Source organism: Numenius arquata, chromosome 8 (assembly GCF_964106895.1).
Source record: "Numenius arquata chromosome 8, bNumArq3.hap1.1, whole genome shotgun sequence".
Lineage (NCBI taxonomy): Eukaryota > Metazoa > Chordata > Aves > Charadriiformes > Scolopacidae > Numenius > Numenius arquata.
The window spans coordinates 30,295,471-30,399,035 of NC_133583.1; the positions used below are offsets into that span (position 1 = coordinate 30,295,471).

At 44.3% G+C, this 103,565-nt stretch overlaps 5 protein-coding genes, 1 long non-coding RNA gene and 7 other non-coding genes across 16 annotated transcripts; 2 read left to right on the plus strand and 11 right to left on the minus strand.

The window, feature by feature from the left end:
• Positions 1 to 470: 470 nt before the first annotated feature.
• DHX9 (DExH-box helicase 9) lies at positions 471 to 28,827 on the minus strand. Of its 2 annotated transcripts, none has more exons than XM_074151649.1 (27): positions 28,648 to 28,827; positions 26,774 to 26,914; positions 25,375 to 25,486; positions 24,965 to 25,077; positions 24,423 to 24,568; positions 21,255 to 21,301; positions 20,453 to 20,586; positions 19,737 to 19,826; positions 19,477 to 19,638; positions 17,310 to 17,387; positions 16,792 to 16,983; positions 16,138 to 16,279; positions 15,529 to 15,611; positions 14,199 to 14,355; positions 13,445 to 13,545; positions 12,403 to 12,616; positions 12,115 to 12,209; positions 11,847 to 11,920; positions 11,037 to 11,189; positions 9,461 to 9,621; positions 7,421 to 7,532; positions 6,599 to 6,760; positions 6,323 to 6,450; positions 4,992 to 5,221; positions 2,895 to 3,010; positions 1,839 to 2,039; positions 471 to 929 (listed from the first exon to the last, which is right to left on the minus strand). In XM_074151649.1, the coding sequence occupies exons 1-27, from the start codon at positions 28,756 to 28,758 to the stop codon at positions 659 to 661; spliced, it is 3,726 nt and encodes a 1,241-aa protein (XP_074007750.1). In that variant the 5' UTR covers positions 28,759 to 28,827; the 3' UTR covers positions 471 to 658. The 2 variants fall into 2 exon arrangements, with proteins under 2 accessions (XP_074007750.1, XP_074007749.1); XM_074151648.1 differs by having other exon boundaries at positions 26,747 to 26,914; positions 28,648 to 28,758.
• Positions 28,828 to 31,148: 2,321 nt separating this feature from the next.
• On the minus strand, positions 31,149 to 42,493 carry NPL (N-acetylneuraminate pyruvate lyase). Of its 2 annotated transcripts, XM_074151944.1 has the most exons (12): positions 42,270 to 42,493; positions 41,723 to 41,791; positions 40,005 to 40,078; positions 38,793 to 38,880; positions 38,511 to 38,568; positions 38,345 to 38,420; positions 36,955 to 37,047; positions 36,003 to 36,151; positions 35,766 to 35,812; positions 34,886 to 34,970; positions 33,713 to 33,752; positions 31,149 to 32,320 (listed from the first exon to the last, which is right to left on the minus strand). In XM_074151944.1, exons 2-12 carry the CDS (start codon positions 41,785 to 41,787, stop codon positions 32,169 to 32,171), a joined length of 927 nt encoding a protein of 308 aa, XP_074008045.1. In that variant the 5' UTR covers positions 41,788 to 41,791; positions 42,270 to 42,493; the 3' UTR covers positions 31,149 to 32,168. The 2 variants fall into 2 exon arrangements, with proteins under 2 accessions (XP_074008045.1, XP_074008046.1); XM_074151945.1 differs by lacking the exon at positions 42,270 to 42,493 and having other exon boundaries at positions 41,723 to 41,793.
• Positions 42,494 to 54,454: 11,961 nt separating this feature from the next.
• On the plus strand, positions 54,455 to 60,171 carry HEBP2 (heme binding protein 2). Its single transcript, XM_074152450.1, has 5 exons — positions 54,455 to 54,566; positions 56,995 to 57,079; positions 57,452 to 57,587; positions 57,856 to 58,021; positions 58,701 to 60,171. The coding sequence occupies exons 2-5, from the start codon at positions 57,005 to 57,007 to the stop codon at positions 58,873 to 58,875; spliced, it is 552 nt and encodes a 183-aa protein (XP_074008551.1). The 5' UTR covers positions 54,455 to 54,566; positions 56,995 to 57,004; the 3' UTR covers positions 58,876 to 60,171.
• On the minus strand, positions 59,895 to 66,051 carry LOC141467774 (uncharacterized). The gene is made up of 11 exons (XR_012463335.1): positions 65,579 to 66,051; positions 65,040 to 65,079; positions 64,721 to 64,766; positions 64,282 to 64,313; positions 63,632 to 63,724; positions 62,986 to 63,011; positions 62,468 to 62,520; positions 61,464 to 61,515; positions 60,423 to 60,453; positions 60,184 to 60,227; positions 59,895 to 60,012 (listed from the first exon to the last, which is right to left on the minus strand). It is a non-coding gene; the product is annotated as an uncharacterized lncRNA (long non-coding RNA).
• LOC141468058 (small nucleolar RNA SNORD47) lies at positions 60,295 to 60,370 on the minus strand. Its single transcript, XR_012463352.1, has one exon. It is a non-coding gene; the product is annotated as a small nucleolar RNA SNORD47 (small nucleolar RNA).
• Positions 61,585 to 61,663, minus strand: LOC141468050 (small nucleolar RNA SNORD79). Its single transcript, XR_012463345.1, has one exon. It is a non-coding gene; the product is annotated as a small nucleolar RNA SNORD79 (small nucleolar RNA).
• On the minus strand, positions 64,142 to 64,223 carry LOC141468062 (small nucleolar RNA snR60/Z15/Z230/Z193/J17). Its single transcript, XR_012463356.1, has one exon. It is a non-coding gene; the product is annotated as a small nucleolar RNA snR60/Z15/Z230/Z193/J17 (small nucleolar RNA).
• LOC141468061 (small nucleolar RNA snR60/Z15/Z230/Z193/J17) lies at positions 64,395 to 64,475 on the minus strand. Its single transcript, XR_012463355.1, has one exon. It is a non-coding gene; the product is annotated as a small nucleolar RNA snR60/Z15/Z230/Z193/J17 (small nucleolar RNA).
• On the minus strand, positions 64,841 to 64,922 carry LOC141468049 (small nucleolar RNA SNORD24). Its single transcript, XR_012463344.1, has one exon. It is a non-coding gene; the product is annotated as a small nucleolar RNA SNORD24 (small nucleolar RNA).
• Positions 65,156 to 65,222, minus strand: LOC141468073 (small nucleolar RNA SNORD75). The gene has a single exon (XR_012463366.1). It is a non-coding gene; the product is annotated as a small nucleolar RNA SNORD75 (small nucleolar RNA).
• LOC141468060 (small nucleolar RNA SNORD74) lies at positions 65,979 to 66,056 on the minus strand. Its single transcript, XR_012463354.1, has one exon. It is a non-coding gene; the product is annotated as a small nucleolar RNA SNORD74 (small nucleolar RNA).
• A 1,093-nt stretch (positions 66,057 to 67,149) lies between these two features.
• Positions 67,150 to 78,641, plus strand: ZBTB37 (zinc finger and BTB domain containing 37). Of its 2 annotated transcripts, XM_074152313.1 has the most exons (5): positions 67,150 to 67,273; positions 69,378 to 69,489; positions 70,962 to 71,914; positions 73,304 to 73,403; positions 75,665 to 78,641. In XM_074152313.1, the coding sequence occupies exons 3-5, from the start codon at positions 70,992 to 70,994 to the stop codon at positions 76,151 to 76,153; spliced, it is 1,512 nt and encodes a 503-aa protein (XP_074008414.1). In that variant the 5' UTR covers positions 67,150 to 67,273; positions 69,378 to 69,489; positions 70,962 to 70,991; the 3' UTR covers positions 76,154 to 78,641. The 2 variants fall into 2 exon arrangements, with proteins under 2 accessions (XP_074008414.1, XP_074008413.1); XM_074152312.1 differs by lacking the exon at positions 67,150 to 67,273 and having other exon boundaries at positions 69,469 to 69,489; positions 70,965 to 71,914; positions 75,665 to 78,509.
• A 17,647-nt stretch (positions 78,642 to 96,288) lies between these two features.
• SERPINC1 (serpin family C member 1) lies at positions 96,289 to 99,688 on the minus strand. Its single transcript, XM_074152749.1, has 6 exons — positions 99,299 to 99,688; positions 98,314 to 98,529; positions 97,954 to 98,091; positions 97,476 to 97,869; positions 97,062 to 97,126; positions 96,289 to 96,820 (listed from the first exon to the last, which is right to left on the minus strand). The coding sequence occupies exons 1-6, from the start codon at positions 99,671 to 99,673 to the stop codon at positions 96,647 to 96,649; spliced, it is 1,362 nt and encodes a 453-aa protein (XP_074008850.1). The 5' UTR covers positions 99,674 to 99,688; the 3' UTR covers positions 96,289 to 96,646.
• Positions 99,689 to 103,565: the final 3,877 nt, after the last annotated feature.

Genomic DNA, 103,565 nt, shown 5'->3' on the forward strand with positions numbered 1-103,565 from the left:
TATCTTGGATTAGCAACGTCAATGAACACTGCCTCAGACGAAGGGCCCAGTTCACGCTTCTGAACTCGCTTCAGGTTCTGCAGAGAAAAGCAGCATCGCCTCAGTCTTGAGAAAGGTATTCCATGTGTCCTGCATTATCTGGATCGGCAAAAGAGCTCATCACCTGCGGTGCCATGAAGTGTAACACAGCATGCAGCAGGGCAGCGGCTGGCTGCAAAGGGACCAGGTGCTGCCTGGCATCGACAGAAAACCACTGGAGCAAGGCCTATTTGCACAGTTTATTAGACAACAAAGAAAAAGCCCCGCTGAGTCCAACTTCTGTAATTTGAAATTTGTTCGGCAGAGAATGGTTTTAGACACTGAAAAGGCTCCCTCAGAACGCCTCCTAACTCCTACAACCAAAACTAACAACAGACAGCTTCAAAATCTAAATCCAAATACAAAATTAAACGTATAACAGAGAAGTCTTTAAAAACAAACTCTTTATTAAGAATAAAATCATACAACTTGCAGTAAATTCCCTAAGGACACGATATATTACAGAGCCGTACTTGTACTAAGGAACTGAAATGGCAAACAGACTGGAAACGGCAAGAAAGGGATTCGGGAGAGAAATGCGTGTTTGTCAAAGTGGAAAGACATCACAAAACGTCCGTAACTACCACCTGCCCCTCCCTGGATCCCCACAGCCTCCTCTGTAGCCACCTCCTGCTCCACGATACCCTCCTCCTCGATAGCCTCCCCCGCCTCTGTAGCGTCCCCCTGGGCTACCGTGGTATCCTCTTCCTCCCGAGCGCCAGCCCGAGTAGCTGTAGCCACTGTACCCTCTACCTCTGTAGCCAGAGCCATGTGGGTGACCTCCCCAGCCTCTGAAGCCACCTCCGTTGTCGTAGCGAGGCATTTTGGGGGGGCGAGGACCATCTCCGAACCTGGCAAAGAGAAATATTATATACTTGATGCAATCTTATGGATTCTTTTTTTTTTTTTTTTTTTTAATATTACAGGAATAATCAATTGCCAAGATACTCAGTTAAGATGCCTCTATTTTCTGTTAACAGAATACGATGTTTGAATTAATAGTTGCTCTTTTTGCACCTCTTCCACTTCAGTAAAGAGAAGCTGGGAACGGCCTGCCGTGCCACATAAGCAGTCCTCAGACAGATCTACACCCAGGATAGAAAGCTTCCCTTCAATCCCGCTTCTCCAGCTCACACAAATGCATAGGGAGCCCTGTCCCTGTTTATGCGAACAGCGATCTTTATTTTGCCCCTCACAAAACACAGTGAAGTGTACACCGAGGCTGTTCTTTGTTTTGTTCCTTAAATTACTAACAGCTCACAGGTGTTTTAATTTTTCTTTGCTTCAGAAGCAAGACATGAAAACAAGGGGCAATAGAGGGGCGGCAAGCACAGCCACTATTTCTTTCCAGAGACAAAGATAAATAGGTTTGCCCAAAATAAAGTTGGATTATTTCTTTTTCAGGTCATTGTGTTTTGGGAGAGGTGATGACAGCTTTTATTCCTGAGAGCTGCTTGTCCTTCCTGTGGAAACAGGCAGGGATCTGTTCACATCAGACTTTGAACATGTTCATTTTACACACGCTCAGAAATCAGCTCATACTGACTCTGAAACAGAAGCCTGGAGCTCCTGTCCACAGGAGACAAGACTCTCTTGGCGATTTCAACTCTGGGCTGCTGCAACCACTCTGCAGGGAAGGAGCACTGGAGCTGACAGCTCTGACCTGCTCTCTTCAGGCTCTCAGTGTCCTTGGGGACAGAGGTGGCGAGCGCTCCTCACCCCAGAGCTCTGACTGCACAAGCCAACAGAGTCATACCAACCTTGCATTGGCAGCCACGAGGCTGATGCCCGCTGCTGAGGGCCTGGAGAGCTGACGGATCACATTCAGCATTCGCTCGTTTGCTGGGTCCAGCTGCCGAATGATCTCGGGATCTTTAGTCACCTCCACAACAAGAGCCTCCATCGCGGCACGCAGAGCGGTGATACAGGCAGCCGCATTGTGGGGCATCTTCAGCTTGATCCTAGAGCACAAAGAAGTACATTAGAGGTACCACAACTTCTGTTACGAAAGATGTTCTATAGAGTGGCTTTTCATTGCGTGCTGCACACACTGAGCCAGAAATCTATATTCTTATCTTTGCCTTCTGGATTTCACACCCCTTCATTGACAAATTAGAATTTCAAACTTGCAAGATCCCTAAAATGTGACATCATTAAAACATAACTATCCTTCTGTTTCAATTTGCTTTTGAGATTTAACATACTCCGATAACAACAATACATAACCCCTAGAGTCAAAACAGAAAAACACAAAAATATAAAGTAAACTAAAAACATGAGGCTCCTCAAGATTTTGGAAGCTCCAGGCCAGCCTCAAAAATGAAGTGAATTAAGCTTAAGCAATTCTTCACCCCCATTTTACTGACCAGGGGGAGGGGGAGAAGACATCCAGATGCTATTTGGTCAGGCCATAAAACGTACACTGCCAGAGGCAACCATTTCTCTCCTCAAGCTGCGTTTCTGAGACTTAAAAACAAGGTTTCCTCACCCTGTCTGAAGAGGACATCCAAAATACATAGTACCTCTTATTCACAATCCAGTTAAAGGGGAAAAACCCCACAGCTTTTATGGAAATTGCTTAGTATTGTATTTTCAATTTAAGGAGATAACCTGCACAAAACAGGGCTGGCAATGTAAACCCTCCCTTCCTCACAGGAAACAGGTAATGATGCCCTCACAATTACCCTGTAGTAGTGCACAGCTTGCTCTAGGGTTCCTATTCTAAAGAGACTTATGCCTGTGTTAGCAGCTGCTCCCCCTCAGTCTGTGTCCTTTCATAGACCTCAAGACATTATAAGCACTAAGGAGGTCCGTACCAGTCATCCACCAGAATGAGCTCCCCATCTGACAGGACTTTCTTGGAGGCAAAGAGAAGCAGCTGCAGCGGGCTCACCAAGGTCATTGCTTTGGCAGAGATGGCTCGTGTTCGAATCTGCAGGTGGAAGAGGAATACGACTCTTAAAATGGAAAACAGATCCCTACATCTTCCTCTGACCACTGAAACCAGAGAATTGTATAGAAGAAAAAAAAAAACCACCCCAAAAAAATCTAGGTACAATGCTAGGAAATTACAAGAGGACACGTGCATAAAAAATTGAATGCTGGGCAGATGCTTACAGGGACTCAGCACTGGCTGGTGCAAAGAAACACGAAAAACTACCTGCCGTTTAAAAGTATTCATTTTTCTGTTACTGCATGTCTGCAATTATGTAGCTGACACTGCAGAAGGGCCATCTCATGCTTTATGAACCTAGAAATGACCAAGGCATAGCTGAATTGTCTTCCCACCTTTTGCATAGCTGGGGTGGGATGAAAAGCTCATGTTGCTTCTTTGGTAGGGTCCTACACGTGCAAATTTGGAAGTTGCTACACGTCCATGCAACCAGCCTGCTTTGTCATTTTATAGAAACAAGACCTTAAGCTTGTACTTTAAGTGAGCACTTGGACAATAACAAGCCATCTGACCTAAGTTAGAGATAACAGCACTGACTACACAGGCTACTGTCCTTCATTTTGAAGAGGGACTGAAGAGTGATACTTAGGATTTCAGCCTCCCACCCTGACAGCTGCCTCTCTCCCTCCTTTCTTTCACACAGGAGCGTGATGGCAGCATGACGGGCAGAATTCGTTGTACTTGCTTGTCCTCAGGGAGAAAATTTGCTCCTGCCTGGAAGATACCACACATACTCAAGAGACAGAAGCTGCCAGAAGCTGGAAATTGTGGCAGAAAAACGGCCACGATGAGAATTGTTGAAATTGCAGGTCAAAGAGAGACTGCCAAGTGCAGCAAGAAACAGGCAACCAGACCTCAGAAAGAAACTTTCTTTCTCAAGTACGTAATGGGTAGGGAGAGAGCTGCATGTAAATCCTTCACCCCAGTCACTGTCTTAGCCACTCTAGAGCCACCACCTTAGTCACTCTTAGTTTCCCACATGCTATTTTAATTTAATAAAGTACCACTTTTTGTGTTCAAAGTCTTTTGGCCTTTTTAGGGGAGCTCACTTTACAGAGGTAGTCGAGGCAGATCAAAGCTCTGGCTCACCTGGGATCCTGTCATAAAGGGTGAAGAAGAGGAAAAGCCTCCCCACAGCACAGAACTATGTACGTGGAAATCCCAAGTATCAAGCTGAGCCCCCAGCCAGTACCCAAAGGAGTCAAAATTCCATTTATTAACAATGAAGTAGATTATTTACCATTCCTAAAATGTTGCATGTCAGCAAAAAGGACCAAAAGTATAAAAATCAGCATAAGCAGTAATTCTGAACAGTGTAGACAATGTGACAAAAAAGAAACACCTACAGCATCACCTCTTGCTATGAGATCTTAAGAGGTTCTCCTTACAGCAAGAGTCCTTGCTAGTTCAATGCTTATTCTCAAAAACAGGAAAAGGTCACGGGGTCCCCCGGGAAGGCATCTCAGCGTTTTTCTGAGATGCTTGGGAAACAGGAGTTGTCCTCAGGAGATGGCAAGCTACCTACATGCCAGAAAGGGAGCACCCCACTGCCATATTACATGTTCCTATTTTCTCTCTGGATTCGTAAGTAGCAAAAGTGCTAAGGGCAGAAATTCTCTAGTGCATAAGTAGTATGGAAGAGTTCCTAAAGCAACCTCTTATAGAAGACAGGAGTTTAGATCTTTCTCTATGACTTGGCTGTTTTCACAAAACTCACAGGAACTGTCTATGCAGCTAAGGCCTCTACTTCTACTGAAATGGGTTGACTGAAAGTTACTGTAAAGGCTGAGTGATACCATGACCATATAAGGTTCACCTTCTGGAAAAAACAACCAAACCAAACAACTCAAAACAAGCTAAACACTACCCAGTGTATCTTTCTTCTTATGGCTTTTTTATCAAAAAGAGCCTCTTGGACAACTCGTCAGCACGTGATCAAGAACAAATTCAAAACCTTTACCTTTTCTCCAAAAACAAAGAAAGGCGATGGATACTTGATGTCCTGGCTGCTGAAGGGGCAGTTGACAGATGACTTGTGGATGAGTGCATTGTGCCCCTCAGTGGTAAGAATTTTCCTCTTCTCCTTGTGGTAGCAGACATTGGGGTAGACCCCGAAAGCAAGCAGGGAGATTACAACATCCAGATTATTATCTGGTCCAGTGTTGTTAAACGGTTGAGTCACCAAACATTCTGTTGACAGAGAACAGAAGACTGGCTCACATCCATGGGTCATGTAGGACAGCACAGCAGAGTTGTTTAGGATCCTGGATCAATGCATTTTCTGATTCAATCAGCTGGTAGATGCACATCTGTTCTCAAATGACCTCTGCACTCACAGCATTTCAGTTCTACATTTTCAACTTATTCATGGAGAGCAAAATCTGAAAAATACTACTACAAAGAGATATTTTTCTCTCCCAAGCTCTTAAAAAACAAGGAGAGAGGGGTTTGCCCAGAATGTGCTGTACCACAGTGTGTTTCCTGTCATTTGTTTTGGAGACAGATTTTTTCGGGGAGGTCAGAATGGATGTTTTCATTAGTTTATTTGTTACAAACCTCCCTAGAGTCTCTGGTGGCTTGTTTTCAGGTCATCTTGCCCAGAAATAAAGTTAAGGATAAATGCAGCAATGACCCAAGCAGCGTGAGGAGAAAAAAAACCTACAGGAATTTAAAAAAAAAAAGGAGAGGGAGATGAACATCTGCTGAATCCAGCAAGCCATGCCATTTAACCGAGCAAGCTCCTCAAGAACATTAGACAAATTCAGAACCTGGTCAACTTGAAGAAAATTTTAAATATTTTTTTTTCTTAGAAAATTGAGTGACACGCCACACTAAGGCACAACCCTGCTGCGGCACAAACCCAGAAAATCATAAGGCACATAGCACACTGTTTAGATCACACAGACCACCCCCTAAGGCTAATGAAAAGGGGCAGGGGAAGCACAGCACATTTTGGAGACGCAACAAGTGAAGGAGAAAGAAAGTCAGGGAGGTAATTCTCTAAGGACAATTGCTTAATAGATTTTTAATCCTGCAGCCCTAATCTCAGCCTCCAAAATCTCCCTATGTTGCACCACAACCATCACAACTTCTCTGATTTAGAGAACTACGAGAGAATGAGACAGCACTAAAATCGCATCTGAGCATAGCTGTAAAAGCAGAACAGCTTTACAGCAAATCCACTCTAGGCCTCTGTGCTTGTATGTTCATCATAGATTATCTTGTTTGTTTATTTCTCATCTCAGAATGAAAAAATGCAATCATTAAATTACTATGTCCAAGCAGAATCACCTTCAGGGAAGCCAGAATTAATAAGTATCTCTTTCAGCTGGACTTTTGCTTCCCAAGTCATTCTAAGAGTAGCCATGCTGAGTCTTTTGTGTTCACAAAATCTTTTTTCTGCTTCTTCACCACCCATCCTAAAAACCAAACAGAGTGAATTAGAAGTCTGTTCAAGAAAAGGAAAAGTGCAACAGTCTAGCTGTCATAGCATCCAGTCTGGTCACAAAACTGCTCACCCTGTCTTACCCACATCCTCTCACCAAATTTTGTGTCAAGACAATATACCTTGCATCATCCCAGGCTTGGAAAACAGAGAGCAAAGCAACATGATCCGAAAACCTGTTCCCAGCAAAATTCCTATGGATATAGCCCAGGCGTTTGCCTTCATTGATGAAAGGTTCAGGGAAACAGGTGGCCGCAGAGATGGTACAAACAGCATCTCCCACACTGAAAGAAACCACAAAAGGTATCAGGATTGGCTTTATTCACAGTATTGCTGCCAGCAGCTCTTGCAGACTGTTGATACCAGTAAAAGCTTCTCCACCAGACATCTTAGTAATTTGGTCCCTGTCTACCAGTTCTCAGAAATACTTCCCCAGAAGTGGATGTTAAATTAGCTCCAATTCCAGTACTTTCATAACAGCAGTGTTCACAAGCCCTTTGTCTATCTTCACTCCCCTTCCTGTCAATCCACACACCACCTTCTTCTAGTGAAAAGGACTCTACAGCCGTCACAGTTACAAATTAGAGATCTTTACTTTTGCTAAAGCAAAATGTGTGGCTTCACTTTTCCTCTTATCTAGGCGTCAAATTTCACATCTCCCCACCTCTAGCTCACTGCTATACTTAAGTATTTATGGTCACACTCTTTTGTAAGTATTTAGCCTCTACTAGTCCTTTACAGTTAACTCAATTTCATGACTGCTTTATTCCCTATATTGTAAATTACCTATCTTCTACTCTCATGAATATTCAGATTCCTATCCCCAGTTGTAGCATTTATCGCTCATCTAGATATATTGTTTTGTCTCTTGGTAGAGTGTATGTCTAGACGCTCAAGAACTCAGAGAAGCAAGAAAAAGACCACTGAGACTTACTAAAACTTACTGAAAAATACAGCCCATTATCATCATCTTGCCAAGACGAGGTTCAATGGGAAGTTTGGCTAGGATTCTTCCAAGAGGTGTCAACTCATCATTGGAATCCAGGGCATCAAGCTCTGAAACAAGATCTCTCATTATCAAAGATGGTTAGCTAATCCCAGAAATCCTTCTATAAGAAATCCAGAATTTTAATAATTGTGTTTAAATTGAACCCCATCTATATTTAAGTTTAATGTTGTTTACAATATGGCCAGCCTGATTTTCAAAACTTGTCTGAGGTCAAATTCTACTTTAGCTTTACAGATGTTTTACTACCTCCTCCACAATTAAAATAATTACTATTTAATTACACATATTTTTTCATTTCTTTTTAGTCTACTTCTGTACAAACCACTATTAAACTTTTTTCAAGTCCTTATATTTGATCTAATTAATCTAACCTAATTTCTGCCTCACGAAAACCAAAGCAGCCCTATTGCAGTCAACTGTAGTCTTCATTGCAATTGTCAAATCACAGAACCCTCTGTTCATCAAAAAGAGACCACCACAAACTCTCTTCCATGAGGCTTTGCCTTCCTTTCTCTCCTTCCATTACCTACCAGTTATGACCTGAGCTCATCATTGAAGCTATCAAACCACTGTCAATAATAAAATCAAACAAGTCTCTATGGCTGTTTGCTGTACAGTCTGAAGGGTCTCCTGAGTCTCCTTAACTTTCCAGCCATTTGGCCATAACCATTAATCTCTACTCCATAAAACTATTTTTAAGTTTGCATTACAAAGAAAAACAATAGAAGTATGATCTTTAAAAACTGTTTTAAGATATAAACAAAAAATGCAAACTTACAGATCACATCCTCTATTGACAGAGTACTTTGGGAAACTTCAGCATAACTAAAAGCTTTACATTAAAAAAAAAAAAAGCTTTGTAGCCTCAGCAATTAAACGGGGAAGTGAACAAATAAAGGACTCCTTAGCCACTATCAAATCCATTTCTCTTGGTATCTATTGAACTCAAAAGCCTAAAGAATATTTTGAAGAATAGCACGTCTCACCATCCTAAAAACTTAATAGTTGTACACATGCATTGAAAAAAATCACAGGTCATCCAGGAAATGGAGGCACGTGCAGAAACATCTATTTGGTGTAAAGACGAAAACATTTGCCTTTTCCCCTGGCTTTGCATTTCTTATCTGCAGCATAAGAAAAGCACTAACAACTTTCAGATCGGAAAGTCATTAAACTTGAATACATATCCCTAGCTATGTTTTTCATTCTGGTCTCCCTTCTTACACAAGCAATGTAGGCCTGTCACACAATTTTTCCATAAAATCAACAATCTAATAGATATTTCAGTTCTCAGAAATTTTAAGAAGGGCTTATTGAGCGACATTTGCAAAGCATGCTGAGGTTTGAGAACACTGCTTTGAATCTAAAGCATAAATTTAGGGTTCTTCCCTGCTTCATTTTACTCGTATTCTAGCTAGTTCCTTGAAGAAACTGAGGAGACTGCTTAACACACACCTCAGGTTCTCCCACTTTAGAAGTAAACTGATGCTTGCATATTCAAAAACTGGAGATTTAATTACTTAACAAAATACTGACATCTTGGGTCAGCAAACTGTACAAAGCAGTAATTATACAACAGACTACTAACCTCTCTTTTTCAGTACTTTTATAGTAGTTTTGTAAATGCCTTAGGCACTGGACTGAGTCTATGTCATACACAGCAGTGCCACAGCTGGAAAACAGGAAGCTGGAAGCTAGCATGTTACTGGTAAAATAACAAAACAAGCCTTAAGTTTGAAGGCTCAAGTTTCTTAAAGGAATGACAATCCACTTGGGAATTCAAGTATTTCTTCAGCTGCAAAAGACACTGCCACCCACACGATGCATCCAGGAAACACCTTGCTGTTTCAGACAGCACGCTACTACACAGTCTAACCAGGGATGTGAAAGCAGTTTGTAAGTTACACGTTATACGTGGGAAATCACTCGGAGTCAGCTCCATTAACAATAAAGTCTTGTGGAGAAACAATGATACCTCTTAGTGTTCGTTCTGCTTCAATCACTGCATCCAAAGGGGGCGGTTCAATTGCTTTGGCCAAAAATTGACCAATTCCTCCCAGCCGCAGCAATTTGATGCTTAAAGCAATTTCATGAAGTGGCGTTCGAAACATTTCGGGTGTCATATGAGTTTGAAGTCTGGAATGAGAAGAGAACAAAAAAGCCCACATTCTTCTGAACACAGGCTTTGATCACCATTGTGGCTCATTCCATCAGCGTATACTACTGCCCTCCAAAGCAAATACTGCCTCCCAGCCAACCCGTCAACTCCCACTGAGCTCCTGTAACTTAGGCTCTTCTACCAGTATCTATCACCCATGCTTCTCAATTCTCATCTGCGGGTAAATTTACAATGGAAACGCACAGAGGGTATAGCCCTCACATCACCACTACCTGGTGTGGTTTCTAGAATGAGCTGACCACAAAGGTGTTTTTCCAGTAGGAAAAAGACCTGATGAAAACAGACAGAGCTCTTAAGTCTTTAGCACAGTATCATCAGTGATCCTTTAACTTGACGGTTGAAATATGAACTCCCAGGAGCTCACTGCACTGAGCAACAGCCAGGTAGAAAAGGATTCAAAACACCTTGGACATACATTCAGATGCAGCTGGCACCAGAGTTAGATGGTATCTCTCAAAAGATTCTCTGCACAAGTCCACAAACACTCTTTCCTTCCTAGGCACCATGGAGCTAATATATTTTGGTTTTATATTCTTTGAAGGAAGGTAACCTTAGAGTCATGAAGTCCCATGATTACTTCAGTAGCCTAAAATCAGGTCACCGTCAAAAAAAATCTTAACTAAAATCACTCCACTGTACTAGACAGTAGATCTAAATAAATCTGAGCAATTTAAGAAGAGGTTTTGATCAAAGCCTTTCAGAGGTTACAAAAAGCTGAACATAAAACACAGCTATGCTCTAACTACTATGTGAGAAAAAGGCACTGAAACTTTCATGAGAGAGATCAAACACCAAGTGTAACAGCTGTTTAGACTTCTGCAACCAGCAAAAAGATTTCCATAGCTCTGGTAATTCAGAAACAGCTTGGCACATAGAAGAGGTCAGAAGTTTCAGCAGCAGGGAAGGTGCTAGAGCAGCAGTTCAGCACCATGAAGGGGCCTCCTGGCCACAGAAGGGGGATAGAGGGAAAAGTAACAGTTGTCTTCCCTGCTTTTTACCACTTTCATGACAAAATTGCTTCTTATGGGAAGATGCCAGGTTTGAAGGCAGACTGGAGCCTTATCCTCATTACGAAGCTCTTTTCTGCCTTGACTCAATTCCAAAGCAGTGTTATTTTTTCCTGTGAGGTTCTGTAGGTTGCAGTGAAGCTCTTAAGAATAAAATCACAAATTATTTGTCCACTTCCCAGTATGACTAAAAACATGTCTTTTTTTTTTTTTTTTTTTAAGCAAAAGATGTACCCAAGAATTCCAGTGTGAACTAATTATAAGCATCTCCTCTCTGTGCTTCCTGAATTTAATTAACAAGTAGCATACAACAGTTCTGGCAGAAGTCTTGGAGGTTATTTTATGCCTAAAGAGCAGAGCCTCACCTTTCAAATCGAGCTCTGCTGCACAAATGGAAACAAAATCCAGCACGCACACGTCCGGCTCTTCCTTTCCGCTGCTCCAAATTAGTTTTTGATGCCCAGACTGTGGCATAGTTTGTCATGTTATTATGAGCAGTGAACAGCTTCACTTTTTGTCTGTTACAGAAAAAAAACAAACCAACCTTAAGATCAGATGTTCTTCATCTTAAGTCCTGCCAAATCAGTTCTTATCTTATTCCTTGCAGCCACACTGTTTTTAAGAAGCAAACCACCCCCGTTTGACTAGCTAAGCTTGGGATAGTTAGTCATCTATCCAGAAGGTAAAGCATCACACTCTTCACAAAGCAGTGCCCCAAGCTATACATAGAATGAAGTTTTCACAACTGTCTCAAAAGCTTAAAAATTCTCATGCAATCAATGTGATCCCTATGTGCTCAGAGAGCACCCGTAGCAAGACAGGATCTGTAACAGACTACAAGAATCTTCCTCTTTTCCATCAGTTATACACTGAGTGTTTGAAATATTCATTTGGCAGACAAAATACTTCAAATACGCATGGAGACCCAGTGACACCTCGCATGAATAGTGCCAGAGCGAAGGCAGCTGACCAAAACCAGCCCACTGAAATGCCAGGGTGGTTTGTAACTGTGTTGAATGGCTAAAGACAATGCAAATTTGTCTTGAGTGAGTTAAGAGTCCTCAAATTCAGCTCCGTGCCTATGGGAACACAAGGCAGCTCTGTGTGTTCAGAAAACCCTTTTTGCATTCCAAAGAACAGGATTTTAAAAACAAAAGGCTACTTCATGAACTTACTTGCAGGAGTCTATAACATAGACCACATCATTGATGGTAATGCTAGTCTCTGCGATGCTGGTAGATAAAATAACCTATAAAACCAGAAAACGCATATTGAAATATATTTGGTCTGAAAAACTTAAGGATTGACTGCAAATTAAACTACTTTAACTACTGCAAGATAAACTGTATGACTTCTGTTAAAAAAAAAAAAGTCAGCAGTACATTCCACAAAAGTACAGCAGAACAAAGTGTGTTACACTCCACAAAAAGAAGGCACTCATACTTTCGTTACTCCAGGAGGCACAGGATCAAACACTCGACGCTGTTCCTCCAGAGGAATTTGCGAATGCAGAGGTAGAATTCTATACTGGTGGCTTCCTACAACACGAATACAACAATGTCAGTAACTATTACTGTGTAAATTCCATTTTTTCTTTGCACAACATAATCATTTCTACACGTTCATTCTCATGACAAATAAACCCCGCTCCCACTCAGCTAACTCATTTTTACACATTCAGTAGTTTCCTTCAGAAAAGGAGATGAAACATAATAGAACAGTTGCTTGTACCAAAGCGTGGATTCATTTCTAGATGCTTCTGCATTGTATATATCAAGTTCCAGCCAGGCAAGAAAACAAGTACAGCTCCGGGGACATTCAGGGTCTTGATATAAATTAGCAGGGCCTCAATGAGTTCAAAAGAAGTTTCTTTCTCATTCAGCTGAGCCATGGCGTGCTTTGTTTCTGGGCCATATTCATCACTGCAAATAAGGTTGCAATTGGTCTATAAAAAAAAAAAAAAAAAAGACAACCACAAAAGAAATGATATAAATTAACTTACTCAACCTGCGGCGACTGGCTCACCAGGCAAATAGGAAAATGAGATGTGTGGGTAGGGAAAACCATCCTCAGGCACAGCTCACAGAATGACTCACAATTAGCAGTTCAAGTCCTGCTTCACCAGCTTTCTAATACAAGACTGGAACTATAATTCCATTGCATTCAGTTATAACTCAGTACAAATTTGCAACAGGAAGCTATCAAACGAATTTAACTTGCATTCAGATGAATGAGGATAACGTCATAAGAAGCAAAAGAAAATGCTTTTCTCAAGAAAAACTAATTATTTTTTTAAAATTTCAAATAATGACCTAAACAGTACTTTCAGACCTACAAATTAAAAGCTTTATCATAAAACTGATAGTTTCTTGACAATGCATGTAAGCACTAACAATATCAATGGCAAAAGAAAGAAGGGAGAGAATCTAAATTTTCACCCTGAAAAGGTATCACTAAGCTCATATTTCTGCATCCATTTCTCCTGCCAAGGTCACCAGTATTTTCACTGTTGAAAGCATTTCAGTTCTATCTTTAAAGAGAAGTAGGCTGACAAACCATGAGAATTTTAGCTTCAACAAAAAAAGAAATTCTTCAGTTTACAAGGGCAACGAGATAATTCAATTCTATTTCTGAAGTTAAGAGCGATCTTGGATATTAAAAATACGAAAGCTGCTATAAACTTTTAAGTTCAATGATGCCAAATGAATTACACTCGAGCTAGAGTTTTAGCTGGCACCTGCTTAATTTTTCATATTAAAAAAGTCAAACATACATCATCATCTTCACCACTTTCATCATCCTTCTCTTTCTTCTTCTTTTCCTTTGGTGGAGGAACAAACTGAGTCATTTGAATGCAATCTTCCAGAAAATAATCTGCAAGCAGAGGTAAGCATTGGTTATCAAGATGGACCACTAGAAGCCTGTGTCAGGGAACACAACTCTATTTATCATCTCTTGAGATTCTTCTGATATAATCGTGATGTTTCAGAGTGTGAAGCCAAGACTGAAGAAAACTGCTTGGCTGTCAGCCAGGGTATGAGAATTATTCCCACATATTCCAATGATTATTCCTCTATTCAATTTATTTCCACATAATTTTGTACTCTTTGGTTTTTGGGGTTTTTTTTTGTTTGGGTTTTTTTAATACTGGCTGATTTAAAGCTATTCCCATTATTCCTAATATCACAAACAGCTGATCTGAAACACCACAGCTTAACTACTGCTATCTCATTCTCCAATGGAAACTGCCCCAAGTGGTGGTGCTTTAGGATGGGGGGGTGTTTGTGTTGTGGGGTTTTTTTGGAAACGGGTGGTGTGGTGGTAGTCGTATTGTTCCTTTGCGATTCTAAACCAAATGGTGCTATGAAATGATTCAGTGTTACTGATTTCTTTGCCCAGGATAAGCCGCATCATTAAGATATGACAATCCAAAAGAAATGTCTATCTTGCAGTACCCATAATTTTAAAGCATATGACTGATAAAATAAAAACTAAAGCAGTTCGTGAAAGTTCAGTCAGCGATTTACCTTGGACAGGGTAGGTTCTACCAAAGACCTCAACGATAGGACAGCTGAAGAAGTATTCACAAAACATACTAGTATCGATCGTGGCAGACATGAGGATAACCCTGATTTCCGGATATGCCTGAACTACATCTCTCAGCACCACCAAGAGAAAGTCAGTCTGCGTATAAAGAGAATAAAAGCATCATTAATTTCCTACCCATAAGAAACAACATCTTCCCAAGAGACCAGAAGAAATTACACAGACATACACACTTATGGAGCCGGAGCTTTGCTGGGCAAGAGAAGTAACAATTATGACAATGGTATTCTGTAAGCAGAAACAGTTGTCAGTGCTTTATTTTGCAAATACTGCAATTCCTGGGGTAAGTGAATTTTAGGATTTCCAGTGTAAAGAAGAGTTACTCTTCTATCAGAATGAATCAAACCAAAGAAAACCATTCAAAAATAGTTCGTTTCCTTCCTAACAATACATTGCAATCTAAGGTCTTTTGAACTTGGTTTACGTATAAAGTAGCCATAGTTAATAAATTAAATAGGAATGACTCAGTGCAATTGTATGCAAAGTTTTATAGTTCTATTTAAACATGACATTTATTCACTTTTTGTCATGTAGTTAGGCGGGCCCTTAGTTCAACTGATAAAATTCCAATCTCATTCAAGATTTGAGAACTTATATTTTACATCATAAATACAAACTTAATAGATGAAGAACTCAGGAAAAACCTGCACTGCAATTCCATCTAAATGAGTCTCCAGAGTCTGTCAAAACAAGCTTAAACAGTATGTCAGAATCTAGCAGTTTCTCTCACTCGTGGTGTGGCAAAGCTGAAAATTATACGGAAGAACCAAAGGGACAGAATATGTTTCCCATTTCTTAAGTTACATAGAATTGGGGAGGAACTGTATCTTCAACTATCAAGACGGCAGCTTCTGTAAATACCAAAATGCTTTTTCTTACAGTAATAGAACATTGTTAGTAGAAAAAGCACTCCAAAATAAAAGTGACATTCAACATGCTCCCACATTTGGTCAAAAAGTGCTTGTACCATGGTGTTCTATTTTCCAGAGAGGACCAGGACATAGAAGGAGATCCTAACAGGTAAAAGAGATAGGGCAGCAAGTAAGCACAAGTCCTTGACCTTATAATAGATAAGGAGTCATTAAGAGAAGAATTTCTAAAAACCTTATCGAAGTTGGAAAACTCACATATAAGGCAACTAGTAAAATGCAGTTTCCTTTCACGTTTACTATTACACAAGAACACATGCAAAAGTGAAACAAAACAGAAGCAGAGAGAGAGAAATAGGATCGTAATCACCAACTAACTCACATTAATGTCTCTCTCATGAATCTCATCAACAATAACATGACTGATGCCACGGATCCCAGCCTCCACCTTTCTCAGAAGAACACCTTAAACAGAGATACAAGTTAAACATTCATGTAGGTAACAGCTCGGTCTTCCCTGCACCCAGTCTCATTCCATCAAGAATGGTTGCACTGGTTTAAAAATCAAGAAATACGCAGGCTGCCCAGCACCTTTTACAGCCTCATCTCTAATCGCCATGCTTTCGTTTGTACAAGCAATGGAGAGGGTATAAAGCATTACTACTAGAAAGACTCGTTCTTCTTTCCCACCAAATACTGCTTCCCCTGCTGTCTTTTAAGGACTATCAACATATGGCAATTTTATCTCTTCAGGAGATTATTTCTGCGTGGTATTAGATCTGTATTATCATACTTCTGAATACCAGTCTTAATCTTTCTCTGCACAACAGTATGTCAGCAAACTTACTCCATCAAAAAAAAAAAAATACTGTTAATCTTTAAACAGATTTTCTAACAATTTTAACGTAACTATGTTTCTGCTTTTGCTGCTAACTCAAAGAATTCAGACCCGTAATTAATAAGCTCCCAACATAAGCAAAACAATACAGACCTACAGTGCAGAACATCACACTGGCATGCGGACGAGGAAGCACGGATTCAAATCGCACGCTGTATCCACAGCTTTGCCCAGGTTGTTCTCCTCTCTCATATGACACACGCTCTGCTACAGAAACCGCACTAATCCTCCGAGGCTGAGGGATGAAAAAGTTTTCTCTAACTTAGTGATTAAGTTTTCTCAGTTTATCAGAACACCACTGAAAACAAGAAAGTAAATTATAAAAGCTGTAGGTGTCCTGTCCTAAGATTCCTTTACAGAGTAGTCATTATACAGTAACATCTATAACAGCAGGCTTTTTTCTTCTGAAATGGTTAATTTGGCACATGAAATTACAGAGGAGGGATATAAGAACATACAGGAGCTACCAGCTGGCATTTGCCAAACCATTTCCCCTCGGTCTGCCAAAAAGTTTTCACCTGGGCAAGGTACAAACCAGACCACCCCAACTGCAGATATATGAAAGAATTAACACTCCGAATTAAAATATACATGGATGCTGAGGTTTCTCCTACATGTAGTACTGAGGAGATGCTTTTATGAATGATGTCCTGTAATGACAATCAGATTTCTCAGCACATCCTATTAGGTGATTTCTAGCATCCGATGACAAAACTTACGCAGCTGCATTTGTAACACATTCCTCACCTGTGTCACAACTATGTTGCACTCTGCAGCTCTGTCGGTTTTGATGTATTCATCCAGGATATACTGTGGAACTTGTGTGGTTTTGCCACAACCAGTGGCACCACGAATTACAACAACAGAATTGTGACGGATTGCATCGAGAATTTCACTTTCAAAATTCTTCACGGGTAAGGCCTCTCTCTCTTGTTGTATCTGGGAAAAAAAAAAAAAAAAAAAAAATCCAGCACATTTCCAAAAATCAACCTAATCTGCTCCACATGCACACTTTGCCTTGCTGTTCTACACAGGTTTTGCTTACACAAAGGAAAAACTGTCAAGAATAAATCATACTTTGTATTTTTTCCTTTGCACAGCACAACACATACCCACATCCATCTCAGTGCAACATCCAGCACTTCCGAAAACTTGGTGCATATTACTACTGAAATCCAGTCTTACACCTTTTGTATACGATACATTTAACCTCTTTTGGAAAATAAAAAGACACACGCAAGCTGTGTCACAGGAAGCACACTTACCCTTTGCAATTCTTCATCCTGCTCCAGACGGTACAAGAAATCACTTTTCAAATCCATGCTTATCTGCTCTGGAGTCAGCTGTGAACACAGGAAAGCAGAGGGGTCAAAAAGCCTCCTAACAATCTCATAACTTCAGTATAAAATCACTCACACCAATATAATGATTACAAATATCAATAAAGGATAATTTCCTACATATCCCACTGAAATCAGTTATGCCTATGAGCTATTCTATTTCATTCATTCCAGTGAGTTGTTATTTATAACTAATAATGGCCACCCTCAAAGAAGTTTCCAAGAAAGACCCAAAATACTGAAAAAGAATGAGTGTTTAAATTTAAATACTTTAACTGCTTGAGAAACACACTCTGTTCCTGAAAAGGACGTGGGGGGTGTTGGTCGACTGTGGGCTGAACATGAGCCAGCAGTGTGCCCAGGTGGCCAAGAAGGCCAACAGCACCCTGGCCTGTATCAGGAGCAGGGTGGTGAGTAGGACTCGGGAGGTGATCGTCCCCCTGTGCTGGGCACTGGTGAGGCCCCACCTCGAGGGCTGTGTCCAGCTTTGGGCCCCTCGCCACAAAAAAGACATTGAGGTGCTGGAGCGGGTCCAGAGAAGGGCAACAAAGCTGGTGAGGGGTCTGGAGAACAAGTCTTATGAGGAGAGGCTGAGGGAGCTGGGGTTCTTCAGCCTGGAGAAAAGGAGGCTGAGGGGAGACCTTATTGCTCTCTACAACTGCCTGAAAGGAGGGTGCAGAGAGGTGGGGGGATTGGTCTCTTCTCCCAAGTCACAGGTGATAGGACAAGGGGAAACGGCCTCAAGTTGCTCCAGGGGAGGTTCAGGTTGGATATTAGGAAGAATTTTTACACTGAAAGGGTTATTAAGCCTTGGAATGGGCTGCCCAGGGAAGTGGTTGAGGCACCATCCCTGGAGGTATTCAAAAGACAGGTTGACATAGTGCTTACTGACATAGTTTAGTGATGTTTTGGTTTTGGGGTTTTTTTTTCAATCGGAGTTATGTTGCTGGTTGGACTAGATGATCTTGAAGGTCCCTTCCAACCTAGACAATTCTATGATTCCATGATTCTATTCAGCATTAAGCCAATGAGATACTTAGATGATCATTCAGATGGGAGTTTTTTAATGTATGGGATGAGATAATGTAAGCACATAACCACCCGCAAAACAGGAGCTGAAAAGGGACAAGTGAGCAGAGAGGGAAATTTATCAGGCAACTCTTGTATTACAACTAAGAAAGAATTTTAAAGAAATTCAAATTTGTTACCAAACGGCTAATTGGTTTTACTGAAAGTAAGTTAACTGCACCATGTCTAGTACATAGAAACCATAATGAGATTTAAAGCCAACTCAATTTGCAATATCCATAAGTATATTGATTATGTGTTTTAAGTAGCAACACTCAAATTTGCATCAGTTCTGTATTTTTAAAATTAATATATAATGATCAATGTTAAATTAATGTCATTTATGGAAAAAAATTGCTGTCAAAAAAGGTATTAAATTTTTATTTTGGTCATAGGTACTCTGGTTCCCTGTTGTAGGAAACTGAGGTTCCTGTCCTGAAAGTCTTTTCTGCCCAGGTTATACCAGTGCCAAAATTATGCCTCTAAACATGGCAACCTAGTATTTCTTCCCTTCTTTCTCATTTTATCATGCCACATTGCTGCTTTTCATTTGTTCTGTGTTGAATGGGACTAGAAATGACCAAAAAAGAAAAGCAAACAGGCTAACTGTGTAGTGACACCAGCTTGGAGCAGCTTCTCCTCCCAGGAAAGAAAGTCATAGCATGGAAATACGAGAAAGAGAGGCTAGTGAATTATAAATGACATGCCCATTTGCTTACCTTGTAATTTCGATTATAACTTTGTACAGGCTGCACAATAGCAGGCAAAAAGTGAAACAAAGCAAAGATGTGGGACATCCAAGACACTGCTGCTCAAGAACCTAATAAAACATTAAGCAAATACAAAGAACTCCTACCAATGAAAAGACTCCCTTCCTCCAGGTCAAGAAGGGGAGAAATTTTATTAGTGGACTGTTTCCTCCTTTAGAATAGCTCATACTTTAAATCCTGGGGGAAAAAAGCATTTAAAAGTTCCGAAAGCATGGGGAAAATAAACAACAAATCAATTTTTTAAGCTATCTTACATTGGCCAGAGGACCCTCATCAATATTGCAGCTGGTCCAAGGGTTCCAGTTGGAATGAGGTGGTGACCATGGAACAACTCCTATATGATTTTGTCTCTGTGATGGTTCAAAATGGGCCAACTTTCCAACATTAATCACAACTGGATTACTGGGATCTTCAGGCTGTGAATCCAAAAGCAAAGTGGGCAAAGAAAGAGAAATGTTTTATTAAACAAGCAGACCTGATGTTAAATACTGTAGTATCTGAACCACACACTCACCAAAGGCACAATCTCCAGAGACAGTTCCCGTACAATGTTTTGCAGCTGATTCTCTAAGTGAGAAGACAGTGACACCTCAAAGGGTTCCACCTATTAAACATTTAAAAACTACACGTTGATATACGCAAAAAGACAGACAGCGGAAGCCAGAAATGCAGGCTACCAGAGAGCACACTGAACCATCTAATAGTTTCTAATGAAACAAGGTCAGAGTGTACCATCAGTTCAAAATTCACATTTTTGAAACATTTTGCCAACTTTTCAACCAACAAGAATCTGAAGAATACTTTTAAATGAGTTCGCTTTCAGAGGAAAGCATTCCCAAACTTGTAATTAAATACCAAAAAGATGCTAACATGCCAGAGAATGAAACCAAACAGCCAAGAATTGTATGTAGCATAAACAGAAGTCTTTAAGCTTCTAGAAAATTTATACTGGAAAAAGCATCTGTTAGAAATACTATTTCATCTAATACGCTGTAAAACCAGTTTACTTCTCCATTCACATACACAATAAGTTATATTTCTGATCCAAATCATTGGCCAGACCAGAAACAGTTGCTCGTCTACAGAATCAAAATCATTATTAACTCGTAAGCTGTTAAATACTTGGAGCAAACTTTAACTTACTCATCTTTATAAGATAAAAGATATTTATAAGATAACTTGTGTTATTAAAATGCAAGCAACAATTTCTGACCTTTCTACGAAACTCACCGATTCTCCTTTTTTCTTTGTCTGTCCAGAGTAAGGTTCTATGATGCCAAGATGGTAGAGTTGTCTAACCAAGGAAAGGGCACAGGACTGTGCTGCCAGCTTTTTGTTCGATCCATGCTCGCGACTGAAAATCCCTGCAGCAAATAAAGTTCAGAGCTGTAGCAGCTGACGAGTCAAACAGCTCCCACAGAAGATACTTCTCAGAAACGGGCTTTGTGTTTATTCACACAAGCGAGGTTCATGGACAGAGTCTCAAATCTTGATAAATCCAGAGTTCCAACATAAAATCCAACCAGACTCCTTTATCAGCTGACTCACACTAATTGTGTAAAGTTACTTACTGACTTCCTGGGGAACTCCTGTCAAGTTTTTTCTGCATTCAGTGTCTAAGAAAGTATGATTATCCCATACCACCCAGCAACATTGTACAAATTTCATGGCAAGCTTTACATAAATGGGTATGGTATGGGCAGCACACCCACTGCCTGGGAACATATTTGGACACCTGCATTTCTCAGATATGGGAAGAACAAGTAATTAAGACAAACAAAACTTACCATCTCTCACAAGCGTATCTTTGTGCTGAGAAGAAAGATTAGTAGGAGCACGTAACAGACAAGCAGTAAAACACAACAAGCACAGCACACAGAAAAAAGATTGCACATCAGGAAACAAACATGAACCTTCACCTCTGGAAGTGGCTCCAACACATAACTACAAGTCTGTAGCCGTGAGTATGGCCCACTCCTCTGTACCAACACCTATCTCCTGTCAAGGTAAAAAAATCTATAGGAGCACTTACTTCTGCCCAGCTGCTTCACATAGATGTTCATTTCTGCAATAAAGCTCCTGTAACAGCAAGAATGAACACAAAGGTACAATTATCAATAGCTGACACTGCAAAAATAGCCACTCTTTACCAATTTTTCTAGGCAAAGATCCCTGTGTCCTCAGTCAAGACTCTCAACTTATCAACGTCCAAGGTAAAATATTACTGCTTTTAGTCCCTTTAATCCCAAGGTAGTAGGTAACAGACTTGCCATCAATAGAACAAGTAGATCTGTTAAGAAGAGTCCTGCAAATGCCACTGTTCAGCATTGAAATTTAAAGCCACATTATTAGGAAATATGCTCTGAGCTGTCTAAGTTTAAGGCAACAATTATAAAGCAGATAGCATGTTAATTTAACATAAGCATATTATCCCACTGTACCATCAACTGCATCCCACGTTATACACATGTAACCCACTAGTAGCCTGGGTTTATTAACTCAGATGCAACGCTTAGTACAGCTACCCAAGTTTTTGCCGTACATTTGGCCAGCTCAGAGCACAGACAAAACTAAAGGAGGTCATTTTGTCCAAGACCACTGAACATATCTGCACAGATGGAGACAGAATACTTCAATTTTCATTAAGCCCTTTTTGCCATACTCTGGGAACAGCATACAGTCAAAAGTAACTCTGCGCAGCAAATGTAATAGTTTGTCTAGTAGGCATGTAACCAATTCATTTAAAGGTCATCTGGTATATTAATTTAGGCTTAAAAAAAACGAGAAAGACCTATGTCGACAAAGGATGATGGAAGCCAAGATCCATGTTTTTAAGAATCACAAACCTAAGCATGTACTTGCACAGATTAAAAATTAAAGCCAAATTCTTATAAGACAGGATTTAAACTGGCAAATGTGATTCAAGATGTACGACTGGGCTTTATCAGACTGACATCATCTTTGAAAACTATGCCTTGGTACTTCCACAGCTGCAGGCAGAGCCTTGCATCTGTGTCCTTGATTTCTTGCTGTAAACAAAGAAGCACAAAAAGGTTAAGGGAGGGATTTAAACTTCAAGTTAGAACTCCTTCCTGTACTACCAGTGAACTGACCTTCACGCACAGTGGCTTCATGGGTCAAAGGCCACTGGCTTTCAGGGACACAACAGCCAACTAAGGCACCGATGACAGTATGTTTCTCAGCCAGGCCTATAGTCAGCATTCAATCTCATTCCCTCCACCTACGGGGAGAACAGCAACACCAGAAATCAGTTTGCAGCAGAATCCCACATGATTATTTAGTACAGCCTCAGCAGCCCGTGTGTGAACACGCACAGATCTTTGGTGTCGCTCGCTGCTACCATCTTCAGCAGGAACAGGCAAAGGCACCCCACGCTACTGATGGAATCCCAAATGAGAAAAGCCACATCCCATCCCTTAGTATTTAGTTCATACTTTGTGTATTAGGAGAGCCATGTTTATATTTACAATTTATACTCTCCTGTTGTGATTAAAACAAAGTTTCCAAATCCAAATTTTCCAGCTATTAATAAGTTCTTACACCATGTGACTATGATTAATTGACAACAAAAATACATTTATCCTTTAAGAAATCTGAGAGCAACACTGAAATTTCTGTTATAAAGACCATTACGTAATAAAAAAAAAAAAATCAGATTGGTAAAATACACAGCAACAGGTATTTCTTAAAAATAAAAGGAAGAAAACATAAACAAAAAATAACTAAACAACTGTTCTCAAAATTCCAAAAATGTCTTAAATTATTCCTCTCCTGCTATGTATACCAAAAGAATTAAATCCAATAGTTTGCCCTCTCTCAATGAATGCTAGAACACATTAGGACTGTTTCACGCCTATCTGATGCATTGCAGCAGACTGTTATTTCCCCCTTCTGCTATTTCATCAAGAGCAATTCACACAAGCTTTGCTGGCGTATTAAACAACAAAACTCTGAAATGCTCTCTGGAAGAACACTAAATGGGCTGAGAAACATACTGTCATCCGTGGCCACGTCATTCTGCTCATGCATTTAAATACATGGGGCTTAATGCTTTTACCTGCAGAAGGCCTAACAAAATGTGCTGCATAAATAATCTGCAAGTTTTAGAATCAAAGAAGTGCTCAAGAATGACATCTGCAACAAGCGTATTTAAAATTCCTAGTACTGTACCAACTAATTTTTTATGTTACTCATTTAAGGGAAAGAAATGTCCTTGCTTGGAAACATAAATGGAGATGAAGTGACTTGAAGATAGGTTTTAAATGAGAATTTAGAACTTTCTGACACCAATATACATATTTCAGATGTTCTAAATGCTTGTAAGACTTAACAACAAAAGAATACCAGAAGTCCTGCAAGTGAGGCTCTCTTGGAAGACTAATAAAATTCACTTGTCTTTCTAAAAAAGAAAAAAAAAGCTCTCATAGAAAACAAATTTATATAATGCAAAAAAAAAAAAAAACAAACCCAAAACCCAACAACAAGAATCCAGCAGCAGCAGGCTGTTGTTTCTGACCACAAAACATAATTACATTTCACAAGAAATAATAGAATGTCCTGAAGTTTTGATAATTTGCAAAGACTATTCCAAACAGGGGTAAAAAATCAAAACCATCAATTCTTTATGCACAATCTGTTATGCGTTATTTTCATTTGGGAGAAGCACATGTAAATTTTCTGATGGAATGGGCAGAAAGTCAAAAAAGACTAATACCCAGCTGGTTTCAACTGAAATTTAAGACCCTTAAACTTCAGGAAGATTCTGCCAAACTAATTTTTCCAGTAGAAGACTCCACTGCCAAAAAAGCTAATTATAATAAAAATATAAATAGAATGTCCTTAAAGCACATTTCTTTCTATGTAACCAAATGTAAGCATTAAGACTTACTCAAAATGTACAAAGGCAACTACAGTCATACAATTACCACAAGCAATTGAGCGCTCTTTCCACTCAAACTGACACCTCAACAGTTAGCTAGAGCACAGCAATCACTTTAAAAGCCGCACATCCATGAAAAACATTAGACAGAAATTTCTTCAGAGTCACGCCGATCTTGGCACCAAGGCTCACAACCCCGTTTCAAGATCTAGGGATGCCGTTGGTCCTGCTAAAGAACACTGCTGTCACTGAAAATATTTCTAACCCTTCATACACAGAAAGTGACTAAAACTACCAAACCTGTTGTGATCAGGCCCCATTTCAGTGTATTTATACTCTTCTTGAATCTTCTCCTTTTGGAAAAACTGGTTCAGGCGTGCCTTGGCATTTTCCAAGGTCCAATTCCCATGAAGACCAGCATTTAAGTCCACTTCTGACTCTGAGGTCTAATATTGGAAAAAAAGTATCATTTACTGGTTTCTAGTAGATTTCAGTTTTAAACATGCTTACAAGACTTTTAAATAACTTGTCTAGATACTATAAAATAACTAAGGCATTCAAAAAATGCCAAAATGTCCTCAGTATTTCCCCATTTTCACAACAAAATGTTTATACAAACAATCGGATGTTCACAGTATCCAGAGTGATTTATTTTATTCTTAGTTTAAATAAGTTATCTTTGTTAGAAGCCAGCAGGTAAATCTACAACTTAAGTTAAAACCAACAGCAAAACATCAAACAAAACCCGCAAGCTTGATGATAAATGCTAATAACAAACGAAAGGGAGCGAAAGACACCTACTTAAGAACAAAAGTTAAGGAGAATTACATAGAATCACTTACTGCCTGCACTTCTTGCTCGTCTCTCTTAGAATAGTAATCGTTCAAATTTGCACCCCGATCCCACTGAGCTCCACGATTGCCAGAGCTGCCAGGCGCTGCATCTGGGCCATTGCCTACCACATGGAAAAAAAAAAATAACCAAACAGAAACAAAATACCTCCCCCAAAACATGTTCTTAGCAATGGAGAGGAATTGCCTGACAATCTCGACAGGAGAAGACCAGACCCTCAGATCTCATGCAGTCATTCACACCTCTGCCTCAAAGCTACACTGACTTCTAACTGTCTTCTCTCTGCAGAATTATGCTATCTGGGACAAAAAAAAAAAAAAAAAACAAAACAAAACCCACCCAAATCTATATTCATATATTACATCCACCTACAGGTAAATTAGTGTTTTCACAGTCTTACGTATTTCAGCCTCTAGAATCAAATGCGGAGGAAGAGGTCCACCCAAAGTAGAACTGGAACCAGTAACATCTCTAGCTGCTTCAGGGCCATCAGGGGTATCACCAGCCACTGGCTAGGAGAGAGAATGAAGGGACTTATCAGCACATTCGGACAGAATTAAGTCTATTTACTTTTTAGCTGGAAAACTGTTCAGGCAGTTTAAAGAGATGATGCATCATTACGCAACAGTTACTCTCAGTAGTAACCCCCAACAGTAACACTCCTTTCCTGAAAGGAATATGATTGCTTAGTATTTGGCTTTTTGGGGGTGTTCTATAGAAAGATTACCAAGCAACAAAATAGCCCTGACTTACTGAAGTTTAGCAATCATAAAATCAACTGCTTCAGCACCCAGGGTAAAATAACAGATACTGGTCCCTATCATATATCCAAGGGAACTCAAACTTACTTTGTGAACACACACACACAAAACAACCGTTGTAAGAAAACATTAATACCTTCAGGAAATGACAAAATTATGGTTAATCATTACAATTTGAATTCTTCTCATTTTTGAGATGTGTATGGTTAGCTAACTGATCACACAACCTCTGCTTTATCCCAAACACAGGACGTGCTACCCCGTTTAGTTTAGGACCCAGCCACGCAGCACACTGCATTGCCATGAAACTGACTGGCACATCAGAAACGCTGTTAACCGTAGGGCTTCACATGGGCTAATGAGGCAGGGACACATAGTTTGATCAGTGGAAGCAGTATCTTATACAGATACATTCTTAATGAGGCACTAGAAAAAGACACCTCCCTCCCAACATATAACACATAGCTTCATGCTTTATTGACTGTTCTCTAAAATTGCTGTAAAGACCGAGTTACCCTCCTCCTCAACTTTTATGTGACAGTCACTGCTGATGCTCGCATGGTTCACAAAACATCATAAAAAGCAGCGATCCTGTTACACACATGGGGAGCTAAGGCAGAAAGCTTTTATGGTTTAAAAATGCCAAGTTTTCAACATCTGGTTTGAGATGTTTGTGATTATTCTTTTTTTTGTTATTTTTTTTAAAGGACATAGTATTACGTATCATAAAATGCATTTAAAACAACTCCCAGTGTCAGGTGTGGTTATTCAGCACTTTTAAAGTCAGGCTGCACCTTACAGGGACTCTGAATTCTCCCCAGCCTCCTCAGCTATGCAGACCTACATGCAGCTGTTTTTACCAGATCACCCTATAACATCCGCTGTACGTATTCCAGCTGTCCAGCACTGCAAGCAGAAGTCCTGCACGTTCAGTCTTCTTCACACAGGAGCCAAATTGAACTCCAGGGATGAAATGCAACCGGATGCACAGCACTGCAATTAGAGATTAGCCTTTGGTAAGGAGAAAAAGCAGCTTACTCCAAAAGCAGGAACTTCCTCTTTCTTCATTTCATTCACCCGCACTAAGTAATTGACAAAGTCTCGAGCAGCGTTGCTCTGCGCATCTTTCTTGTTAGTGGAATTGCCCATGCCAACGTAGTTAAAGCCTTCCACCCGAACCTGCAAATAAAAACACAGATCTGTGGCATGTACAAGGGAACAGATCTTGAAAAACAGTAGCACTGACTGAAACACCAAATTTCAGTTGCTAATAAGTACAGGAGAAATATTATTACTAAGTATTGTTACATATCACTAGGTATCTTTATCTGTGTTTTTGTAGGTTTTGAAGGTAAACTTTATACCTATTAAACACCCACAGTCCATTCTCAGAAGGCATGACCATGTCCCAAAACCTCGAAGAAAATAAATCAGCGTAGGAAGGGATACTGCCAGCACACAGCTGCAAGCTCTGCCCCAGTTCACTTTCCTCAACCTTCCTTAATCCCAAACCCTCAGCCAACGAGGACAAGCTTGAGCTTGTGTGTCCTCTACTGTAGCTCTACATTATTACAGCCAGCGCGATGCAATGTATTTCATAAATTCTTAAACAGTTATTGCCCTTCTTTTACGTTTACAATCAGCAACTCCATTTAATTTCAGCTTCACTTGAGTAGACTTCCAGCACTTCTGATTTCCACTCTTCACCCTGCTGACCATGTGAACAGCTTTTTACTATAGCTAGTTGTTCTTACAAAAAAAAAAAAAAAAAAAAAAAAAGAAGTAAGCACACTTGCATATGACATTCCAGCCAGTCCCAACCAGAGTTTTGTACGCCACTAATGCCAGACTGCATTTGTCCCTCAGTGCTGAATCACACTGGTAGCTAATGCCCATTTTCTCATCAAACAACAACAATCCGCCACTATTTTGCTTAGCAGGTTCCAAACAATCAGCTTCCACTTTCAGCAAATTATCAATCTACCAGGACAACGGCATCACCAACCAAACAGTAACTGTACTGGATTCACAGCCACCATACCAGACTGAAAAATCACTAAAAGAGAACATTTTGGTGACATCTATCCCTTCAGCTCTGAAGCTGTACAGATGCTCCCAGAACATCAACATACACAACAGAGAGCAGTGTAACTGTACGTACAACCACTTCATAGAATCATAGAATGGTTAGAGTTGGAAGGGACCTTAAAGATCATCTAGTTCCAACCCCCCTGCCATGGGGGGGTTGCTTCAGCCAAGCAATGCTCAATCTCAGTTACAACACCTTTAAAACTGGTTTAATACCACTGTGCTTCTCAGCTTTGTTATTGGTGGGGAAGAGGAACGGAGGAATGAAGGGTATAATGACAAATTCGAGGCGTTTGAGTGCCAATCTGTGGCATCGCTTACGAACTAACCCGTCCTGCCCGCGGCCTGGCACTCCGTGTCGGCTCGTTCTCAGAGCCAACCCGAGTTCAAAGCTCTGGGCTGGCACATCCAGGGCGTCTGGAGGCAGGCACAGAGTGACAGTACATAGCAGCGTACAGACCAGCAACCAATCCAACAGGAATTTTCTAATACATTTCCACGCAAGTCCAAGGGAGGACCAAAGCTCTTCACGACAGCGACGCACAGCGCCCTTTCATGACAATTTTAATTGGGAAAAATCCACTCCTTTCCATCGCAAGAGCACTCACTGTTCGGGGCCGCCTCACGCTCACAAACCCACCACCTCCATTCCACAGCACGCACACGAAACCTGGACGCTTTGGCTGAAAACGGCCACCTTCCCCCACCATGGACTTGCCCGAGCGCCCTCGGCTTCCAGCGCCCTCCCATGAAGGCCAGACAGGTCCTGGGCCCCCGGACCCCAGCCCTCCCCGGGGGCGCCGGCCTGGCGGCAGGGCCCGCACCTCGCAGAGAAAGGTCTGCCGGCTCCGGCCACCGCCGGCGCGGATCTCGTAGGCCGGCATCAGCTTCCTCCTCCCGCACCAGGCATACAGGTAGTTCTTCACGTCCCCCATGGCTCCGGCCGAGGGGGGGGGGGGGTACCGGCGAGGCCGCGACCCGCCCGCTCCTCCCGGCGCCGGCCTAGCAGCGGGCAGCACCGCCTTCCCGCCCCTCACGGCGGGGACTGCGCATGCGCGGCGACGGCGGCCGGTCAGGGCCGCTCCGTCACCGGTGCCCGGAGCCCCAGGGCGGGAGCGGCCGCCCCCCCCCCCCCCCGCCAGCGACCGCGTTCAGCGGGCTTCAGCGGCACAAAGCGCGCCCAGATGTGACCGAGTATAGATGGGAGCAAACTGGGGCTTGTCAGGAAAATTCACCCCCCTCCCTACGCGCCATTTACCCCTTGCCCTGTACGGAAATAGGGTTAGTCACAATTAGCCTGTCAGCCCTAGCGGTTATTTTTAAAAGGGCCGAGCAAGTGCTTGCCGTGTCCGCCGAGGATGAGGGGCTCCGCGGGCCTCATCTGGTCCTGCCCGGCCAACCTCCCGGGGTCAGACCGAGCCATCAGGGAGAGCCGGGTTCCCGGTGACTCGAGGTTTCAGGAAGGCCTCCCCTCGTTGCTTTCTGAACTCCTCCGAGAGGAGTCCGGGCACAGCTGGATCCAGCCCCAGCCCCTGCCGCAGACTTGGCCAACGGTTTAGATCTAAGGGATTATAAATGCGCAATCGACCCTTTCATAGAATCATAGAATCATCTAGGTTGGAAGGGACCTTCAAGATCATCTAGTCCAACCAGCAACCTCACTCTGACAAAAAAACCATCACTAAACTGTGTCATTAAGCACCATGTCAACCCGTCTTTTGAATACCTCCAGGGATGGTGCCTCAACCACTTCCCTGGGCAGCCCATTCCAAGGCTTAATAACCCTTTCCGTGTAAAAATTCTTCCTAATATCCAACCTGAACCTCCCCTGGAGCAACTTGAGGCTCTTTCCCCTTGTCCTATCGCCTGTGACTTGGGAGAAGAGACCGACCCCCCACCTCTCTGCACCCTCCTTTCAGGCAGTTGTAGAGAGCGATAAGGTCTCCCCTCAGCCTCCTTTTCTCCAGGCTGAACAACCCCAGCTCCCTCAGCCTCTCCTCATAAGACTTGTTCTCCAGACCCCTCACCAGCTTCGTTGCCCTTCTCTGGACCCGCTCCAGCACCTCAATGTCTTTTTTGTGGCGAGGGGCCCAAAGCTGGACACAGCCCTCGAGGTGGGGCCTCACCAGCGCCGAGTACAGGGGGACGATCACCTCCCGAGTCCTACTCACCACTCTGCTCCTGATACAGGCCAGGGTGCTGTTGGCCTTCTTGGCCACCTGGGCACACTGCTGGGTCATGTTCAGCCCACAGTCGACCAGCACACCCAGGTCCTTTTCTGCCAGGCAGCAGCTCTCCAGCCACTCTGCCCCAGGCCTGTGGCGCTGCATGGGGTTGGTGTGACCCAAGGGCAGGACGCGGCACTTGGCCTTATTGAACCTCATCCTGTTGGTCTCAGCCCATCCATCCAGCCTGTCCAGATCCCTCTGTAGAGCCTTTCTACCCTCCAGCAGGTTGACACTCCCACCTCACTTGGTGTCATCTGCGAACTGACTGAGGGTACACTCGATCCCCTCGTCCAGACCATTGATAAAGATGTTAAAGAGAACCGGCCCCAACACCGAGCCCTGTGGGACACCACTTGTGACCGGACGCCAACTGGATTTAACTCCATTCACCACCACTCTCTGGGCCTGGCCCTCCAGCCAGTTTTTAACCCAGTGGAGAGTACTTCCATCCAAGCCACGGGCAGCCAGTTTCTCCAGGAGGATACTGTGGGAGACTGTATCAAGGGCCTTGCTAAAGTCCAGGTAAACAACATCCACAGCCTTTCCCTCATCCACCAAGCGGGTCACTTTGTTCTAGAAGGAGATCAGGTTTGTCAAGCAGGACCTGCCCCTCATGAATCCGTGCTGGCTGGGCCTGATCGCCTGGGTGTCCTTCATGTGCTGCATAATGGCACTTTGTATCACTTGACTAAGATTTCAAAGCTTAGCATGCTATTAGTCACTTTCCAAGGATCTGTTGCGGCGAGGAATCTTTGAATCTTGAGAAGTAACCCCGAGAGGTGTCCCCCCTCAAGGGGAGACCCTGGCCTGCAGCCCGCTCCCATGCAGGAGAGCTCAGAGGGCTCTTGGGCTGCCCGCTATTTACGGGGGTAAGATGATTGACTTAAGAGTCACTGTGGTCAGATAGGCACATGGCCTGTCAGCCCTTGGCTAGTCTGTTGTTGCCTGTCTTCCCGAAACCACCACCACAACTCCGTGCACCCATTACGACCACCACGGGTGGTACTCGCTTGGGCAGGGTTACAGGATAGGAAGGTCAGGTTGGGGGTAGGGGGGAGCCCACCATCACACTGACAAACAGCTTTCCTAAATTTCTTAGAAATTCAGAGAGGAAGAAAAAGAAGCCTTTATTTTGCATATGTATTGCTCAGTGGTTACATAACGAGAGGAAGTTAGTAGGTTTTTTTCACGCTCTGGTGTGATGAAAAGTGAGTGACACGCCTCAGTATTTATCCCTCTCTCTCTTTTCCCCTTCCAAACATCCCATGGGATCATTTTTGCATGCGGAAACACCGTCAGGAGGTATAGGCTGGGCAATAGAGGGCACGGGACCTCAGGTTTATCGGACACGTGTAACCATCAGACAACAAGAGCTCAAGCTGGTGGAGAGGTGTAAGTCCAGGGTACAAAAAAGCACCTTTCAGTCTGACAGTAGGTGACCTTCTAACACATCAGACAGTATTCTGCACTGCAACACGGAGATGTTGCAGCTCAACTCTGGCTTTATTTTCATCATAAGGAAAAAGATGAAGAAATACCTGCTCATGAGAGAGCCAAAAAGCTTTCTGTTGCAAAAGTTTGGTTTTTTTTTTTTAAATTTTGCATTAAACAAAGGTGTACAAATACAATGAGATCAGACAGAAACTAGATTTTACATACATAGTCAGTGTCCCAATGGCTTTGTGACAAAACAGTAAAATACCAATCTGAGCAACCAGTGTCATAGCAGTGTTTAAAAACACACTGTAGTGCTGCAGATAGTTACGAAGGGAGAAGACAAAACACGATCTAGCTGGAGGGAGAGTATAGAGACAGATCTTCCTCCTTTCTAGACAAAAGGAGTCAGGATCCTTCAACTGGGGAAAATATGTTTTTTAATTTTTTTATTAAGAGATACCAGCTAGTCCTGGGATGTGCAGAGCTCCGGGGGAGCAGAGTAAAGTTACACAAAAAGGTGGCTACATGTGCCACAAACAAAGCCAGCCCTAACAGGAAAGGGCTCAGGCACATTGCCAATTCCCTGAAAGATATCACAGCCCATCACGTGGGGAGTGTGCCAAGTGACAGTGAATCCCAGAAAAGGTGTCTCCACTTCCAGATTAACATGGAAGTGAACATCAGTTGCCATCAGGCCACACAATGCTATTCAGCTTGGCTTTGGCCTTGGCGATGAATTCCTCAGAGGCGCCAACAAGTGGAAGCCGTGGAGGTCCCATGGGAATGCCAGAAACAAAAGTCATTATAGCTTTAGTCTGTGCAACACCAAAACCTGGGTGGACAAAAGCAAAATCAGGTCATTTACAGATTGTTTTGCTTAAAGCAGTCTTTACACAGGTGTCCAAAAAAGCAGCAGCGTAGGTTTCTTGTGTAATCTGGCATAAACCAGGCTTTAAGCACTTCTTGGAAGTGAAAACAGTGTAACTAAGAAGAGATGATCATACTTGCAGACAGGAAAGACATTACAGTAAAAATTACACCTACTTATTACATTTATTTATACATTATAGTACTGTTGTTTCCCTCCCAAAGATACCAACCAGACTATTTTCTTAGACGTGCACTTTACGAACTACTGTGTCAGTTTTACAGACAACCAGGGCTGTATGTGTGTTCCTTTCTCCTTGCCAAAATGTATTGCCACGCAGCCCTGACAACAGAAAAGACGGCAGGAGTCCTCCATCGATAAACCAAGCAAAAATCAGGCCACTTCAAACTTGGCTTCACTGGTAGGCTGAGCTATCCCAGCTAATTCATCATCACAGCAACCTGATGTTTGCAGCCTCATAGCTATTCCCCAACACAGATTCACATAAAGCGAAGCCCTGGAAGTAGTAACATCCTGCTGATGTGACAATGACATTGGGCTCCAGCTTAAACAACTGTGGGAAACTTCAGGAGGCCTCTCTGTCCATAACTCAAGTGTCCTGATGTACCTCTGGAAATTCAGTCTTTGCCTCTTTATCTATAAGGCTAAATAACAATGCATTTCCTTTGACTTTTAACCCAAGAAATACAACCAAGCACTAAAGCTCTGCTAGATGCATTGGGGCTTGCATATGTATAGCAAAAAACACAGTGAGCAGTTCTCTTCATTAAGTGAAAACCATGGAATGTCCAATTCGGTCTCCCTACACTACTCTGACTTGGTTGGTTTTAATTGCTTTTTATATTAAAACTTGGGGTTTTTTTCTAAAAATCATTCAATTTTAAAATGCTTTGGCATTGTACAGCCTTGAACAGAGTTACTCTTACATTATAGCAAGGCAGGAGAGATGACTATCAAAGCTCTTTTCCTAGTGGAGCACCATCATTCGGGGAAAATGACTTGAAGCTAGAAATGGACTTTTGGTGACAGAACAAGAATAAAAACAACCCACAGAAAGAGTCATGGTAAGAAAAAGGGAAAATCACAGTCACAGCTTTAAAGCTGTGAGATTTCACAGAAGGAAGGAAGTGAGAGTGGAATCTGTTGGAGATGCTTGGTCAGTTCCCTTTGTTGAGCTCCCAGCTGCTACTAACTTGGAAAACAGCGGACACACCATTTTTTCACTGTGAAATCTTTCAGGAAGGAAGTTCTGAGGACACAGCAACATCAGAGTTTCTGGAGCACCAAGTCTGCATTTTTAGATATAACAAGGGAAGAAGGCAGTGCAGGACTTACCCAGTTGGATGACAAAGCTGAGAAATTCCCCAGTGAGAAACTAGAAAAGACAGACAGTAGTTTCAGTAACTGCTTCAAATTTTAAGACATAAAAGCATCTAGAGCTATCATTATATTTACATCTTATACAATTGCTGCACAGCTTTGAGAAAAGCCCTTGGCCACCTGGCCAGTCTATGGGAAATACTAATTGAATTATGTTGGAATAGGGGAAGGAGGGATGGATGTAACAAAACCGTTACTCCCTCTCAGTCTGGCACTCATGTTCAAGCTGTCCCTCACTGCAAGCAGTCTGCGAACACTGGTAAGTCTCACATCAGGCTCTAGAGGTTTACAAATCTGAATATCCACTGCCTAGTGGATACTCCCTTTTTAGAAGGAGTCACATGGAAAAGAGGAGGGGTAACGGGTACAAGTCACTCCAGGGGAGATTCCAGTTGGACAAAGGAGGAAAATTTTTCACAATGAGAATAATCAGCCATTGGAATAATCTCCCCAGGGAAGCGGTGGATTCCCCAACATTGGCACATTTCCAAGATTCAGCTGGACAAGGTGCTGCGCCATCTTGTCTAGACTGTACTTTTGCCAAGAAAGGTTGGACCACACGATCCCTGAGATCCCTTCCAACTTGGTGTTCTATGATAGTGAACAGTCTTCCCAGAACAGATCATCTTTTAGACTTTCATCCTGCAGTCACTTCTCTTTTAAGGATACCTCAAATGTCCCATAAAAACATTGGTTACAGACTGTATACTGATTGCGCAGAACTCCTCACAAATCTTCAAGGTGCCCAAGACCAAGAGGGGTCCGAGGCAGAGTGATTTCGGACAGTTTTCTGTCCTACATCATGTAAGGTATCCCCAGAATACTCCTAGTCAAGGGGCCTGGCCATTGTGGGCTTGTTCAAGAAAAAAGGCCGGGTCATTGCTCACTCTGCATAGATGAGGTTAGAGAGTTGAAGGATAAGTAAGATAGGTCTTGGTTTAAAGTTAGTAAGAAGTGGTCAAAAAGGTGAGGAGAGATAAATAACAAGCAGGGGAGTTGGAGCTGAAAGAAGTTTGCTTTAATAAAGCTACCTTAGCGTATGGATGACAAAACCACACGGAAAACAGCTCCTGTAAAGCTACAGGAGAAAGCAAGCTGCTCCTAGAGGGCACAGTGAAGATACTGTACCTGATACTTCCGTGCTAGCACAAGGTCTGACTTTGCAAAGGCCTGCAACATCAGATCGGTTTTTCGGCCCAAATAGTTGTAAGTACTGCCAAAAAAAACCAAACCAAAAATAGAATCAGTAAATGCAAAGGAGAAGCTTAGAACCACTGAAACAAAAGAAGCAGTCACAGGCTTTTGCTGTTGACATTATAAGAATGCCATTATTATGATAAGAGATTCATGCAATCTTTGTGTGGTTTATACTGTCAAGTATCTGAAGTATGCCAAGCCCTATGGAAGAGCTTAGAGAGCAGATTTCTCTTCCCAGATTTTTCCAAATGGAACTGCTTTTCAAAATCAAAAATAGAAACATACAATGAGGCAATACGGAAAGTCAATCACTTAATTTTCCAGTTGCATGTTCATTTTAAGGATCATCTACACAAGCACACAGGTATCACACAGTAATTCATCTAAGCAGCCTGGTATGAGGAGCAGAAGACAAATCAGAAATTAAACTCAGCAAAGCCCTTTGCCTCACAGACTTCTCATGTGAACTAATGATTTTAACCTCTTTGGGTTTTGGTTCCTTACCCATATAATGAAGATAAAAGTGATTCCCTACTTCAAAAAGTTGCCATGAGGATAAAGAAATATGTTGAAACCCTTGGGTCAGTTTGCAGACTGCAGCAATAATCACCCAAACGAACATAATCCAAGATCCCAGGTTACACGACTGTCCCATTGCTAGCACTGGCGCCAGCTTATCCGTCGGATTGCTACTATACAGCCCTACCCTGCAAAATCCTCCATTGCGGTGACAGAGAAATACTGTGTTGATAGCGGAAGATACATCAATACCGTGTGTGTGTCAAAGGGAAGGAGTCCAAGCCATACTGACCTTCCAACTGCTCCATTTGCCCCTATTGCCAGTGCACTCAACAGTTGCTAGTTTGGGTGGTGGAAGAAAAAAACAAAACACATTTTTAATCCATGTAACAAAATAAAGAAAAAAAAAAAGGGGGGTGAGGGAGAGCAGCAAAACTACCTGGCACTGAATTTCTAGGGTGTCTTTTTTCCCCAAGGCTGAAGCAAGAGAATGTCATAGAAGAAATACCTTTTAAGAGGAGCCTCTTACCTCATCCACTCCATAAAGAAACGCAAACTGTTCTCTCTCATTCTTGTTTATACACTGTGCAAGGTCCAAGAGGTCCGTGTCGCTGAACTTCACACCCTGGAAGGTGGGGATCCACTCCTTTATTCCATCCAGCAACTCTTCAACACGAACTGTGCAGAACAGCAATCTCATAGGAAGAAACACACCCCCGTTCTGGGAGATTTCCCTGTCTTGTCCCCAAGAGGGAGACTTACTGTTTTACAAGTTGTTCACTTTTGGCCTAAGCCTCATAAACTATATAGCTCTAAAACAACCAGTAAGACAATTTCAGTGTGATTATTTCCCAGAGTTATACAAAGACGTCTTTCCATCCTCTTTGAAGCACTGCTTTTACCAGATCAGAAGGGAAAAACCCTGGGTAAGTGAAAACTTAGGAATGAACTAGTAATAACATATTTAAGAACAAATACAAATTCATGCATCCAGAAACACCACTTCAAGAGCTGTCTAGAGCAAATAACCAAAGATCTGTATTCTACTCCTCATTCCTCTGCTAAATAATATGACTTGAGAAGCACTATGGTTTCACACAGCATTTACTAGCAAATGCGGTCAACATACACAAAGAGAGTTAGTGGTCACTATCTCGCAAAAAATCAGGATTCAACTATGGTTATCAAAGGCAATTACCTATCCTGGTCCACACTAATTGCAAAGCGATGGTCAGCATCACTTCTGTCCCAGTTATTCAGTACTCATAAGCTGTGACGTTTTTTCCAATGAAGAGGAATTCAACTTATTTTCCAGCCTTGAATTCACTTCCCATTTTCAGAAAGGATCCTTTCCATTACAGCTTGCGTGTGACAGGAGCAGAGGCCATACACTACTGGTAGACTCATCACACCAGCCTCTGGGATTACCCAGGTTGGTATGAGCCTATGGGCTCAGGGAGAGCTGACTAAGCAGTACTTACTCTTCACACCTGTCAGAGGAGGAATGTGATAGTAATAAAATGGAACCGCAGGGGCTTCAGACGCAACCTTCTGTAAGAAAGCAATCAGCTCATCTGGAAGAAAACAAGCAAGTGCACCCATAAGAAAAGGAGACAGTCCATAGTGAAAGACAGCTCAGATTCACAGCAGCCAGGTTCTATGGAGAGGCCATCTACAGCTTGCATACCATACCATCATATAATCATATAAAAAATCATATATAAATGAATATATGCGCCAGTGCAGCATTCAGCCAATCATATAAAAACCTGCACACGTAATAAAAATTAAATGTAACAAAACTCAGAGGAAGATCTTGGGGAAGGCACTCACACTCATTCTCTTCCAGGTATAATTCATGCACACTGTCTCACACGCAAACTATAAGACCTCTGTGCCAAAGTGGTCTCACCAGCATCACTCGTGTGCAACACAGAGGACAAGGGATCAAGTTCACTTTCACCTCCCTGGGGTACTGCTCAATGGTGATGCTAATTCTCGGACAACTTTTTTGTACCTTTTAGGAATCAAAGAGTTACTATGGCTGACATTCTTCCTGAGAATCTTGTTCACTGCATCCTTCATAAATCTTAGGCAGTCTTCACATTGGCGTATCAGGAAGAGCAGCATGCTGAAACCTCATTGCTACTACCAGCAAAGGTCTTCTGCTCATCTTTGTGCTATTCTTCTGAGCTTACCAGTTTGATTGCCATTGATTGTGTCCTTGGCTGTCAATACCAGCCATTCTGACAATCCACTCTGGTTTATTCTGGTGCTTTCATATGAACATTTCCATTCATAATTAATTCAGACAACTTTTAGCATTTCTGTTACAAACCTCCACTTCATGTGGTTCTTTTACGTTACGTTTATGATATTAAAAGCAAAAAACTCAATTTGTAAGTTCTTAGGTGCACAGAACCAAACCCAATCACTTCAGCAATGAGGTGATACACAATGTGCGCTGATACACAGTTTATCAACTTGGTCAGTGTCCAGCAAGCAACAACATGGAACCAGCTGCTTCCTAGTGCAGCCCAGATCAAGCATGAAATCCAAATTATCTATTCAGAAGACAGACTAGCTAACTACTCTTTCCATAAGCAACTCTTCTTTTTACAAGAGGCTAACAAAATACATCCCAAAAGACATCCTTCCCACTTCTTACTGGGAGAATTCTGGTATCTCCCATCTCTAAAAAATGTTTCTTCTAGGTTTTGCTTTTGTATGGCACCAGACACAACAGGTGTGCAAACATCATCACCAGAATATTTTCCAAAGAAAGAAGATGGCATTAATCCCTTATCTATGATAAAGGTTTGGAGGGCAATAAAAAAGGCCTCAGCAGGTCTGGCAATCACATCTACTCACCTTTGTTTGTGGGTTTGAAGAAGAAGGGGGCTATTACAGCAATACCACTAGCACCTATGGCTGCTGCATGTCTTGCCTATAAAAGAGAGAATGGACAGTACCTGAAGGTACATTTGCTTTGCGTTTATTACACAGATAGGGAAAAGGAATTATATCATATACACACCAGCTCCTGGGACTCTGGCAGACTTAGTGCTCCCACATGAATGATCACATGATCCAATCTGCACAAAAACAAATTCACAAGTTTTGGGGAGGTTTCAGTGATGGTGAAAAAACCAAATCTGCCAAAATGACTCACTTCAGACCAGGGAGCCACAGAACCAGAACTTCACTGAAGCTAGATTAAGCCTATGATTAACCTGTGTTGACCTGACAAGCAGACACGCAGGCACGCCTATATCATAACATGAGATCTGGAATCCCCTGTTCCCTCCCAGCTACTCACTTGTCTTTTCCTTGGCACACCCATTCTTCCGCCAACTGCTTCCTCTCCTGGGTGTTAAGGGACAGTCCTTCTCCTGTTGTGCCATTCACTGTTTCAACACAACACAACACACTTGCTGAGGCCTGGCCTACGTGCACTGGTTTTCCTGAAGACAAGAACTAACCCTTTTGATATTAAACAGAAACATTTTTCCCTCAACTCATTTTAAGATAGCAATGGTCCACAGCAGTATCTGCATGGGGATTGCAGTGTTATCATCACTAAATGCTTGTGTTGCAAACCTGTGTGTTTCAGGATCAGCAGCTCTGGGAGGGAGGAGGCAGAATCAGCTGCTGAAACTGGGAAACTGCCCCCCAGCACCTCCTCCCCAGCAGACACTACCTCCTTCTCCAAGCAGCGTGTCAGGCTATAAAGGGATGCCCAGGCAGGGTGACTGCCTACCCTCCACCCCGAGGAAAGAGCATGACCTGAAATTTAGTGTCTCTGTCATGAGTGGAACCATGTGTCCTACCTAGGCTAAAGCACCCCTGGAAAACAATGATATGTCAGTATGTTCAGTCACAAACAACAGATCAAACTGGGACAGCTGCAGTCACTGCCACGCTCTGCTTTTTGTCTTGGCACTCCTTCCACATAAGTTTTGAACCAAAATCTTATCACTGACTTCAGCTTACTTAACTATGCCCAGCTGTGAAGCCAAGTGGTTTAGCAGATGCTGTATTCTCTACCCAGCCATCCTTGCTGCCCCTGCATCAGTCCCTGAGACAGAAGCAGAAGAGAGAGAGATGGGAGCAGTGACCACCTTGGTATCACTCAGTGCACCACAGGTCTCCTCAAGAAACCCATTCGGCTTTGACGAGCCCACAGAATTCCCTCGATTCCTGAGCTGATGTTTTTTAATCAGATGACTGTATCTTGCCCAGGCAAAGGGAATACACTCAGCTGAGTCTTCTCTGCCAAGACAGCATTATCCATTCATCTCTGGCAATGTCACTGTATGAAGGCAATGCTTATTTTATCCCACACAGAAATGGGGTGTAGGCAAAAGCAGATGTCCTAAGTATCACTTACACTCTCTCCACCGGTGAACATAAATGTCTAGCATGATCCCACATCCACAGCTCCTCTCACTACAACTCTTATCAAGAAATCATAGGGTTGCCAGCCAGGCAAAAGGGGTTTAACACAGTTTCTGTCAAAAAAACCACTTACCAAAAACACTCTTCACGTTCTGCTCGCTTACCAGATAATCCACATATTGACGAATCACTGAAAGGTTAATTTGTCTGAAATGAAAGGAACCACAGCAACCTTAGAAGGCTCAGCAACTATAAGTCTCCACTCACAGATATCAAATTTAGAGAAACCAAACCAAAAAAAAAAGGCAGATATTTTTGAAGCCTTGCATTTGTGTGCACACACATTACCCCAAAGTATGATATGTGTTTAACACGCGTTTAACATTTCAGGTAACAGTTCAGTTCTGAATTCCTTCTTCCAGTTTCTCTTCCTCCTGACAAGTAATTCACCCTTCCAGTCTTTTATCTCAATTGGTAATTAATGCAGGCTCATCACAGCAAAGGACTTTTTTGAGGAGATATAAGAGAACAAGAGGCACGCAAACCTTTTTGACTGTTGAGGGAAACAGGAGTCCTCTTGAGAGCACAAAGATATTTGCGCAAGTGCTGGCAAATAGTTAAACTATACTTATAACTGCTGGACACAGACGCTGAAATGGCATCTGCTGGATGTGACTTTGACCTCTCCCTCTTTCATTAAAGGATGAGGAAAGCAACAGACTTCCCTGACAAACAGGGAAAACTGAATTCTAGGTTTATCTTCTCTGCAGGACAAACCTATTTCGTTTATCAGTGTATAATATTTCATCATTGTTTTCATTTGTCAAACATACAGATGAATCTTATGTTCTGGAAGTAATTCTGGGACCTTGCCTGGGTTCATACATCACCCAAAATTTCACAGCTGCTTTCCCAGAACATACCTTACAAGGGCCAGGCGTGCCAGGCAGTGGGCCCAGCTCACTCTGCAAATACCATGTTGCAATACATTTGAGTAGAAATAAAAAATGAAATTGGAAATAAGTTTCCTTTAAAGCAAGAAACAAAGCAGTGACTGCAATGCAAATGAGCTCCCTGACTGAGACAGTAGCATGCTTTACAGCACTTTTCAAAAGTAAAGGATCACTTTCAGGGGACTGTACTAGCAAACCTCCACTGTCTTCCTCAAAAACACATACAAATCTTGACACGAAATCTTCTCTGACACAGCTGTCAGAGAAGCTCAGGGATCTTTGCTGACTCCAAACAACCCTGTCTTGCAACATCAGAATGTGGTAGGGAGGACATCTGCTTACCATCACTGCTTTGAGGAAGGCCCAATTTCAACTTTGAATGTTATTTTCAGAACTGTGCAGTCCTTGCAATATTTTCTTCTGGTTTAGACTAATTCCATGCACACAGACATACACATGAATGCATGCATGAGTTAGCTTGGGTAAAGAAATGTCTAAAAGGACATCAGATTTTGAGAATTATTTTCTAGCTTTCAACAGCTCTTTTTAACTAGGACTGTAGCAAATGGGAAAATACTGTAATACTCTTATGTATATAACCTCCACTATGATTTAATCTGCACCTACAAAAGCAACAGAAAAAGAGATGGGAGACCGATCCAAACTCTCCAAACCAAGACCTGCAGCACTTGCTGGGCAACAAAAGGATGCAGAGGCAAAGGGAACCCACTCTAGTGCTAGTGGGACCAACCTAGCAGTTTCCCCATCCCATCAGAGAGCTGGTTTAAAAACAAAACCAAAACTGATCCAAGTAAGAAAGAAGGAAGACAGGGATTTTAAGGTAACAGTAACAGTACAACTGACAACATGCCATGTTGTGACACAGGGTCATACTCACCCATCAGGAGTCATTGGAGTGACTGTAGCTGCTACAAGGCCCTGTAACTTCTTTCCAGGTGTCATTGAGCTGTTTGGGAAAGAAAGAATTAAAAGTGATTCCCATCTTTATTCAAGCGGAATTTCAACTAACTTAACAGCAAAACTAGACAGGCAAAGTTCAGGAGAAGTGGACTTTGCAAGGGTGTTATTTCTGGTTAGAGAGAATTGGTTTTTTGTTGTTGTTTAAAGAGTGACTTATTGCAGCCAGCACCATCCCTGAACAGGACTGGGACCAACCGGGGCAGTCACATTTCAGAGACATAGAATCATAGAATAGTTAGAATTGGAAGGGACCTCAAAGATCATCGAGTTCCAACCCCCCTGCCACAGGCAGGGACACCTCCACTAGAGCAAGTTGCTCAAAGCCCCATCCAGCCTGGCCTTGAACACTTCCAGGGATGGGGCATCCACAACTTCCCTGGGCAACCTGTTCCAGTGCTTCACCACCCTCACATCTTCTATTTTACCCTTCCTTTCCCACCTCTAGCTCGTGGTCTGCCACATACCTGGTGACGCCGGGCAGCCTGGAAGGGAGCGGTTTTGCAGAGAACCTTCCTCAAAACCCTTTCCCCCGAGCAAGCCAACCTCACGCTGATCCGCGCCCCCCCCCCGCCCCCGGCAGACTACAGCCCCCCTGCCCGGCCCGCGGGCAGCAGCAGCAGCCGGCCGAGCCGAGGGGAAGGCCGGGCTACCCGGGCGGCAGGCGGCGGCTCCGGTTCCCCCTTCCCTCCCCTCGGCGGCGGCCGACCCGGCTCCGCAGCGCCTCCGGGGCGGCCCCGCCGGCCGCCTGGCTCCTCCCTCGGCTCGGTCCGGCCCGTCGGGCGGAGGAAGACGGCATCACCTGACAGCCCCGCACAGAAGGCATCTTTTCATCTCCCCTCCTCTGCCTCCCTCCCGGCTTCCTCCGGCGTCCCATTAAAACAGCCACAACCCCCGCAGTCTCCCTATAGCCTACCCTCTACAACTCGTGCTTACGAGCTAAGGCTTCTTTGGATCGTCAATCGCTATTTGCAAACTCTTAAAAGTAAAAAACAAATAAACTTTAAAATCAAAGTAATAATAAAAAAAAAATGAATAACAGGGTGGAGAGATCAAAGAGCTGGAGCTGAAGAGACCCCAGGCTCTACCACGAACTTTGCTGGAGGAATGGTACCTACCCTAGCCAAGACCAACGGAGCGCCGCAAGAGCATTAGGGCGGGAGGTTTGGGAGCGTTTGGTTAACAGCTCTATGAATTTCAGCAGGGAATTCCTGCCCAGGCACAGGTCACTGTAGAAAAAAAAGGACATTATCTTCTTGTTGATGGCTTAAAAAAAAAAAAATGAGGGAAGCCTGGGTGCAAACTAGAAGCGCTGTTTGCCTGAAGCGACTCGGGCTCAGCTCCCCTTAGGTTGTCCACCCATGCGCTCCAGAGCTGCACAAGAGAGAGAAGTTCATGCTACTGCTGTGATCACCTGTGTCAAAATGTCCTCCTGGAGCTCTCTGCTAGAGAGACGCATCCACTGCATGCCACAATAGAAATTAAAACACACTTTCTGCACTCCGGCGTCATGGAACGAGAAGGACTTGGGAAGGCTCGTCCAACCACTTAACATGGTTAAGTGAGGAAGCAACCCCACGCTGCCTTGTCGTGAAGGGAACGAGCACCAGAGGGCATGTCTAAAGCTTGTGAAGGCCTGGGAACTGTGACAAAGATCATCTCTGATTAAAAGATTCTTTTTTTCCCCAAACACATTAGTCACACTTCATCTTTTCTCTGTTCCCAGACAAAAACAAAGGTGCAACTGGAGATGAAACCCAAAACTACAGCTCAGTAATTTAAGGGTAAGCATCAAAATATTATCATTATAGAAAAACAAAATCCCATATGCCCCCAAAATTGAGCATCTTTTCAACTCATTGTGCACCCCTGCATTTATTTTAAGTGAAAAATGTGCACATTTCACCCTCAGGGTCTCAAATCTGTACTCAGCGTGAAATTTAAACGTTGTGGCATTGAAGAAATAAGCCAGGCATCGACCCCTGTGCCTTAGCCCCCTTTGAAAAGGAGAGGTCATATTTAGCTCTTCTGTTCCTTGCCATGGTTATCTACCTGCCAGCTCTGCAGATAACTGTCTCTGATGGACACGCGCTGTGGTGGGGACCTCCTGTTACTCAGTGCCTCTAACTCGTAGTTCTTTTACAGATCATCGCAATTTGGATAGGAGAAACCCAAACCAGTAACATGTAAACATGTAATGTACGAATAGAAAAAAACATGACATAAACCAAAAGCCACAAGATGCATAGAAATGAGAAGGTGAAGACCTTCTTCATTTTGGCCCCACTAGGTACACCACCAAGACCTGGATGCAGCTCATGTTGTGGGGGCTGCAGGACACCATGAGGACTTCAACCAGGGAAGACTTCGGCTACATGTTTCTTCACCTCCTGCCCATTTCTTGCTCCACTGCAGCTGGTCGGGAATTCAAATCTTCTTCCAGTAGATATGTCCAGCAGACCCCCAGCACCTCTTAAGACAAGGTAGTGCCCTGCACAGATTTGTGGCTGATACTTAACAGACTCATAAGAAAAGAAGCCATGAAAGGCCATATAGAGTCCATATGGATTGACCGCCAAAAAGACGTCAATAGGTCTTTCTTGAATATGCCCCAATGCCTGCAGCTCGCAGCTCTCCTGTGGGCTTGGTTTGCTTCCTGGGGAAAATCATTTGGGTTTTCTATACCCATCCATGAAGCAGGTGCAACAAAACATTCTGCCCTCAGTGTGCACTTTTAGATCTTCCATTAGAGCACGTATTGAGAGCATCCAGTGCCTGCAGTAGAGAGAAAAATCCCCCATTGTTGTGTACTCTGGGAGCATTTTTCATATATTCACATAATAATCTCAGGAGTTTGGGTTTGTGGTATTCCTCCTCCATTCCAAACTATTCTCACTGTGGGCTGTTCACATGCAGAGGTCACTTTCTCTGGGGTTTGGCTTTATTAACAGGTTCTCACAAAGCACATGTATTTTTCTTTTCTTTGAGGCTCATCTTGTTCCCCAGAAATCCCCTCTTCTCTATGCCCTTCCACTCCTATGGGTAATTTCTCTTTCTGCAGGCTGAACAGTCCCAGCTCTCTCAGCCTCTCCTTGTAATACAGATTCTTCAACCCCATGATCATCTTCAAGGCCCTTCACTGGACTCTCACTCTAGGAAGTCCATGTCTTCCCTTTACTGGGTAGCCCAGCGCTCCAGATGCATCTCACCAGGATGACCTCCCTCGACCTGCTGGCAACTTTCTTTCTAATGCCTGCTGGCTTGCGTTCCGCTCGTCCACCAGGACCCTCGGGTCCTCTTCAGCCAAGCTGCTTTCCAGCTGGGTGGCTCCCAGCCTGTACTGGTGCATGAGTTTATTCCTACCCAGCTGCAGGACATTGCACTTCCCTTTGTTGAACTTCATGCAATTCCTGTTGGCCCATTTCTCCAGCCTGTCAAGGTCCCTGTGGATGGAAGCACACTGATGGTCCATCAGCCCCTCCTTCCAGCTTTCTGTGACTGCAAATTTGCTGAGGGTGCTCTTTCTGCTCCATCATTCAGGTCATTAATGAAGAGGCTAAGCAGTACTGGCCCCAAAAGAACAGTGTATTTCAGGAAATTCAGAGACAATTCAGTGCCCTGTAGAGCCATTCAGAGAAAGTTCAGAAGATTTTCTGAGTATTTTAAGAGAGTTTTAGAGCTACTTCATGTCATTGACAGCATGAGAGGTTTTACAGAAGCTTGAAGTGGTTTAGAGCTGCTTGGAACAGTTTGTAGAAGTTAGAGATTGGTCTAGAAGGGTTTTAGAGCTGCTTAGAGCTCAAAAGGAATTTTTGGAGCTGTGTAGAGTTTATAGAGTTGTACAGTAGAGATTTAGAGGCATTTTAGATGTATTTAGAGACACATTAGTGCGGCTTATAGCAATATAGAGGAGGCTTTAGATCAGTTTAGAGCTGCTTAGAATTGTTTATAGGGGTTTTGGAGGAGTTAGCTCAATTTAGAACAGTGTGGAGCTGCTTAGTTCTGTTCAGAGCAGTTTTAGAGAACTTCAAAGATGTTTTAGCAATGTTTGCCTGAACAGAAGTTTCAGAAGTGCAGAAAGGAGTTCTAGAGCAGTTGCAAGGAGACTTAGAGGGGCTTAAGATCTATTTTGAAGCATTTTACTGCTGCTTAAAGAAGTGTGGAGAAATTTTAGATATTAATGTTGTTTAGAGGATTTTCGGAGAGGTAGAGTGGATGTTTTAGAGGAATTTATAGCTTCTTGCCATTGTTTATAGCTCATTAGAAGAGTTTTAGAGCTGTTTAGATGTGTTGTAGAGCAGTGTAGTGCATTTTAGAGGTATTCTGGAGCTGTTTAAAGAAGTCCAGACAGATTTAGCGTCACTCTACAGTGTTTCAGAATCAGATGATTTGAAAAGGTGTAATTTAGGGGGTGTAATAATAGCTCTGTAAGAGCTCATCCGAGGTGTTTTCTAGCTATCTAGTGGTATTTTAGAGGAGTTTAGAGTACCTCAGAGCATATTCAATGAGTTTTAGAGTTCCTCAGAGCAGTTTAAGAGTCAGGGATCTTCAGATCCATACAGAGGAGTTCTACATAAGATCAGATGAATCTGCAAGCTGCTTAGAGGAGGTTTAGAAAGATGTTAGTGCAGTTTAGAGGACCCTAGCACTCTTTAAAGGATATTACATAGAATCATAGAATCATTCAGGTTGGAAAAGACCCTTGGGATCATCGAGTCCAACCATCAACTCCTACTCTACAAAGTTCTCCCCTACACCATATCCCCCAGCACCGCATCTAAACGACTTGACTTAAACACATTCAGGGATGGTGACTCAGCCACCTCCCCGGGCAGCCTATTCCAGCGTCTGACCAAACAGCTCCTCAGAACTGCTTAGTGTGCTGACATCACAGCTCCTCAGAACTGCTTAGTGTGCTTTTGAGTAGTTTTGGAGGAATTTGGACTTATTTTTCAGATCTTTAGAGCTCTTTACAGGAAATTTAAAGGCATTTTAAAGGTGGTAATAAATAGAGATGTTTAGAGCCATTTAGTGGCAGTTTAGAGCTGATTAGAAGAGCTTTAGAGTGGTTTAGAGACCACTTAGAGTTCTGTAAATTACATCTGGAGGCAATTGCCTCATTGCAGCAACACAGAGGTGCTTACAGCTCCTGAAAGCCGATTAAAGGACATTTAGAGCAATTTAGAAGAGGGATATAATGGTTTTGAGCTTCCTACAGGGGGTTAAAATCTTACAGTCGTTCAGAGGCATTTTGAGAACTTTTAGAGTTGCCCCAGCCCATCACCCCCCAAGTTCAGTGCTGGTTCAGGGTTGGGACTGTCTTCCCACATCCTTCAGAGCCATGATCGCTGTTTCTGACTGCCTTCACTGCCTCTGTCCCTCTCCCCCAGCCCTTGGGTGAGGATTTTGTGTTCCAAGGAAGTCTTTGCTTACCTTTGGAAGGAATGCAATTAAGAAGATGATGGTAAAGATCTAAGAATCACTCTTATTTACACTGGTAAGTGTAATTACCAGAAGGAAAAAGAACTGTGCTTTAGCCAAAACCAATAGGCAAGTTATTCCACAGAGGTTTGAAGGACAGCATAGGTGCAGTTCAGCAGTACTACATAATATAGTGTATAATTACTAACTCTTCATTCCTCCCACAGCCGTCAGCAAATGAATACCTGCACGTCCCCTTACACTAACCTCCCCAGTACTAGCACATCACATGCAACCAGCACTGCAAATGATGTATATGCAAGTTCAGTCTTAAGGATGAGAGAAAGAAGAAATGAGTTTACTATCACCATTTAAAATACTTCCTCTCCTTTATACTCACTTCAAGTGCATGTTTAATGCCAAATATATCCTTCCAATGGAAAAAAAAACCAACCACAAACAACAAAACAACCAAAAGCCCAAAACATTTAGGAAGGCTTAAATGGCTGTGGGAATTTATATTCAGGAGAATCTGAATACATGAACTCGCATTCAGGTTCCAAAATCTGCATTGTAAATTTTTGGCAAGGCAGAAGAAGAGTTTAGGCTGTCTGCAGCTGCAGCGTGCTGTGCAGTGACCGGAAAAGCGTCTTCCCACTTACCAGTGAAATAAGCAGTGAAGTGTCAGTGCTGCCAAAGCTCAAAGGATAATAAGGGCACCAGTGAAAACAACAATTTGCTATTTTTCCTTCTTTGGAATGAAAATACAGTTTTATAGATTTAAGCAATTTTTCTGTAAGGAAAAGAAATGAAAATTAATGTCAAAAGCTTATCTAAATAACTCCCTAATGAAATTTCAAATAGGGGAGTTATAAACACCTTTTTGTTGACGTGTGCCAACACAGTGGATTCACATATCTATTAAGAAATCCATTATTTAAATAACTGATTTGCTGAGGTAGGTTAACTACTAAAGCCAAAGGCCCTCCAAGTTTCCTCCAGATTTTTTGGTGTTGCTGTGTTAACACTTACAATATTTTCTATGCTGATTACAATTTACCACCCCTGTCCTTTACTTCTACTTTCCCCAAACCACACTTCTCTCTACCTATATACAGTTTTGACATCTGGATTTTCCCATTTCTCAGGCTACCATGAGTGCAGTTCCGTTTGGGCATAATTAAACTATAGTTTTGCTTCTGTTTCTTTCTGCAATAAATAGATGTATCCAGATACAGTTTTCTTTCAAACTGAGACCCAAGTCTATTTTCAGAACAAATACGAAATACCCAAGCCAAAGTGATGAAATTAAAAAAGATAACACCTCTGAAAGCGATGAAATTCTGTTAAATACCATCTTGGCTGGCTGGTGTTCAGAAGTACATCAGCTGAGAAGCTCATGTGATGTCATTATATGTACAGCATCTACCTCATTTTCTCTGCTCTAAATCTAAAAGTGCAAAAATCAAAAGAAATACTGACCTCTCAGATTTTAAATTTGAGTTTTAAACTGTTAAGTTGGGTATCAGTTCTGCCTTGGAAACTTGTCAGTTTAACTCTTCTAGAATTGAGCATAACCTGGAGGATTTTTAACCAAGTTAGGATCCCCTAACTTGGGATTTTCTTAACTGTCCTAACAGACATTCAGACTGTTGTGTGTGCTGCATAAAAGAGGTTTAACATGCCAAGATATTAATTTTTTAGATGTTAAAAAGATTAAATGTTTAATCTTCCCATTAACAGTTCACTAATAGATACCAGAGGATATTCAAATGTAAGGCTTTAGAAACAGAAACAACTATCACAGTACACTGGATCCATTAGTGAGCTAAAGCAACCAACTGGCAACTAAGAGAGTTTGAGGGACTGTTGAATTGAAGTAGAACTCACCTCTGAATGCAAACAACAGTGCCATCTGGTGCAGAATGCAGCATTGGCTCATCTTGAGAAAGGAGAAAAAGAGAGACCAGGTTCTTGAAGAATCCATCTCTGGAGGCCTTACCTGCATAATCTAAATAACAAAGATGCCCACCGAAAAGCCACACCCACTACCAAAATCCCCACTGTTAGAAGATGGCAGAAGTTCCGACACAATCCTTTCTCATGCAACTAAGATCAGGAAGAAGCTTAGGAGACAAAGCTTCAGCTAGGACAACAAATTGATTTGTGCTTAGAAAGAATACTTTCCTACAGCAACCCGTCACTGTTGCGTGTGTGCCAACAAATACATTCACAATTAGATTGCAAAGGTTTTGTAATGGATTCCTCGTTCTGCTTCACATTATCACAGTGGTCCCCAACCCATACTACTGAAGAGCTATCACAATAGAGACAGCCCTAGCAAGAAGCTCATCATTTTTCAGTTACCTCTTCATGTCTTTTTGGAGACAGTGGAAAATACTTTTATTTTAGGAGACCATTTTCTTTAATATTTTTTGTAAGATACTAGTCCTTATGCTCTGGGCCTGTTTCCATCATCTCCGGACATGTTCTCAGGTCACTGAGACTCCATAGGGGAACCCTGGCCTCTCTAGGGCAATTTCCGCATACCTGGGTCCTTTTCAGACTATTGGGGCTGTTCCCATCATCTCAAAATAAGCCTCCAGCAGAGTCAAGAGCTCAAGCCAGGCCCTGGGCAGGGGAGCAGCGTGTCTAGCAGGTGAGATCTAAGAGGCCTGTAGTTGCTAACTACTTCTTTCTCTTGCATTGCTTGAGAGCATTATTTGTGATATGGATTGTTGGTGACTTCAAATACTGAACTTTCGTATTGGTAAGAAACAATTAGTAAATGCCTGTTCTCCTTAACACTGTTTTTTTGAGCCTTCTCTCTGAGTAAGGTTCTCAGATGATTGATGCCTGGCTCCTTCCTCTTCAGAGCTGTGTTTGCAAAGACAGTGTCTTCTCTCTCACCTTAGGCTATAGCTTAAGTCATTGATAAATACCATCTAACATCATCGTGTCAAGGCTTTCTCCTAGCAAACATTGTTATCTATGTGACATTAATCCTGCTTCCCTAAATGAGATGTTCTTACCTTGAAGATAAAAATTCACCTTGTTTTGTGTTCTTGTTTCTGAGAAGAATCTGTCAATAACAGAATGCGGCTGAATTTGTAGGGAAAGATCAATTCATTTCCTCTCTTTCCAGCACTCATAGAGAGGACTGCAAGTTTCCTGAGGATTTAGATAAGTATTAATGCTGGCTAGAGAAGTTTACTGAGACCATTGCTTGTGGGGTTCAGCTGATAGCTAGATGCCTAAACAGATTAATATTTAAAAAAAACAACCTTATTTTGGAAAGAAGCCAAGTGAATAATGCAGTATATAAAGCTGAGAAAGCTTCCAGTCTCTCTCTGGGCTCTAAGAACAGAAGACAGGAAAGTTTTTCACGGCAGCCTAAGGAAGGATTAATTTAGGATTAATTCTCCAAACCTAGAATGATTCTAAAATGTGACCTTCAGCAGAGGGATCTTGGAAAATGCCAAGTCAAGAGTGCTCTGGAGTGGTGTTGGATGTAGGAAGCTTTTTATTTGGTCAAGAGCAGTCAGTTCCACGCAATCTCTGACGAAGCGAGCAAGGAGTCACTCATTTAGCAAGATTTTAGGTAATACTGTCATCGAGTCAGCTGTTGAAGGTAGCAGGAAAATGCAATAGTTTCATGTGTCATTTGTAACAAATTAGCTGGAATCAGGCAAAAAGTAGATGGACAAAATCCACATACGCATTTCCAGAAAGCAAATGATTTTTGACTGAAGGCCAATCCAACGGTAACAAATTGGTGTGCTGACATAAAATGCGTAGCTTAGAGCATAAGGTCTAAATAACATCATTAGAGTTATGGCAGAGATTTAATTTCCATAATTTGCAAAGGGTAATATGGAATATCCTTGGAACAGTACTATAATACATTCAACTGCTTCTTTAGAAAATGGTACACTTATGCCTCTTCATTTTCCTTGCTGGAAGCGAGAATGAGATATAAAATGGAATTTGCTAGAAGGCTATTTCTTTAGAAACGAGGCTTCTTTTGGGAGACGAATTTGCAGAAAATCTTCTCACAACATAAAAAGATACTTTTGCTGCCCTGGACTACTACTTACAGTAACTATAAACATCACATGCACAACTTTTGTGTTGTGAAGTAAGGCCTTCTGCATCATCTGATAAGTGTGTGTTTGCAAAAGCAAATGCCATTTTTACGTGAAGAGTCTCAGTTCCTTCAGATCAAATTCATTATCAAACACAAGGCTAACTGATGCTCTGACAAGCTTAGGCAGAGATGCAGAACCGGCTGGAGCATTTGGGTTGACACCCCTTGTTAGAGCATATGAGTGGCCATACCTGGAGACATATGCATCCCTCTCTTCCTTGCACACAATTTTTGCTACGGACTTGTCAGTTAGAAGAACATGACTCAAGGTTACCATTAACCATACTGTAACAAAACATAGTTTCCCAGGCTTCTCCAATCCTGGCACAATTAGGTCAATGGAAAAGATTCATCTTTTTTGTGCAATCAGTCTGTGCTTGCCTTTAGGGATGAAGGCACCTTACAACACACTTGCATGAATGTGACAGCAGCTGTTGTAATGTTGCCCCAGAGCAGACGTAAGCATTTTTGCTTTATAGCATGCTGCTTAAGGTCTTGTCTGGGCTTGTTAGAGGCAAGTGTAGATACAGTCTACAGAGAGGAAAATTGAAGTCCCAAGTGATCATATCACAGTCTTGTCCTTATACTTCTCCAATAGAAGTTGCTAGCCTGAAAAAACATATACTTAAGTACAAGTTCATTATGGCGTTCTGCCCAGAAATACCCGCTGAAAATAATAAAATTAAGCTACAAACCACATGCTTTTATATGCTTGTGCCCTCATCTCTACTCCTTGAGTTTAAGGCAACGGTACAGAAAAGCATTGCTTTATCAGCTATTCTAGAAAATACCAGCCAAGTCCCAGACACACATATATGTCATTAAACAGAGGTGTCATAGGCTACCTTTGAGACTTAATTACTACTTATTTAATTAGTACATTTAGGGCTCCTCTGTGGGCAGCAACTCTTTGCATTAGAGCTATAGTGTACAAGGAGAGGTTGGTATTTATATAAGCTGTATGAGCCTTTATTACTGCCATTTTTGCTTTTCCCCATGCAGCAGAGGTAGCCAGGCAAACTAGCCTGGCTACAAATACTTTTGTACGCTGTTGAACTTCCCTGTCATACGTTCTGCAAACTACTGGGACCTCAGGGTGCTAAACCAGTTCTTTCACGTTATTTTCCTGTGTAAAAGGCAAGGGGTAGAGAGTTAGCGTAGTCAGATTTTCCCCTATTTGGAGGTACCAGTGAGACTGTGTGTCAGCTTCCATCATAATCCCTTCTCCATCCCCCTAATTATATACGGTTTGAGTATGTATATAGTTATGTACAGAATACATGTCCTCATGCCTGCCCTACTGTCTCTTCCAGCTGTTGACATGTTCTCTCAACTTATGTGTGAAAAACAAGAGTGTTGGAAAACAACCTCTCGGGAAAACACTGATGATTGTTCCCCAGCCTCGGGCTACTCCACCAGGAACAGCTGGCTCTTTGTCGGGGACAGAAACACCAGCTGGACACATACAAACTGAGTGGGGATTTGTTCTGGGCTTCTCTGCTTCAGAAACAAAACAAGAATTCACAGGGGGCTTGTGTTTACCTACAGATTAATTGCAGTCTACACTTTTAACTTATACTCGTATACCTTTCAGATACTGCTTTCATCCAGTTGTAGCCACTTTCTGTCACATTTCCCTCCATAGCACCTCCACAGTAGTACGTTTCCTAGAAATCCTTCTTTTACGTCTGGAATCCCTTGGCCTTTTTCTTCTGTTGTTCATTTTCTCCCTTGCTAATATCGCTGTTTCAGATAAGTGTAATTGCCCCCCTTTCAAAGCAATGCTTCTCTGTGCTCATGATTGGGGTAGATTTGTTGAGATAGGCCAAACTGTTGTGGCTGAGTGTTGTTTTTTACATGGCCTTCTGTACTCCGGAGAAAATAATTAGTAATACACACTTGACAGGAATGTTAGGGTGAGAAAGTAAGGAAACAGCTGACCTTACACAAGCACGAGCCTTTGCTTGCCAGTAGCTCCTGAGCAAAGACCATGAAGTAGCACCTTCTGCTTCTCCAAACTGCCCTGCTGATTTTCCTGTTTGACACAGAACACAGGTAAAACTGATAGAAAGTTCACTTGGTAAAATAAAACTACAAAGCATGCAGAGAACTGACGCTGCATTTCAGTCCTTAGCGTGTTCTAATAGGCTCCACTACTAAACCACTCCTTACACCACCCCACTTCTGTGGCTTTAGAGCTTTGTGGCTTTAGAGATAGATTTGCGATTGCTGTTTGGCATGGGTTTGGGTTTTTTTACTTCCCCCTTTCAGAATAGAAGTGTTTCACACAGCATCCTGATGAAGTTCTCTGCAAGTAAAGTGTGTTCTCTGTTGAAAGACACTCTCAGCTACTGATTTCAAATGTCCCAGAGAGCTCAGCTGAATTTGGCTGTAAGGAATTTGCACAAACCATGACAAACACAGGAGGTGCTCCCAGAATTCAAACTGTGAAGTTTAATCTGCCCTATTGTGCTGGTACCTAAATACGTCTAGACCCGCAGCTGGTTAAATGAAGAGTCCAGCTTCACTTTGTGTATTATAAGCAGGACAGAATTTCACAATAGCTTTGTATAACCCCTTTGTGCAAATATCCAAGGGCTAAGGGGGACTGATTAGTCTCAAATACCGCTCAAAACAGACAGCCGTTATAGAACACTGTCTGTCTTTCATAACATGCCAGCAGAAATCTCGTGAGGATGGCCTTAGCTTAGTTAGCAGCCAGATTTCTACCTACCATTTTACTCCAGGGGTAGAAAGGAAAAGCTGACATGCTGTATCATCACTCTCATGTAATCTGAGTCAGGGGGAAGAATTTTATTTATGTGAAATTCTTTCTCTCTCGAGCACAAAACCTGCCGCTGACCCTGACAAAAGTAGGCACAAAGCCATGGAAACCAGGGGAAGTTACACAAGGGTGCAAAACTGTTTATGGAGCCAGATCACACACTGGACCCAATGTTGCCTCGTGGGCAGTAGGTGGGGCTTTTGGCATTTGCGTGGGAGCGCTCCAATGAGACCCAGAGGATGACAAGGCTACAGCCTTCTCGTTTTCATAACAGCATCTCCCTCCAGTAGGGCTGAGGCATGGGCGGAGTTTGATGAAACTAAAATAAACACCAACAGGCAGCATCTTGTGAGTATATGCAGCCTCAGAAGGATAGACTGCAATAGCCAGAGGGCAAGTACAGCTTAAAATGTAAGTATATCTACTTTCTCTGCTTTCTTAATATAATTAGTGGCTTGTGGAATGGCATGTTCTGGCTTCATTTACTTGCTGCATCAGTGTAACCCGTGAAGATGCCTACTATGCTTTCTGTCCCTTTGGCCCAGTTGCAGAAAAAGCCTAGACACCCGACAGTAATATCTACACGAACAGATGGAAATCTGAAAGCTAAGCTTTCCTGTAGATCTAAAAATTAATTAAACTGTAAACATTTGGAGGATTCTTCTCAGTTTGTCTTCTCCCCCCTGCCACCAAGCATTGTTTTATGTAATTCAAAAATATTTCATACATGCAGTCATCAATAGTACTGGCCACAGAGTTACAAAAGACAGAGCTGTGAGAGATCTAACCAGCAGTTAAGAAAAGGTGTGTCGGGGAGGGGTTGGAATTGGCAAGTACAGAGACAAGCCAGGTTGTACAGGAGCTACTACAACAGCATGTGTTGAAACGGAGAAACGTTTATTTCTCTGCTTTCTAACATACCCAGGGAGCACATGAAGAGAAATGTGTTTTCTATCAAGTTGCAGCAAGGAGAAAGTGATAGAAAAGCAGCACCATCTTTGCTTTTGAAATGGCAATGGATAAAATAAGTTACTGTAGGACGTTTCAGTATACTTGCTCACATTTGCTTCTAATAAAATTATTGTATTCCTGCTTTTTTGCTATCCTTTGTTGATTTGTAAATATTATTGACAAGAAGTTTATTAAGAGTACAACTGCCCAGCTTGGGATTGCACAGCAGTCCCCCGTGACCAGTCATTCTGGTAAAGACTGCTGAAGTTGACGTATCTTCAGGCTGGGACAGGGAGGGGGACAGTGCCTGCTTTTAACCGCTGGCATCAAGCCTCCTGCTGCGTGGTTCTCTGATCTTCCCTTGCTCTATGGTGACAACTGAAGGAGCTGCTAGAAAAAGCTCAACACGTGAGTGCTCTGTGCACTACTTATTTTAAGGACTGCATGTGAAATCAGTGCCAGCAGGCTTTTTTGGGGTGTTTTTTGCTTGGTTGGCTGTTTTTTTTTCGTAGAAGCTTTTCAACCCCAGAGATCCCGAAGAGAAAACTTGTAGCTACCTCTAAACCAGGGTACAGAAGGGAATTAATAGTATTCAACAGTATTCTACATGTCATAAGAAAATTGAAACAGGTAAGAAAGTAGTCAGGTAACACAAGGCAGTTCTTGATTTTACAAAAGTAGCCATAGTACAAAAAAAGCCATTCACAAACTCCCATGTTAAAGATGGCATACCTTAAAGACCTTACCACCGGAGGTGGGACATGCTGTGAATTGCATCACTGCACTTCTAATACTAAAAGCTCATGAAAAAAATAGAGCCAGAAGTGACAGAGCAGTGGCTTCTTATTGTGTGGGCTGCTGTATACAGCTGAGGAGGCCAAGAAATGAAAATAAGTTTGTTCTGTTACCCAAGAACCATGCAGTTAAGTTGTACTCTGAAAAGACAATGTATTATGACCTAACAATCAAGAAAATGGATTAACTAACTACATGCTGGCTTTGTAAGATGAAGCGCAAAGGATATCAAAATGTAACAGAAAGCAAAGACTTTCTCAGGATGTAGGTTATGCACTATGAACTGCCTGGTATTGACAAAAATCATAAATCAAGGCTCCTAAAATCTCAAGAATTTTAAACAGATGTGATTATTTCAATAGTGATTTTGATTATATTCACTTGCTTTATTTTGGGACAGTGAGAGGACATTGAGCGTTTTCCTGTTTTCAGCTTTTTCCTTCTATGCGTAACTAGGCAAGTAGCTACATATTCGTAAATACAGAGGATCTCATCTATTCACAGGACTGCAGGGCTAAAGGCCTTAAGAAAGGCATCAGCTATTATGACAGGCCCAATAAAGTTAACAGGCACAGAAGATACCAGAGTAACCATCGACACCAATCCCTTTTCATCCAGAGTGGTTGAACTTTTAAAAAAGTTACTTATGGATTTAAAAGTTACTTATGGATTTCCACTAAACTGCCACTTGCAGAATCTCAACCTTCTGTTTGCAGCCAGGAAATGCCTTCACTTCACAGAGAAGCAAAGGCAGCAAATCCTTACAGATGAACACTCCCACATCAGCCTAGAAGTAGTTTCTTGGTCCTGGTTCCTTCGGGGCTAAAAGGATTTCAGCCCTTATTGTTGAATCATTGGGGATAAGCAGTGGAAGCCAGGCCTTTCAAAATTTCAGGGACAACTACCTTCTACAAAGCACCTATCTTTTGCCTGGATTCTTGCAATCACTTCTGAGTATAGCATTATGAAACGTTGGAGACCAGAGTCCGAGGAAAAGCTCTTTGACATTTGGCAGAAAAGCCCTAGCGCTTTCTCCTGCTCCGTTTATACTGCACTGATTAAGAGAGGCCAATGAACTCTGTTTGCCTTTCAGCTTTGGCAGGATGATCAAATCCTTCAAGCAAACGTTTCTGTCCCTGGATCTGCAGTCCCCTCGGTGGAGCTCAGCAGAGACAATGGTAATTGCTAAAGGCTAGGGAACACGAGTGCTCTGCAGTCAGGGTGCTGCAGAGCTAAGGTGCATTTGGGATTCTGTTGAACATGAAGGAGCTGGGAAGCATTACTATGGATGCTGTTTACACTTAACCGCAAAGAGAAAGAGGAACCCTCACTTATAAGCTCTAAGGAGCCCACTCCAAGGAAGAACAGCATATGGTTTTGCAAGGGATGTATCAAAGTTCCACACTAGGGGTATGCCTAATCTGCAGCTAAGAGGCTGCAGGGTGTTCTCTGATACATATACCACTTCCACACTGATATGGAAGAAGTAGCTATTCACTTATGTCATCTTTAGCATTCATCTCATGGTTATTGTGACTTCTACCTTTCAGGCAAAGGATTATGAACTGCGTCAGTACGAGACAGCGAAGTGGGTCAGCACAGTCATTAGGGGAGAAACACAGAAGGAGGCGATGCGCCAAGGCTTCTGGAAACTCTTCCACTACATCCAGGGGAAGAATGAGAAAGGTACAATGAGCTGGTTTTGAACTGCAAGAAGCACAAATGGGAGATGAAACTAAACAGTATAAAATAGATGAGCTGCAGTACACAGCAGGTTCCTTTTCCTAATCTAACACCCTTATGACTGTATGTGGCAATTCTACCTGTGAGGCTTTGATATCTGTTTTTAGCATAAGTCTGCACCACCCTTCACAGCAGCATTCAGGCACTGTCTTTGCTTAGACAGCTGTCTTTTGCAACTTAGACAACTTTTTTTTTCCCCCCTGTCCTCTAGAAATGAAGATTGATATGACTGTGCCAGTGACATGCCTGGTAAAATCTGGCGGCACAGACTTCAAGATCTCTTTCTTTGTGCCATTTGAACATCAGGACTCCCCACCACAGCCCACCGACTCAGACGTGTTTGTTGAAGAGCGGAAAGCAGCAGCCATCTTTGTCCGGTAAGCAGCACCAGCATGGCTCACAAATGAAGGTAGCTACTGAAATGGGTTCATCTACCAAGAACTCTTGACTACTTTTTCTTACAGCTGATTTTTAACTGTGAATATATCCTGCTGTTCAGAGCCTTGATCAGCAAAACCTGACCTTTTAGAAATCCTTCTTATTCTCGGGTGTCTTACTAAGACTAAAGGGAAATGACCAAGTTCAGAAACATTCATTTTTCAGCAGACCCTTGAATATTGCACTGAGCGGGTTTTATAGAAAAATAGCCTACAGAATCCTCTTGGGCAAATTCTGTGCTACAGAACATTTAAATCACTCTTCCAGCCTCCTTTATTTCCCACAAAACCTGCATGGCAGTTTTTCATTCCAGGAAAAGCACCCAAAGCTGCCATTTGCCTTCTCTGCATTTATTAAAGCCATAGGCAACAACCTATGTCAGCTAATGCTCTCAGAATTGCAAGCAACTTCGTTTTTTTTAAATCTTACCTTTTAAAATAGCACACATAGCCATATGCTGCCCAACAGCTACTTCTGTTCAATTTACCTAATGGCTACAAACTGCATTGTTAAATGCTCAAACACTGCGCTTTGCAAGCCTGAAGATTCCTTCTGGGAAAGTAAAAAGCAGAGGCTTGAACTCCTAACAAGAAACCTCTCCCTTTTCTCTTCTACCAGGTCCTTTGGTGGATTTGCCTCCCCAGAGAAATATGCTGAAGAAGCTGAAGCTTTAGCCAGAATCTTAAGGAACAGAGGCCAACCATTCCATGAAGACTTCTTCTATACTGCAGGCTACGACAGTCCCTTCAAGCTCTTTAACAGGCACAATGAAGTGTGGTATTTTAAAAAGTAACATGGTGGGTGAGAATATTAAGAGGCTACTAATCAGCTCTGGATGAAAACAGACCTTATTAATGGCTTTTGCTTTAGTGCAGAAGAGATTTAATTTGCACATGGACACACGATCATGTCTAATTCATTTTCTCTAGGATGAAATACTACTCTGGCTAAAAATATTTCAGCTCTTTCTACAAGATATAATTTAAATTCAAGTCAATTGTACCAGCTGGAGTGGGAGGGAGATATGACAGACCTATTCCTCTTACTGAAAGGTTCTAGGGAACACTAATAATCTGAAAATATTCCCACAAAACGGTTTGGATGTCTAGTTTTACTTCTCATTAGAAGTGCCACAGCAATAGCTCAAGTGTTATGGAGAACGAGCTCTTCATGGAGCTAACTTTTCCCATATTGCTATCACTCCTGAAACAACATAAAAATGAGGGAAATAAAATTTTTCAGAGAAGAAACTTACCATTAATGAGTTCTGGGAGGCAGCAATACTTTAGCAGGCCCTAGTGCCTCATAAGCAGTAACATTTTTCTATAAATAGCATTATTGAAATCCCCCACCTCTCTGCTCAACTATTTTTTTTTTCCCTCATGGAGGCTGGATGCTGTCTTGCTCCAGACTAACACCAGTGACCAGATTAAACAGAGTCCAGTGGAAAAGGGTTAACAGTGTCCAAGCTGTATGCTTATTCTGTGCATATCATCTGTACCTGAACATGTAATACCAGACTTACTGGTCTGTAATTTTAGGAATAAAATAGACAAGCAGTAGTGTTTAGTTCTCACTTGCGAAACACTAATTATACTTCAACTACTTAGCTGTCCAAATCTTGGTACTGGCCAGGTCAACTGCAGTCTGCACACTAGCAATACCTCACACTTAAGCTAAGACACTTGCAGGACTAGCATTTAAACTAGTTTAGTCCCTGCTCTACATGAAGTATTTGAATCTTTTATAAAGTATTCTAGAGCTGATTTACAGCAAGCTGTTCAGGTCAGAAAGCAGTTCACAACAACAGGTAGAGTTTACAAATTTTTATTGGTTCCAATCAGTACCAGGCAAACATTACCAGCATGGTAAAAAACTTGGTTTTAACACTGTTCGTGGAAGTGTAATCCATTATTCTGCAATCTTCAGCCTATTAAAGACAGACATAAGAACCATCATAAGGCACCAAACCAGCACAAGAAGCTTCCTGGGAACAACTCAGACCTTAGATTTTCATCTCTGTTCAGAGAGAGAGTTCAAGCTAAGGTTATCATCATTTGTTCCAACAAATAAACTTCATTATTACTAGAGTTACACTCACCTTTCTCTGTTCCTCATACAGTAGTTTCAAAGTTGCCTCCTCACCTAAAACAAGAAAACACAATTAACACATACAATAGCACAACTGCTAAAAGCTCCACAGCAGCTTTGTAACCTCAGAGAAAAGTGGAACGGAAATTTTAACATCACAGTAATTCATTTGGCAGAATCAAGCTTCATCAGTGGTTACAAATACTCCCAGAGGTTTTTAAACAGAATTCATCTGATATATGGTCTTACCCAATGAAGTTGCAGACAGCACAGTCCTTTCCTGAGAAAGAGAAAAGTTTCAGAATAACAGACATCACTATATGCAAGTTTATCTATGAAATTCTGTCCACCAAAGTAGTTTTACCCACAGGGAGGCTGCATTTCAGTTGGCAACTGACAAGAATTTCAACTACAACACCCAAATAGGATATACAAAGCTTACAAATCCTAACTGAATTGGAAATACAGAATTACTAACATTGGAAGAATCAGGGAAAAGCACAAAGTTACTACTTGCTTTGTGATATTGTCTCTCCCCAACATAAAGTTGTATTCAATGTGTTCAATACCTAAAAATACAAGTCCCATATAAAACACCTCAAAAAAATCTACCCTTAAAAGTGAGAACCAGTCTGTTGGAGGAAACAAGTCTGTACAGCCAGCAGTCACTTAGAACTTGACCCTAAATTTGTATACAGTCAGCATAACCAAGATTAGCAAAAATTACTGAGTAGTGACAACTAGAGCATATAGGGTTGGTGTTTTAATTCAAGAGTGCAGTGTTATAATGCCAGCTCACAGAATAGCCAGATACATCAGATATTAATGACAGGAAGTTACATTTGCTGCTGTTCATCCTGCTGTACTACATTATCAACACTGTACTGGCAAAGTGGTCTCCACCAACTCAGTTCCTTTACCATTTCCACTGTGTGAAGACATCAAGCAATAAAAGCCCCAGTTTTTAAGAGGCACTGAGGCGACATCTTCTGTTCATGCAAACAGAACTACGTAACATTTACTTTACCACTGACTACAGCTCAGAAATTGTCAGGGCATTGACTCAGAAAGAGCCCTTCCTTTTAAAGTCAGATTCAGAACTACATAGAAATGCATTCTTGCTTCAAGCACATCATGTTTATTCCCACAGTAGCTGAGAATGGGAGAATCAGAATACAATAAAGGAACACAAATCAGATTATACTACGAATTTTAGGTACTCACTATCTACACACTTAGCACAAAGACAATATTCCAGTAATTATCAAACCTCAGGTACTCTACACTTACCTCAGACATAAGTTAGTCCTGTTTCTTACACAAACTCCCCATGCGCTTCACCCTGTAACAAGTGAAATTTTATTAAAACACTCTCCTTGGCAGTGCTTCAAGACTTAAGTCTGAATGCATGTACTGTTTCAGTGCAAGAGTCCTCCTCAGTTTCTTTCAGAGAGATTCCCATTGCTTAGAATTAATCATCACAAACAGTACATGCTTAGAGAAGTTTCATGTTTTGTTACTTTTGTTTCTCCTTAGAGTAGGCCCTGACCTCAGCATTTCGGACCTTATCCTCAACCACATCTTCATTCACATCACGTAAGAGCTCTAATCTAGACATTGAGACAAATAATTTACCACATTACTTCAACTACTTAAGATCAGTCCTACACCATGCAAAAGCCCACTACTCAATTTAACTTGTAAAAAGATAAATAGCAAATAATTGTACTGGTTTTGGTTAACACAAAAGGTAAGCTCTGCACTGCCAGGTTACCACATATTCTTTCTTATCAACTAGAAACCCAAGCAGTCCATAGCAGTTATTTTAACTGATCTATACTATTTCTTTTCAGTTACAGAAAGCAGTTAACATTCAGAAATAGTAGAAGTCTTATGACAACTGAGAAGCAAGTAGCTTAATAAGCACCATTTGTCACAAAGTATCCAGCAGTTCTCCCAGTCTCAAATCTAGGCTATAGACATAAAATGAAGTCAGTATAATGCTGATGTTACTCTACAGCCTTATTATGTCCTCCAGAAGCTTCTTTGTTACAACCATTACCATCTCTTATCACTGTCTTTGGTCCCGAACTATGAGATTCGGACCCTAGCACCTTGGGTAAATGAACCCTGCAGGCTGCTGACAACCTGTGACCTATTGTTAGAGGTACGAAAATCTTCAAGGATCTTTCTGTTTAATGCCACAGCGACACTGCCATTAGAGGCCAACATCCATTAACTTCCCCATCACCTGTCATTTCAGTTCTGACCATAGGCATTTGCTGGCAACTTACTTTGGCTGGTAGCGCTACAAACTTCATCACTTCACAGCTCCACCACGCCAGCCCTGGAAGACAGCACAGTATCAGGACAGCACACAAGCAAGTACACAAGGATGAAAACTAGTCAGGCGCCTGAAGTCAGATAGAGCTAATTGCAGACCTCCATGGTTGAAGTCAAGGCAGTCACATCTCATCACACAGGCAGCTCACACTGTCAGTCACTGGGCAGCTATCTACTTTAGGCTGAGGTTGCAATGGGGAAGAGGGCAAACACACAAATAGTGCTACCCAAGGAACTTTAGGAGCTCACATGCACACAGTGGAGAATTTAGCAAACAACCAGCCTGTCAAGGCCAGGCTTTATCCAGCCGTTCTCCCCTTAAGCACCACCCTGTTTGGGCCAAGATGCAAGCAGCAGCCAACACTGGTCCCCCTTGCACCTCCTCCCCAGCTTACATACACTTAAATGCTTCATTTCCCAAGCATATATTCTTTAGGCTAATACTTGCAAAGTTAAAACAAGTACTTACATCATTATGAGAAACACTTTGGAAGCCTGCAAAGGAAGAGTTGTTATTAGATAAGTTCCAGCAGAGTGTTTTAGCATAGCTGAAGTTGCAGCGAAATACTGTATCAGCATTTAGTCAAGTTTTATCCTCACTGGGATCAGAGACCTGATTCAACATCATGTACAGTAGACTGCAACACTTCCATCCCTTTCCACAAGGGGAGGGTGTAAAGCCCTCTCCCAACACCCCACCACCACCCTTGAGATGTTAGTTCCTCAGCTCCAGAGACTGCTGAAGTTGCAGAAAGGAGCAAACCCCTAAACTGCAGAGTTCAGCAACATGAACTTTGCATAAACATCTAAGTTGGCCTAAACCAAGAAAAGCAGTTCAGATACTGAATTCATAGTACTGCCTCATTCACCGTTCACAGCATCTAGTCTCAACAGGCACATTCTAGAAATACTTTAACACTAGAAAACAATTAAGTAATGTTTTTCTCGTGAAGCACAGGGGATCTGAAGGTACACTTAGGGTACTAGTATTTTTGCTTCAGATCTTCCAGAAACAAAAAAGATTTGTAGACCCTCTTATCTTCAAAAGCAAACTCCCAGGCTTAAATGCATCACAGCCAAGTGCAGCTTCCATGTAAAAAAGGTTTTAAAATTACCTTAAATTAGGAAGGCCTTGTCTTCAGCAGTATCAGTAACAGGTGAAATAGCTTCTCACACTAGAGGCACAAGTATCCTCCATCTAGGGCAGCCTGCAAAGCAACAAACACTTAATAGAACTTCGAGCACTATTACCAGATCAAGTTTATGGATGCCCCATCCCTGGAAGTGTTTAAGGCCAGGCTGGATGGGGCTTTGAGCAACCTGCTCTAGTGGAGGTGTCCCTGCCCATGGCAGGGGGGTTGGAACTCGATCTTTAAGGTCCCTTCCAACTCTAACCATTCTATGATTCTGTAAGATTTCATGTTACTGAAATAGCAGATTTTATCTGTATTTGTGTTTCATTTCACAAGCAGAGCCTACTTTATCCTTCCATTCATCCTACTGAATTTTTAATGTTACTGACCTTCTGAGTCAAATTTTCAAAACACATTCAGAGAGCAAAACATAGGAGTGTTTCACTCAGCTTTCCACGTGAACTGTCTGTCAAACTTAGCCTAAGGTACAGGAGGCTGCATCAGATAGGAGCAAAAGACTAACTGTGATCACCACGGGTCATCTGCTGAACTATGCCGTCATCACACACAGCCTTTACACACATTAGGGCTATAAATTAAGTTTTTACAGATGCAGGCAATACAATATTTACCTTGCACAGCTTACAGCTTCATCTTCCAGTGCCTGCAACAAAAGAAAAATAAATCACAAATCCCTCAGCCTCCATAGCCAAACTCACACCTCCTAGCAAGAGATCACAAAAGGTAGATACATCAGATAGGAGCGAAAGACAAACTTGTTCGTCACAGAATATTCTGCTGAACTATGCCATCATCACTGTATCTCCTTTGGAATAATAGCACCAAGTAATTGCCTCTTGTGAGAGCTTTGAAAAATTAAGTTCTCCAAATAAAACATATTAAGAAATATTCAATAGTTTTTGAATAGCAGCAAGTATCAATTGTTTCTGCGTATTAGTGGAAATTAATCCCAAAGCACTTCCTGCCCATTTTACACACCCCACCCTTTCCACTGCACTGTTTTCAGCAGCTCCATGGAAGAAACCCCTAAATAGACCACACATTTCTTACCAGTTGATGTTCCTTCTGCAAGTCTTCCAAGCACACGATTCAAAGCCTGAAAGAAAAACCAAACAACTTATGAACAGTATGTTCAGAAGTCAAAACATCAAGAGGAATGCTAAGATGTTGTGCCTCAGAGGAAAGTTATGGTGGTAAAAGTACTCATCACTCTCTTGGTCAAGAGTAGCAAATAAGTGTCATCATTGTGGCACCAGAGGGAAAAGCTCAGAGCATAAACTCTGCCTACTGATGTTATTAGAACGAAAGATATTACCTAGACAAACACTAAGCAGCATTTAATGTTGAATTTTCAAGTAGTATTTTTTACCTTGTGAAGTAGAATCAGGTCTCCATATCCAGTGGCAGATCTGGAAGAGACACAACAGTTTGAGATGCTTGTAGAAACTAGGGCAACCTCCAGCAGTGAAACTAAGCACAGAAAAAAGCCTCAGCACAGAGTTTTCAGAAATCACTTCTGTCCACTACTCTTATACTGAAACCATCATAGGCTCTCTGATTTAGTTAACATCTATCCTGGTATTTACAAGTGTTCTGAAACGTGCATGAGTCCCTTTCCTCCAAAAAACAAGCTATTGCTGTGGATGATGCAAAAACAGTAACGAAGGATAAAAGGTATCTAGGGTGTTATTGCGGCCTGGATGGAGGCTGGATTACTGATTCAGAAACAGGAGCCTCACATCCACTTTCCACTACAAAGACATGAATTTCCCAGCAGAAGAGTGAGGGTTACTGGGTTACAAAGGCTGGTAATTTTCTGATACACAAGACTACTCCAGTCTAGTTGCTAGAAGTGTACCTACGTATTATTTCTCAATTTAAACTCCATATTTCAGAAGCAGCACCTACCTGTTTTGAAGCCGTAAGAGGGAAGTGTAGTTGATGCATCTTAAACTGAAAATGAGAGAGTATTCATTAATTTTTCTTCTTTGAAGAATGAAGATGTTATGCTCACATGTTCTCTTTTGAAAAATGCAAGTAAGATTCAAAAAAATACTCTGAGCCTCGCAGCAAAGCTCTCCCTCATCCAATCTACACTTCAGGTCTTTTGAAAGAGGAGGCCACAAAAATATTTGTTAGCCCGTGTTTTTAAGCAGGACGGAACTACTGAAGTTCCCTTTATTTTCTACACCTTCAACTCTAGTCTACGATCACCAGGCCAGTTGGGCAGCCATGAACTTCGTTTGGCTGCTCAGAAAGGACTGCGCCACGTTTCAGCCATGCCAGACACACCACTACAAACCATTCCATGCCCAGCTCAGATATGTTGGTATTCATCACCCTCTCAGATGTCCCTACCAACATAGTTTTCATCATGTGCAGGCACGTGGAACTCCCAGGGAGCTATCATACTACTTTGTTAACATGGGGTATTTTAATTGTAACACTTAGAAAGCTAACTATTACCCGGAGCACATGACACGGGTAGGACTGTCTGCCCCATTTATGAGGAAGTTATTTTGCACCTTCCCCACAACGAAAAGGCTCTTCTTCCCCAGCCTGGCATCCTTCCAAGCATTAACTTACAGAGGAGCAGGCAAACCTTAATCCTACCGCAACGCTCCTACTGCATTTTGCACGTTATTTTCCATTTATCGATCAAGGCTATCTCATTAAAGCGCAGAGTACAAAAAAAAAATTAGAAGAAAAAGAGAGAAATCTCTGCATCAGGCACGTGCCATCTCGCCATATTCCAGGAGCATTTCCCATAGGAAAAGGGCTCCCAGGCCAGACGCCGCAGCGCCAACACAGCGACCCACTTCTCAGCAGGCACCCCCGAGCTCTCATCCCTTTCAAACCCCGAGAGACGAGCCCAGGCCACAGCCTCGGCCCCTCCGCGGCGCTCCCGCCAAGGACGCTCCCCCCGCCATAGCGCCGCGGGCTGACGGGCCTCAAGGCTGAAGCTCCACGGGCCCGCCACCTCCGTGGGGCCTGCGCTGGCCTCCCCTTCCAGCAACCCGCGTGGGGGCCCCCTCTCCCACACAACCCCCTGCTGGAGTCTCTGCTACCTGCCGCCCCCCCCCCAGGGCCGCCACGAGGCGGTGTCGCCTTAGAACGCTCCAGCGGCCTAGGCCGCAGACGGGGCCGCGCCGACCCAATCCACCACCATCCTCCCCCGCTAGCGCCCATCGGGGACCAAGCCCCACCCGCAGCGCCTCCACAACCTCCCTCGGAGCGGTGCAGGCCCGCATCGGGCGGGGAAAACACCCCACTCACCGCCCCGGCCTCGCAGGCCATTCTCCTGCAACAACCATTGCGGGCCGAAAAAAGGCCGCTTAACCCCTGCGCGCCCTTTATATAGTCCTGGCGCTGGTCACATGAGCGCGGCGTGGCGTGGCGTGGCGTGCGCAGCGAGGCCCCTCCCCTCTCGGCGTCACGTGTGGGCGTGGTGTGCCGGGGCGTGGCGAGGGGGGGGGGCCGCGTCGCGAGGGGGAGCGATGCGCGCCGCGGCCTCACGGGCGGGAATTTTCTTCCGGGGTGCGGCCCGCTCGGGGGGGGTTTCGCTTCCGGGACGGCGCTGCGGGCCCTTCCCACCCCCGCCAGGTCGGTACCGGCGCGACGCGGGCTCGGCGGGCCGGGCAGGGCGGGGCCGGGCGGGGCGGGGCGGGGCGGGGTGGGGTGGGGCGGGGGGAGGCCCGGGCCCGCCCCGCCCGTGAGGCGCCGTCACGCCCGCGGGGGCCGGCGCAGGGGGGCCGGGGAGCGCGGCCGCGCCCCGCCGCCGCTTCCCCCCCCCCCCCCCCCCCCCCCCCCTCCCCTCAGGGCCGTGGGGCCTCCGCCGGTTGGGGCCCAACCCTGGGGGTCCCCCCGGGCTCGTCCCGTCGCGTCCCTCCGGCCGGCGCTGTCCCCCGCGGGAGGGGGCGGGGGGGGGGCGGCGCCTTGTCAGCCCCACGGGCGGGACGGCGGGGGGTTGATTTGGCCCCGAGGGGTGAGGGGAGGGTGGGTTTCGGTTCCCTGCCTCCGCGCACCCCCGGGTTCGGGTCTTGAGGGGCCTCTGCGCAGCTGTCAGGGCTAAAAATTAACCGCAGTCGCCGCCCGCCGGGAGCGAAGGCCCGGACTCCTGGGTTACGAGTCATTTAGTGGGGAAACAAACGAGCACTGTTAAATTTGCTGGTTTGGCTGAGGCGGGTCAGGATGAGAAAGGCAGCGTCTCTCATCTCAAGTTAGATGTAATGCTGGTTTTATCTTTAGTAAGGTCCCATCGTAATTTGAAAGTAGTCGGGTTGACCGGTCGTAGCAAATCTTAGCCCCCAAAACCGAGACCTTTGACTTCCACCTCCTTTATACAGCTCCCCGGCTTGACAGTTTTCTGACAAAGGATATATTCAGGGTGAGCATCGTTTTGCTGCAGCGTGTCCCAGCTTTTTACAGGGGCTGGATGGGTCAAGAATCTCTCCAGGTCTCAGTAGTTGCACTTGCCTCACAAGGTGAAAGGCATTTTCTGAGATAAGCAAGTCCAAGCCTCAGCTGGTGACCCTTTAAGTTGTAATAAAAATAGCTACGTTTCTCAGTATGTTCTCTGTGAAGAGCGTTGCTCAGCAGGAGATCCCGTTCATCCTGCAGGTAAAGGCTGAGCCGATGAACTTGCAGTCCGGCACTGGGAGAGACAAAAATTGAGATGTCATTGCGCTGCCGGCTGAGGTGCGTAAGGTTACGATAGACCCCCTACCCGGGAGGACAGAAATCATCTTCTGACAAGAGCAGTTTGAACCAAAAAGACAGATTCTCCTTCCCTAGTCTCTGACTGAGGTTGTCCCCAAAGCGTATCATAAAATGCCGCTTCCTCGATACTGAGGTAACGAAGCAACATGGGTCCTTTCCTCCTGCCGTCAGCAGCAGACGGACTTTTCCCTGCCATTGGAGCAAAAGCTTGCAAATAGTTTTTTGGGCTCTCCTGGGAGCAGCTGACTTGTGACCGGGGCTGTATACAGCCACGCTCAGCAGTTAGTGTCTGAGTATTCTTTTTCCCCCTTCTCTCTCTCTACATCCCCAGTTGTAAACCCACCCCCCCCCCCCCGAGAAATGAACGGTCGGCCTCTGCCCCAGACTGGCCTCCCTGTGTGAGCCCACCTGGGTGCTTGCTGCCTCGGCAGGGGTGTTCCACCTCACAAAGGATGCCTGCCCCCCCTTTCCTTTGCTTGCCTTCCTTTGGTTGCCCTCCTTAAGAGAATGCTTTGGGGTTTATCACTTTAGAAACTGGTGGTTTGGGAAGATTATGAGATTAGAGGCTCCCCAGTCCTGTAAACGTTTGCACATACTCAATGTGATTTCGGCTGCGTGAGTGTTCCTAATGGTGTAAGTGAGAAAAACCCTGCATGTGCTTAAATGCTGCAGGGTTAGTGCTAGATGTACCTGCCCTGTAAGAGAGAAAATGACTTATTCAGGCTATTTGCACTTCCATTTTTTATTTTAATGACCATCGGTACAATATAAGCACTGAATAGACAGTGAGGAAAAATCAATTTGATAAGATTCAGTGCTTCTCTGTGGTTTGGGGTGGGACATCATGTAATAGTTAGCTAATCCTGCTGCTGTATGCTCCAGCAAAACAAAGAATGACAAAGCTTGACATTCTTGATTGTGCTCGGGAGAACCCAGTTCCTCCGTGATACATTTTTTTTTTCTTTCTTTTCTTTTTTTCTTTCTAAAGGGGAAGGGGGCAAAAAGTTTTCAGGCCTTCTTACTTCATCAGAACAAAAAAGTCAAACAACAAGATACCAGCCCCATTTCCTCCCCTTTGCATGTTACTCATAACGCTACAGGTAAGACGTTGGATTTCTTATCTCACCGTGTTTTGTGCATTTGAAGTTCTGCTGTTAACATTGTGTTGATGTGGACCTGTGTGCTGTAGTTGCTTCCTTGGTTTTTGTGGGTTTTATTGCTTTCTTCTAAAAATAGGGGAAGGGGAGAAGAAGCCTTCAGAGGTGTTGCTGTTAAGCTGCCCCTCGTGAAGTTTTGTGCACCCCTGATCTCACCTTCCCTGGAGACACGCAGCCACCCAGCCATTTAGTAATCCCTTTGCACGACTACACAAGATTGACAGGCTGTCCTGCAGCTTCAGGTTTAGTAACATATTTTGCCAAGTTTGCACAAAGTCTGCTTTGGTATCCGAACATGCGCTATCCTGCAACCTTCATAAATTAAAAAAAAAAAAAAAAAGTCCTTCAAAGGCACACATGCTTTACTGTGTGCTAGTCCCTTCAATTCTGGGATTTCTTGGAGCAGGCACTGTGAGCCTTGGTATTCCCAGCCTGCCTGAAATTGTTTTGATATCTGCAGCACTCTGCTTAATTGACACTTCAGATGCCATCCAGTTTGGAAGCTGTTATAGTCTTTAATGAACATATTTACTTTCCTTTTTTTTTTTTTTTCGTTTTGGGCAAGTTTACATCTAATTTTGGATCATTCTGAATTTTTACCATATATGGTCAGGGCTCCTTTTCAAACTTTGCCAAAATGAAACGTGGTGATCATAGAAAAATGAATTCTGGAAGGAAGACTAGGAGAGCTAGTTTGTTAATCCCCATTGTTCTTAAGTTATATTTTGCTGCATGCAATATCTCAAACTACACAGACGTCAGCTTCTTTTGCCAGGGAGTCACTTGTGCCCAGTGGATGGTCTGATAAGCTGGATTCTGTTCTTTTCCTTTCACCGGCGTGTTATATATTTTCTGCCATGGGTCAGAAACGCCACATATTAATAACTTGGGTTTAACGGTGTACTTAAGATGCCTTGAGGTCAAATGTGTGCTGGTCAGCTTTTGAAAAGTCTCCCAAGAGGGTTTTGTCTCCCTGTGTCTCCTTCCCGATTCCTGTTCTATGGAGGAGGGATAGCAATATTACTTTCCCTTTTCAAAGTGCTTAGAAGGTACAAGTGCTAAGTATTTTGATCCATTATGCAATCAGTTGCCTATTTTTAGTACCTGGACCATTTTTAATGTTCTTTGTGCAATGCAAATGTGCTTTCATTGAGGCTGACAGAACGAACTGTTTCAAGCACTTAAGCCACAGGGAATGGGGATCTATCGGGGACTGGTTTAACATAACTCTTGTGAAAGGTGGTGTACAGTACATAAAGATCAGAGGACTGCTGCGAGGTGCTTGTAAATTAAATGGTGAGAGATTTCTCTAAAAATCCCAGTATTTCAAATCGCATGAAAATAGGTGAAAAATTTTTTAAATGCAGATGATAGAGTAGCTCTGTTAATGTTGGTATTTTTTACCGCCTTTCCAGTAGGGTCGTGCACCTGCAACTGGGACAGCCATGGAGAAGAGTGGGAACATTCAGCTGGAGATTCCTGACTTCAGTAACTCTGTCCTGAGCCACCTGAATCAGTTACGCATGCAGGGTCGCCTGTGTGACATCGTGGTCAACGTCCAGGGGCAGGCTTTCCGTGCTCACAAGGTGGTGCTGGCTGCCAGCTCACCCTACTTCCGCGACCACATGTCCTTGAATGAAATGAGCACCGTTTCCATTTCTGTCATCAAGAACCCTTCTGTTTTCGAGCAGCTCCTTTCCTTTTGTTACACCGGTAGGATATGTCTGCAGCTGGCTGACATCATCAGTTACCTAACGGCCGCCAGTTTCTTGCAGATGCAGCACATCATAGACAAATGCACGCAGATTCTCGAGGGAATTCATTTCAAAATTAACGTGGCAGAGGTGGAAGCAGAATTGAGCCAGACCAGGACAAAGCATCAGGAGAGACCACCAGAGTCTCACCGGGTGACGCCAAATTTAAACCGTTCTCTGAGCCCGCGTCACAACACCCCAAAGGGGAGTCGCCTGGGCCAGGTTAGCACAGTGCTGGACATTCGGGAGCTCAGCCCACCTGAGGAGTCCACCAGCCCCCAGATAATTGAGCAGAGTTCAGACGTGGAAAGCAGGGAGCCCATACTACGGATTAACAGAGCGGGACAGTGGTACGTTGAGACGGGAATGGGAGACCGTGGGGGACGGAACGACGATGACGTCCGGGTGCTGGGAGGAGTACGCATTAAAACAGAGAACCTGGAAGAGTGGCTTGGGGCAGATCATCAGCCGTCAGGAGAAGATGGGAGCAGCGCTGAGGAGGTCACTGCTATGGTGATTGACACCACAGGCCACGGATCGATGGGCCAAGAGGCTTACACGTTAGGGTCCTCTGGGGCCAAAGTGGTCAGGCCAACCAGCAGTGAGATTGACAGGTGAGTTTTCTTTAACTTAATTACTGACCTTGGCTCAGTAAGAGGAGATTGTGCAAGATTTTCACTTGGCTGGGTTGGTCGCTTTGGAACATTTCGCCCTTCTATTTCCTGTGGCCACCTTAAGCATAAGCACTGAAGGAAGTTTTTTCCTGGTGTTAGGAAATGTATCCGGTTTGAGTTATAGTATTTTGGCTGGGTAGCAATAAGACCAGGATCTCCAGATACAGGCTAGCTTGAGAAATTAATTAGCACCTAGAGGTGCATAGTTTGGATTCTGTACCTCTCGGTGTTTCAATTGAGGTGGGAATTATGTTCAGTTCAGCCTCCGTAAATACTGCGCTCAGCGTCGGAATTAATGAGGTCACGTACAATATGTGTTACGCAAAGTGTCATTGCAAGGATGCCTTCTGGCCTGAAAATCTGGGAGTGGATCTGTCTGAGAAACAACCGGGTCACCAGCTGTAGGGCAAGAGGAAATTTTCTCACTGGTGGTCCAGGACAGCAGTGGGTTGTGGGCTTACATCTTCTGAAGCAGTTGAAGTGGGGAGCCCATCAGCCTCCACTGTTGTTTTGATTTATATGAAAGAGCAGGAAACCTTAATTGAAAATAGGTGGTGACATCTGCTGTGTTTTGATTCTCGATCCATCTGCTTCGCTTCCACTCCAGCATTTGTTTTATTACCCTTAGCTCAGACCAAAGAATGGATCTGATAAAGGGCAGATGTGTTGTGTTTGGGGGTTTGTATTTGTGGGGTTTCCCTTCACATCTGCCTCTCTTCTCTTCTAGCTCAATACCTCTGGTCCCATGGGGGAACAGCTACCTGGAAGCAGTGGATATTCTGTCACTTGTCGCTTAATCAATGTGTGGGAATGATCTTGAGCTGGCCCTTGGAAGAGCGATCCTCTTCTTATTCCTTAACTCTTTTCCGCGGATGAGCTGGTCTCGAGCATCTCTTTTTGCACTGCACTAAATATCCACTGTTTCCTACCTGGAATCCACCACATCACTTTTGTTTCACACTTAGAAAAGGGGGAGGAGGGCGAGGGTAGTGAATGAGAGGTGCCCTTAGAGAAACGGTTTCTTCCATTGTGCAGTTCCTGAGTCACTGGGCCCATATCGGTTTACTTGTGATGGCAACCGAAACGCTCTCTGTTACTAAGCTGGAAGCCAAGTGACTCAGTTTTATTTTTCAGATGTTAAGACTGAAACCACAGACCAGTATGACTTGGTTTTTCCTTTATACTTGTGCTATTCCGCCTCCTGCGTATTAGCTGGTGAGGATGAAAAGATGCTATACAGGTGCCTCTATTGCTCACCCGTTGTTCTAAACACCGTAGTGACCTGATGCCCATTAAAAACTCCGTTTACACTCTTCCCCTACCCCACAGATTTAGCCCTTCTGGCAGCATGGTTGCTGTGACTGAGCGGTACAGATCAAAAAGCGAGTCTCCCGGGCGGATGGATGAGCCCAAGCAGCCCAGTTCCCAGGTAGGCAGATCAAGAAGTTTGCAAGTAAATGTTGGCATTGAAGGTGAAGGGGACTGTGTTGTGATGAATATAATATTTTATATTTGCAAGCAATGCTTTTTGTGAAACAAGGACCTTTTACTGCTGCAAAGGGTTTAGTTGCTCACACTGACAATGTATGCTGTCGGTATATGATTTAAAACTGATTTTGGCTTTTGTTTGGGATTTCAGCCAGATACCTGGAAAACATGAGGATTTTCTCTTGTTGTCTGAGGGCATAGATACCAACCCTCGTTCTGGGCAGGCCACCAACTCCTGAGGAGAAACCCCATTTGCCTGCAGAGTTGGCTCTGCCCTAAAACACTGACAGCAAATATCTGAGCTGAGGGAGGAGGTGTTAGTTGGCTTCTGTGGAAGACTGAGGGGTGACAACAGCTGAACTTTTCCATGCTAGGATCAAAACCATTCCAAAAAGCCCTCCAAGCACTACACCAGTAAACCTTTAGGGTGGAGTGTCAAAGGACTGTGGATTTGTACAGAGGTCTCTGTCTCGTCCCCAGGGAACTGTGTTGCACAGCAGAATTTGCAACAAAAAGTAGCTCTGAATTCTCCATTTTCTTCGGGTACAGGCACAGTTTTGGGGTAGGAGGGAGAGACATGCAGAAATGCAGGAGGGCAACGGGCTATAGGGTGCAGCAAAGTAGGACTCGGTGGTAATACCTGTGCCTAATCATTTTGATCTAATTTTTTTGTTGCATCCAGTCAGTGTCACAGCACCACTGTAGTGCAAGCGTATCACCCAACGCTGTGTAGAATGACTCCTGTGTACTTGGCAGATAAGTCATGTGTCAGTTAGTAATCAGATGACTTTGCTGGAGGCAGGTGAGGAGTTACCAGGCAGCTTTGCCCTTGAGTAAGACCAAGTGAAGCAAGGGGAAAAAAAAATCATGATTGCTGTCTGCTGACTTTGTAATACACATCCATAAAATGAAATATACCTTTTTGTTCCTGTTTTGCCAAAGTTTTGTTTTGTGTCCTCAGAATACATCTAGAAAATTTTAGGTCAAACTAATCCTCCAGGGCAAACGTAACATACAAAGCAATTTTAGCTCTATGGACAGAAAAGCTGCTATTATTTCTCCATTGTGAGATGGCCTCAAACATAAAACCGCAGGCTACCACCTACATGGGAAGTATCACCTTCCGGTCTTCTGGTATTGCTGTGTCGATGCTAAAGATAGTCTGTCCCTTTCCCCTGCCCAGCGGCAGCGGTAGAGTGGAAAGAAAGTACCATAGCTTTGTGCATCTCCTTTAGTCCTGAGCAGCTTACCACTGCCTGTACAGTCGGATTCAACAGGACCTGGCACAGTTACGCTGCTGCTTGTGCATGCACAGCCCTGGTTGCTGAAGGAGAGGCCCCCTTGCTGTTGCACTGTTTGCTTGTCCGCGTTTAGCATTGTCGGGAAACAGCGTAAGAGCTGGGAGTGCAAATACTGCATTCTCCCGCACGGAAGCTGGCCGTTTGTGCTCATTCGGAATATGATAGCCAGAAGTGGCTGTCCTAGAGCCCGAGCTTGCAATTCAGGGTTACCCTTGGCTGTTTGTCTTTCTGGCTTCAGAAAATAATGAGGAGCCAGCTTAGTCCTTGCTGTGTGATTTGGGTCAGGCGTGCCAGCTCTCTGTGCTGCAGATCCTCCCCTGCAACGCCACAGGACTGGGGTGGATTACACAGCCATTTAGGCAAACGTGATTCATTATAAAATGAATCCTGAATGACACCTGAATAAATACCCGTGTAAATTGACACCTGAAGAGTTTCACGTATGATTTGTAGTTTATTCCATCTTCGTTTTACTGCAAGCTCATCAATTGCCTTCTTTTTTTAACCTTTAGTAAGTAAAGAGAGCGTGATATGCAGTATTTTAATCAAACTGGCCCAAGTTTTTTAAAATGTAACATGTATTGACACGTTTGGTCCAGAGCTCAATCAGTGGCTAAGCGCCCTCCTGACAAGGGCTGTCTTTTCTTCCCCAGATCTAGCAAATGACTTGGCAGAAGGGGCCGCCATAGCAGAGGTTTCTAATTGATTGCTCATTTGTCTTCAGCCCCAAGGCTCCAGTTAAGCACTTAAATGTGTGCTTGAGGTTGAAGATGTTAGTGCTGCTGATTTCAAGGTTTGGCACGTACTTCAGTGCTTTACTGGCTGGACTGGGGCCTGATCTTCTTTCCTGCAGTTTGTTTTAGGCTGCTTGTTATTTAAATCTCTGTTGCTTCCTTTGCAGGGGGAGGAATCGGCCATGCTTGGAGTGAGCGGTTACGTGGAATATCTCCGGGAGCAGGAGGTTTCAGAGCGCTGGTTCCGGTACAACCCACGGCTCACATGTATTTACTGCGCCAAATCCTTCAACCAGAAAGGCAGCCTGGACCGGCACATGCGTCTCCACATGGGCATCACGCCTTTTGTCTGCCGCATGTGTGGGAAGAAGTACACCCGCAAGGATCAGCTGGAGTATCATATCCGCAAGCACACAGGCAACAAGCCTTTTCATTGCCACGTCTGCGGCAAAAGCTTCCCTTTCCAGGCCATCCTCAACCAGCACTTTCGCAAGAACCACCCTGGCTGTATGCCTCTGGAGGGGCCTCACAGCATCTCCCCTGAGACCACCGTCACATCTCGGGGGCAGGCAGAGGAAGAATCTCCTCCACAGGAGGAGGCTGTCGCCGTGGGGGAGACGGCACAGGGATCTGTGTCCACGACTGGGCCAGATTGAAACACGGCTGCAGAGTCTGGGGAGAAAGGACCGTCTTCCCATTTTTGGCTCTAAAGAGTCAGCACCAACCTGGCAGGCTGGTACTGTAATTAGTGCAATGCCACCACTGGACAGACAGAAGCTCCCAAGATGTTGCCAAAATTGCAAAATCTTTCTCTCTCTCTCTCTCTCTCTCTCAACCCGCCCCCCCAACACACACACACGTAGAGTGTTAAAAGTTTTTCTCCCTTATTCCTCCTCCTCTTGGAGAAAAACGAAAACAACTGCGTCAATCAACTTCTTATTCAGGGATCGACAGGATTTTAAATTTTTTTAATGTTCCGTAGTGATCTGGGACGAGCAGTCGTTTGTATTTCTCGACAGCGTTTTGGCCCAGCAGCTAGGTCCCACTGGCCGTCAGCCGTGCAGACCCGGTGAGCCTTGCATGCGGGGCTGCTCCTCACCATATCTGCTGGTCCAGCTCAAGGGGAAAGCAGGAGCAAAGTGCCGTTGCCTTCCTCCATTCCCCAGGCAGTTGCCACGTTAAAAAAAGACTGTCCTGGTGGAACCTGCCTTGCCCGAGTGTGTTTATCCCTGTCTTATTTTTGGTGTGTCTCTTTTTACCTTTTTACTTAAACTATTATTTTAGGGCTTTTGGCTTGCCCATTCCAGGCGTGCGGCCTCAACGCCCCTTGTTAAAAGCTGGCTCGGCTATAAAGCGGTATTCTAGAAGTCAGCAAAATTTGAAACGCTTCAGCTACTGAAAGTGAAATTTAGCAGCTGTGAGGTTTGCATGAGACTGATGCGTTGGGAGAAGGGCTGGAGGGGTCTTTTGGAGGAGGTTGTCCTTTGCTGTTGCTGATCTGGAGAGTTCAGAGCATTCTGATGTCCTGACCGGTGCGCTGCCGTGCTTCAGGTGTTGCCGAGCATTAGGAAGAGCTTTTCTGGACGGGCTGAATTGCGGAGTTAGAGGCTGGCTACCAAAGTCGTCCTTCACCCCTCCTCCCCCCTCGACACGCACTTGATCTTTTATAACAGCAATATGGTACACTGAAATACTGTTGTCCCAGCCAAGCAATCATGGGTGGTTGCTTTTAAACGTGTTTCTACAAACTAGTTTGATAACTTTTTTATCAATGAAATGCAAAAAGAAAAGAAAACCCTACTTTATTTCCTTGTAACGGTTCAGGAAACTTAAAAGTGAATGGTTCCTAGAGCAATCACAACTCTGTTCCCTCGCATGGACTTAAACTTTTGTATTCTAAGCAGCTCTGATGTTTAGAGCAAGTTAAGCAAACCTGGAGAGACATGCCTGCATTGTGTATTGTAGGTGTTTGCACGTGCTTACGTGTTTCATAAGCGGAAAAGCATGGGACAGGTAGATAAGTGCAAATATCTTGACATCTTTTGAAGAAGTCTTTTAAAAAAATATGCAATACTTTAAGAGTTTTCTCTGGTTCTGATGCCAAGTTGTTCATGACGGAGGGGGAAAATGAACGACAGGTTGCGCAGATTGGGTTCGGGAGAGGACGTTTGGTTGAAGGAGTTCACTTGAGGATGTATAACGTGTACAATAAGGAATGATGAAGTTCTGATCCTTAGGGTTATGGGAGGAACAATGAGACACTGAAAAAGGAATACGCTTCATCCTGCTTTGGCAAAGCAAGCTGGGTGAGCGGTTAGAGCGTGGGCTTGAGACTTACCGAGTGAAAATAAAGCTTGCCCCGCAGCCGGACTGCACAATTTTGAACACACAGAAACACGTCCAGCCCTTGCTTTGCCCACCTGCAAATTGGGACTCGGGATCATTTCCTGCTTCTTTAGAGGGAAGAATTTGGAGAAGGGTGATGTATTCCTGCCTCGCTTTATGTGTTTTTCTCTTTTATAAATGAGGAGTCTCACTGTTCCTCCCATTTCTCTCCCAAAAAGCAGACGTGGCTCTAATGTGGTTTTTTTGTGTGTGGGGAACGGAAGGACTTGGTGCCAGGATCACATGTAACAGGGATGTGCTCCTAAGAGAAGAACCTTTGCAGGTGTTCCGAGCCGGGCGCCTGCAAAGTACAATTTCACTGACCATTTCAAACAGGAAAACTGATATTTCACCTCCATTTTCCTTCTGTCCCTTCTTCCTCCTCTCCTGTCAAGTGCATCGTCACACAGTGAATGATTTTCTAAGCGGCCACCCGAGGGACCAGCCCCATTGGTTTTCCTGTCGAAGGTCAAACGGGATTGTACCAAAACAGTAAGGTTGCCAGAGAGCGGTCGCAGAAGATGAGAGATAAGAGGGTGGCTAAGGTAGGTTTCGTTGCAATCAAGGTGCGGGGAGGAGTGGAGATGTGCAGAGTATGCTGCTTTAGTCATAGCTTTTGAAGTTACCAAAAATCAAAGAGAAAAAAGTTAAAAACTTTGAAATCCTATCCTGTTCACACTAGAGAGCATCAAAAGTTACTTTTAGTTGCTTAAAAGATTTTTAAGTGTTTTAAAATAGAACTTTTAAAAGAATACTACCAAACTATAAAAACATAAAATTATTTATATACATATATTATATATAAATATAGTGGGAAAGTTTCCCTGCTAAGCTTGCTGTGAAGAGAAGGGTGAAGGTGCAGTAACTGCTATACAAGCAACATTTTTCTGAAACAGATGGCAACCGATCCATCAAAGCGTAGTGATGAAGGGCTGACATAAAATGGTGAATGCCTTTATCCGTATGACATAGCTGTGAGTTTCCTGAGCAGGTTTTTGTTTTACTGTATCGATACTGTGAACGGAGGAGCATCTTGACAGCCCAGGGTGCCAGCAGTGCGTCCTGTTTTGCTGATTCAGTACTTTCAATTGGCCTGGTGAAAACCATGAAATTGTTCCTTCATATCATACTAGGCTAATCTGAAAACGAAGCTTGTGAAAGGTTTTTATTTTTTCCTCTTTTGTGTTGGATTTGTTGTTTTTTTGGGTTTTTTTGGTTTTTTTTTTTTGGTGCAGAGGTTGCCACTGTATAAACTCTCATTTCTGATTGCATGCAAAAGAGCCAATATTCTTGCCCGGGCCTCACTGAGGTGAAGTTTATAGCTTGTAGCTAGAGTCAGTATAAGGTATGGTAGTGGGAATCATTTTAATATTATTTCTGTACATTTAATGGATGTGTATGTGTATGTATGTGTGAGAATCACGGTGTCTCTAATGTTTTCTTGAACAGCGCTGAAAGCAGTGTAGGCCTATCCGTACTAGAAGACGGAACCCGTTCAGAGGAATCGTTTATTAAACTTTTCTTTCAGTAGTTGACTTCCTCAGTGCAGATAAGGCCAAGGTTCAAGAAAAAAGGTCGTATATGGTATGGAAAAACCTCATGTTAATTTTCAAGCAGCGGTGTAGCTACTTGGAGCTGCTTCCCATATCAGAATGATACCATCTTTCATTGCCTCTCCGTTGGCAAACCGTGTAGCTCTATGGTTGCACCGAAGCTGTGGAGAATCAGATGCCAACTTGCCAAGTGCAGATGCTTCTGTGATGGGTCGAGGCACGGCTTTGCATTTCCACGTCTAGCTGCAGCTTTTCCCCCTCTGCCAAAACTGTGATTTCAACTGTGATTTAAGGAGGATGTGAAGAGAACTCTGTTGTATTTTAATACCTCTGTACGTAACATTTCTGTCCGCTTCAGAGTTAGGGCTTACTAACCCATTTGTTTGCTTGCCTCAGGCAACAGGGGAAATACACTCTGTTTCTGCAGTTCTCTTTCTCGGAAGGGGAACACAGTTCTTTGCTGCAGCAGAGAAACCTTCCAAATGTGAAGTGTTGCAGTTTTCTCCTTGAGCCTGCAGAAAGCCCCGGTGCCAAGTCACAGCAGAGTGATGTGACGGTTGCCGTGGCCATTCTCTGCTGCTGCCAGGTTCCCTGTGAATAGCTGTGAAAATAACAAGAATTATGTTAATACTGTGCTGCTGCTTTGGGGAAAAGCTAAACCTCTTCCTCTCTAGAGGATGACCGATGTGAAGCTGGGAAAGGGAAAAAGCAGAAGGTCTTTTTGCTCTCTTGCAATGGGAGCACGTGAAACCAAACCGTGCTTCTTATTTCCAGCAGCTAGGTAGAGAGGGATGAATGAGGAGGCTTTATGAAATGTGAATTTATAACAGAAGGCTGAGAACACACTTAGAGCCGCTTAATAAGAGCTGCCTAATAAGATCCAGGGGTATCAGCCTGGTAAGAGTCAGAGCAGCTGATGCAGATGGCTCCTCACTTGTCTTCCCAGCATTGTCCAGCCATCAGGTTCAGTCCTTTGACTTACCTACATCTTCTGTACAATATTTTCAAGCTGTGAGCTGCATAATTTAACTTTTAGAAGTTTGAGTGGCAGAAAGGCAGAATGAATAGAAAGCATTTTGTGTCTCTTCTGCTGTTTTAAATCCAGCCGAGGTCGGTAGCAGCTGATTCTTATTACCATCTGACAGCTATTCAGAGCTGGAATTGCATTTGGAACAAACTGCACTCTTGCTGAAAAGCATAGCGGGGCAGGCTTGGTGGGGGGGGGCTCAGAGCCAGGATTTCAGCCCTCTGTGAGATTAAGGTTGAAATGAATTGACAGGACAGATCTCCCTGGTTGTCTTACTCTTGTTTTGTGACAGCTAGGTGACTTTGTTTTCCAGGGCAGGCCCTCCCACACCTCTCTGCAGTAGTAATTTCACTTAAAAGTGTGATGCCCAGTTCGGTAAATGATTCTAAGCGGTCCGGTCTTTGAGCAGAGTCCTTCTGCCGCCTTCGGGTGATTCAACCCTAATGATGCATTTCCAAGAGCAGAGTTGTAGCTTTTATTTGCTGCTGATTTCATCACTCCTGCAGAACCCAACGTATAAATAGAAAGACAGCTGGAAAGGTGCAGTTTATTTAGGTGGAAGGTAGCTTGTGAGGTAGATCAAGTCATGAATCTTTAAAACCAATAAGAATTAGCACCCCTTAAATGTATTATTTTAAATTTATAAAATTCTCCTCTTTGAGCTGTGACACACTTGCCAATTTAGCCATACCATCATCCAAGTGTTTCTGCAGATTAGCGAACACCAAATGCTGTTCTTGCTCTAGCGGAAGTATTTTGGGGATGGGAGAAGTCAAGGAGCTGTAATTCAGGAAACTTCTAATTTTTGTCAGGGTTTGGGCTCCGAGTTTCCCCTGGGAGCTGAGCCCATAGCCAGGACTGCAGTCTGAAAGTCTGGGGTCTTTTGGGAGCTGCCGCTGACCGCCAGTGTAGCCTCGTCTGGCAATAATGAGATTCTCAGAGATGAGCATTACTCCTGCCACAAGGTGAGATCCATGCACAGAGCTTTGATGTCTTCAGTGGAAGGTCCTAAAGAGGAGCTAAGTATCTTTATTTTAATCATTGTCATTCAAAGGATATTTTAATACAAAATACATACATATATATGTATGTACATTTATACATATATATATATATATTTGTAACCAAATAAAAGCTAGAACTATGCAAACACTACTGGCTGCTGCTTGAAACTAATGTCTACCAGAACATTTTGGAATAGAGTAGATTTGGAGCAGATTTGTTGGGTGTTTTGTTGGTTTTTTTTTTATTATTTTAAATAAAATGCAGCAGACCAAAGTTTTGCTGCAGTTAGTCTTAGTAGAAACTTAGGTTATTGCTAATCTGGAACCCACTCAAGTAGGTTATAAAATTATCTGAAGAGTCCTTCCATCTCTAAAATATTTCCATCTGCCTTGGTTTATTGCCAAAAGGCTTTCTTTTTGAAACATAGGAAAACACAGAGGCTGGGACTAGGAGAGATTGAATGTGGTGTTTGGGATGATAGTTAGAAGTAGAATCAAGAAAGGACTGGGAGCATTTTCTTTTGGACGTAGGATTGAGTTGGCTTCAAGGAATCTCCCTACTTGTGAAAATGACCGTTGCTGAGATGGAGGCAGCGATCGAAGCATCACCGGGCTGAATTCTGGTCCCTGTGGAGGTATCAGAAATCTTCCCGCTGAATCTGATGGTACCGGAGTTTAATCTGCTGGGAAAAATTTCATGTGGTTTCTACCATTTCTTTGTGTCGGATCCGATCTTTGCTTTTAGGATTAACTACACTATATCCAACTGTAATCTTCAGTAACCTTTGACTTTTTATTCCTAGGGACTGTAGAAAATTCAGGTTTCCTGTAACATTATCCTCATCCCAACTGTGAACAAGTTACTACTGCTTCTTATAATTTATTGTCTTTCTGTTCCTGAACGTCTGTGTAACCCAGCTGTTTACCAGCACCACCCTCCAGTGCTTCATTAGCTTTTATGCACAGGGAATTGTTGCAATGGAAAAGTTGACCACGCTAGTTGGAAGAGTAGAAGCCTTTGGAAAATGACTTTTGCTTCCTCTAGCTGTCATTAGAGAGTGCACACACACATACCTGTATATACATATATATGTATACATATATAAAGTGTTTCAATATAAACTCATTTAGCATTAATCTTATTTAATTTATATTTTAATCCAGTTGTAAACCAAAGTATTACAGCTTGTGAAATGATGTGTCTTGGAAATAGGAGGAACCTTTTTAGATGGTAGCTCTGAAAGATCTTTGCTGACAAAAATGCGGATACGAGTAAGACTTAAGAACTCGTGCTGGCGAATCCTAGAGCTTTGCAGCCTTGGAAGGGCTTAAGACTTACTTGCCGAGTAAAGTTTGATGGTGGGGAGGCCAGTGTGGGTTACCATTTTTAAATACTGTTGTTGTTGTTGTTGTTTTGTTTTTTTTTTCTCATTCAGTATAATTAGTATTGGAGGAATTGCTACAAGAGCGGTGTGGCGGGGGTGTCTGATGGAGATGAGGCACGTGGTTAAAGCGAAGGGAGCTATGTCAGGTAGCGCTGTTTGCTTCTGGTGTCTTCTGTTCACAAATCTGGAGTGATGTGTACTGTGTTCAGCTCTGGGCATCTCGGTACCGCCTCGTCAAAGGACCCTGCAGGGAGCCGGTCAGTCGATGGTTTGAATGAGCGCTTTAAAAGCGTGACTCAGCAGCGTTTCTGCTGCTGGGCTTTTCCAGCAGAATCACTTTGGAGTCTCTGTCACTCTGCTGTGCCTGCTGGTCCCAAAACCCGGGGCTTCTGCCCTACCTCTTGAATTGGGATGCTTTAAGGAAGCACGAGGACTTGCATACTAGAATGCCTCGAGGAAATCCCCTGCAAGGGAAAAACGAGGCAGGAATTCAGGTGTGGATTTGCTGTATATGCTGTAACATGGATCTAAAGTGATTCCATATGGTCCCCTTCCTGACCCCTTACGAATGCAGGGTTTGGATGAACTTTTGTAAACAAGTGTAGAAAAGCTATGGGAGCTATGAAAGCAACCGTCGAGGTGGGGTTCAGCACCTTCTCAAGGCTTGGAAATTGTGATGTTTTTCATGGCATTTAACGGTTTTGTAGGAAAGCAAGTATGTTCTGGCAAGCCTAGAAATAAAAAAGTAGAAGACAGCAAATCAGACTGTAGTCTGGTACAACTGGGAACTGGAGAGAGAAGGCCACAAAAACAACCGCTAATGTATTTAGTGTCTCTTTTACGGTTTTAGAACACAGGCTTTTGCTATTTACTGATGTCTAGAGGTGCTTTTTTTTATTTATTTTTTTAGTAACCTCTGTGGAGGTGCACGTTCTGCTGTCACTGATGGAAAGAAGAACTGGGTTCAAAGATAAAATCTTGCTGATTCTTCTGTTCCAGGGAGTAATTGCCTTTCCAATGAATTAGCAAATGCTATGAACAAATTCACCTCTAACAATCTCCCCCAGGCTTGGCAGCGGCTGTGCTTCCTCTTGCTCGTCTGCTCAGCCTGCACGCTAGAGTCTTTTTTTTATAGAAGGTTTCCCAGAGTTCCTTATATTGAGCACAGTGATGGTCCATCTACCTTTGTTGATCAAGTAAGTTCATTTAATACTCCCCAGCAGGATTAGTGCATACTCGCAGCTCATGGTTTATCAAGCACTCTGCCAGCTACACGCAGTACAATTTTTAGCTACCAGATCTGGCAAATATAAAAAGACTGTAACCCAATCTATTTCTAATTGTAGTCACCAGGTACTGCGGGTTGCGTACAAGACCCCTTCTGTGTCGCCTGCTGTACCAGTGCGTAGAAATATCATCCATCACATCAAATTCCTTTTGATTGAGGCGTCCTGTAAGCAACCTCAGTGCGAAGATGCTTCTCAGGGCAGCTGTCAGGAGAAACTGGTCTGATACCAGCAGCAGATCCCTTCTGGCTGCTGTGTCAAATAGCAGTTGCTCCGGTAAACCAGGCAAAAGGAAAATAGAAAGCCTTAGACCGAGCACTGGCTACTAATTGGGCAGAAAAGAGTTATTTGATTGAGACAGTGGTCTGTATGTGGAATTTCTGTCATTTTTATTCAAATAACTTTCAATAACATGGACATTTTTATTTTTTTCCCCCAAAAAATTTCCCAGGTTGATTATTAAGTAGCACTAGTGTCAGTGTGCTGCATCCAGTGACCCCTTGGGGTTTAGTTGCTTGGTGACGATATGTAAGCTGGAGGCTTTGGGTTGTGAGGGGGTTGTGAATGCATGCTGCTGGCTGTCCTTCCCTAAAATCATTCTGATGGCTTCAGGACATGGGCCAAAAATGCTTCTTTTTGTTTTAAAGCTTTAATTCTTTCATGGAAATGTTGAAAAAAATCTTAGCCTCCTCCCCAACTATTTTTATGTTTTGTTTAGTTAAATTCTCATCCAGCATCAGTTTGTGGTCTAGGAACAATTTCTACAACACCCATGGCTAGACTTTCTAGAACTTCGTAGATCACAGAGGGTTTAAAACCTGTGGCTGTAGGAGGTGATGTTTATAACATGGTTTTTATGCTGCCATAGAGGTAGTGTTAGCAGGAGGGACACGGAAGGTTCTTTGTGGAGAGCCGGTCTGGGTCTCACTGTGGATGGAGTCACTGGGCACCAGTGCCTGCTTGTGGGGTCTCCAAGGTACAGATGGGATTTTCTTCAGAGATTTTCCTCGTGGTTTCCCATTTCCGGAGTGCTTCAGCTCCCCGCTTTGGGAGCAAACAACAGACTCTGCTGCCTTCAGCATCAGCAACGCTGTCAGCATTGAGGCTGGGCGTAGGGAGCCTGTGGGCAAATCTTAGGGGGACAGTTGTGCACCTTCAGAACGAAAAAGTTGGACTTGCCAAAGGCTTTTGCATATGAGGAGTTAAACCAGCTTTTGCCAGGGTGGTGGAGTAGGCCTGGGGGTTTTAGCTGTTAACATATGTTCAGACCCTTGTTTTTGCAGGGTGAGATGGGCCATTTCAGAAATCTGGGCAAGGCAAAGTGGTAGCGTTTGAACCCCGTGTTCTCATTCCAGGTTTCCACCGAGAACTGCACCAGGTATGTGGATGCCATGTGTGGGGTGGAGGGGGAGTCGTGCAGCATCGTGTTATGTGTCTGGGAGTGTGTATATGTGTTACATCGGGAGGTGATGGGTGCCCCATGCCAGAGATGCCCCAGGTAAACGGACACCTGTGGAGAACAAAAGGATGGTGAAGTGTTCCCAAAAAGTGGTCTGAGCTGTGCCAGTCAAGCTTGCAGGGTAGTAGTTTTCTGATGAGCTGGTGATTAGTGTTGAGAGAGGGGCGAGACACATTTCACTGTAAGCTCCTTGCACGGTGCTTCTGCAAAGCCGTGGTGCTGTCGTGTACCACCAGCACAGCCCTGCACAAGCTCCCTGTGCTCATCCTCTACTTCTGCACACAGCGTCAGTAGGAGATCAAAGTTTCAGCCAAGCTGAAACTGTCTCCCTGGAAATAAGAGAGTATATCCCTGCAGAACATGGCACAGGAAGAGAGGGAAAGTAATGTGGGATTTGTGCCCCAGCTAGCGCCCAGGCCTTTTAGCTCTGGGGACAGAGAGCTCAAGACCTATTGCCTGTCACCGAGGGAAGGCGCTCAAGTGGGTGGTTTTCTTCTTTGCTAGAGGGAAGCTATCATGTCTGCTGGAAAAAACCTGCATGTGGGGTCTGGGGTAATTCTTGCTAGAAAACCAGTTATAGTACTGGTTGCATTCCAGCAGCAGAATAATTAACAAAATACTTCTTCTAGTTAAAAAAAAAATTGTGTTAATTCTCTTCTGGTGATGGTGACCTGCTTACATCATCGAGCGTGTGATTCACATCACACCCCTTACAAAGCTGTTTTTATTTCCCCACCTTAGAAGTGGTGGCAAATCTCCCTACAGCTGCAGGCTCGTTGCAGACTGTAAATGGGAAGAGGCCCTTTCCCTGTGTGCTGCTGAGCACTGTAAAGGATTCAGCCCTCAAAGCGATTGAGAAGAGCAGCACTTCAACCACGCAGAGAGTTCGCCTGCATTAGCCAGAGTTTCTTCAGATTGCCAGGGGCGCACCGTCTGGTTCTTCCTAACCTGAGCCATTTGTTGTAGCAGGGAAGTGATCAGCAAAGCGCAAACAGAAATAGCAAGGAATGGAGGTTGGCTTAGCAGGGAGGAGGGAGACACCCAAAATATGAAGAGGGCTCATCTGTTTTGGGCACTGGCTGGGGCTGCTGGAACTGGAAACCAACAGGAGGTGTTGGGTGGAGCAGGTGAAACGACAGCAAAGTGTCATTAGGAAGAAGTGTCCGTGTGTGTCTAGCACGTTGTGGATGCTGCAGGCAGGGAAATGCCAGTTCTAGAACCTGTATGAGTTAGGAGCCTGCGGGAAGCCCTGCTGTCTTGGGAGACAGGTGTGCAAAGATGCCTATACCCTGTCCTACAATGTTAGAACTGAGCATCTCCAGTGGTTTCTATCCTGGAGCCATGAATGGTAATGAAGGAAAATGAGTCAGTCCCTAGTGGAGGCAAATTTGCTGTGCAGATTTAAGAAACACCCTTGGAAGGAACGGAAGGGTGGCAAGCGAAGGCTGGAAATGAGTAGTACCAGACAGATTTCAAAGTGCCGTTTTCTGAACGTTAGGTTTTCTAGCAGGTGTTTAAGCTGTTGAAGACTGAAGTTTGCTTTCATTTCTCTCCTTTACCTATGTCATTTCTTCTCTTTAAACTCAGCAGCCAAGGGGAGGGTGCAGAGAAGATGGAGCCAAACTCTTCTCAGAGGTGCAGAGTGGAAGGAGGAGCAGCGGTAGGCAGAAGCTTGTACGAGGGAGATTCAGGTTAGGTATTACAAGACACTTTTTCCCCGTGAGTATAGCCAAGTAGTATTGGAACAGGTGGTCCAGAGAGGCTGTGAAATCTCCGTCCTGGGAGATAGGCCAGACTTGACCAGGCGAGACCCTGAGCGACCTGCTGGAAGTTAGCTCTGCTTTGAGGGGGGAGGCAGCGCTGGCCTCCCTCCCACCCTCCCTTATTCTGGGCTTTTCGGTCACTCCCCTGGAGTATGAAATATTGCCCCACCACACGCTGCGCTGCGTAATACAAAACAAGGGGTAGAGACTTTTATCCTAAGAGTACATTTCCAGTTACCATTTTTTTTCATTTTCACGTCTCCAGTCTATGGAGAAGTCCAGCTGCTCCTTATGCGTGAGCGCAGCCTCCAGGATCCTGTTTCCATTAGACTATGCCAAGCTGTATTTTTGTTACTTTTTTTTTTTTACATTACATTATCATGTAAAAATGGGCAGCTTTAATGGGCTTCATATCAGTTCATATCAGTTAAGCTTTTGAAACATATTCAGGTATCTTTTAAATACTGCTGTGTAAGTTCCTTGTTTAATCTGACATACTCTGATTTATTATTTTACTGCAGTTATCTAAGGCAGTACTTTAAAAAAAAAAAATCAGTGCATTAATTTTTTGTAGACTGTCAGCTACGTTAAGCCTCCAGCTTTACTTAGCTTTTGTCCACGTACTTAACCCCCCTCACCCTCAGATCTGTGGTTAAATGTCTTCATTATTTTTATATTGCAGTGGAGCTTATTTATTTAAACCTTCCCGTTACCTTTGCAGTCAGACCCAGTACCATTGGCTATGAAACTGTGAAACCGATAACAAATGAAGCTAGATATTGGTTAGTTTTACTACTGGTTGTAAAATACGGAAAGTAGCAGCATAAAAGGAGAAAAGTACAATGGAAATTACTCAGTCTGGGGCGGGGGGAGGAAACACAAAATTATGGCTGAGAAACTTCTTAGAAACGCATTTTAACCTGATGATGTCACTTCACCGGTTCCCCATTTGGTCAAGTTTAAAAGCTGTGTCTTGAGGCAGAGGTGCGTTTGGCGTCCATTCGTTCATCTATGTGTGTAGGGCATTGGTTTGATAGGGGAGTTTGTGCTCCTGAGATGCTATTTTCTTAGAGTTTACACATCTAAGGAAGCTCTATGGATTACTGTGAAGCTTTTATTTAATACTTCATTATATGTAAATTGGTAACTGAACACAACTCTTGGCTTAAAGAAGTGAGGGCTAGTTGGGAGGAGGAAGGTGCTGGAGGCTGTTTTGTTGTGGAGGCTGTTACACTAACAAAAGGTGGACTGTGCAATTCTCCTGATGACAGCTTTGATTTTGGCACGAGGTGTGAAGCCTCATCGCCCCTGCGGCTGTCACCTGCCGCAAGGTGAATTAGTCCTAAGTTTGCTCTGTAGAAACAGAGGGATGGGGGTTTTGTTCGCAGAGGCTGTCATTGGGGCACGTGTTTGCAGGCTGAGGGCAAACTGTATCTCTGCAGGATATTCAGGAACGATGTTGTACCTGGTGCACAGGTACTTTTCCCAAGTGTTAGAAGGTTTCCAAAGCCAGGGTTATGCTGTTGGGGGAAGCAGCCAGTCTGGATTGCGGGTGAATTTGGGATGAAGAACAGAATTTTGTCATACCCGTTGCTTAAGTCTAATTCCTTTTGGCTCCCCTGAAGTTCTTGCCTGGGCAAAAAGCTGATGTGCGACAGCTACATTGTCACAGGGCAAGTGACTGTGAGAAGTGATTTAAAAAGTGAAAGGGGAGTGTTGTCATTCAAGTAATGCATGTTTCTTTTGTGTTTGTGTATGTAAAATTGCTGACAGTTAAGACAGGCCAAGGGGTGCGAGAGTGATCCTTCTTGGTGGCAAAACAGGGACTTTTCTGAATAAGCTCTTTAAAAAGCTGGGTTAGGAAGCGCGTAATATGCAGCTGTACGTTCTTGCGGTAACGTATTCCTCACCTTGTGCCCCACACTTACAGGGAGGGTTAGGGAAGGACAAGAGAAGACTGTATCGGAGGTTAGCTCACAGAAATGAAAGCAAGCTATTCAAAGTACTGCTTTTTGTCTGAAAAGGGAAAGGAACGGATGTGGGTTTCCCCTAATCCTCTGGTATCTTAAACACTAGCTGAAGCTCCCACGAGCTGTGCCCCAGTTGTCCCCAAAGCTGCCCTCTGCCCCCTCCTTTCCCTAGTGTCACCCCCCCTGTATTTCCTGTACAACACTGTGAATATGACACCGGTAGCTCTTTTTAACGTTTCCATGAAAACTGCTCAGAGTATGAAATGCTGTCCTATGCTGTCACGCGGTGACGCTGTAGCAGACAAGCTGTATGAACAATAACCCCCAAACAGGGACGCTGATGATTGAGCACTTCCTTGCAGAGCAGTGGAAGAGTAACGTAACAAGAGTTAACAATGTAAGTGGCTTTGTATAGCAACTTGCTAATCAAATTTGATTTCGTAATAAACTAGACTGACAATCAATTTCTAAAATATAGAAGCCTCTTAGAGGGAGTAGTCAAGTACGTCTTCAACAGAAAGTTTTAACTGGGATAACTCTTAATAAAGAGCACAGGACTTTTTTTCCTTTTCTTTTTTTTTTTTCGAGCAATCACTCCAGAAATTGAGTTGCGTCAAGCAGCAGAAGATTCACAGGACAGTAACTACCTCTCTCTCTTGGAGTGCTGAGGTTACCACACTACACACTCTATCAGCAAAGCTTTCACTTAAAACAGATTTGTTTTCCTTACCTCTGGTGTTTCAGAAATGCAGGTCTGCTCTGTAAAGTGACTCTATGAAAATGGCATCTGGCAGGAAGAGGCGGGGGAAGCCTTTCGGGGTCCGTTGTCCCTCTTTGCTGCCAGTTTCTTGCTGTGACCCTCGCAGGTTGGCTCCGGGGCTGTGACAGTTCAGGATCAGGCTGCGGTTGGCAGCAAACTGTCCCACGGGCCAAATCTGTGAGGCTGCAGGTTCAACTTCCTGCACTGGGAAATTAGTTAATGGTCTGGAAGGTAAGAGGAGATTCCATCTCCCCCCTGCCTCCCAGGGAGCAGGCAGCAGTAAAAAAGCAATAAAATAAAATAAAAAAAAAAAAACTAAACACTTTTATATGTTGGTCATTAGTCAGCAGATCTGACTCTGCAAATTTATATATGTGTATATATATATATACACAGACACATACAGAGAGCAGATCTCTCATGTGAAAAGGTGCCATTTTTTTTTTTCTAAACGGAGTCCCTTTCCAAACTAGAACAGCACTTTAAATAGGTTCCTCTTAAAAAAAAAAAAAAAAAGAAAAAAAAAAGAAAAAAAAAAACAAAACAAACCCTTTACTGAAGAAATGCACTTTAAATCATAAGATGAGTATGGCTGTTGCTGGCTTTTGACACAGCCGTACAGGTAGGTGGCTTCTTGTCAGGCAGAGCCCGGGAGGGAGCGATGTTGCCAGACCCTCGGCTGCTGTGGGCAGCCCGAAAAACTACCGCAGCTCTACCTCCCGCTCCCGCAGCCCTCCCGGCCTGGCACTGCCCCTGCCCACACCGCCGACAGGAGTTCCCACTCCAACCACAAACCTGGGTGCAGCTCAGCCGTGCTGTAGCACTAACAGGCCTGGCGTGCGTTGGCCTGTTAGAATACTTTTGTAATCGGTCAAGAAAAACCCACCCTTGCCTGTAAAGACTATTTAAACCCCGTTTTTAATAGGTCAGAAGTTACACCCAGTTACAACACAGCAGATGGCCCGTCCGCGTGCACAGGGCTGAGCTAAGTCGAATGAGCAAAACCACGACAAAGTTGTTGCTGGGGTTGTGGGGTTTTCTTCCATCATGTGGATATGGAGCCCTAGTCAGTTCAGTATTTTATTACTTTTTTTTTTTTTTTTTTTAAATCCAAGTTTGTCTGTCCCACATTGATTCTGCTCTGAGCTGGTTTGCAGAGTAACCATTTGTAAGAAAAATTGTGCTGTCGCCTTCAACTGTTGACCTATAAATCAAACTTTTTAGGACAGGTGTCCTAACACTCAAGACTTACTTTCACAGTTAAGAAATTTCCTGCTGTACTAATTATTCTTTTTTTTTTTTTTAATTATTATTATTAATTTTATTTTTGGTTGCAGTCCTTATTTCAAGAAAAAAAACAAAAAAACAGTCCATGTTCACACCAGTCTGCAGTAGGTTGCAGCGTGATCCTGCTGCCTGGAACTTGTGGATATCAGACTGTTCTTAAATGATTTTTACAAGCTGTGCCCAAGCTGGTCCTCCACCGTTGCTTTCCTTTTCCTCTTCCAGTCGGAGCTGGCAGACAGAAGCTCTTGAGAAGGGGCCACCAGCTCTGTGGCCGATAGTGTACAGGGACAGCCAGTGCCGCTGGAGGGGGGGGCAGGAAAGGGTGGTAAGAGAACCAGAGCTGGGGAAGGGGGAAATAAAAGGAAGGTAGAGGGGACTGTACAATTGCATTGAAAGCAGTTTAGCAAAAAGCGCTCTCGTTGGACAGCTTTAAGAACAATGTGAATGAAAACTTAGCAACTTGGGTAGGAATCTTTGAAAATTCTATAAATGTATACTTGAAATTCTGTTTGTATTAAAAAAAAAAACAAATCGCATTTTCTTCTTTCTTTTAACACTGTGTAAAAGAACATTATGCATGTGAGTGGTTTGAGAATTAAATGGTTTAATACTCAGATCCTCGTCTGTGTCTTGTAGCTGGCTGGTCTGATCTGACCTTGATTTTCTCTTTGCTGTCCACTTCAGATCATCTGTGGTGCAAGAGTCTGCTCCCTCCTTCAGGCAGCTCGGCGCTGCCCCAAGCTTGGCAACACGGGAGAGGCTGGGCCGTGCCAGGCTGCTTTTCCCGGCATCTTAAATGACATGTCCTTTTTTTTTTTTTTCTTTTATGAGCTTTGTCTCGTCAGTTCTGCAGGCTCAGCGCTTTTTGGTCTCACCGTGTGGAGAAAGGACTATGCTCTTGCTGCCAGCCAAGCACCTGATCCCTGTTGCAGCAAGAGGTTTTTCCGGGCTGCCGATGGCTCAGTGCCACGCTAGGGAGAGCCAGGCATTGCCTCAAGCCCTCCTCTTTCACCAGCCTCCACCTCCATAGCCCAAAGCACAACCCCAAATCAGAGGTTACAGGAGGAGATTGTGTGTTTCTGGAGCTGCACAATGAGGTAAGGAAGCAGAAGATAAGATCCAGCAAGAAAAGACACAGCAGCGAGTGCCAGAGTAGGACAAGGAGAGGAAGAGCTGCCTTCTGAATTCTTAGTTCTTTCCAAAATGCTCCCGGCTTTTTTTTCAGGGCCCCAGCTTCTGCATTAAACACACAGCTTCTTTCCAAAGTGTTACTCCAGGCAATCACATCAGCACAAGAAGGACAAGTGCTTTACGGATCTCAAGCGTCGACGGGGCTGATAGCTACAGCAGAGGAGGTGACTCACCCTGGGGACTAGATGATCTGAAGAGTCCATTCCAACCTCGGCAACTCTATGATTTTATGTCCAAACCACACGCCACTTGCAAGACACACACACAGATGCTCTAACCTTCCTCCTGGAGAACAGAAGAGAGAGGGCTACAGACCTTCCAAAATGGCGGAGATGTTTCCAGACATGACCAAACATCTTTTCCTCCCAGTTCTTCCACAGAGTGGCACAGCTAACTTAACTCCCCCAGTGCTCGGCTTCCTGTGGCAATTGCTGCCGAGAGGAAGCCTTTACAAGGGCAGATGTTTTACTGGTCCTACAAAATCCAGGGTAAATTGCACACCAAGGAGTGCCATGTACTGGTGGTTTAGCAGCTGTCTACACGCAAGATTTCTGCAGCATGCACTAACGACGAGACAGGGCCGTGCTTTCACCGCCCTTTTTGTTTTAAACAGCGGCCCTAAATGCAAAGAGCTTATGGGTCAGGATTAAAGTAAGGACAAGGACAGGTGACTTTACAGTAGGGGCTTGCTAGAGGCCACATGACCAGGAAGACCAAGCAGATGAGGCCCTCTGTAGACAAGACAGGAGCAGCCTCGCATTCGCAAGCCCTAGTCCTTATGGAGGACTTCAACCACCCTGGTATCTGTTGGAGGGACAGCACAGCAGGGTATAAGCAATCCAGGAGGTTCCAGGAATGTGTTGATCATAACTTCCTTCTCCAAGTGACAGAGGAGCCAACGAGGAGAGGTGCTATGCTGGACCTTGTTCTCACCAGCAAGGAGGGGCTGGTGGGGAATGTGAAGCTCAAGGGCAGCCTTGGCTGCAGTGACCACGAAATGGTGGAGTTCAAGATCCTTAGGGTGGTAAGGAGGATGCACAGCAAGCTCACTACCCTGGACTTCAGGAGAGCAGACTTCGGCCTCTTCATAGATCTGCTTGGTAAAGTATCATGGAATAAGGCCCTGGAGGGAAGAGGGGCCCAAGAAAGCTGGTTAATATTCAAGGATCACCTCCTCCAAGCTCAGGAGTGACGCATCCCAACAAAGAGGAAGTCAGGCAAAAATGCCAGGAAGCCTGCATGGATGAACAAGGAGCTCCTGGACAAACTCAAACACAAAAAGGAAGCCTAGAGAAGGTGGAAGCAAGAACAGCCAGCCAGGGAGGAATACAGAGAAATTGTCCAAGCAGCCAGGGATCAGGTTGGATCCCTGACAGCTAAAGCCTTGACAGAATTAAATCTGGCCAGGGACGTCAGGGGCAACAAGAAAAGCTTCTACAGGTACATTAGTGATAAAAAGAAGACTAGGAAAAATGTACGCCCTCTCTGGAAGGGAATGGGAGACCTGGTCACCCAGGATATGGAGAAGAACTGAGGTGCTGACAACTTTTTTGCCTCAGTCTTCACTGGCAAGTGCTTTGGCCACACTGCCCAACTCACAGAAGGTAAAAGTAGGGACTGGGAGAATGAAGAACTGCTTGAGACCATCTAAGGAATCTGAAAGTGCACAAGTCCATGGGACCTGATGAGATGTATCCGCAGGTCTGGAGGGAACTGGTGGATGAAGTTGCTAAGCCACTATTCATCGTATTTGAGAAGTTGTGGCAGTCCGGTGAAGTTCCTCTGAACAGAAAAGGGGAAACATAACTCCCATTTTTAAAAAAGGAGATGTTCAGTGACAGCCAACATGGCTTCACTAAGGGCAAATCATGCCTGACAAATTTGGTGGCTGCCTACAATGGGGTTACAGCACTGGTGGATAAGGGAAGAGCAACTGACATCATCTACCTGGACTTGTGCAAAGCATTTGACACTGTCCCGCATGACATCCTTGTCTCTAAATTGGAGAGGCATGGATTTGATGGATGGACCACTTGGTGGATAAGGAATTGGCTGGATGGCCGCACTCAAAGAGTTGCCGTCAATGGCTCAATGTCCAAGTGGAGACCAGTGACGAGTGACGTTCCTCAGGGGTCAGAACTGGGACCAGCGCTGTTTAACATCTTTATTGGTGACATGGACAGTGGGATTGAGTGCACCCTCAGCAAATTTGCTGATGACACCAAGCTGTGTGGTGTGGTTGACACGCTGGAGGGAAGAGATGCCTTCCAGAGGGACCTTAACAGGCTGGAGAGGTGGGCCTGTGTGAACCTCATGAAGTTCATCAAGGCCAAGTGTGAGGTCCTGCACCTGGGTCGGGGCAATCCCATGCACAATACAGGTTGGGCAGAGAATGGGTCGAGAGCAGCCCTGAGGAGAAGGACTTGGGAGCGCTTGTGGATGAGAAGCTCAACATGAGCCAGCAATGTGCACTGGCAGCCCAGAAAGCCAACTGTATCCTGGGCTGCATCAAAAGAAGAGTGGCCAGCAGGGTGAGGGAGATGACTCCGCCCCTCTACTCTGCTCTCATGAGACCCCCACCTGGAATACTGTGTCCAGCTCTGGAGCCCCCAACATAAGACAGACATGGACCTGTAGGAGCGAGTCCAGAGGAGGGCCACGAAGATGATCAGAGGGCTGGAGCACCTCTCCTATGAAGACAGGCTGAGAGAGTTGGGATTGTTCAGCCTGGAGAAGAGAAGGCTCCAGGGAGAGCTTACAACAGCCTTCCAGTACCTGAAGGTAGCCTACAGGAGAGATGGGGAGAGACTCTTTATGAGGGAGTGTAGTGACAGGATGAGGTGGAACGGTTTTAAACTGAAAGAAGGGAGATTTAGATTAGATATCAGGAAGAAATTCTTTCCCGTGAGGGTGGTGAGACACTGGAACAGGTTGCCCAGGGAAGTTGTGGCTGCCCCATCCCTGGAGGTGTTCAAGGCCAGGCTGGATGGGGCTTTGAGCAACCTGGTCTGGTGGGAGGTGCCCCTGCCCATGGCAGGGGGCTTGGAACTTGATGATCTTTAAGGTCCCTTCCAACTCTAACCATTCTGTGATTTTATGATTCTATGAAATCTTAGAGGAACGCTCACCACATATTCTTCTGCATCTTGAAGACAACCCTGTCAGAGAGGTCCTACAGCAGTATGGCCACCTTGGGTGGACCAGAGGTCAGATCACACACTTGGCATGGCAGCAGGCCAGGTCACCTCAGCTCTATGAGTAAGCTTGCAGGTGAAATAACAGATTTTTAATGGAGTTATGGATATCAGTTATCTTACCTGGGCATTGTCACGGTTCGTAGACACCCCCATTTTGAGCACGGAGCTAGTTTAAAGCTTGCTACTCAAAAAGACAGACTCACAGCCTTGGCCATGCAAGGCTTTCAGTAGTGACGGCTCAGCACTTGGACACATGGGACCCGCCACAGAGCTGTTGGAAATAGGGCTGCGCTGTTTGGCAGCTCTTCCACCCACCAGCTGTTCCACACACAGCTGGGTCAAGGTGCTTCTGGCCCAGCCAGCACGTGCCATGTGGCTGCTGCTGGTCCACTGCCCTCCCCGGCGTGGGGTTGTTCTGCTGGGACAGGGGCATGCAGGGAAGGACCCGCTTGTTGAAAAAGGAAAGTTTAAATAAGTCTAGGAAGGGACTTAGTGAAACCTGTCCGTTCAGAAATCAGTTTGTTACGTACAGATCTATAGGTTTTTAATGTACCAGGGGATAGGAGTTACAGCTTGAGGCCTGAAAGGGAGGAGGGCTGGATATAAGAATGGCAGCAATGCTGGACTCAGGTTTAGGTGCCACAAAAGTGCCGGCAAAAGTTCAGCTTGCCTTTGAGGGATGATGGAGGAGGTGAAGTGCCCTCTGCCCAGCTTTGCACAGCAAGGAGAAGCGGTAACAGCCCGGCTGGGTACAGTCCCTCCCCGCAGCTTGCACCAAACAGTAAGACCAACCACCCCAGGAGCAGCCTGGGCTTTGTGGCAATACCCTACTGCCCCCTTTCCAGAGGCAGATAAGGGAGAAGCGAGGCCCTGACAGCCCCTTTAGGAGCAAGGATCAGCTATTCTGCCCATGAAGATAATGGTGTTGAGGGCGGCTTCCCGGATGAAAAGCAGGAAGGGCCTGTTGGCATTGAAGATTATTCTGTTCATGGGGAAGGAACGGCCGGAGATGGTGACGGCTGTAGCAGCTGATGCCTCGCTGCCTTCTTCATTCACCTACCAACCAAAAGAGAAGATGAGATTAAAATATGAGCATTAGGCAGCATGTAGAGGGCTTGCCCTTCTTCTCCACGGAAGGCAAGTGTCAAGCTCCCACCTCCCCCTGAAGCCCCAGATTGCCGAGGAATTGAACAGCATAGGTTCAGAGCTTTCTTTTTTTCCCTTTTTTTTTTTTTCTTCATACTTCACGTTTTTAAAAACAAAGAGGAAGACACCTCTGAGGCAAAACAAGGCTTACCTCAAGGAAGGCTTTGTGGAAGGCCTCAGATACGTACAGGTCTGTGCGGCCCTCTGCAATGATACCTGAAATGCAAAATGGAGAAAGTTAAAACTATGTTTTTAGACAACAGTTCAAGAGAGAACACACTTCCATCCTGCGTGGCCTGTGTTCAAGCAGAAGAAGGGTCTGTCCTAAAACAAAACTATCCTCTACGATCTGCAACTGATTGCTTAACTCCCACATCCTTAAGTGCAGAGCAGGGCTGCGTGTCCATGATGGGACTTGACCACAGAGTCCATCGTTGACTGCAGCAACATCTAAACGCTTTCATGTTCTCGTTCCTCACGTGCTGCTGCACTTACTGCCCTAGCACCCGTGGAGGAATGGTTACCCCCCACCTCCGCCCTGCACCACCCCATCTCCACATCTGACCTGGGAGTCTGGCATTTTCTGGACTGAAGAGATCTTCCAGCCCCATTTTTCTCAGTTTTTCCTTGACACTGAAGTGGTCCTCGACACGGAAGCGAGGGAGATAGACAAAGAGAGACACCTCCTTCATGGAGTCTATCCACTCCTGCAGCTTCTCTGGTGTCAGGTCTCGCTCCACCTCCACCAGCGGCGTCCCAGCCTTGGGCAGGACCAGCACCATCGTGATATCATCCCCTTTGTAAGGCAGCTCCAGCACCTGAACTTTGTCCTGAGCGATTGACGCGTGGTGGAATTTGGACTCTTGGTACATAATTGGGACTTTGCAGGTCTCACCATTGGCTTTATGAAATAAATCCAGTTTTGTGTTTGGAGCTGGGAACTGTGATTTCCAGTGCCCCTAAAAGGGAGATGGGGAGGACAAACATGAGCATCGTGTTTTTCCCCAGGGAAACGGGCTCTCCCCCAGTTTTGTCAGCCATACCTTAAAATAAATGGTGTTGACCAGGACCAAGACAGTGAGATCATCAATACCTCTTTCTGGGATCACTTCTGTAATGCGCTTCTCTGTCTTATTGGCCACCCACTCATTAATGATCTTCCTGGAAAGTTCTGGCTTCTCCTGAAGGAAGAGACCAAAAAAAGCTTAAGGGTTTTAAACACCTTTTTTGTATCCCTTCTGCAGGAGACAGATTAACAGGGTGTGTGCTTGGGGAGGACACTGTTCCCACGCACCCAGAGTGGGGCACTCCCTGTGGGCAAGAGGTAGGGACGCAGCAAAAGCAGAAGGACAGGGTGGGGAAAAAGAATCAAAAGAGAAAAATCCTGAATAGTTCAAACTCACTTTGAAGTTCAAGGGCCAGAGTTTCGCTCCATAAACTATTTCACTAATGTTCTGGTAGGTCTCATTAAAGACCAAAGACTTTTCCCCGAAGAGGCGGTTGGCTGATACCAGCTCTGAGGATTTGTTGGCTTTCTTGTAGAGCCGGCAGTTCAGCTTGGCAAAGAAGAAGTGGATCTGATCGGATGTCTTCTCCGAAATGGTGTCAAATCGAAAGACCTGGAGGAGCCAAACAGTGAGAAGGAATCCATGAGCAGGCTCTTACGCTCCTGCAGCTCCCAGGCCCCACAGCAAGCAGTGATAGAGCCTTTGCCTGCGACTCAACAGTCTAAATCAAGGAGCAGAGAAATTCAAAGGCCCTCAGAACTTCACCCACCCTCCACGTTGGAACCCAAATCTACGTAAAGGCGGTTTAATTCACACCTCCTTATTGCAGGGAGAAAGGTCCTTCTGGGCTGTAGTGTCCCATGTGCGAAGAAGGTAGCCCCCCGGAAGCCAGGTGGACTGCAGGATGTCCATGTGTCTTTATTTTTGTCCCAAGGGAGAGGGCATGTGAAAAAGAACCTCTCCCAATGGGACTTGATACCATGTTTTTTCCTGCTTTTTGCATACGAAAGGGCTTAGTCACCTGCTCAGCTACGTGCTTGCCCAGTCCGCAAGAAAGAAACTGTTCCCGTTCCCTTCCCTGATCTCCCAAATGGGCTTCTTTTCCTCCAGAGGAAAACCACCTCCCAAACCCGGGAAATCCACCCTGAATGCTGGATCTGAATAGGAAGTCAGAGGGAAGAGTTGGGATTTAAACAAACCCGGAGACAAGCAGCCTGTATATGTCCTTCCCAGGGGCTTGCTTAAATAAAGGTCCCCCTTCCCAAGCCAGGGAGTCATCCTGATCCAGAGAGGCCTTTAGCAGCAGTTGGCCACCATCACCTTTGCTGTCTTTCAGACCCCGGTGACAGCTACAGGAAAAGGCTGAGGAAATGCCACTGACCTCCATGAGCTGCTGGAGGGTGCTACCACAAGCTCCGAGCTTGGTCATGGCGAAGGCTGTAGAAATGCTGAGGGGCGACATGAAGATGTTTTCCCCGTTGTCCTTGGAGTCAGCCAGGTACTTGTAGAAGACAACAGCAAAGTGCGAGTTGGCCTTCGACAGCTCCCAGACCCGAGGGTTCGTAAACTCCGGGAGCTTGCTCTTCCCTGACTCTTGTCCTTCACCCTCCTGGAGCTTCTTCTCAGGGTTGCGATAGATGCAGATGGGATTCACGGGGATGTCTCGTGGCTTCGCGGTACAAATGTCTTCCACCACGTAGCGCTCGGGGGCAACCAGACCCCAGACACTGAAGAGACACACCACAAAAAGGCGCATTGTCCTGGAACCAGAAAGAGAGAACTTACACACACTCGCCTGCCCAGAAAACCCACGCTGTCACCGCAGCCCACGGGCCCCGTTCCAGCCAACATCGGAGTGACAGGAGCTCCACGGTCCTCCCTGGTCGTCCTTTTGTCCTCCTAGCTGCGGGGTAAACGGGGAGGGACAGACACCAGTGGTGGGACAAGCATGCCTCTGAGCACACACCGCTTTTGGAAACAAGGCGCTGACAATGGTGCTTTCTTTCCCGGAGCCCCGGGTGCCCTCTTTTTAAGCAGCTGGCTCAACACCGACAAGTTTGTACAAAAACGTACAAGTTGAACTTCTGAGTCTCCCCCATCAGGCGGCCAGGTTGGCTGCCGTGAGAGGGCCCTGCCCGCGCTGCGTTTCCCCAGCCCTGCCCGTGACAACAGCCAGCACGGAGCCACCAAAGCCACCCATCTGCCCCGATCTGCAGCCCAGGTGCATATATATGCTTCTGTATGGATCCTACCCATCTTCCTCATGGGGAGAATCATGGAATGGTTAGAGTGGGAAAGGACCTTAAAGATCACCTCGTTCCAACGCCCTGCCATGGGCAGAGACACCCCCCGCTAGACCAGGTTGCTCAAAGCAACCCCCGGGTACTCCAAGCTCCACAGACCAGTTGGCCTGAGACAGAATGTTTTTGACTGTTTCCTTCCCTTTTCCCCTGGGGGAATCTCCTGGTTTTCCTGGTCTTTTTTCTCCCTTCACCTGAGCTCCTCTGTCCCCTTCAATTGCTGTCTGTGCTTTCAGGCTCACCTCAGCTCTTCGCTATTTCAGTTACTGATGCAGGAAACGCTACAGCAGAGGAGAGAGGTGATAAGGAAGAGGTCTCCAGGGGAGCGAGTTCTTCCATGCATTGAGCATCTTTAATCCCTAAAAAGCGTATCCTGTAAGTGCGTATGGTGTAGCTGGTGCCTCACAGCTATTCCTGTCCAAAGTTCACCACACCTCAATGCAAACGGACAGTCCCTGGTACCTGAGGAGGGCAGGACGATGTTAACAGCCATCTTCCAGAAAAAGCAAGTCTCTGAAAATCTCCCAGCGAGGCAGAGATAATTTATGGTTTTCCACCTTTGCTAAAGCGGGGGATCTGCACACCCCATCAGCTCTGGCAGCAAGGCCCCATCAGCCACGCTAAAGCCGATTAAGTGGCACACAAGATTTCCTGTGCACTGCGGTTTTGAGATGCCCTTTACATGACTCCGCGTTGGGTTTGTTCCCGTCCCCCGTGGGAGGAAACTCTCAGACCGCAGCCACAACAGCTCGGGAAACAACTACTGGAAAGGGCTGGCAGCCCGCCCAGGACTTGCCTACCCTAGAAGATTTTTTCAGAGAGGTGTCTGACTTGGGTAGGTCTCTGCCACAGCTACCTAGCACGGCCTCCTGAGCGACTAATTAAAGATCAGTTGCGTTTATCACCGATGACCTCTGTGTCTGCGGTCTTGCCGGCGCTGGTGGGCCAGCACCTGGGGGAAGAAAACAGGAGCAGCTCAAGGACCAACCTGGGATGCAGGAGACCTCTGGGTTCTTTCACAACCCCCTTCTTCCCCGGGCTCTGGGGCAATGACTTCATCTCGGCTCCAGTCCCTCCGCAAAAGCGGGAGTTACCTCATTTGGCACTAGGAGCGGATGGAGCCCCCAGGGGCCCTCTCTAGCACACGCTGACAGCGTAGCAGCAAGTCCTGCAAGAAAACACCCAGAACAAGACGTACTTGCTCAGGTTGCGGCCACCGGCTCTTGCTGGTAACAACAGATTATCTTTCAAAAGGTTTAGTGCAGATGCAACAGGACAAAGGGGAAAAAAAAAAAAAAAAAAAAAAAAAAATCTAAAAGGGGAGGGAAGCCGACCAAGTGCAGAAACAAAAAAACACTCAGGGCGGGAGGGCAAGAGAAAGGAAAACCATTCAGACAATTGAAAGTACTCCAGGAAGCGCTGATCTTCTGAACCTTGCACCCCTACAGGAAGAAATAAGCCAGCCAGCAACAAGCCGGGCACATTCCTGTGCTCCGCAGCCCTAGGGGCAGGACCAGAGCGACCCTTTGCTGCCTGCCTTCCTCAATCACCTTTAGTTCTCGCTGGCTCTCGCAGCCCCGCTGCAGAAAGGACAACCTCGCCGCAGTCCCTGCCCCGTCACGCTGCTCACCTCCAGGGGACAGGCACGTCCACAGGCGTGTGCTGACCTGCCCGTACAAGCACAACCGCCTGCCGCTGTCAAGGCAGAGGCACAGAGCGCTGCTAATCTCAGGTTTAAAACCCAAAGCACGAGGGCCGGGAGAGCACCGTGTCTTCATCCCTGATTAAACGGGAAACACTCCCTGTTCATAACTTCACAGCGAAGTCCTGGCTCCATCAAATTAGAGGAGACACAGGACTTCACGCCTTGAATCAAATTTATCAGCCCCTAAGACTGACTTGGCCCCTGACATGTCGAGTCTTGTCTTTTACAGGCAGGACCCCTGGCTGTTTCTTAGGCCAACTTTTTGCCGTAGCACTTGGCCGAAAAACACTCCTCCTCCCTCCACAGCCCTTTGATACTCCCTTTTCCCCCGCAGCACTGCCACGCGCTCCATATGTCAACTGCCTTCATCCTGGAAGGATCCCAAAAGCATTACCACAACATCGCTGCCTGAAAAGGGTTACTGGCAAGGAAGAATGTAAAAATTAGGAAGGGCTCTTTCTCCTCTGCTTCATCCCTGTAAGCAGTGCAGAAAGCTAAGAAACAAGTTGCTGATTCAGCTCAAAATCAGAAGGCTCCAGGCGAGTGTGCAGAAACTCTGCCCTCCCTCCACCCCACGCCCGCTGTGCCACACAGCCCGGCACCAGCCAGCACAGGACATGTCCATCCCAGTGTTTCTCATCCCCGTGCGGAAGGACTAACTGGATTTGTAGACCCACAGCTCGTCCTCCAGCAACCCCCCCACTGAACCTGCGGGTGCTACGCGCAGCAGCGTGAACATCCCACGGCACCCCCAGGGTGCGCGAAAGAGCCCAGCAAACGTCCAGTAGCCCAAAACATTGAGACTGCCTTTGGCTCTCGAGAAGAAAAGCCTTCCTCACCCCTCCCCACCCCAAAAACGGAGCACAAAGCAAACCAGCAGCGCTCTTTTACAGCTGGGCAAGAGACCAGTGACTACTCAGGGCAATCTGATGTTATGAATTGCTCTCCACACCACGAAGCTACAGACTGGGGATAAAAGTCAAGCACAACGCTTTAGCGAGCCGTATAGAAGCTGGACTTTGTGAGAGCTGGGATGGGAAGGACCTCTCCAAACAGCTCCTCCGGCCAGTGCCCAGAGCATAAAAGCTCTCTCTCAGGCAGCAGCTAAAATTCTTAGGCTCCTCCAAAGGGAAAAGGTCCTGTTACAAGGAATGAATTAACGACAAAAGATTAGTGGAATGTGTTTCTCTTACCTGCCCCTGTGCCTCCAGCCTTCTGCTTTTAGGGTGTAAATGCAAATCGTTAAGAGGAGGGGAAGTCTTGCTTGAGCCCAAACCAGTCCAAAGCAGTTTCCCCACTAGATTTCTGAGCTCAAGCAGAGCCGAGACGAAAGCAGGGGAGGGTGGGAGGGCAGAGGATGCTGAGACCAAAGGCTGATGACCAGCTGCAGAAGGTTAAGCAAAGAGCAAAAAAAAAAAAAAAATAATCCAATGTTTAGTTTGAAAGAGGTTTTAAAGTTCAATCTGACAAGGGAAAGTTTGACCACCCACCCCATGCAAGTGCCAGGTGCCTTCAGTTCTTGCCAACAGAAAACTGAACTGCTCGTACCATGAAAAAAAAAAACCCAAACTTTCAAGAGATGAGATAAAAAATGTGATGATCTAAGGGTTTTGTAAATCTCACTTTAGCATCTTGTAGCTCGG

What these genes read in the sequence shown, in the direction of transcription:
- ZBTB37 (XM_074152312.1), top strand. Translation starts at nt 69,469, where the DNA reads ATGTTACTCATAACGCTACAG. An exon ending in TGTTACTCATAACGCTACAG is followed by an intron (nt 69,490 to 70,964) that starts GTAAGACGTTGG and finishes CCTTTCCAGTAG; the next exon opens with GGTCGTGCACCTGCAACTGG. An exon ending in ACCAGCAGTGAGATTGACAG is followed by an intron (nt 71,915 to 73,303) that starts GTGAGTTTTCTT and finishes CCTACCCCACAG; the next exon opens with ATTTAGCCCTTCTGGCAGCA.
- DHX9 (XM_074151648.1), bottom strand. Translation starts at nt 28,758, where the DNA reads ATGGGGGACGTGAAGAACTACCTGTATGCCTGGTGCGGGAGGAGGAAG. An exon ending in AGAAATGAATCCACGCTTTG is followed by an intron (nt 12,210 to 12,402) that starts GTACAAGCAACT and finishes TTCGTGTTGTAG; the next exon opens with GAAGCCACCAGTATAGAATT. An exon ending in CTCATTCTGGTGGATGACTG is followed by an intron (nt 2,040 to 2,894) that starts GTACGGACCTCC and finishes TTTGTGCTCTAG; the next exon opens with GATCAAGCTGAAGATGCCCC.
- NPL (XM_074151944.1), bottom strand. Translation starts at nt 41,787, where the DNA reads ATGACACCTGGAAAGAAGTTACAGGGCCTTGTAGCAGCTACAGTCACT. An exon ending in CTTCAAACCCACAAACAAAG is followed by an intron (nt 37,048 to 38,344) that starts GTGAGTAGATGT and finishes GTTTTCTTCCAG; the next exon opens with ATGAGCTGATTGCTTTCTTA. An exon ending in TTCTTTATGGAGTGGATGAG is followed by an intron (nt 35,813 to 36,002) that starts GTAAGAGGCTCC and finishes CACCCAAACTAG; the next exon opens with CAACTGTTGAGTGCACTGGC.
- HEBP2 (XM_074152450.1), top strand. Translation starts at nt 57,005, where the DNA reads ATGATCAAATCCTTCAAGCAAACGTTTCTGTCCCTGGATCTGCAGTCC. An exon ending in CCAGGGGAAGAATGAGAAAG is followed by an intron (nt 57,588 to 57,855) that starts GTACAATGAGCT and finishes CCTGTCCTCTAG; the next exon opens with AAATGAAGATTGATATGACT. An exon ending in GCAGCAGCCATCTTTGTCCG is followed by an intron (nt 58,022 to 58,700) that starts GTAAGCAGCACC and finishes CTCTTCTACCAG; the next exon opens with GTCCTTTGGTGGATTTGCCT.
- SERPINC1 (XM_074152749.1), bottom strand. Translation starts at nt 99,673, where the DNA reads ATGCGCCTTTTTGTGGTGTGTCTCTTCAGTGTCTGGGGTCTGGTTGCC. An exon ending in TCAACACCATTTATTTTAAG is followed by an intron (nt 97,870 to 97,953) that starts GTATGGCTGACA and finishes TCTCCCTTTTAG; the next exon opens with GGGCACTGGAAATCACAGTT. An exon ending in TCCACAAAGCCTTCCTTGAG is followed by an intron (nt 96,821 to 97,061) that starts GTAAGCCTTGTT and finishes TTTGGTTGGTAG; the next exon opens with GTGAATGAAGAAGGCAGCGA.